The sequence below is a fragment of the Coffea arabica genome, chromosome 8c, assembly GCF_036785885.1.
Source record: "Coffea arabica cultivar ET-39 chromosome 8c, Coffea Arabica ET-39 HiFi, whole genome shotgun sequence".
NCBI classification, from domain to species: domain Eukaryota; kingdom Viridiplantae; phylum Streptophyta; class Magnoliopsida; order Gentianales; family Rubiaceae; genus Coffea; species Coffea arabica.
Window position 1 is genome coordinate 4,428,370 of NC_092325.1, and position 118,403 is coordinate 4,546,772.

The following is a 118,403-nucleotide window of genomic DNA, read 5'->3' on the forward strand; positions in this document are numbered from 1 at the left end:
GGCATTACAATGCCAATGCTAAAACACAAATATGGAGGATAAAGAAGGAAATAACTGAGGTTCATAGGGGACAGCAGGAAGATAAAAAGGGTAGGTTGAGTACCCTGAAAAAACAACTCACTGAGGCTTACAGGTAGGAAGAAACTTACTGGGGGGCAAAAAGCCAGAGTGCAATGGTTGAGGGAGGGGGACAGGAATACTAAGTATTTCCATACGGTGGTAGAGGGGAGAAGGAAAAGGAACAATATATCTACTCTGCAAAGGGAGAATGGTACTTGGTGTGAATCTGAGGGGGAGGTGGGAGATGAAATTAATGTGTATTTTGAGAAACTCTTCACATCCAGTAATCCAAGGCAGGTTGATGCAATACTCAGTGGTATTCCTCAGGTAATCACAGCTCAGATGAATAACAAGCTCACCAAACCAGTCTCTGAGATGGAAGTCAGGAAAGCTGTTTTTTCCTTACATCCCAATAAGGCCCCTGGACCTGATGGTATGACCCCCTTTTTCTTTCAGCATTTCTAGGATGTAATTAAAAATGATCTTATAGCAGCCATATCTAGCTTCTTTCATTCTGGTCATTTACTTAAGGCTATTAATGAGACTATTATCACCTTAATTCCAAAAGTTAAAGCTCTTATTTCTGCATCCCAATATAGGCCCATTAGTTTATGTAATGTTGTGTATAGAATCATTTCTAAGATCCTGGTTAATAGATTGAAACCTTTTCTGCAACATTGCATTAGTGGTAATCAGTCTGCTTTTATTCCTGACAGACAAATCATTGATAATATTGTGATTACTCATGAAAGTATTCATTGTTTAAATCATAGACGAACTGGATCTAATGACTTTATGGCTCTTAAACTAGATATGGCTAAAGTCTATGACAGGGTAGAATGGCCTTTTGTAGTCAAGATAATGGAAAAAATGGGTTTCTGTCAGATTTGGATAAATTGGATCTTTAAATGTATGTCTTCTGTTGTATATTCTTTTAATGTGAATGGTGAGAAGACAGGTTTGGTTAAGCCTTCAATTGGTATAAGGCAGGGGGACCCACTATCCCCATATTTGTTTTTACTGATGTCTGAGGGGCTCTCTAGCTTGCTGAAGCAAGCATTGGGCAACCATTGTCTGGCTGGATTAAAGATTGCCAAAGCTAGTCCTGCTATTTTCCACTTGTTTTTTGCAGATGACACCCTTATCTTCTGTAGAGCCAGCATTAAGGAGGCTGAACAAGTGAAAAGGATCTTGGAGTTGTATGAAGCAGCATCAGGACAAAAGATTAACACAGATAAGTCATCTGTGTTCTTCAGCAAAAACACTGAGGAAAGCAATAAGGCAGAGATCCTCAGATTATTGGGGGGAATGAAGCAGGTGGACCAGAGTAAGTATCATGGACTACCAATGGTGATTGGCAGATCTAAAAGACAAGTCTTCAATTATATCAAGGAAAGAGTGATGGGGAAGATCAAAGGGTGGAAAGAAAAGCTGTTGAGCCAGGCTGGGAAGGAAGTGCTGCTAAAGTCTGTGATACTAGCAATGCCTGCCTATGCTATGAGTTGCTGCAAGCTGCCTAAGAGCTTATGTCAGGATATAAAATGGCTCGCTTTTGGTGGGGGGAGAGTGAGGGGAAGAGAAAGACTCACTGGGTGGAGTGGGGGAAGTTGGCTGAAATAAAAGGGAAAGGAGGTTTAGGCTTTAGGGACTTGCTGGATTTTAATAGTGCCATGCTAGCTAAGATGTTATGGAGAATTCTGACACAGCCCAATCTGCTATTAAGCAAGGTGTTAAAGGGGAAATACTTCAAAGGGGAAGCAATTTGGAAGACACAGATAAAGGCAGGGGACTCTTGGATATGGAAGAGCATTATGAGTGCAAGGGAGGTGATGGAAAGAGGGGTTAGGAAGAGAGTTGGAGATGGCACAACTGTGGATATCTGGAAAGATAGGTGGATCCCAGGTGAAGGTACGGGTATGGTGGCCACTTCAATGCCTGCAGGCTGTAAAATCCTAAAGGTACATGAACTAATTCAAAACGGAAAGTGGAACAGAGCAATGATGGAAACTCTACTTAGTGAGGAAGACTGCAGGAAGATAGAAGGAATTCCAATTAGTTTATGTGCAGGGAAGGATAAGTTGGTGTGGCCATTTACAAAATCTGGGCAGTATTCTGTCAAAACAGGATATATGTTGGCCAGATAAATGAGAGGGGAATGGAGAAGGAAGGAACAACATGAGGCTAGTAATAGTAGGAATGAACCTAATTCTAAAGCTTGGAAGGTGCTGTGGGGTTTAGGTATTAAACATAAACTGAAACATTTTATATGGAGATGTTTACATGGTGTATTACCAGTCAATGAGGTGATCAAAAGGAGAATTGGTAGTGGGGAGGATAAATGCAGGTGCTGTGGGGAGGGGACAGAAACCTTGGAGCATATGTTCTTCTTTTGTAGACATTCTGAAAATATATGGAAGGCAGCTCCAATTGATTGGGATGGGCTTAAAGAGTTTAGGCATAGTTTTTGGCATGGTGGAATAGCTTGATGGATGCACAAGACAGAATAGAAGGGAAGAACCACATTGCTTTGACTGTGAACATACTTTGGCAGATATGGAAATCAAAGAACCAAGTACAGTTCAATGAGATGAGCAACTGCCCAGGGAGAACAGCAGGTAAGGCTGTGCAGGAGTGGGCTGAATATAATGAGGTGAGGAATGGGGCTGATAATAAGGAGGTAATGGAGAAAGAACAGGGGGCAGGGATTAGCAGATGGTATCCACCCCCTCAAGGCTTTATAAAACTAAACACTGATGCAGCCTTGGGTTTGAAGGATAGGAGGATTGGGTGGGGAGTAGTGTCCAGAAGGGAGGATGGGGAGATTGTGGGGGTTTGGGCAGGGGGGGAGAGCAGAAATGGTATCCCTGCAGTTGAGGAGGCCTTAGCTATCAGAAAAGTTGTGATAAAGGCTAAACTATGTGGCTGGAACAAAGTAGAGATACAATCTGATTGTAAATTACTGGTGGACAAGCTCAGGGGGAGGGATGTGGATGATCCAATCACGGGGACTATTTTACATGATGTTCTGATTTTAAGCCAAGATTTTGATACGTGTCTTTTCTCTTTTGTTAAAAGAGGGGGCAATTGTGTGGCTCATAAGTTGGCAAAATTTGCCATAAGCTTGTATGATGAAATTAGTTGAAAGGATTTCTTTCCAATTTGGCTTAATTGTTTAGCCAAAAATGATGTAGGAGCAGTTGCTCCAACAATGTAATTTCCACTTAGCAATAAATCTGTTATCGTTTGGAAAAAAAAAATAAATGCTATATTCCAAGTCAGGAGTGACCGTCACCAGCATCATTTGTTGTCATCTTTAACATTGTTGTTGTCATCACCACCATCATAATCGTTCTCATACTCGCTGTTGTCATCAATTGACAGTCATCATTACAAGTCATTGATTAGACAATTTTTCTCATTCCGTAAGTAGTCACTTTTTTAATATTATAAACTATCAAATTAAATAAAATCTCAAATTTATCTTGGATTTGTAACTAATCTATTTCTTAATTTGTTTTTAACTAGGAATTTTGGCAATTTTAAAAAGCAAATGATAATTTTTAAAATTAATGAACAATACCCTCTACCCAATTCTCATTTTTCCTTAAGTTGTGCCCTACTTTGTAAATATTAACTTCTACTTTGACCTTATAGGAAATTTTCCCTAAACAAATTTAGAAAGGAAAAAAGAAATAGGAGAAAATAATAAAGTAATAACTAAATAAGACATTGAGACTTTCCAATTGTCTTCCCTTCCCTAACAATTTTGTTTCGTTCTTTAATTTGCTGGCATAATTGTTTCTCCAAATTCAGATTTTCGCATCCAATTTACAATGGAATCCCCAAATTTGCCGGAGCCAAACCAAGTAACGGATAAAAAAAATTAAATTGCCCAAAATCCCAAATCAAATATTCCTGACTTCAAGACTACCAGTACCAGTAAAATCATTGTGTCGATTCAAATGTGTGTAAGTAAGTCATGGCAGTCTCCAATATCTGATCCCAAATTCAGTCTCAAAACCAACGTTTCCCGGGCAATTCTCTGGAGTGGAACCAGCCCATTTCTATACTCTGTGAACCTTGATCTTCTTGCTGCAAACGTCCTCAACCCATTAGCAGAAAACCCATGTTCTCCTAATCAAAACCAACTAATTCTTGGTTCTTGCAGCGGCTTCATACTCTTCAGCTATTCTACCTCAATATACCACTACAAGAAAAAAGGCATTAGTGACAACATTTCCTAGTGATGACAAAAAGTCGTCACAAAATGAGGTTGTTTAATCACGACATTGAAGGTTGTCACAATTGACTCAAAGCAGCTAAGTTTTCAGTGACAACCATTAATTGTCGTCACAAAACTACTTCGCGCCATGGGACTTGGAAGGCGGGAGTTTTGCAATAGTGACAACTTGATAAAAGTTGTCAGTAATTCTACCTCTTTCTTTGACAATTTTTCATTGTTGTCACTATTTATGTTTATTGAATACCAATTTTTGTCAGTAAAACTATAATGTAGTTAGTGACAACATAGTATCATCACAAACTTGAACATCTCCAATGCATTTATTTAATTGTGAGCCTCAATATTAATTTAATTTTTTTTAAAATTTAATAATTTATTAAACTAGTCATAGTTACTCAAATAATAATAGGTTTTTAACTGGAAAAAATTAATGAAAGTTTCTAACTAGAACAACTATATAAACTATTACAACTTGAAAAAGAGTACATTTACCAATTGTTCGAATTTAGCAAAAAATTTTCATCCATTATAACCTTTTAATAAATATGTTAAGAAGTAGTGATTAGAAATATATTAGTAAATTTAAATAAAAATTGAAGCTAAAAATTGACTTGGATTGCCTTGATTGACTAGTACCAAATATTTGTTCAAGCTAAACATGAAAAAAGATCGACAATGTCAAGGCCAAAATCCAGGACAAGGAGGGGCATCCCCCCGAAACCAATAGCACCATATCTTCATCGGCAAGCAGCTGGAGGACGGCCGTACCCTAGCCGACTACAACAGCCGAAAGGAGCCAGAAGGAGTCCACCATCCACTTCTTCCTCCACCTCCGTGGTGACGCAACACCAAGCCCAAGAAAAAGAAGGCAAGTTTACCAGAAGGTTGGCGGTGATTGAGGGAACTCTAGACTAATTGTGCATTCAACGCTGAAGGGGATCGATGTGCTCTCCACCAGCTCTCAGGTAGGTCCTCTTATGTCTCTCCTTGTTTCCCTAATTTTTTCCTCAATTAATTTGCCCTAAATTTTTTCCCCAAATTTTTGGCAAAATTTTTACGGTGCCTAGTTTGAGTCGTGGACTCCTTCTAGTAGAACTGTTTGATCTATAGTTGCAATTGCTTAAGTTATTTTTGTACAACCATGGGATGTAGACTTGATCACCCAATTCTATATGTGAGTCATGGTGACAAAATTCAATGGGTTTATGTGCGGGTGCGGTTTTGGCTTGGGACTAGGTGGGGCAAAAGTTGATGCCTAATTTAGGTACGATGTTGCTATGAGTGGCTGCTGGCGAGAGAAATAATGGGTTAAATGGTGCTGGGTGGAGTGGGAATTGGGGAGTGATTAGTTGATTATCTATGTGGCTGAGCAAAGAGGTAGCACATTAAAGTTTAATCTTCAAAATTTCCAGAAAGCTTCAAACTTTGCTTGAAACTAAGCTAAACCAGAACAACCCATTAAAGTACCTACAGAAACGATTCTTGAAAGGGGTTCTTCGAAATTATTTGGATTTTTATCAAAAATCAAAGCAATAGCTACTGGCTCGTTGTTAATGAGCTTTATTAATTAGTAATAGTACTAATAATAATATTTACATACATGCTATACATGCTGTTACAATTATCCAATGAAATGACATAGAAAAGATTTGAAAGGTAGGAGGTGTGATTGGATGAATTGTGTGGTCTGTTTGAAGCTTTGGTCTTTTCTGGTAGACCAAATATATAGGCTGAAGATATCTATAATTATAGCCCTAATATACATAGGAAAAGAAATACAAATATATGACGATATCTATAATTATTTTCCTAAGTAGCATGCTGGTCAATTTGATATTTGTGATTGTTTTCATGGTCAATCTAATTATTCTACACAATTGTATGGTGGCCATGCATGCTATATGATAACATCATGATTTCTCCTTAAAGTTTTAGTAATTGTTTTTCTTTTTTTGACTTCTAGTTTATCTCATGATTAACTAATCATACAAGTAACTTGAAACCTATTATAACTTAGAAAGCATCATTCTAAGTTATGAATATGGAATTCATTCCAGCATGCTACTTCCAACTTTGAATTGTACTCATATTCCCTTTTCATATATTGTTGATTTGGCGTGCTACTTATATGCATATAATTATATAAATCAATATAGTGTGGATTAGTTTCAGGTAGATCACAAAAATTACTTTATTTCTCTTAGATTTGATTGATATCTTATTTTTTGTAGCAATTGAAGTTGTTGACATAGGCTTAGGGTCTTCCTCGGATATTCTCATTGAGTTGCATTTTTCACTTTGAGGTACTTTACAGGCACTCTCCCTCAGTCCTTTTTCTTTTGTTTAGCAATCATGAGTACACTTTACTAGAATTTTTGCTTTGCGAATGACCTACAAAAATGTACTGCTGTTCACCAGTACTAATGTTTATTTAAATTATAAGCATTGAGTTGTCATCTGATGATAACGCTGATTTAATAGTACATCATGTTCATATTTGTTTTACTTTTAGCACATGCACCTGATTGTGATCAATTTGAATGATAAAATTTGTGTTTCATTACTTTGGAGTTTCTTTGTTGCTGTTTGCAATGATTAGTTTCCCCAATTTAGTTATTGTGCCTTCATTAAAATAATCTTGGATGCATATATCTTTATGTTAGGATACAAGACAAAGAAAACATGGCTAGGAGTTGGATGATTAAAAACTACCTAGATCCCAAATATTTAGATGGAGTTGGATGTCAATTAAAACTTTTTACTGCCTCATTAATCTAAGGCTGTTTATGCCAATAAGTGATTCATTGAAAAGGAAGGATAAAAAAATCATGAAAATTTTCCTTATGAAACTAAGGTGTCTATTTAATTTTGTTGTTTGTTTTGATTTATTTGAGTGTCAATTTACAAGAACGAATAGGTAGTCTTTGTGTATCCCTTTCTTTATAGATGAATCCAATAAAGACTATTTGTATTCGTCTTGTGCTTTTAATTTCATTCTCAGCTGTGAAATTAGTCATGTACTATTAGATTATAACAGATTTGTCCCTAGTCAGTCAGATTGAGATACGAATGCCACTTTGGTTAGTAGCATCCCTAGAGATTCTGTTGTGAATAAGATTCTGCAGCATGATTCTAATGCGATACTTGCCAAGTTTGCTACCTTGCTGTCATAAACATGTAAAATTGCCAGATAATCAGGAAACATGCTAATTCGGTAGCTTTAGATTAGGGGATTTGTCTGGTTCTAATGACTTTATTAGCCTATTGTAATCTCTCAGGTTTCTAGAATTCCTGAGAAAATGAGCGAGTGTGGACTTTAATTGTATCAAAAAGTTTGCTATCCAACATCACTATTATTCCCTTTTTTTGGTGGTGTGAAAGACTTGGCATTATCATTGTTAATTATCACTTTTAAGTTTCATTTCCTTATGATATTCTAGGAAGAGTTGTCTTATGTGTTTTTTTGTAATGTTAAATGACGTATTGAGACTGATAGAATAGAGCATTTCCTTAAAGATGCAACGGAATGATCTTTTGACCAGGATTTTTGTAAGAAGCTGGCATGGCTTTTCAAGCAAGCTAGGAACTTTTTGTGCCTTTTAATTGTTGGAGAAGATCAATTTGATGAATTTCTTATTCGATGATTACTCCTTCCTTTGACATGCTAAAATTGCTACCATTCTAAAGGTCATGCTAGAAAACCTGTTGTAAAGTGGATTGAGGTACTCTTGCTCTGCCTTCTTTCTAGACAGGCTAGTGGTCAAGTTGAGTATTTTTTACGTGAATATTAACAATACTTATGTTACTGGATGCATATTTAGGTCCATAATTATAGAAAAGGCAATAAAATTACCTCTATGAAGATGGTTCAGCTGATGCAACAAGAAAATTAACCCCAAACCATTTTTCCAAAAGCTGGCTTTTTGATCAAGACGAGTTAGAATTCCTAGATGCCAAAAGGTGCTTCTTATCAATATGCTTTTGCTTTTGTGTGGAAATATAGACAACCAGTATTTGTGCATGCATCAACCCCAAACCATTTTTCCAAAGATTTTAAGCACGATTTTATGGTTAATATGTTTATTTCACATGCAAGTGCTTTCCTACTAGCATAGTCTCTCAAAAAGTCACCTTTAGATCTGGTTGGCGTGATAAGAGGACAAATTTCTTGGCTACAAGTTGATGAACTAAAATTTTTTTGTCTCGTAAGATGCAACTTTTACAAGTTGTTATATTTAATTAACTCATAGATTTTAACAATGTAAAACATATAATAAATAAATTCTAACAAATGTGAGATAGCTTTAAAGCTGATAACTTGTGTTCCACTCCTTTGTTCCAAATGGATGTCCTAGCTAGAGTCGGCTCTACTTTTAAATGAACTTAGATAACAATAATGTTTGAAACTTAAATAAGAAGTGGGAAACACATGGATTGCATTATGAATTGAATTTAATAAATGGAGAAGGTTGGCTAACAAGTAGTCAATGGTAAAATTGAGAAAATCGTTACCACTCTTTTTCTTATTGCATGGCATTAAATGCAAAGTTAGACATCAATTTATCGTGAGCAGGGAGTAAGTTGGGATCTTAGTAGATCCACAGAATCTTTATATTGTATACGATCAAGTTTCCGAAACCTTCACAAGTCCAGCTGGGTACCCTTTCCTTGACTAACTTTTATGTATAGAACTCAAGTATGTAGAAATTTATCAGGAATAGAGGTGTTTGAGGACACTTTCTGATTTGATTGTATTTATTGATTGTCTTGTTTGTAAAGTCCTAGGAAGGCCTTGTTCCTTCAATGGCATGTTTTCTCTATCCTGTCATGAAAAGTATGTACAGCCATTTGCTAGCTATGATTTCTTGCATATCTCTGCTTGTAGTTGGTTTTCTATTACTGTTTTGAGTGTGTGTGTAAAATGATATCCGATAATTTACTATTCGAGTTAGAGATAATATTCAGTCAAAAAATTCTTTGTTAGCTTTTGGCTCCATGACTTTGTTAGGAAGACATGTTAAGCCACTCCGTGAAAAGCTAGTAATATTTTTGTTTGGCCTTGAGTAGTTTGTTAAAAAGGTATTGACCTCACTAATACTTAACTAGCTAACTTCTAAGCTAATTTGGGATATTGTCCTTGTTATGTTAATTTTCTGCCTTATTTGTTCTCGTCTTGATTAAGATTCTAATCGTGATTGAGTTTTGTTGTAGGTAAATATAAGAGAGTTTATTTTTTTGCTCAAGCTACTTGTTACCTACTAATTATTATACTACTTTATGCAGACTTGTATTGCTTGTTCAAACTCTTTTGGCCTCTAATCCACAGCTACTAATTGATTGAAGAACAATGAAGACAAAGTTGTGTTTTGCTCTTGAAGTGTTTCGGCAGTAGCTGCTAGCTAAGTTTAGGACTTAGATTTATTTTTGTAAAGCTGTAGCAGGATGTTGAACTTAAGTATGATATTTTGGCATTTCGAATGTAATGGATGTCTTCTGTTTTTAATTAACAGGCTTTGTTGTTATTTTTCTCAATTCGTAAATTGAATTGTTGGATTGATTAATTCCAGTATAATTTTCTTTATCAAACTACACGGTTACAGTATATTGTCACTAATTAGACTTCTCCACTGACAATGAAATGTTGTCACTAATTAGTATCTCTAAACTTAAAGCCTACAGTGATGACAAAAAGTTGTCAATATCACGTCTATTTTAGTGACAAGCGTGAACCAAAGTTGTTAGTAATTAGTCAATACAAGCAACAATCATCAAGAAGTTTCAGTGACAATGTTACTGGGGCCATCAAGGGGCCATCAAGAAGTTTCGTTCTTCTAGCTTCTATGCCTCGCTACCTAATACGGATTTTTTTTTTTTTTTTTTTTTTTTAAATTTCATAAAACTTTTATTGATAGTAGCAAAATTTTACACACCGAGAAAAACTAGTTTGAAGTACAGCAATCAACTAAAAGGTAAAAATTCAAACACAAAACCTCCGTGTCCCATTCAGCCACAACTAGCTTCAATTGTGTTTTGTTGTCAGCCCTTCATACGCCTACTTTTCCGAATTGAAGGCATTCCTAATCTATCAAGGCGAAGTGCCCCACGTGCCATAGTTGGGAATGAACTAAAGGCCTCGTAAAGCTTGATTTGATGCTCTGGATGCAATACTCCCACGTTGGACAGCGCATCTGCAACTTTGTTCGCTTCCCTGTAACAATGTGAAAACCGATCAGGGTCTTTCACAAACTGCCAAATTTGCCTAATCTCTCGGCGAATCTTCCAGGGGCACTGAATGCGATTCTGAAGAATTGCAACTAATATCAAAGAATCGGATTGAACATAGAGATTATCAATACCCCTATGTACACAAGTTTGAAGCCCAATAAGGAGGGCACGAGCCTCTGCACATAGACTTGTAGTTTCCCCAAGATATGTCGAAAAGCCAATCAAAGGTATGCCATTTGAATTCCGAAGAACCCCACCGCCTCCACTCACTCCTGGATTACCCTTGGAACATCCATCCGTATTTAATATGAACCGATCAGAGTTCTTTGTTTCCCAACGAACAAGTTTGTAAATAACCCCAGTATGAGAAGAATACGACCAATCATACAAATGATGAAATGACTGGGCTCTGAACACTTGTTTGAACTGAATACCCACCATGGTCTGGATCTCCAAGAAAATGGCATGACAAATGGCAAGCGGCCTCATCTGGACATCCTCAAACATTGCTTTATTTCTTGCTTTCCAAATTTGCCAACAAACAACACTGGGTAGAGTGTGTCCAATGAATCGTTGTATCTCAGAGTCGTGTGAGCTGAGCCACCAACCAACTATACGGGGCCTCAAAGATGACCCTGGAGAAGACAAACCACAAGAGGCTCCAAAATAATTCCAAACTGTCGACGCTACTTGGCCATTAGAAAACAAATGTTCGATTGATTCCTCAGATGCCGAAGAGCAGCAAAAACACTTTGAGGGTAAATGGAAACCAAGTTTGCATAACTTATCTGGAACTGGCAGTCTCCCCAGCATCAATCGTAACATGAAGAATGAAATTTTGAAAGGGAGCTGAGGATGCCAAATTGTATCAAATACCATAGACTTGTTACGGGCTTGCCTAATATCCTGAAATGCCGAAGCTATAGAGAAATTTCCAGATGTTGTGGGCATCCAAATGACTTCAGATTCACCTCCTTCTTCTGGAATTGGGTGATTTAAAATAGAGGGCACCATTTCTATCGGCAGTGTCTGATATAACAAATTCACATCCCAGTGACCATTGATGATGAAATTACCAAAAGACAAATTAGGGACAACGGTCGCTCTGTGGAACAAAGCACCACCTCCCAACCAGTTATCGTACCAAAAATTACAAGCCCCGTCTTTGGCAATCCATAGTATTGAGAGTTCCACTTGTCGACTCACATTGACCATCCTTCGCCAGAGTGCGGAGTCCATTGCCTTGATTTCTACCTGACAAGGATGGAGATGTCTACAGTATTTTGCTTTCATGAATACAGCCCATAAAGACAAACCTTTTCTAAAATTCCACCAAAGTTTGAATGAGAAGGCTGTATAGATATCTTGTAGCTTCCGAAATCCAACCCCTCCCTCATTTACCGGATAACACATATGGGACCAACGTATCCAGTGAAATTTTGAATCCTCGGGTGATGAACCCCATATGAAGGTCGAGAAAGCCTTTTCTATAGTTCTAAATACCTTACTTGGGATAATCGCAGCCGACATCAGATGTACTGGCATCGATGCCAAGACATGTTTGATTAGAACTATTTTCCCTCCAAATGAAAGCATCCTTGATTTCCAGGATATAATTCTCCCTAGAATAGACTGACACGCTTCTCCAAAATATGATGATTTGCATCTCCCAAAATAAAGCGGAAATCCCAAATATGGAATTGGAAATGATTGCCAGGTAAACTTAGTGGTGCGTTCAATCACCCTTCGTCTTGCCGGTGATAAGGAAGGATGAACTAGGTAGCAACTTTTTAGCACATTTATTAGCTGTCCCGAACACCTTTGATACGCCTCTAGCACCTGCATGATAACCTTCAGAGAATTAGAAGATCCGTTTGCAAATATGAGAACGTCATCCGCAAACGCCAAATGAGTTATAGCAGGACATCCATACGGAACTTTGTATCCCACAAAACCCGATTGCATGGCGAGATTATTCAATCCTCTAGATAATACCTCAGCCCCTATAATGAATAATGCAGGCGATAAAGGATCACCCTGACGGAGTCCTCTTGTAGATTTAAAGAAACCATGAGATCCCCCATTTATAATGACCGACAACCAGACGTTAGAGATCAATCTCCATACTAGATCAATAAATATTTCTCCGAAGCCAAACCTCCTGAGAACACCAATAATATGATACCATGCCACCCGATCATATGCCTTAGACATGTCAAGCTTCATTACCACATTGCCTCCTCTATTCTTTTTCCCAATACCCGAAACCATCTCCTGAGCTAGCAGAAAGTTTTGTGTTATATTACGCCCCTGCACAAAGCCTGTCTGCTGGGGTGAAATAATTTTGGGCAAAACATAAGCAACTCTATCAGCTAAGATCCTGGATAATAATTTGTTGAAGAAGTTGCACAAACTGATGGGCCTATATTGAGAAAAATCCTGAGGATTTGGCATCTTCGGAATTAACACAATGGAAGTAGATGTGATGAATCGAGGCAACTCTGCCCCACAGAAAAAACTGAGTATTGCATTATAAACATCTTGGGCGATAACTTCCCAGGCAAATGTAAAAAATTTGCCAGTGAAACCATCTGGGCCAGCAGCACTGTCGCCATCCATTGAGCTAACGACTCGATAGACTTCTTCAATCGAAGGAACTTCTTCCAATTTTTCATTGTCCTCTTCTGAAATTATGGTTGGGATTAGGTGCCGCATATCAGAGGAAGACTCCGGAGAGCACGTGAATAGGTCAGAGAAATATGATATTGCCTCAGATGCTATATCATCATTTGTGTCCACCCAAACACCGGTTGACTTTTTGATGCGGTGTATCATTCCGTGAGCACGTCTCTGTCTTACCACCGCATGAAAATACCTTGAATTACGATCTCCGTGTTTAAGCCATTTGACTCTGGCCTTTTGGCTCCAAAATTGCTCTTCAATTGACAATGCATGCCGCAACTCTGCCTGAGCCTTGCTAAGCTGAATTTGGCATTCCTCCGATACATATTGATCCATAGCTTCCTCTGCGCGTTGGACCTCCAATTCCGCAGAACGAACAGCATCAAATACATTCCCAAAGTATTGTTTGTTCCAAGATTGAATTGCCCTCCTCGTTGCCAATAATTTAGAGCACAGAACACGCAGTGGAGAACCACCCACATCTTGGTTCCAAGCATGGCGAATTACCTCCAAGAGTTCGGGTTTGGTTGTCCAGACGTTCAAAAATCTGAAAGGGCATGGGGTATGATCTGATCGGTCAGAAAATGAAATTTTCAACGGTGCATGGTCTGAAGGGTGTCTAGGTAGGTGAAGCACAGAAATTACGTTTGAGATATCCAAACAAGCCCCATTGATTAAAAACCTATCCAACCTCTTTGAAACCCGAGCTCTTCCTCTCCTATTATTAGACCACGTGAAACTAGCTCCAGAAAATCCTACGTCAAAGACTCCGGCATCTTCCATAAAAGACATGAATTCCATCCCCTCCGCTATAGCAAACGGCCGCCCCCCTCGTTTTTACGCTACCTAATACGGATAGTACGGCATATAATAATAATAAAAACAATAATAATAATAACTACTACTATTACTCCGTCCGTCCCACTATGATAGTCATGTTTTTCTTTTTTGTCTGTCCCAACTTGTAGTTCACTTTTTAATTGAAGAATGTAGTTGTCTTTTAATTTCTCTAAAATACCCTTATTTAATGTAAGTTGTCATTACTATGAACTATTTTATTTAATATAGATTGTTAGTATTGAATATAACCTATCCCATTTAATGCATTTAGATTTTCCAAAACATATTGATATATGAAAAGCCAACTTTATTTAATGTAAGGGTATTTTAGGAAAATAGCAATCTAAATTTGTTTTTCAACAAAGTTAACTACTTTTTCTTAAACTGTGTGAAAAAAAAATTAGGACTATCAAAATGGGACAGAGAGAGTAATTTTTACTGTACCAATTTTAAAATTTTTTGTAAGGTAGAACTTTACATCGGGGTGCACTTGAAAGAGATACACATTATGACTACCTAACTTGGGGTACCTCGCACATTAAAGCACCTACTCTATTATCGAATGGAACTAATATAGAATCCTTTTCCACCAATTAAATATGACAAGACTTCAAGTATGGTTATCCTCTCACTCTCGACTGTATGATTGATGATTACGTGGCAAACTTTTGAGTAACAATATGAATGACACAATTCACAGTTGAGTTGATCTGTCCTAACTTGGATGTCTAGATAGTAATATATTAAAGGACAGTTGATCATCTTTATATAAACTTCAGCATTTCATTACTAATTGGTGCAGCACATAAGTATTGACTCAGAATTTGCAGGTATCAATCCAAAAAAAAAAAAAAAAAAAACACACACACACACACACACACATAGAGATTTTCGTTCAAGTAATCCAGGAGATGTCATCTTCAACTGAAGTGGAGCAAAAAGATGATCACTTTGAAGAGTTTTTCCAAAGGTTGCAACCAAAGAAGCCGATAGAAGGGGGCTTGCTGGCTAATTACCAAGGGGTTTGGTTTGATGCAGATTTACTTCAAGCTACATTAACCTTTCAAAAGAATTTCAAAGCCAATGAGTCTGACATTATTTTGGCCACCATGCCGAAATCAGGCACCACATGGCTTAAAGCCCTCACCATCAGTATTGTTAACCGCAACAATCATTCAGTTGATGAGAGCCCTTTGCTCTTCTCCAACCCTCATTATCTGGTTCCTTTTCTCGAGATGTATCTGTAGAAAGATGGTAATATTCCAGATATAGATGCTATGCCTTGCCCGCGAATCCTTGCAACTCACCTACCTTATCAATTCCTTCCAAGCACCATTTTGGATTGTTCCAACTGTCGAATCATCTACCTTTGCCGAAACCCTTTGGATGTATTCACCTCTACGCTGCACTTTGTGCTGCAAAATCGTTTTGCATCAAGGCCATTGGCGTCTCTTGATGTACCTTTTGAAGAGTTTTGTCAGGGCATATACCCTTATGGTCCATTCTGGGACCATTGTTTGGGATATTGGAATGCAAGCTTGAAGAACCCTCAAAAAGTGTTGTTTTTGAAGTATGAGGATTTTAAAAAAAAAGTATCACTAGCTCCGTGAAGAAGATAGCTAACTTTTTAGGTCATCCATTTTCAGCTGAGGAAGGGGAAGCAGGTTTGGTTGAAGAGATAGCAACGCTATGTAGCTTCGAAAATCTTAAGAATTTGAACTGTAACAAAGAGGGGGAGATACAAACTGTTTTTAGAGCTAAGCATAATTCCGATAGAAGGGGGCCTGGTGGCTAATTACCAAGGCGTTTGGTTTGGTGCAGATTTACTTCAAGCTACATTAACCTTTCAAAAGCACTTCAAAGCCATTGACTCTGACATTATGTTGGCCACCATGCCGAAATCAGGAACCACATGGCTTAAAGCCCTCACCTTCAGTATTGTTAACCGCAACAATCATTCAGTCGATGAGAGCCCTTTGCTCTTCTCCAACCCTCATTATCTCGTCCCTTTTCTCGAGATATATCTGTACAAGGATGGTAATATTCCCGATATAGACTCTATGCCTTGCCCACGAATCCTCGCTACTCACCTCCCTTATCAATTCCTTCCTAGCAGCATCTTGGATTGCTCCAATTGTCGAATCATCTACCTGTGCCGAAACCCTTTGGATGTGTTCACTTCAGTGTTGCAATTCTTACTGCAAAATGGTCGTATTTCAAGCCCATCGATGTCTATTGATGTACCTTTTGAACAGTTTTGTCAGGGCATACACCCGTATGGTCCATTCTGGGACCATTGTTTAGGATATTGGGATGCAAGCTTGAAAAACCCTCAAAAAGTGTTGTTTTTGAAGTATGAGGATCTAAAAAAGGATATCAATAGCTCCGTGAAGAAGATAGCTGACTTTTTAGGATATCCATTTTCAGCTGAGGAAGAGGAAGCCGGTTTGGTTGAAGAGATAGCAATGCTCTGCAGCTTCGAAAATCTTAAGAATTTGGACTGTAACAAGGAGGGGGAGATAAAAGCCGCTTTTAGAGCCAAGCATAGTTCCTTTTTCAGGAAGGCAGAAGTTGGTGACTGGGTAAATGTACTAACTCCTTCCATGGCCAACCGACTTGAAAAATTGTTTCAAGAAAAGCTTGGGGAATCCGGGTTGACGCTGGAATTCAACAGCAAATAGATCATTATGCGTGTTTCATGTGAGATTTCTCATTAGATTGTCATGCATGTTTCATGTGGATATCTCTCTCCCCTCTTGGACTAGTTCAGCAAATCTGATCAACGGTTCAGCTCCAAAAACGACAAAACAAAAGAGAAGACCTAATACGCTTATCTTCAACTATTTGTTGCTTATTGCTGTGTAATGGTTGTATCAGTTACTTATCATTCAGTTGTTGTATGACTAAAATATCATAATGCGTGCACCAAAATATCTTTATCATTTTGACTGGGTTCATTCCCTTCCTTGCTTTTTTCAAGCCGAAATGATAAATATGCTCATAGAATCGTGCTCAAAATGTTTCCTGATAGTAGGACTATTCTCATTTGAAACTCCAAGAAAAAAGGACAAAAGAAAATATTTGGGACTTAAGTCACATAATGGATTTTAGTCAGGAGAACTTTTTGTAAATCCTGTTTTGTGTTGTTTTTAATCACTAACGATGAAGTATATTGTGGTTTTGCTATTTAGAGTTTTTGTTTATCTGAACTACAAGTTTTTTTTTTTTTTTTTTTTTTTTTTTGGCTTTCGTGCTTTGTTGGGGTGCCTTCATAAGCTCATGAATAATCTGTTCAACCATGTTACCATATACATCAACCTATGTAAGTGTCCTTGGGGATTAAACAATTCACCAAATGTTTCCAATTTTGACTTTGACTCGATTGTCTCCTTTTCTTACTTTTCCAAATGGAAATGACGTCCTCACAGAATTGTAGCTCAAAATTTTGTGTGATAATGGTAAACATCTCATTGGAAATATGAGTGACTCAGTGCAATAATAACTAAAACTTCAACTATCTATTATGTCAAGGGGATGGTCTCTCCAAAATTATAAAGGAAATATAGAAAAATAAAATTCCGGGAGATGTAAATTTTCATCCTTCGAGATACTTGTTTTTTTGGAGCCAAGTTGTAATACTAGTATTTTATAAAAGTTTGTACAAAACCAATGGTCTCTTAAACTGTTGACCACCACAAAGACCTTTAAGTGTCTTTGTGGGGTGGGAGGTCAAGGTTCGACCCTTATCTCCCATCACTTGCCACTAATATGTGGCTTCTTCAAATCCAAATGAGTGTATATTGCACTTGTCTGATATGATGATAGTTCAGTTCCCATCAATTTTCCTTGATTCAAATGGATCCTCACTTTAATAGGTTAGTGTAAGTGTAGGAATAGTGTCAATTGACACACAAAAAAAAAAAAAAAAAAAAGGACGAAAGTTTGTACAGGAAACACAAATAGTTGCTTAACTCTATAGCAATAACTCTATATTAGGGTTTTATTTTTTTGGGGTAATTAGTAATTCAGTATCTGCCCCATTTGAGCCATTTATTGCACCATATGGTTACTAGTAGCAACCGGTGCTCAGTGTCAAAATCAATTGGCCATTAGTGGAACAGTTCAAGAGCTTATTAATGTTATTGGAAGCCATCTATTGCACCATGTGGTTACTAGTAGCAACCGGAGGTGCCATTGGTCTAAAACTATGTGTGATAAAGAATTTGAGTTTTTATCTCAAAATTAATTGACCATGAGTGGAATAGTTCGAGATCTTATTAATGTTATTGGAAATTCTTAAAAAATTGAGGCAGGATATTTAGTTTATTAACACCCCATTAGATGTGACTTGACAAATGGACTTAAGCCAATATAGAAAGAACCAAATCGCCGGTGAAACTATAAACGAGGGTTATGTTACCCTCTTTATAGTTGCGTTTGTTTGTTAGGTTTTGCATTCGTCTATTACCCGTTTATAGTTGAGTTTGTTGCTTTGGCCATACACTTTTCCTTTTGCCTAAATTTGAGTTTCACTTTTGCATTGTCTCTTTCTTGTTTTGGGAGACTAGGAAGTTTGTTCTAATCTCTGTGTTCTTCTTCGTCATAGTGGAATTTGCTCACCTCCTCCCTTGGATGTAAGTCTAATTGACCAAACCACATAAATCTTTGTATCATTGTCTTTTATTATTTTTCTCCACATTTTATACAGCCTTCGTTATTAGTTTTGTGGATTGTCAAATCAACTTTTCCGAATTACCTGTGGCCGAATCCTAACAAATTGTTATTAGAACAGTTATCCCGAGCTAAGTTTTTTGACAATCGTTGTGACAATAATGACAACCTCTATTGAAAAATTTAAACAAAGTGTCAATTTTGGTTTGTGGCAGTTTAAGATGAAAGCTTTCTCATCCAAGACAGAGTAGAAGTAGTGCTGCTCAAAAAGGAGAAAAATATAGAAACAATTACAGATGAGCAATTCGAAGAAAGGATAATAACTCTCTCGGTAATTATTCTAACCCCTCTCTGGTGAGGTTTTGCATGAAGTTGCTCAAGAAAAGACAACCAGAGACTTGTGCGATATATTGGAGCTTTTGTACATGGGGTTTTGTGTGAAGTTACTTAAGAAAAGATAACCAAAGACTAGTAAGATTTTTTGGAGCTTTTGTGCATGAAGAAGACGACGGTGAATTGGCTCTACTTTAAGCAAAGTTTATATATGTTTCATATGTCTAATCTTTTTTTCTCTATAATTTTTATAATTTTGCATCTTAATAAATTTGATTTCATTATTATAAATTTGGCAAATATAGAGATTACAATTATGGATGAGGATTAAGCTCTGTTATTGTTGTGGTCTCTACCCTAGTCATTTAAGCATTTTAGAGAAACAATGCTTTATGGTAAAGATTTAATTTCTTACACAGAAATTAAGTTTATCCTTAAATCTAAAGAACATATTAATAAGGATATTATTGGGAAAACTAGAGAGAGTCAAACAGATGCCTTGTTTTTTCGGGGTAGTTCCACGCATAAAAATTCGGTGTGCAAACATTGTTGCAAAAGGCACCATTTAATCTCTAAATGCATTAAATTGAAAAAGAAAGAAAATCTTAAAGAGAAAAGTGATTTGAAAATTAATGAAACTGTCGAGGCTAGTATTGTGGCTGATGAGGGTGATGGAACTATTCTTTTTCTTTTCTTTTTTTTTTTCAAATGAGCTATACCATTAATCTCGAATGGCCATATGAAACTATTATCTTAGCAAGTGAAAATAATTTAAAGTCAAACAATGAGTAGATTTTAGATTCGATTGTTCGTATCATGTGCCTATTAGGGATTGGTTTTTAACATATGAATCAAGTGAAAGTGGAGTTGTTTTAACTGCCAAGAATGCAGTCTGTAAAGTTGTTGATAACAGTTCAAATTAAAATGCATGACAGTACCATTAGGATGCTCATTGGTGCTAGATATATTCCACATTTGAAGAAAAATCTCATCTTTGGGCACCTTTGAGTTTAATGGAGGTAAGTACGCAGCCGAAGGTGGAGTTCTAAAAGTCACACAAGGTGCTCTTGTTGTTACGAAGGTGCACAAGTCTGATACTTGATATATTTTGAAGGGATCTACTATTCCAGGTGCTGCTGTTGTTTTCACATTAATTTTGCCTGATTCCAATTTTATCATGTGCTGTTGAGACTTTAATGATTTTTTTCCCGATGGAATCTATTGAGCCGTTTGTGATTTTTGACTCGTTGAGATCCATTGGAACTTTCATGATTTTTCACTCCTTGGGATCTATTAAGGCTTTTGTGATTTTGGCTGTCTATTGGATCAATTTGCTAAATCTTTTTTCGTTTTTTGACTCGTTAGAATTTATTAAAACTTTTATAATTTATCTATTGAGATCCATTGATACTTTTGTGATATTAGCTCGCTATGGCTCCTAAGAACAAGGTGGAACAAGTTTACTATTTTTTCGATTTTTTATATATCGGATGCAAAATCAAGGTGGAGATGTGTTAGCATTAAATAGCATGCAAGTGGCTTTCCATCCTCCATGTCTTTTGGTCAGATGAAATGGGGTAAGAAGCTAAATTTCCACCGTCCCATAGTAGTAGCTCAACCACTAATATGAAGGCCAAGTTTTGTTTTCCTTTGAAGTCGAAAATCTGCAATAATCTTGGTTCATATAGTGTACAAATTTCAGTCGCAATTTTGCCTATAAAAAGAGGGACTTCAAAAGCCTTGGATTGCACCACACTACATTGCTTAAACCCCGAGAGACAGACAGCTCAGGGAGATTTTTCCATTTGTCTCAATTTATATTTCTTTTTTGTATTGTCTCTTTCCTGTTTTGGAATATGTTTTAAACTTTGTATACTTCTTTATTGGAATTTGCTCACCTCCTGCTGTAGACAGGTTTAATTGACCGAACCACGTAAATTTTTATTTCTTTGTCTTTTATTATTTTGTTTACATTTTATTATAATTATCGTTATTACTTTTGTGGTTTATCAAATTAACTTTAACAATCCAGGTTGGATTCTAACACATGAGATGTCGAATATCTGTAAAATGATATCTTCAACCGAAGTGGAGCAAAAAGATGATCACTTTAAAGAGTTTTTCCAGAGGGTACAACTATAACTGTCAAACAAACCCATTTAACTAAGTTTATACATACTCGTCCATAAATAGATGGGTATGGGTATCTTAAATTTTTCCATATGGATATAAATGGGTGACCCAATAATACCCATTTAATAATAAATGGGTATTATTGAGTAACACATCAAATCCAATTAACCCATTTAGAATCGTCTTCCCCCAAACCTCCTATCTTCCCCCACCCATTTTTTTTTTCAAAATTTTCATTTTGTCATGATGTTAACTACTTTTGTTACATTATTATTATTATTTGTTGATTTTATCTTATCATTTTATTTTCTCTTAGTTTGTTAACTTGCTCGTTTTTCAGCATTACTAATTTATGACAAGTTTTAACCTCTTTTCTTATTTTTCCAAAATGAAAATTTAAATTTACACACGAAAAAATGTTATAAGTTCAAAATTTTGAGATTAAGTTTTCATGTTAACTTTTATAGTACTTAGTTCAAATTTTTATATTCTTATTGTTTAATTATTAAATAGTATGTAAATTTGCAACATAGAGTACATATGGGAAAAAATTGATAATTAGGTTTATTGAGCATTATAAATAAATATTTAAAACTAATGATGGGTGCAAAGGATGGTATAAATTGATAACTTAGTTTGCAAATATGAATTTAAATGAATTTACAAAAAGTTAAAATAAATGAGTTATAAATGAGTAATTGGGTTACCCAATTCATTTTTTGACTTACCTATTTATACTCATCTAATAAAATGGGTATAAATGGATTGACTCACTTATACCCATTACCCATTTTACCAACCCAAACCCGCCCTAATCGCCTATTTTGACACCTCTAGTTGCAACCAAAGAAGCTTGGAACAGGGGAGCTGCTGGCTAACTGTCAAGGCGTTTGGTTTGGTGCATATTTACTTCAAGCTACATTAACCTTTCAAAAGCACTTCAAAGCCAAACATTGTCACTGATTGGACCTAAATGAAATAAACTTGAAGATTTAGGCTAGAAAGTGTTTAAAATTAAGAGTTTAAAGTGCAAAGTATCCAGAATACAAATGTAAGATACAAAGTGAAAAGGCAATAAAAGTTTAAGGGTATAAAGTGAAATTAGTCCAATTAGGATTAACCCCTGAGCAAGTGCCAACACTCAACTTGTAAGGTTGGAGCAGGATCCTTTCTTCTAATAACAGGCGCGGTTTTCTCCTATCTTAATTTGCAAACAATGACTTCCTTGGACCTTGTTTCATTTTCCTGGTCATTTTACGCACTAAGCCTGGCAAATCTTAGTAAATGAATTTTTTATAGGAAATTCGTTCAAACCGTCTCGTATTTTGCCAAATAAATTTATTTTTCCTTTATTTTTAAAAATGATAACTTTATATTTCTTGAAGTATTAAAGGATAGCCTCTAACTAGTATCCAGGGGCGGATTGAAGGGGTGCACTGGGGGCACAGGCCCTACTGCTTCCCTTAAATTTCTATAACAGTTATACAATTTTGACATAATTGTAAAGGTGCCTCCAAAGATTTTTTAGAAAAAATATGAAAGAATAAGTCACAAAATTTATATCATTCACTTTTCTCCTCTGGTCCCCCATTTCCCCCTAACAATGCCAAGTACCAATTATATCAGTCTTTCCTTTTTGTCCCCACTCCTCAAGTTCCCTTTCCTCCTCTGGTCCCCCATTTTCCCTTCACAACCGACGCCCCTCTTTCTTCCCCCATTTGTACTTGTTGGTGAATTTATTTTTTATTTTTTGCTTAAAAAATTAGAAAAAGAGTAGATAAAAAATTTTAGTATTATTTTTGCTCCCACTAAGATTTTTTTTTGGCTCCGCCCCTGCTAGTATCTATTATCGTTCTTCTAGCTTCTATGCCTCGCTACCTAATATGGATAGTACGGCATATAATAATAATAAAAACAATAATAATAATAACTACTACTATTACTCCGTCCGTCCCACTATGATAGTCATGTTTTTCTTTTTTGTCTGTCCCAACTTGTAGTTCACTTTTCAATTGAAGAATGTAGTTGTCTTTTAATTTCTCTAAAATACCCTTATTTAATGTAAGTTGTCATTACTATGAACTATTTTATTTAATATAGATTGTTAGTATTGAATATAACCTATCCCATTTAATGCATTTAGATTTTCCAAAACATATTGATATATGAAAAGCCAACTTTATTTAATGTAAGGGTATTTTAGGAAAATAGCAATCTAAATTTGTTTTTCAACAAAGTTAACTACTTTTTCTTAAACTGTGTGAAAAAAAAATTAGGACTATCAAAATGGGACAGAGAGAGTAATTTTTACTGTACCAATTTTAAAATTTTTTGTAAGGTAGAACTTTACATCGGGGTGCACTTGAAAGAGATACACATTATGACTACCTAACTTGGGGTACCTCGCACATTAAAGCACCTACTCTATTATCGAATGGAACTAATATAGAATCCTTTTCCACCAATTAAATATGACAAGACTTCAAGTATGGTTATCCTCTCACTCTCGACTGTATGATTGATGATTACGTGGCAAACTTTTGAGTAACAATATGAATGACACAATTCACAGTTGAGTTGATCTGTCCTAACTTGGATGTCTAGATAGTAATATATTAAAGGACAGTTGATCATCTTTATATAAACTTCAGCATTTCATTACTAATTGGTGCAGCACATAAGTATTGGCTCAGAATTTGCAGGTATCAATCCAAAAAAAAAAACACACACACACATAGAGATTTTCGTTCAAGTAATCCAGGAGATGTCATCTTCAACTGAAGTGGAGCAAAAAGATGATCACTTTGAAGAGTTTTTCCAAAGGTTGCAACCAAAGAAGCCGATAGAAGGGGGCTTGCTGGCTAATTACCAAGGGGTTTGGTTTGATGCAGATTTACTTCAAGCTACATTAACCTTTCAAAAGAATTTCAAAGCCAATGAGTCTGACATTATTTTGGCCACCATGCCGAAATCAGGCACCACATGGCTTAAAGCCCTCACCATCAGTATTGTTAACCGCAACAATCATTCAGTTGATGAGAGCCCTTTGCTCTTCTCCAACCCTCATTATCTGGTTCCTTTTCTCGAGATGTATCTGTAGAAAGATGGTAATATTCCAGATATAGATGCTATGCCTTGCCCGCGAATCCTTGCAACTCACCTACCTTATCAATTCCTTCCAAGCACCATTTTGGATTGTTCCAACTGTCGAATCATCTACCTTTGCCGAAACCCTTTGGATGTATTCACCTCTACGCTGCACTTTGTGCTGCAAAATCGTTTTGCATCAAGGCCATTGGCGTCTCTTGATGTACCTTTTGAAGAGTTTTGTCAGGGCATATACCCTTATGGTCCATTCTGGGACCATTGTTTGGGATATTGGAATGCAAGCTTGAAGAACCCTCAAAAAGTGTTGTTTTTGAAGTATGAGGATTTTAAAAAAAAAGTATCACTAGCTCCGTGAAGAAGATAGCTAACTTTTTAGGTCATCCATTTTCAGCTGAGGAAGGGGAAGCAGGTTTGGTTGAAGAGATAGCAACGCTTTGTAGCTTCGAAAATCTTAAGAATTTGAACTGTAACAAAGAGGGGGAGATACAAACTGTTTTTAGAGCTAAGCATAATTCCTTTTTCAGGAAAGTGCCATTGACTGAATCTTAAATTCACCAAACATTGTTACTGAATGGACCTAAATGAAATAAACTTGACGATTTAGGCCATAAACTTTTTAAAATTAAGAGTTTAAAGTGCAAAGTATCGAGAATACAAATTTAAGATACAAAGTGAAAAAATGATAAAAGTTTAAGGGTATAAAGTGAAATTAGTCCAATTAGGATTAACCCTTAAGCAAGGGCCAACGCTCATCAGATTAATGACTTCCTTGGATCTTGTTTCATTTTCCTTGTCATTTTACGCACCAAGCCTGGCAAATTTTAGTAAAAGAATTTTTTTATATGAAATTCGTTTAAACCGTTTTAGTATTTTGTTAAATAAATTTTTTCATCCTTTAGTTTTTAAATAATAACTTTATATCTCTTGAAGTATTGAAAGGTAGCCTCAAACTAGCATCTATTATCGTTCCTCTAACTTCTATGCCTTGCTACCTGATACGGATAGTACGGCGTATAACGATAATAATAATAACTACTCCTATTAATTTTTACTGCACCAATTTTAAAATTTTTTGTAATGTAAAACTTTACATCAAGATGCACCTTAAAGACATACATATTATGATCACCTAACTTGTGGTACCTCGCACATTAAAGCACCTACTTTATTATCTGTAGCCAGCTATGATCCAATGGAATTAATATAGAATCCTTTTCCACCAATTAAATGTCACAAGACTTCAAGTATGGTTAGCCTCTCACTCTCATCGACTGTGTGATTGATGCACACTGATATTTGACATATGAAAGAGAGGTCTCTCTTAGTAGTAATATTTATTTTGTAACTTTTATTGATGATTTTATCGGAAAAATTTTGTGTTTTGTTTTGAAATCTAAAGATCAGGTTTCATATGTGTTCAAAGATTTTCGTAGCTAAGTTGAGAGGGACACTAACAAATAGTTAAGTACTGAGGATCATTTGAAAACTAATGCAAGTCTCATGGGATCAAACTAGAAGTATCAATTGATTTTGATCATAGGGGAGCTGAAACAGAGCAGTGAGAGAATATTGATGAAAGTGATACTGCTACTAGGGGCGGGCAAAATTATCCGCTAACCCGAAAACCCGTCATATCCGATCCGATCCGATCCAAAAATTAGGATATCCTATTTTTATTATTTGATTGGGTCGAAAGAGGATCGGATACCCGTTAAGATGCGGGGCGGGTTAGAGTCACATAATTAAAAATCCGCGGGTACCCGATCCGCCCCGAAAATATATATTTTTTATTTTTATACACACACTATAAAATAATAAGTTAGAACTAAATAAGTAATTTTATTGAACAAATTGCATTACAAATATGAGAGACTATAGTTTATTTACAAGATTCATTTGTAAAGGCCATGATCTTATATTTTATAGAAAAAAGTTTAATTAATGTGAAACATATATATATATATTAAAAATTGTGTTACTTATTTCAAACTTTTTATTGATTTTGAATTCTTTTAATTTTTTTCCTTTATCTTATATTCTCTTCACATGCTTGTTTCTTGGTGGGAAATCTTTTTTTTAGAAAAAAAATTTATTAAATGTCAGATGAATGTGTAAAATATACAATTAAATTGGTATAAATCATTTTTTTTAAAAAAAATTGAATGATAAATGGAGCGGGGTGGGTACCAGCTAACCCGACCTTATCTCAGCGGGTACTCGATTATAGGGTACCCGCTAATATGCGGGGCGGGTAAGGGTCAGAAAATGGCTTACCCGCAAGGCGCGGGTCGGATCAGCCAAATGGTGAATGGGTTGGGTACCCGACCCGCGTCCACCCCTAACTGCTACTGACGAACTTGAGCAAGAGACGTTGTCAACTTCACCATCACCACCACAAGATGAGTCTAGAAGATCTACCAGAAAGAGGAGACATTCTAGTAGATATAATCCTAATGAGTATGTGTTGCTAATATATGGAGAGGAACTTGAGTTCTACAGTGAGGTTCTAGAGTACGAGAGAAAAGAAGATTGGTTGGAAACTATGCAAGAGGAGATAATGTCCTTACATAAGAATCACAGCTATGACCTGATGAAATTGCCTAAGAGCAAGAGAGCACTAAAAATGGAATAGATTTTTAAGTTGAGGACTCAAGAGCACAACTCACTACTAAAGTAGAAGGCAAGATTGGTTGTGAACAAATTCAGTAAGAAGGGTGATTTGAAATGCGATTGAGATGAAATTTTAACCATACAATTCTCTTGTCGAGCTCTACGCATCTACTGATTTAGATGTTGAATTTTCTCTTCATTTGGTAATACCTTTCCAAATCCACTTCTTTGACATTTATAGTTTGGGAGATGAATTTGTTATAATTTTACTTGATTGATATTGGTGATATTGTTGTTATCCGGATATTTTTGGTAAACCTGTGTGTTCCCATTACTGTGATATTGGAGATTTTTTAACTGGACTAGGTCCCATGATTTTTTCAAATTGGATTTTCTATGTTAAAAATTTTGGTGTCACGTGTCTTTTGTTTTTTTTTTTTTTTTGCATTTTATTATTATTATTGATATTATTGTTTGGTGATTTAGTTTGTTCCTATCTTAACTGATACTTGAAAAAAGTAATTTGTTCTGAATTAAATATGATATTATATGCCTGCACCAGTACCCTTTTCCATCACTATCTTGGATGTCTAGATAATATATTGACGGACGGTTGATCATCGCTATATAAACTTCAGCATTTCATTATTAATTGGTGCAGCACTTAAGTATTGGCTCAGAATTTTCTGGTATCAATCCAAAAAAAAACACACACACACACACACACATAGAGATTTTCATTCAAGTAATCCAGGAGATGTCATCTTCAACTGAAGTGGAGCAAAAAGATGATCACTTTGAAGAGCTCTTCCAGAGGTTGCAACCAAAGAAGCCTGTAGCAGGGGGCCTGGTGGCTAATTACCAAGGCGTTTGGTTTTATGCAGACTTGCTTCAAGCCACATTAACCTTTCAAAAGCACTTCAAAGCCATTGACTCTGACATTATTTTGGCCAGCATGCCGAAATCGGGAACCACATGGCTTAAAGCCCTCACCTTCAGTATTGTTAACCGCAACAATCATTCAGTCGATGACAGCCCTTTGCTCTTCTCCAACCCTCATTATCTCGTCCCTTTTCTCGAGATATATCTGTACAAGGATGGTAATATTCCCGATATAGACTCTATGCCTTGCCCACGAATCCTCGCTACTCACCTCCCTTATCAATTCCTTCCTAGCAGCATCTTGGATTGCTCCAATTGTCGAATCATCTACCTGTGCCGAAACCCTTTGGATGTGTTCACTTCGTTGTTGCAATTCTTGCTGCAAAATGGTCTTATTTCAAGCCCATCGATGTCTATTGATGTACCTTTTGAAGAGTTTTGTCAGGGCATACACCCGTATGGTCCATTTTGGGACCATTGTTTGGGATATTGGGATGCAAGCTTGAAAAACCCTCAAAAAGTGTTGTTTTTGAAGTATGAGGATCTAAAAAAGGATGTCAATAGCTCCGTGAAGAAGATAGCCGACTTTTTAGGATATCCATTTTCAGCTGAGGAACAGGAAGCCGGTTTGGTTGAAGAAATAGCAATGCTCTGCAGCTTCGAAAATCTTAAGAATTTGGACTGTAACAAGGAGGGGGAGATACACGGCGCTTTTAGAGTTAAGCATAGTTCCTTTTTCAGGAAGGCAGAAGTTGGTGATTGGGTAAATGTACTAACTCCTTCCATGGCCAACCGACTTGAAAAATTGTTTCAAGAAAAGCTTGGGGAATCCGGGTTGACGCTGGAAATCAAGAGCAAATAGATCACTATGCGTGTTTCATGTGAGATTTCTCATTAGATTGTCATGCATGTTTCATGTGGATATCTCTCTCCCCTCTTGGACTAGTTCAGCAAATCTGATCAACGGTTCAGCTCCAAAAACGAGAAAACAAAAGAGAAGACCTAATACGCTTATCTTCAACTATTTGTTGCTTATTGCTGTGTAATGGTTGTATCAGTTACTTTTCATTCAGTTGTTGTATGACTAAAATATCACATATGCGTGCACCAAAATATCTTTATCATTTTGACTGGGTTCATTCCCTTCCTTGTTTTTTTCAAGCCGAAATGATAAATATGCTCATAGAATCGTGCTCAAAATGTTTCCTGATAGTAGGACTATTCTCATTTGAAACTCCAAGAAAAAAGGACAAAAGAAAATATTTGGGACTTAAGTCACATAATGGATTTTAGTCAGGAGAACTTTTTGTAAATCCTGTTTTGTGTTGTTTTTAATCACTAACGATGAAGTGTATTGTGGTTTTGCTATTTAGAGTTTTTGTTTATCTGAACTACAAGTTTTTTTTTTTTTTTTTTTTTGGCTTTCGTGCTTTGTTGGGGTGCCTTCACAAGCTCATGAATAATCTGTTCAACCATGTTACCATATACATCAACATATGTAAGTGTTCTTGGGGATTAAACCGTTCACCATATGTTTCCAATTTTGACTTTGACTCGATTATCTCCTTTTCTTACTTTTCCAAATGCAAATGACGTCCTCACAGAATTGTAGCTCAAAATTTTGTGTCATAATGGTAAACATCTCATAATGGTGTGTGTGATAATGGTACAGTCGGTTATCTCTCTTTCTTACTCTTTTTTTTTTTTTTTTTGGTGATAGGCTCTCTTTCTTAGTTCTATCAATTAATTTAATGAAAAGGTAGTGCTTTATATCAGTTTGCGCGTACATTGCTTTTGTTTGGGAGGCAAGTTTTTTTTGGCCTATTCTTAATACACAAAATTTTTTTATAACTTTGTCTCTAATAACTTTCTAAAACACACTACGGTTTTTCAAAATATACACCCCAAAAAGTCAAAAATACACAAAGTTTTTTCTTTCTTTTCTCTTTTCTTTTTCTTCCTACGTCGTTTCAACCCACCAATATCGACTGGCGTTCCGTGGCGGAGCTAGAAAAAAGTCTTAGTGGAGGCAAAAATAACACTAAAATTTTTTATCTACTCTTTTTCTAGTTTCTTAAGCAAAAATAAATAAATAAATTCACCAACAAGTACAAATTATACATATATTCCCTTAAAAACATAAAAAGACAAACTCAAAATTATTAATGTAATAATAATTTTATTTCAAAAACAAACTAAACTATTTACAATTGCTCACGACAAGTTTTCATATTTTGATAACGGTTTATAACTTTCTCATTTTGAACTTCACAAAGTATATTTTTCTCAATATAAGTAACTAAACTAAATTTTGTGACTCATTTTTTCACATCTTTTCTAAAAAACCTCTGGGGCACATTTAAAATTATATCAAAATTGTATAAGTATTATAGAAATTTAAGAGTGCAGTGGGGGCCGTGCCCCCACCTTCAATCCGCCCCTGCTGGCGTTCCGCAAGCACCCTTCTTCCCTCTTCCCTCCCTACAACACCATTTTTTTCTCTCTCCCTCTCTCTAGTCCTCCCACTTTCCCCTCCTTTCTCCCACCTTCACTCCTCCTATCTTCTCCTTTCCCCCCTCCTTCTCTTCCCCCTCTCCCTCACCTCACCCCTATTTCTCACAAATTCATAGATACTGTGATTTTTGTCACCGACACAATCTAAATGTCTAAACTTTTAATAAATTGAGAGATTATTCACCCTTTTAGATTTTAAGGGAAAATATTATCTAAAATTTAATGATAAACTTAAGTTGAAATTGAGAGGTTTATTTATGTTAGAAGGCTATTAATGATTTGCAGACTTCTATGACTCTTAAAATTACAGTGTATGTAATATTTCGATACATAAATATGCCCTAACTCTTGATACCTCAGCCAAATTACACAAACAATGACGACACAGATAAGTTAAAAATAAAGACTTAATATAGAATGTTATTATATTTAAAACACTTCAACTTTTATCTCTGGTCAACTAATTCGTTTCACAATGACTTTTCTTCACTAACCAAATGCCACGAGAAATATCCATCTTTTATCACAAGGATAGTCTTTTGCATAATTAGAATCTTGAAAAATCACATAATTTTCAATCCATCCTTAGCATTATTATGGGATCATGTAATTCTAATGCTCGACTCAAACTCGATTAATAGAGCTGTGAAGCTAGTACCACCCATTTGTTGGATTTTTTTTGCTTTGGCACTATTATTAGTTATCCATAAAACTCTATAATGGTGTGTTCCATAGCGAGATAGACACATCCTAGATTACAATTTTTTTAATTTTGATTAAAAGATATTTTCACGAGCACTTCAGGTTTTTTGTCTCTTTTTTCTGAGTTATAGTCCGGCAAATAGCTTCCAAATTCGATTAATTTTCATATGGACTAACCAACGTAGTTCCTTTTCATTTTTCTTGTTCCTTTTTTTTTTGGGAGAAAGGGGGGGTGAGTGTTTGGAAGACTGGCCCATATTTAGACTGACACATTATTAATGGTGTCCAGATGTATTTTTTTTTTCTGGCAACGATAGATGTTGTATAACTTACAACACCTAGTCTAAGGGAAGGGGCAGGGGGATGGTCAACTAAGACCAGCCACATATTGTGGCCAAATTGTGGGAGGCAGGGGTTGATCCCCTAACCTTCAGCATCACCATTATGGTGATGACCACTGGACCAAATGGCCAGTGGCAATGGTGTCCAGATGTATAGGTAGCTCAATAATTGACAAAGCAACTGAATGCAAGTCACTTTCTCTTGTCTGCAACAAAGTCGGCAATAAATAATCCTTAAAAAACAGTAAGGATGATTGACAAAAAAGAAACAAAAAAAGTGGCTATAAATAATAAATATTGTAGCAGTAACAAGTTTAATTTGATTCAGAGTTTTAGATGATTGAGACATAGGGATGGTAATGAGGCAGGTGGCTCTGTTTTTAAACTCGGATCGGACCGGCCGATCCGACTAGTCGAATCGGGAATGTGCCAATTGTTCGGTCTGAGTTAATCCTAAAAATTGGAAAATAAAAAATTCTGTCAAATCAGGTCAAAAATCGAGTTTGATTGGAAAATATGAACCCAGTCTCTTTTTTTTTTTTGAAAGGTCAAAATATTTTTAATATTATGTTTTGACCCCTAAGTTATTAAAAATTATTAATATACTTCAAATATTTCATACTTTATAAATGTTGTCTTAAAGTTTGGTGTTATTTTTCAATTAAATCCATAATTTTAATTCTAAACTTGTTAATGCTCATTAAATAATATAAAAAGCTACTTGATTGTTCTAATTTATTTGTATTTTCCTATTAAATATATTTGAGACATCAAATATATATAAATATACCTTTATTAATATTAACATGTTATTAGGTATTTTATGTGAAGGCCCCCCACTTCTCCCAAGGGCAAACCCAAGGGTATTCGCGGGACGCCTGTCCAACTCTCGCCAGGACTCAAGACAATTCGAATCGAACTTAACGATACATACCAAAATACTACAAGTCAAAATAAAGAAAAGTCACTTCCTTAACTAAATATTCAAATCTTACATCATGTTCACAAAAGGATACATCGAGTCCCAAAATACAACCATTAAAAGTCAACTACACATTTACAGCCCAGATTCCAATCAAAAGTATAATCTAGTCGGCTTTTCCAAAATCTTCCAATCCAACCTGTTAAGGAAAACAAACTAATGGGATGAGCCAATACTTAGTGAGGCCAGGAAACACACATGCAAACATATAATCCAAGTAGCCACAAATTACATAGTAAGTAAAGTTATAAAGTTCGAATAATTCACATTTCGAATAGGAAAAATAAACAGAAACAATTCAAGGATACTGTAGCTCTCAGGAGCTAAATTCCACGTAGTCGAGTCGAAGTCTTGATCACATTTCACGTTGACACTCTGTCAACCACATAAGTATCAAATCCATAGATACACCACTTTTCTTCGAATCCCGTCACCGTTACACCCCTTACTGGGCCCGCTCATCAAAGTTTTTTATAATACTCGAGTATATCATGGCAATATTGCACGAGTAATGCCAAGCAAGATCTCTCCAATAGATCATGCTCTACGAATATCTCATGGTTGGCTAAGCTTATCGACCAAGCCCATGCTGGCTCGATTCGCAAAGTTAACCAACGAGTTTGGGCGTCCCCCGAATACGAATACGAATACGAATATAAATACGAATACGAATATAAGTCAACGAGCAACGCTCAAATCGACGATTCCAAATAGGAATCACAAATACGGATCACATATACGAATCAAAACAAATACGAATCACATCCACATTACCATGTACAAGTCGGATATGAATTCATATAGCAAAATTCGAATATAATTTCATTTGAAAGAGCACGAGTGCGGTAAAGTACACTCTCGTCTCAAAATTTCAAATTTTCATAACGGATAAGAAACAGATAACCACTTAATATCAAATTCATGCACTTGACACTCACCAATCGAAACAAGGGAGTAAGTGCGTAAACGAGCCTTTAGGTGTTCCCCTCGAGATCCTCTTGTAGGTCTCCTTGAGCACCTGAGCAAATAGTAATTGTCTATTACACACTATCGCTTAAAACCCCTAATTATCGAGGAAGATTGCACACTTGTACAATCTAAAAAAATTTCACGAAAATGAGCCTTAATTACTCGTAAATCGAGGCTAAAAAATGAGGTTTTAAAATACAAGTGAAATCTGATTTTCATCTTTGAAATCAAGTGTAAAACGGTTTAGCAATATCGAAGGAAAATAGAGAGTTCGCAACCCTCAATTTCCTTTAAGTTCGGAAATTTCAGATTTGTCACCCATATTTTGAAAAATCGTATCTCATTCTCTACAATTCCAAAGTTGAAAAACTTAGTGCCATTGGAAACTACTTCCAAATTACTAAAAGTTCCTAGAAGACACTTTTCCATGATTCTAATTGGAAAATATTCGAAATTTAGCCCAAAATTGCTGTTTTAGAAAGTCAAGACAGATTTGGGTTGATTTTTGACAAAGTTTGAAAATTCGGCAAAATTCATACAATTAAAGCTAGCCTCTGAAATTTGGAACTCTATTAGAGTTGTAATCCAGGTTTAAAACAAAATAAGTGGAATGAGAATTGAAGTTTCGAGCACCAAGATATGGTAGCTCAAAGTTACCCAAATTTCCTTGTTAAACAAGGGTTTTCCAAAATCACGTCACGAACTTTGGAACTTTAGTTGAGCAATGAAACGGCCTCGGAATAATACCAAAATTAGCAGTATAATACTACCATATAAGGGTTGTTCCTCTACCAAATTTCATGGAGAAATAAGCACAGAAAGTGGGTTAACAAAACCGTTGAAATCACAAGAAATTCTAAGGCTAAGTTGCCTTTGAACTTCCGTTTTGTCGTTTCCAAACATTTGGTCAAGGAACATCTCAAACATGGTTCATTCCATTAGAAAATGTCCAAAATATTTTCAAGGTACATTCGATAGATGATTTACAATAAGAAACTTTGGATAACAAGTCCCAAACCGTAGTTAGTTTCAAATCTGTCCAAAACACTGTTTTCGTTCACAAAGTCAGTTTTGAATTTCAATCATAAATCACTCAATTCAACTTGGAATTGAGAATGGTTGGCGGCGTTAGAAAATAGACTCATAAGGCTATATTTTCTCAGAAGAAACTATTTTCAAAATCTATCCATAACAAGCTCATACGTGAGCATCAAATCACAGTTCATAATCTGCCTCCCAGTGACAAACGAAACAGGACAGCAATTTTTAAACGAATGGTTTGGCTCACTCGAGAGGAACCAGAATGTGTCTTTTATACCAAATGAAAGCTGGGAATGTCTAGTTTCCATTTCCACAAACGGCACTCAAATCTGACATCGGAGAGATGAATTATAGCCGAAACAAGATGACTGTCTGTTAGTGACGGGAATCATTTTCCAGTTTTCAAAACTTTGGAAATCACTTCATTTAACCAACTAAATCATATTATTTTTCCATGAAACTTTTTACACAATCAGTATAACATGTAAAAAACATAAACAAGCCATTAGAACCTCAAAATCTTGCACAAAAGTGGTTGAACAAACCAGGGGCAAAATGGTCACTTTTTCCCTTTGCACCTCATTTGAGTTTCCATCAATAACCCAACATTAATCCACCAATATAAGCACTAAACCAACATTACTTTCATCATCAATCACCAAATCAGTCCATATACCCAAGGTGGGAGTTTATAGAGCCCACACGACCAATTTTCCATCACAAACAAGCTACCCATAAACATGTAAGGGCTTAAACGTGCATTACTACTTCCATGAAGCAAGATTTGGAGAGTTGATCGGGCTCACCTTCTTAGATGCACAAGGACAGAATTTTCGGTCCCCTCTTGGTCCAAGAAATTCGTGAAAACAGCCCCTCCTTCTTAGCTAGATACAAACTCCAAGGGTTAAGCTAGTGTAGTTCAATTTTTGTGTGATTTGGTGATGTTTTGTGCAAGAAATGAAGCGGAAAAATTTGGAAGCTTGGAGTTGTTCTTCCTTCCTCCTTGGCCGCTGGAATGAGAGAGGGAAATGAGAGTGTTTGGCCGGCACTTGAGGTGAGAAGAGAAGGGTTTTGATCTGGTGTGATGCTCCCTTGAGAAGCCTAAGAATGTGTGGCCCAAAATGCTCCAAAAGTCAACTAAGGAGAGTGCGTGTACGCGCGAGTTTCGTGCTCATTTCCTCTTGGATTTGTTTCACTTGTGCATTAAACCTTTAATGCACTTATATTCATACTATTATTATTCACTCTTAATAGTCAAAAAATAAAGCCCTTAAGTCCCTTAATTGATCGCTCGCGTAAAAACGCGTACTTCCAATTATACGCGATAGAGCGAAATTTCTAAGAAATTCTTATAACGATAGTATTACTAACTAATAATTGAGCACTTAAGCATAAAAATACCTATTTTGAAACTAATATACAAGTCTCCAATTTTTCAAACTTTTTGTATCTTCAATTCAATTATTTACTCCAATCACGTATTCACTATTCTCACTTTACGAGTTTTCAAAAATTAAATTTTGAAACAAATCACTTTAAAAATATAATTAAGCTATAGAATCATGTAATTAGGTCTAAATAGACTAGAAAATAATATTCAGAACAAATGGGCAATTAAATATTTAAATAAGCTCGAAATGGAATTTAAAATAATAAATTTTACTAGTCCTCACATGAGTCGAGTTTTAACTCCTCAAATCTCAAATTAACTTTTCTTAATCTACTATTGCTCATTCTTACTTCTCCAAAATTAATATACTCTCGATTCAAATATAGTCTCGAAAAACGTGTACTCGTTGTTCCGAACTAAACGAGTTTTCAAAAAGTAAATTTTCTAACAAAACGTTTTAAAAACATAAGAGAGGTGTTTTTTCATATAAATGGATTTTAAGTAGTCGAATTAAATAATTCGGAGAAATTGAGTAAATAATACTTAAATAAACCAGTAATATATGACAAAAATAAGAAAATTTTCGGATCCTCACATTTTACATATAATATTTTAATTTTTAAATAATTTTTATTTATGACATCATCCGATTCAATCCCAATAGAATCTGGTTGAACCCATTAACCCCTAACCTCTGAGCTCGATCGAGTCGATATTCAGTCCAGTTCTGAAAACATAGGCTACAGGCACCCATCTCGCTGGGGGCTAATGGAGCAAGGGGATGGAGCACCCCACTTAGAAATGGGGCGGGGGGGCGGGGACATGCTCCCTCGCTCCGCCACCTCGCCCTGCCACCCACTAAAAAAAATAAATGTATAAATAAATATATATGTATATAATCATATATATAATATTTAATTTAATTAGTTACAAACTTATGATGATGATATTATTAGTTATATGTATTATATAATGCATATTAGTATATATAATATAATTGATATTATTAATTATACTAATAATTATATATGTCTACTAATAGAAATTATTAATTAATTATACTAAATTTACTAATACATTTATACTAAATTCTTAATTACACTTAATACAATAACACTTTTTTCTCAAAAAAAAAAATACACAAGTACAATAATGAATTAGTGATTGTATTTGCGCTAAAAGTGAAAACTTGACTACTTTAGTTATATTTATTCCATTATTGTATTCAAATAGCTTTTGTTTGATTGTTTTTATAAGTTTAAATTGTGAAATTACAATAAATAACAACTTGATGATATGTTAATATTTTAATATTTTAATATTTATTTGCTAAAATTTGACTATAATAAAATTATATAATAAATTTTTATTAGTTTCGCAAATGTCCCTGCAAGAGAAGCAGGGCGGGGCCGGGAAGGGGCTTGGTGAGATTTCCGAGAACGACAAATAAATTTATTCTGATTCTAGGATTGATCCAACCATCAATGTACATAACAATTGAGTTTTGCTATAAAATCATTAATCCAGAGTTCAAAAAAGTAACCAAACATTGGATTACGCTTTGCTTGCAACCTTACTCCATTCCTTTCTTTTATAAAAAGGTCCAACTTTATTTCATTTGATTGTCCGTGATCCCAAGATTTTCAAAAAGTAGGATTATATGTAGAAATTCGAAGGCGAAGCTGATATTGGTCTGTTTGGTTAGCTTGATTTGTTTAAAAAAAAAAAGTCAAATATTTGTCAACTTGTATCATAAACATAATTTTCAATCACATTTTTACCTTACACACATCATACTATAAAAAGTGTTATAGAGTGTTATTCCAAATAATCTCTTGTCCAAACACATTATTTGTTGTGGGATGAGGAACGGATGAGATAATTGATATTATGATTTTTTTTAAAAGTTATTTTGCTAAATTGAATTCTAATTAAAGGTTAATATTCTAAGCACTTTTAAAATGTTCGAAAATGTACTCATTTGTTTCATTTGTTTTTTTCTCTTCTTATGATCTGTTAATATATGTTACATAATACTAGTAAATAATAAACAAAGAAAATAAAAAATAAAAATTCTTTTATTTTATTTTTTTTATTTTGTCGACACGGTAGTTTGTTCTATTCTATATCTACACCTACTCTACTAAGAGGGAAGAGATGGATTCAAATGGGTCAAGAGAGAATCTGAAGGGAACTGTGAAATTTTCAAAAAATACTAAAGGTGAATGCAAATCAAGAAATTCAATCCCAAATCTCTTGACCTGCACCAAGAAGAGCCTTAAAACTCTTTCGGCAGCCAACGACTTTAAAGCAAAGGTGGTTGGTTCTTTTACGCTGTAGTACTTGGTAAGTGCCTGATCTGTTGCACAGTGAGAAATGGACCACGTTCCCAAGTCAGCGACTGAGAACTGAAAACTGAGAAGTAGCTACGCAGGCTTGAAGTTTTAACAAATTGAGTCAACAAAGAGCAGTAATTGTTTTATTGCCCTTGCTGCTTTTATTCCTTGTCGTTGTCCCAACAAAGAGGAAATAAAAAAAAAGAAGAAGATACTGATCACTTGAATCCGAATCTGCGAATCCCAGAACGTACTTGAGCACAACAATACCATCTGCATCTTCTTCTCTCCATCCTTGCATCGGTTATTAGTAAGTTAATCTATCCCTTTTTGTTTATCAACATTTGGAGGAATTATGCTTAGAATTGCTTTTGAGAAGACTTAATTCAATTGATATATAACCAAGAGATCAATAAATCGCATTGAATCCGAAATTTTTTGGGTTTTTGACATCAAACCATTCGATCATCCAACCATCAATTTACCCCAGTTGAAGTATTCAATCTGCCGTGTCTGTTTCATTGTTACATTTCTTGCATTTCAGTTTCTTGGTCGTAGGATATATGGTTGTTGGCCAAAAGAGAAAAAAGGAAGAATCTTTTTCTGCTTTTCATTTTGGATGTGATATTGGGTTTTTGATGTAAACTTTATTGTTTCTGCCTTATTATTTTATGAAATAGAATTAGCTGATTTTAACATGAATGATATTTGAGCAGGATTGCTTCTGCTCCTGGAAAGGTTTTGATGACTGGAGGTTATCTAATTTTGGAGAGGCCTAATGCAGGGATTGTCCTGAGCACAAATGCACGATTTTATGCCATAGTGAAGCCACTTTATGAGGAAATCAAACCTGAGAGTTGGGCTTGGGTGAGTCTTTTTTTTTTTTTCATATTGTGAACTTTTCTTTCAGTAATAAGTATTTTCCACTTCATTCTTTATTATGCAAGTCATAAGTTTGAATACTATTTGTCCGAAGTTTACTCCCTGAGAAGAATGCTTGGTTCAGTAGAGGATAAAGAAACCCATATTATTTAAGAAAGTTAGAAGCCCTATGAAGTAATTAATTTGGTGCCATTTGATAACCAAATGATAAAAGGACTATGTCTTATATTAGGATGGGCTTTAACGAGGTTACTTGAATTGATCTTTTATTTGAAGCAGGCATGTTTTACCTAAGTTTCTTCATTCTTAATCAACCTCTCTCTAGTATGTAACTGTATGAAGTGTCTTTTTTCTCTACCTATGTATCTTTAACCATAATCAATTTATTTCGCAGAATTTGAATAGAGTTTGTTCTTATTAACTTTTAGGCATGGACAGATGTAAAATTAACTTCTCCACAGATGTCGAGAGAAACTATATACAAATTGTCCCTCAAACATTTAACTCTTCAGCCTGTGTCTTCAAGGTAAGTCTATCTGTTTTCACGCCTTACGTTGGTCGAACTATATCTGCTGATGTCTTTCCATTTAACTTCAATCATTTTTGTTTGCAATTTTACAATTAGATATATGTATGCTTTTGTGGAATTCTGGATTGGATTCGTGTTTTAAAAACCACATGCAAAGGATTCATGTATTAAATGGAATTCACTGGAGTAATGCCTTATGTTGTTGGCTTAATAGCAGTGCCTCAAGAAACCCCTTTGTAGAACATGCGGTCCAATATGCAGTGGCAGCAGCTCATGCAAAATTTGGCAAAGACAAGACAGATGCATTACAAAAGATACTTTTGCAAGGTAATGTCTGACATTTCACTCTTCATATTTGTTCGTTAAGCTGAATGAATATAAATGAATCCAAGTTGCTGATGGATTAGTCATGCAGGTCTTGATATTACGATTCTAGGATGCAATGAGTTTTATTCATATAGGAATCAGGTATTTCACGTTTCCTGTCATGTATCTTCAAGCCGTGACAGCTTAGTGGTGTTTAGTGATCATTTCCTTCTTGTCCCTCTTAACACAATGGCTGTCTCTAAATTAGTGGTTGACTTGAATCATATCTATGCACCAAAAAGCAATTTGCTAGTTGTTCGAGTGCCAGGTTTCATAATAATAAAAGCTTACTCAGTTTGACTCTTGCAATTGATGTTCTCTTAGCTTCCTTCGGCACAATCATCTATTACTTATATCATTGTGAGGTTCCTGTTCATGTTTAGCAAAGATTTGTAGTTCAATATCTTCTTGAGGTAGTCATGCTTTCCAGTTAACTAACCAATATAAGAATGGATTTTGTTATTTGGATCTTATTGTTTCGTATATGTCACTGTATACTTTCATAATTGAATGAAACTTTTCTAAGATCAACTTATATATGTGAGATTCTGAAGTGGAACTTTCCCTTGCAGATTGAGAAACGACTACAAAAAACTAAATTAGATCAGTCTTTTATATTAGGAAATTTTAGATATTTGAAGCTGCTGACTCTATCTAATTGAAGAAAAATGATGTACTTACTAGATTTACCAGACCCACTGATTTTAGGAACTCGTGTTAGCAAAATTTATTTTCTTTAGAACATTGATGTATACTTGTGAATTTGAATCAACCTCTGTTTCCACATAGGACTTGATAAAGTTTTTTTTTTGGCTTTCGTGCTTTGTTGGGGTGCCTTCACAAGCTCATGAATAATCTGTTCAACCATGTTACCATATACATCAACATATGTAAGTGTTCTTGGGGATTAAACCGTTCACCATATGTTTCCAATTTTGACTTTGACTCGATTATCTCCTTTTCTTACTTTTCCAAATGGAAATGACGTCCTCACAGAATTGTAGCTCAAAATTTTGTGTCATAATGGTAAACATCTCATTGGAATAGAAAAACTGAAATTTGGGAATTAACTATGGTGTGTGTGATAATGGTACAGTCGGTTATCTCTCTTTCTTACTCTTTTTTTTTTTTTTTTGATAGGCTCTCTTTCTTAGTTCTATCAATTAATTTAATGAAAAGGTAGTGCTTTATATCAGTTTGCGCGTACATTGCTTTTGTTTGGGAGGCAAGTTTTTTTGGCCTATTTTTAATACACACAATTTTTTTATAACTTTGTCTCTAATAACTTTCTAAAATACTCTACGATTTTTCAAAATATACACCCCAAAAAGTCAAAAATACACAAAGTTTTTTCTTTCTTTTCTCTTTTCTTCTTCTTCCTCCGTCGTTTCAACCCATCATTATCGGCTGGCATTCCGCAAGCACCCTTCTTCGCCCTCCCCCCTCCCCCAACACCATTTTTTTCTCTCACCCTATCTCTTGTCCTTCCGCTTTTCCTTCCTTCTTTCTTCCTCCCTCACTCCTCCTCTCCTCTCCTTTCCCCCCTCCTTCTCTTCCCTCTCTCCCTCACCTCACCCCTATTTCTCACAAATTCATAGATGCTGTGATTTTTGTCACAGACACAATCTAAATGTCTAAAGTTTTAATAAATCGAGAAAGTTTTCACCCTTTGAGATTTTAAGGGATAATATTATCTAAAATTTAATGATAAACTTAAGATGAAATTGAGAGATTTATTTATATTAGAAGGCTATTAATGATTTGTAGACTTCTATGACCCTTAAAATTACAGTGTATATAATATTTTGATACATAAATGTGCCCTAACTCTTGATACCTCGGCCAAATTACACAAACAATGACGACACAGATAACTTAAAAATAAAGATTTAATATAGAATTTTAGTATATTTAAAAAACTTCAACTTATCTCAGGTCAACTAATTCGTTTTACAATGACTTTTCTTCACTAACCAAATGCCACGAGAAATATCCATCTTTTATCACAAGGATAGTCTTTTGCATAATTGGAATATTGAAAAATCACATAATTTTCAAACCATCCTTAGCATTATTATGGGATCATCTAATTCTAATGCTCGACTCAAACTCGATTAACAGAACTGTGAAGCTAGTACCACCCATTTGTTGGAAATTTTTTGCTTTGGCACTATTATTAGTTATCCATAAAAGTCTATAATGGTGTGTTCCATAGTGAGATAGACACATCCTAGATTACAATTTTTTTTGGGAAAATTCCACTTTACTCTCCTGCGGTTTAACCTTTTTTTATATAACCCTCCTATGGTTTTAAAAACTATACATAACCCCCTTATGGTTTGGATTAAAGTGTCAAAGTGACGGGAATGACCATTCGTAACGGAGTCACCTAAAATGTCAAAAATACCCTTATGTAAAGTTGAAAATTATTTATTAACCAAGGGGGGTTATGTGTATATTTTGAAAACCATAAGGGGGTTATATAGTAAAATAAAAAAATCATACGGGGTTAATGTGTCATGTATTTATAAAGGTAATTTCGATATTTTTAGAAATTCCGTTACGAGTGACTATTTTCGTCACTTTGACACTTTAATTCAAATCATGAAGGAGTTATGTATAGTTTTTGAAACCATATGGGGGTTATGTAAAAAAATGCTAAACCACAGGGGGGTAAAATATAATTTGCCCTTTTTTAATTTTGATTAAAAGATATTTTCACGAGCACTTCAGGTTTTTTTTTTTTTTTCACCCGATTACAGTAGCTTTGCCATTTTCACCCGATTCGCTCACTTCCTTGCTTTTTGAAGGCGAACTGATAAATATGCTCATGTAATCGGGCTCAAAATGTTGCCTGATAGTAGTACTCTTCTCATATGAAACCACCAAAAAAAAGGACGAAAGAAAAGAATTGGGACTTGACAGGTGCCGAACCTGTACAATAATAAATACCTACTCGAGAAAAATACAGATTTTGTATATAGCGGTGAGTAGGGTCGAGTCCACAGGGATTGGGGATAATTTGTTTCTTCTAGAGTCCAAAGTATGGGGGGTTTTGGATTAAATGCTAACTAAATAAATTAACTGCAGAAAATATTTAATTAAAATAAATGATTGGGGAAACTCTAGCCAAGGGTACACATCAGAAATGGTTCATGCACTGATCATTGATTCACAGATAATTCCAACATTTAGTAACAGATTAGTTATAGTTGTCATGCACGCGATAAACAACCAACCCTTCCTTAATTTCTTGATAGCTAAGGTACGACCGTTAGCTATTTCTCTAACCCAAAAATAACCCCAGGTACGACCGTGGAATTTAATTTCTAAATTGCATTAATAATTAGAAAGGCCCAATCCTAACCAACAAACACGCTACGAGGGTTTGTTTAAGCTAGATCATATGCTCCCCTGACATAAACCCAATTACGCCAGTTGCTACTGAGGTAGAGATAACGAACAATTACGGATTCAATTACCCCTATTTAGCAAAATAGCCTATATGAATAATTAATTATTGCGCACTAATCAATCATACACAAGAGCTATAACAGTTAAAAGCAGGAAACATATGAATACCAATAAATGGAGGAAACAATTAAAATAAATTCGATCTCACAGTAATTGTTGAACCAAGTCTTCAATTGTCCCCTTGACTAGAATTGAGAGGTTAGTCCTCCATTAATGGAGAACAACCATGCGAAAAAGCTAAGAAAAGAAAACTAAAACTATGCTAAAAGCTTAAACTAAAACTATTGATTGATAAGAGTTCTCAGTACGTTTGTCTCCCTTTTTAAAGCCAAAAGGAAGTCTAATGCTATCTCTAGTGGTCTCCACACCAAATTCAAAGTCTTGTACGTTTCTTTTCCTAGAGTCCAAATGACTCATGCTTCTTATCCGTGGTCCCCACACATGTGGACAAAACCTCCAAAGTACTTGTTGTTCCAAGTCTCTCTACGTTGCTTTCTTTGAAAAGCCCAAATGACTAAATGCCTTGCACTAGCTTGTGGTCCCCACCAATTCAAGAGTCCAGGGTCCTTAGAAGTCTCCATTTTCCCATAAAAGTCCCTACTTTTTGGTAATTTTCTGCTTTGTTCCTGAAATTAAGCTCCAATACCAAATATAAGTAAATATTAATAATTAAAACAATATTTGGCAAGAATAAAAGGGGAAATTAACAATAAAATTACTAACAATTAACACCCTATCAATTCCCCCCACACCTAAATCATGCTTGCCCTCAAGCATGGGAACAACAATTGAACACCAAAATTTGACCATGGCTGTTACTCCAACTACCGTATTGCCAAGACACCAAGAAAATCATATATCAAACGACACAGGTCAAGATCCAAGAAAAATCACCCCGGTTAGCATCTAAACTACCAACTCCTCCAATTTAAAGCAAACTAATCTAAGAAAAAGGAATGGTTGCTCACATTTATCAGCAAACGGTCCAATTACTAACCAAAATCTCGACATTAAGATCACAAATAGGCAAGCTGACTTTTTTTTTATTTTTTTTTATTTTTTTTTAATACTAACACAAACTTTACTTTACTCTTTTTCACATTCTTCCACTTTTTTTTCCAATAAATGACAAAAGACTTAGTTTCTAGCCATTAGAGCCTTTTGACGCGAACTCCAACATTTGATAGATGGAGGAGCCCGGTTACTCAGCTCCAATCGCTACGGGACCACGCACTCATAGCAATCACTACCTTTTGACGCGAGAATCGACACTTTAGGTGAAAATCCCCGGTTACTCAGTAGTGATAACTAGCGGAGTACAGTCACCCTTTATTTACAATCATATAGCACGATATCTAAAAGCAACACAAGATTAACAGCAGCCAGCCTCAAATTTCCAGACATGGAGAACTAAAATTAATAAATGGACCAATTTACATGAAAAATGCTAACAATCATTCCCCATGCCTAGAGAAGTTAACCAAAAATAAGAAAAGTTAAGCAATTATTGATATTCACCAAAGAGATGTTCCTGAACTCAACTACATCAACTTGATATCCTTTTATTACTAAAACTTGGCAATAGCAGAATTAGAAACAGCAATCCAGTATCAAACTTGGTATTCACATAAAACTGATCACTAGTAAAAGTAAAAAGAAAATAAACGAAAAAATAGAACAAATAACAACGAAAATAAAGGAAAAAAAACTAAAAACTGAATACCAGAAATACCAACTGTACCACAGCTCTCCCCCCACACCTAAATCCGACATTGTCCTCAATGGAGATCATAAAGTAAAGAAAAGCGAATAGGACAACTACACTTCCCTGAATACGTGGTGGAAGGTCTTGGGCAGCTATGGAATAGGTGGGAACGGTGGAGTGAAAATGGTGCTACGGTAGTGCGCGGCAGTGAAAGATTGCAGAGGGGAGGAGAGCTCCGACGTGCGTCTTGATCCAGGCGAACTAGAGTGCAACAGAGAACATCAAACCAGCAAATTTCCAAACAATGCAGCAGTTTCAATCAATGGCCGAGGACGTCCAACAATGTGCTTGAACGCAGTCAATTCCAACGAATATGGCGATCAAACAGACTAGAAGCGGTAATAGAGTCTAAATAAATCAACAAATCGCAACAAATGAACTCAATTTTACCCAAAATCGCAACAAATGTCCCCTAAAATTCAGCAAGTCTAGTAATAGCAGGTTAGAATTTAAGCAATAACAACTTAGTCACAAGCTCTGAGCTTTCAATCAAGCAGCCAACCAAGGAGAATGAACAAATGCAGTCAAAATAGGCGAAATTCTCAACAAAGCAGCTATTACAAACAATAAGCAATGGTGGTCCGAATGTTAGTCAATGCAGAAATAATGCAACTCAAAATCGCTGCAAGTACTCCAATGGGCTTAGCAATTGAATTGATAAGGACTAAATACTCCCACACAAGGCAAATAGAGGCAACCTACTTCAATAAGCAATGGAAATGGCATGGGAGCCATCCAATGCACCAATTAAATGCAATAAACCCCAACCAAAGGCAGCTCAATAGACTCCAGGCAGAAAGTACCAAATGATACTCACTTGACACCAAAAACGATCCCAACAAAGCAGCAAGATCGAAGGATACTCAGTCACAGATGCTCAATCATATCGAAATAAGAAATTGTAAGCAAATTAGCACAACCAGTACCACTGGTGTATACACAGGAAAGAAGGGAACCACATGGCTAACCCAATTAATAAAAAGCACAACTGAGGCACCCCAAAGGCTAGAAAAGTACCCTAACAACACAGCAAATTGAATGAATATGCACTGGGTCTCCAATTCAGTCAAAATAAGATCAAGGGGCACGATACAGAAACTAACAAAGCAGAACTCAAGTGATACCAGTAGGGACCCCAACAGAGCAATGAATTCAACCAATTGGAGCAAGTGAAACTCAACAAATGTCACCAATTGGACATTCAATTACCCACTTCAAGCGACCAAACCTAGCAATTGGGCCAAGCAATAGGCAATTCTAGCAACCACCGTTTAGGATTTGAGATACAATTTAAGCACTAAAACCCAAGAATCAAGTAGGCAGTCAAGCATAAAGGAATAAGAAATTTTAGTCAACACCACATCCAGTACCTCCGCTGCAGGTTCAGGAAAAAAAAATTAAATCAAATGGCCAACCCACTGCACCTGATAAATCCGAACACACCAAGTAGCACCAAAAATGAGCAGAAATCAAAACAACAAGCAATTGGAAACTACCTCCTAAATCAACCGCAACAATTCCCAAACAAATGAACTGGCACAAGAGCCGTCAAATTTTATCTCCCAGATGCAATAGAAATCTCAAGTAGTCAAAACCCAAACAATATTCAACAATATAATCAATACCAGAGAGCACCCCCAAATGAGGTAGCAAATAAATTGAATTTCACCCAAAATTAGCCCCAGAAAATGCCCAAATCACCTCCTGCTTGTATCCATCAAGACACCCAAGAAACAAAAACGTAAATTCCAGCAATTTAAGGACCAGAGAAATACTAATCAAGGTGGAAATTGGAATACCTCCACCTGCCAATTTTGGGCAGGTGGTGACGCGCAGCAAGGAGGTGGCGATGGTGGAGCTGCTGGAGGTTGGCGTGAGGTGAGGCGGAGCTGATGATGGCCGCGGGAGAGAGAGAAGTGAGGTGGGGGTGGCGTGTCTGTGGACAGCGACGCGCACAAAAGGAGAGGGAGTTGGTGGTCAGCGGCGTGCAGTGAAGGAAGATGGAGGTGGCTGCTGGCGGTGGAGAGTCGTGGAAGTGCGGCGGCACCTGGTGGCGTTGGAGGTGCGCGAGCTCAGGAGGAGCTGCGAGCGCTGGTAGCGGAGCCGCGCTGTGGGTGGACGGCCGCGGGCAGAGCTTAGGAGGAGGCGCGCGAGCTGGTGGCGAGGCGGCGGGCGGCGGCGGACGAACAAAAGAAGAGAAGGAAAAGTGGAAAACTGGGGAACGGCAGAGAAGAAGAAGAAAAGGAAAGAAAAGGAAAGGAAAGAAAGAAAAGAAAGGAAGAAAGAAAAAGAAGAAAGAAAGAAAGAAAAAGAAAAGAGAAAAAGAAAAAAAAATAGTTTTTGGGATTTTTTTTTTTTTTTTGCACACTCAAATTTCAAACTTCGAATTGTGAGAATCAAAACTGAAGGTGTAAAATGGAAAATGTTTTTATTTTGAATTTTTGAAATTTTCTCTTTTTTTTTTTTTTTGGTCGTCAAACACCGCGTGGGCACGCCAAGATTGCACTTCCTGCCACAGTAGAGATTGCACTTCCTGCCACAGTAGAGAAAAATATGAAGACCATTACTACTCAACTGAGAAACAAAAAAAATGAAAGAAGTGAACAACGAAAAATAATAAAATCAATATTTGGGTTGCCTCCCAAAAAGCGCCCTTCTTTAATGTCTTTGGCTAGACATTGTTATGTCTTGTTCATGGAGGATAAAATCTTGTGGCTCGCTTCAATGCTTCATTTTCAATGTGATCCTGATAACCCTCATAGATGGAGTAATCCTTCAGCACACGAGCTACGATCTTCCGTGAACTAGTAGATGGCTCCAAACCGGTCAACAATAATCTGGATTCTTCACTCACTCCTCCACCACGCGCATTTATCGGTTCAAGATATTTCGCCATCTCCACTCTCAACTTATTTCTGCCATGAGACTCAAAAACTTCCGGTATAACAAAATCAATCTCATTAACAGAAATCATAGAGTAAGAGTTAGGAAAATGCGGGTTAGGGAATGGAGGTGGTGTCACCACATTTGATGATTCTTCACTGGATTCTTTCACTTGAACGGGTTGCAGTTGGGGTTCCATTTCTTCCTTTTCGGCTTCTTCTTCAACTGCATCTATACATCTCTCTTCTTGAAAATCTTGCAGCTCCTCATCACTAGTCAGGCAAATTGCACTCTTATTTTCTTCAAAATCAACAATGGTTTCCGAGGGCAATTCTTCAAATTGAGAAGCCAATCGATTTATTCTGGATGTCAATAGACACATTTGATCTTCCAGATTACTCATTGCCTCCTTCATCATCTCATTTCTCCTTTGTGTCTCCTGTTGGAATTGATATGTATTAATAGCTATTGATTCAACTATTTCTTCAAGAGACATACCTGACATAGATGATGATTCTTGAGACTCATACTGCTGAAAATTCATTGGCCCTGTTGTATAATTATAACTGGAGTTATCCCACCATCCTTGATCATACCCGTTTGGATTAGGGTTATACTACGTTTGAGACCAGGGTGAAAAATCTCCATAATTATTGAATGGGACACTCAGATTATCTTGATATTCGGGGCACATACCGGTTGAATGATCCCTGGCATAACAAATTTTACAGGTTGCAGCAGCCATTCTTTCTCTAATAGAGTTTAGTGCCTCTGAATACGCAAACTTAGCAAAAAAAGAAGCCTCATTGCCTTCCCTGGAAACAAAATCCAGTCTATCACCAAAATACGGAGTGTTAGAAACCATAAACTATATAAAAAAATAAGAGGAAAAAAAAAGAAAATAAAATAAAAAAATGAACTAAAAAAAGAAACAAATTAATCTGGCATCAGTCCCCGGCAACGGCGCCAAAAATTGACAGGTGCCGAACCTGTACAATAATAAATACCTACTCGAGAAAAATACAGATTTTGTATATAGCGGTGAGTAGGGTCGAGTCCACAGGGACTGGAGATAATTTGTTTCTTCTAGAGTCCAAAGTATGGGGGGTTTTGGATTAAATGCTAACTAAATAAATTAACTGCAGAAAATAATTAATTAAAATAAATGATTGGGGAAACTCTAGCCAAGGGTACACATCAGAAATGGTTCATGCACTGATCATTGATTCACAGATAATTTCAACATTTAGTAACAGATTAGTTATAGTTGTCATGCACGCGATAAACAACCAACCCTTCCTTAATTTCTTGATAGCTAAGGTACAACCGTTAGCTATTTCTCTAACCCAAAAATAACCCCAGGTACGACCGTGGAATTTAATTTCTAGATTGCATTAATAATTAGAAAGGCCCAATCCTAACCAACAAACACGCTACGAGGGTTTGTTTAAGCTAGATCATATGCTCCCCTGACATAAACCCAATTACGCCAGTTGCTACTGAGGTAGAGATAACGAACAATTACGGATTCAATTACCCCTATTTAGCAAAATAGCCTATAGGAATAATTAATTATTGCGCACTAATCAATCATACACAAGAGCTATAACAGTTAAAAGCAGGAAACATATGAATACCAATAAATGGAGGAAACAATTAAAATAAATTCGATCCCACAGTAATTGTTGAACCAAGTCTTCAATTGTCCCCTTGACTAGAATTGAGAGGTTAGTCCTCCATTAATGGAGAACAACCATGCGAAAAAGTTAAGAAAAGAAAACTAAAACTATGCTAAAAGCTTAAACTAAAACTATTGATTGATAAGAGTTCTCAGTACGTTTGTCTCCCTTTTTAAAGCCAAAAGGAAGTCTAATGCTATCTCTAGTGGTCTCCACACCAAATTCAAAGTCTTGTACGTTTCTTTTCCTAGAGTCCAAATGACTCATGCTTCTTATCCGTGGTCCCCACACATGTGGACAAAACCTCCAAAGTACTTGTTGTTCCAAGTCTCTCTACGTTGCTTTCTTTGAAAAGCCCAAATGACTAAATGCCTTGCACTAGCTTGTGGTCCCCACCAATTCAAGAGTCCAGGGTCCTTAGAAGTCTCCATTTTCCCATAAAAGTCCCTCCTTTTTGGTAATTTTCTGCTTTGTTCCTGAAATTAAGCTCCAATACCAAATATAAGTAAATATTAATAATTAAAACAATATTTGGCAAGAATAAAAGGGGAAATTAACAATAAAATTACTAACAATTAACACCCTATCAGGACTCGTGTCTCATATTGGACTTTAGTCAGGAGAATTTTTTGTAAATTCTGTTGTGTGTGTTTTTTTTATCACTGATGATGAAGTATATTGTGGTTTTCCTATTTAGAGTTTTTGTTTACCTGAACTATAGGTTAATTAGTTTTTGGCTTGGTAGCGACAGAATCCACCATTACTTGAGGGGACTAAGCATTTCTTGGTGACATGAGCTTCAGTGCTTTGTTGAGGTGCCTTCCTAAGCTCATCAAATGGATTAGGGGCCCTGCTGTCTGGTTCTTAACAAAAGTATCTTTATCAATGCAATTCTATGTTGATAAATCAATATTCAATGTGATAATGAATATTGTTGTATGCAAAGAGATTAAGAGTAATGACATTTTCAGAATCTCTTTCCTATACCAACTTTTCTTGCCTGGATTGTTAAAGTTGTGAACATGGAAAAAACATGGTTCGATGTTTTTCATTTAGTAATTGAAGGGGCTACAGAGCTTCCGGGCTGGATATTCTCTTTACATCAAGAATCTAGAAAGCAAGATTTTGCTCATCGTTGAGAGGATTTCAAATGCAAATTTGTGTCCATACTGTACAATGGTTATAAACCACACATTAGTTTGGGGGACCAGTTGAGTAGTTTCAAATTGTTTGCAGATAATACATGCTAATTGCTCATAAATTACCCAGACATTGATTTTAATTGGAGAAGGAGAAGAAGGGGTGAAACAAGTGAGGTCAGGTCTGTGGGCCTTTTAGTTTTCGGTGTTGGTTTGGTTTTAAGGATCGGGGTCAGTGTAGGTATCTCTATTGATCGCAATTGCTTTTTCTTTAAAAATTCTGTGTTCTTCTTTTTCAACATATACTTTTGCCTCAGTATTCCATATCAGCCAATGACTTCCTGGATAAAATTAACCAAAAATATGGCTGAAAGTTTTGCATTTGATTGCAGATATTGGACTTAGTTTTTTTTTTTTTTTTTGGTGATCCAGAGGATATGCTAGCCCCCCACACTCGAGTCACTTTGGACCTGAGGTGACACACCAAACCAGAGGATATGCTAGCCCCCCACAACGTACCCAGATTAGACGGGAATTCAAGTCTAGAAAAAAATTTGAACTCAGGCCTTTGTTCAGTTCAAGAGCCCGCTTTACCACTAAACTACCCCTTGAAGGCTATTGGACTCGGTTTTCTTTTGTGTATACAAACAAAAATCTTCGCTAAAGTTTCTGATTTATCCGTTTCTAATTGTGATTATTCAATATTATCTCTGTTTAATTTTAGGATGCTCAATAATATTTCACATTGATAAATAAACACATTAAGCTCTTAGGACAATATGTTTTTGCTATAAAAATGTTGAATAATGTTAAGAAACTCTTTTGCTTTAAATCGACTGGTCTCAATTAAAGGAATTATACTAATTTTTTTTCATTTTGATCTTTTCTTAATAGAGAAAACTTGTCATTTGCTAACAAGTTTTCTTTCCTCTTGTTGTATCTTGTGGTGGGAGCAATTAAAACTTTAAGGATAGTGTTTGATCTTGTCTCAAGAGTTGTTCATTCTTCCCGTTTTATTGTGAGATTTTTGTTTAGAAAAATTTCTGCACTTTTAATGTGCACTTATATTCCCTCCTCGCTTCGGATTGAAAGAAGGATTGGAGCCAATCTTACTTACCAAGAATGCAGGCGTTATTTTTTCATGGTTCTGATGACGTATGGGCATTTAATCCAGAAAAGGAGTCCGTCTTGGACATTGACCAGTTACGAACAAAACCCAGAAACTTCTCAATCCAGTACCATGCTATGCTTCCGTGTATGTAACTATGCATGTTGAAAGTTTATCTTGGGTGAACTTTAATCCCTTTTAGTTCTTTGCACTTTCAGACTCCTAGTACTTATTCTAGTATCTATTGTAATTTCAAGATCAGGGCAATGCGCATTACCTATCAAGTCAGGGTATGTATAGTATTGATGGTTCTTATAAATTGCCTATCAATAACCCGCCAGTCAACAGCGGATTCAAACCTAGTGCTCTTAACACAAGGGCCAATTTTCTACCCAGTTTAGCCGCATGATGTTTTAGAGAGGCACCCAATTGGCTGTTTTATTGTGGAATTGAGCCTAGTTCTATTAACAATATATTGGGTTTTTCTGCATAGATTGTGAACGTAGTTGTGTGTTAGTCTATAAGTGTGATAACCTCAATTCTTGAAGATTTGAACTACCTTTTAGGGTGAGAAACCTCGATAACACTAAGAGTGGCATTAAAGCATGATTAAAACAATATTTTGCTCTATTAAACAGCTAGCTTTTCTCATATGATCAGGTTGATGATCAAATCTCACCTCAGTTCGGATTGACAAACGTGTTGGAGCCAATCTTTTTTTTTTTTTTTTTTTTTACCAAGAACGCAGATGTGTTATTTGACAATGTTTGGAATGATGTATGGGCATTTAATCCAAAATAGGAGTCAGTCTTGCATCTTGTTAATTGAATGGCCAGACAAAAGCCGTAATAAACTTCTCAATATAGTACTATAATGCATTTGGATGTATGTTGGTTGAAAGTTTAGCAGTCTTTTTGTGATACGATTCATTAGAGGCTAATTTAGAGCTTTCGGTGAAACTTAATCCTTTTTAATACTTCTCACTTTATTGAAAATTTTTATGTAATTTTTATCATTAATGAAATAATTTTTTCTTTATAATGGTCTCAGCACGCAGCAACCAATTGGCTGCGCCATTGTGGAATTGGGTATGGAATATTTATGATCAATTATTTGGGTTTATCACACAGAAGTCGTAAAAATGTAAGGTGTTAGTTTATAGGTGTGTGTAAAGAGGATATTGATTACAAGAAGTTACCAAAAACAACTTTGACACAATTTTATCCTTATGATCAAGTCCAACCAAGAGTTCGATGTCTGAGACCTGGTACAAGTGTACAACAACATAACCTGATTATATGCTCAGATCTCGTAATGTAGCCAGTTTCAGTGATACACTTGACAAGTTTCCAGTTGTCTGGTTCGCTTATTTAAACCAAAAATGAAAGAGGGGCAGGAACGGTTTCTGGCAATTTACAATCAAGATTTGGTCAAAAAAAGTTGTACGATCCAGATTTCATTTTGTATTTCGATTTTAACATATGTGGGATCCATAAAATTTTGTTCTAAAGTTACACGTTGTTGAAAGTAAATTACACCATATGCAAATAAAGTTACATCGTGTGCAAAATACACATAACTGTTAGAAACGGTTGCGCCTACCCGTGATCCACCAAAAATCCTCATCTTTGAAACTCATGCTACCAGGCTATGTCTTGTCCATCAGAACAGTAGATGGATTTTGAATCTTTGATTGTATCCTATGCAACGGTAGCTTGATTTGAAACTGATACAATTCCAATCCTAATAAAGTAATAACACAGCCTTGATTTTTTTTTTTTTATGGGGGATTTGTTGTCATGCCCTTTCAGTTTACTAGTAATACGATTCATGATAGGGCGTAATTTGTTGTTAATTTTATGGTTAATTTCCCTCTTTGTCCTTGCCAAATATTGTTTTAATTATTGAAATGTACTTATATTTGATATTTGGCCCTAATTACAGGAAGTGGAGCAAACAAGTGCTAAAAATGAGACTTTATTGAGAAAAACACTCCACACATGGGAAGTTCTAAAAGGAAATACAAACCGGGCTCCACAGGATGCTACAAAAAGGGATTTCCTATCTTTATGCTGAAAATGGTGGACTTGTACTAGGAGTCTTACGGGTAAAGAGGAAACTAAAAACAAGGACTTTGGCAAAGCTTCAATTCTTTGGCCCTTGGACTCTCAATTCAGTGGGAACCACTAGAGATAGCATTAGATTTTCCTTTGGCTTTAAAAGAAGACAAACGTACTGGAGGTTTGCTAATCACGAGTTTTAGGGAGTTTTCTTAGCATAGTTTAGTTTTATTCTTTCTTGGTTCCTTGATGGCCTGGACCTCAATTAAATTACGTAGAGATTTTCTCATGAGGCGTGGCTAAGTTTTTCTAGTCAAGGGGATAACTGACGATTTGGTTCAACAATTACTGTGAGATCGAATCTGTTTTAATTATTTTCTTCATTTATTGGTATTTATATGTTCCCTGATTTTAATTGCTATGGCCTTGTGTATGATTGATTAGTGCGCAATAATTAATTATTCATATAGGTTATTTTTGCTAAATAGGGGTAATTGAATCCGTAATTGTTCGTTATCTCTACCTCAGTAACAACTGGCGTAATTGGGTTTATGTCAGGGGAGCATACGATCTAGCTTAAACAAACCTTCGTAGCGTATTTGTTGGTTAGGATTGGGCCTTTCTAATTATTAATGCAATCTAGAAATTAAATCCTACGGTCGTACCTAGGATTGTTTTTGGGTTAGAGAAATAGTTAACGGTCGTAACTTAGCTATCGAGAAATTAAGGAAGGGTTGGTTGTTTATCGCGTGCATGACAACTATAACTAATCTATTACTAAATGTTGGAATTATTTCTGCATCAATGATCAGTGCATGAACCATTTCTGAAGTGTACCCTTGGCTAGAGTTTTCCCTTAATTATTCCTCTTAATCAATTATTTTCTGCAGTTAATTTATTTAGTTAGCATTTAATCCAAAACCCCCCATACTTTGGACTCTAGAAGAAACAAATTATCCCCAGTCCCTGTGGATTCGACCCTACTCATCGCTATATACAAAATCTGTATTTTTCTCGAGTAGGTATTTATTATTGTACAGGTTCGACACCCTGTCAATTTTTGGCGCCGTTGCCGGGGACTGGTATCAGATTAATTTGTTTCTTTTTTAGTTCACCTTGTTTTCATTTTTAATTTATTTTTCTCTTATTTTTTTTATATAGCTTATGGTTTCTAACACTCCGTATTTTGGTGATATAATGGATTTTGTTTCCGGGGAAGGCGATGAGACTAGTTTTTTTGCTAAGTTTGCATATGCAGATGCACTAAACTCTATTAGAGAAAGAATGGCTGCTGCAACCTATAAAATTTGTTATGCCAGGGATCATTCAACCGGTATGTGCCCCGAATATCAAGATAATCTGAGTGTCCCATTCAATAATTATGGAGATTTTTCACCCTGGTCTCAAACGTGGTATAACCCTAATCCAAACGGGTATGATCAAGGATTGTGGGATAACTCCAATTATAATTATACAACGCGGCCAATGAATTTTCAGCAGTATGAGTTTCAAGAATCGTCATCTATGTCAGGTATGTCTCTTGAAGAAGTAGTTGAACCAATAGCTACTAATACATACCAATTCCAACAGGAGACACAAATGAGGAATGAGATGATGAAGGATGCAATGAGTTATCTAGCAGATCAACTATGTCTGTTGACATCCAGAATAAATCGATTGGCTTCTCAAATAGAAGAATTGCCCTCGAAAACCATTGTTGATCTAGAAGAAGATGAGAGTGCAACTTGCTTGACTAGTGATGAGGAGATGCAAGAGTGTCAAAATGAGAAATCTACAGATGCAGTTGAAAAAGAAGCCGAAAAGGAAGAAATGGAACCCCAACCGCAACCCATTCAAGTGAAAGAATCCAGTGAAGAATCATCAAATGTGGTGACGTCACCTCCATTCCCTAACCCGCATTTTCTTAACTCTTACTCTATGATTTCTGTTAATGAGATTGATTTTGTTATACCGGAAGTTCTTGAGTCTCATGGCAGGAATGAGTTAAGAGTAGTTATGGTCAAATATCTTGAACCGTTGAATGCTCTTGATGGAGGAGTGGATGAAGAATTGCGATCAATGCTTGATTATTTGGCGCCATCAACTAGTCCATGGAAAATCGTAACTCGTGTGCTCAAAGATTACTCCATCTATGAGGGTTACCAGGATCATATTGAAGATGAAGCATTGAAGCGAGCCACAAGATTTTATCCTCCGTGAACAAGCATAGCATGTCTAGCCAAAGACATTAAAGAAAGGCGCTTTTTGGGAGGCAACCCAATTGTTGATTTTGTTATTTTTGTGTTCAATTTCTTAAATATGTCGTTTCTCACTTGGGTACTAATCACTCTTGATGTTTTCTTACTATGACCAGAATAGGTAATCTTGGCGTGCCCATGCGAGAAGGGCACGCGTTAAGTGTCTAAATTCAAGTCTCATGGTCAGTGGACGTTTTACAATCTTGGCGTGCCCACGCGGTGTTTGACGACCCAAAAATGAATTCAAAAAAAAAAATTTTAATTTTATTATTACAAAAAATAATAATAATAAATTTTTTTTAAAGTAATTTCCAATTTGGACGATTTACGTTGGAGTAATTTTGAAAAAAAAAAAAAACATTTCCCTTTTCTCTTTTCTTCTTTTTCCTTCTTTTCTTTCTTTCTTTCTTCTTTTTCTTTCTTTCTTCCTTCTTCTCCGCTGCCCCTGTTTCCCTTTTTCTTCTTCTTTTTTTTTTTCTTTCGGCTGCCGATCTTTCTACGCACGCCGTCGCTGTCCACCGCTTAGTCGCCTGGTACGCCGCCCGTTTCTCTTCTCCACGCCGTCCACTATCATCGCGCTCCTCAACCTCGTGCGCGCGTCACCCTCGCGGCCAAGCCGCGCCTCCAGGCCGCCGTCGCGCGCCGCGTAACAGGCCCACCGCCAGCCGCCAGATCTCCTCCTTTCTCCACGTCTGCAGCCGCGCGACCTCAGCCGCACCTCCCTCCAGCTCCAGCTTCACCTCGTGTGCCACTAGCTCTTCGCGCTCCGCCACAGCTTGTCGACGAAGCCCAAGCTGACAGATTTCCGTCGACGGCCACCTCCCTAATTATTCCTCCCTGCCGCAACTCCTAGCCGCCACAGCTGCCGACAGAGACCAAGGTTGCCACCAAGCTCCCTTTGCTCTCTCTCCACTTCACCCACAGCCCACGGCCGAATCTTCACCTGCGCGCAGCTCCTCCTACCCACTCGCTCCACCACCAGCTCGCGGCCAAGGCTCGCCGCGCCTCTCTCCATACGACGCCACCACCACGCGAGCACCACCAGCTTGCCACCCTTTCGACCACCGCCGCACGCCAACAGCCCAACCTCCTTGGTGCCAGTCTCTTGTTGCTTAGAGTGATATCTAGAGTCCATGGTGAAGCCACGAATGGCACCAGTTCTAGATGCGAGTTGAGAGACTAGAGACTTGGATGACCCACATTGACGTCAACCTGCATAACCTGACGCAGAATTTATGCACCATGCAGGCCTTGATCCACAATTTCCACCTGAACCACCCCTATTTTGATGACTTCAGGGAAGTACCATTGCCCCTCTCCTTCCTTCTACTTTTACATTATCACATTGAGGGCAATGTGTGCATTAGGTGTGGGGGGGATCAGTTGGGGTGCTAGTATTTTTGTTTTTAGTTCCTAAAGGCTTTTCCTTTATTTTTAGTTTGATATTTATCTCCCTTTTCATTTAGTTTCTTTTCTTTTTTCTAGTGGTCAATCTTCATATAAATACCAAGTTTTGATACCGGATTGTTGTTTCTAATTCTGCTATTACCAAGTTTATTAATAAAAAGGTATCAAGTTGATGTGGTTGAATTCAGGACCATCTCTTTGGTGAATATCAATAATTGCTTAACTTTTCCAATTTTTGGTTAACTTTTCTAGGCATAGGGAATGATTTTTGGCATTTTTCATGTGAATTGGTCCAGTTATTAATTTTAGTTCTCCATGTTTGGAAATTTGAGGCTGGCTGCTGTTTTTTTTTTTTTTAGTTATTGTGCTATATGATTGTAAATAAGAGTTGACTGTACTCCGCTAGTGATTAGTACCGAGTAACCGGGGATCTTCACCTAAAGTGTTGATTTTCGCGTCAAAAGGTAGTAGTTGCTATGAGTGCGTGGTCCGGTAGCGATTGGAGCTGAGTAACCGGGCTCCTCCATCTGTCAAATGTTGGAATTCGCGTCAAAAGACTCTAAGGGCTATAGATTAAGTCTTTTGTTACTCAAAAAAAAATAAATTAAAAAAAAATAAAGATTGTGTTAGTATGTGAATAAGTCAGCTTGCCGGTTTGTGATCTTAATGTCGAGATTTTGGTTAATAGTTGGACCATTTGCTGATAAATGTGAGCAACCATTCCTTTTTCTTAGATTAGTTTGCTTTAAATTGGAGGAGTTGGTGGTTGAGAAGCTAACCGGAGTGGTTTTTCTTGGATCTTAACTGTGATACTTGATATATGTTTTTCTGGGTATCTTGGCAATATGATAGTTAAAGCAATAGCCATTGTCAAATTTTGGTGTTCAATTGCTGTTCTTATGCTTGAGGACAAGCATGATTTAGGTGTGGGGGGAATTGATAGGGCGTAATTTGTTGTTAATTTTATGGTTAATTTCCCTCTTTGTCCTTGCCAAATATTGTTTTAATTATTGAAATGTACTTATATTTGATATTTGGCCCTAATTACAGGAAGTGGAGCAAACAAGTGCTAAAAAGGAGACTTTATTGAGAAAAACACTCCACACATGGGAAGTTCTAAAAGGAAATACAAGCCGGGCTCCACAGGATGCTACAAAAAGGGATTTCCTATCTTTATGCTGAAAAGGGTGGACTTGTACTAGGAGTCTTACGGGTAAAGAGGAAACTAAAAATAAGGACTTTGGCAAAACTCCAATTCTTTGGCCCTTGGACTCTCAATTCAGTGGGGACCACTAGAGATAGCATTAGATTTTCCTTTGGCTTTAAAAGAAGACAAATGCACAGGAGGTTTGCTAATCACGAGTTTTAGGGAGTTTTCTTAGCATAGTTTAGTTTTATTCTTTCTTGGTTCCTTGATGGCCTGGACCTCAATTAAATTACGTGGAGATTTTTTCATGAGGCGTGGCTAAGTTTTTCTAGTCAAGGGGACAACTGACGATTTGGTTCGACAATTACTATGAGATTGAATCTGTTTTAATTATTTTCTTCATTTATTGGTATTTATATGTTCCCTGATTTTAATTGCTATGGCTTTGTGTATGATTGATTAGTGCGCAATAATTAATTATTCATATAGGCTATTTTTGCTAAATAGGGGTAATTGAATCCGTAATTGTTCGTTATCTCTACCTCAGTAGCAACTGGCGTAATTGGGTTTATGTCAGGGGAGCATACGATCTAGCTTAAACAAACCCTCGTAGCGTGTTTGTTGGTTAGGATTGGGCCGTTCTAATTATTAATGCAATCTAGAAATTAAATCCTACGGTCGTACCTAGAGTTATTTTTGGGTTAGAGAAATAGTTAACGGTCGTACCTTAACTATCGAGAAATTAAGGAAGGGTTGGTTGTTTATCGCGTGCATGACAACTATAACTAATCTTTTACTAAATGTTGGAATTATTTCTGCATCAATGATCAGTGCATGAACCATTTCTGAAGTATACCATTGGCTAGAATTTTCCCTTAATTATTCCTCTTAATCAATTATTTTCTGCAGTTAATTTATTTAGTTAGCATTTAATCCAAAACCCCCCATACATTGGACTCTAGAAGAAACGAATTATCCCCAGTCCCTGTGGATTCGACCCTACTCACCGCTATATACAAAATCTGTATTTTTCTCGAGTAGGTATTTATTATTGTACAGGTTCGACACCCTGTCAATTCAAATAAAAAGAAGTTTATTAGTAATATGTGACGTGCAAATATATTTTTTATGATATAACATATTTTTTATACTAAATTTTTTTTTGATAAATTTTGATTGTTAATATAATATATTCTAAGAAACTTTGATGAACAAAATTTAGTAATTGCCAGCCATACAAAATGTAAGCGTATAAAAAAAATTAAACATTTATCTTACATTCGACCATACAATTTTGAAGATTGAAATTTAGCTAAGTTATTGTCTATTTTACAAGAGTTGCGGCAGAAAGTATGGATTAATTTTTCTTCAAAATGTAAAGATTTATCCACACGAGTAGTGAAAGAAGACGAGTCCAAAGTGAATTTAGAGGGTGCCACTTTTTCTAAGTATTGAAGGTCCAAAATCTTTCCCGAAATTTGAGACCGCATGCAGCAGTATGAGAAGGACGTTCCCACGAGTATTTCAATTTAAGTATTTAATAAGTTTAAATTAATGGCGCGACTAACGATTGCCAGTCAGCAATCATTTAGAGAAGTAGTATACTATTAGGCGTTAAATTTTTTTTAAAAATATAATTAATTTGGAATAGTGTTTAAATATAAGGGGTGCAATAATTATGATTGTGCATATGTAAATAATAACTTAGATGTAGTTTTAGAATAATTCTCAAACTTATATACAACATCTCTATGATGTCAAATTTCAAGTCAAGGATGGTTTTATTGAACCAACAAGTCTTTAACTGAGTTAATTTTCAGGTCAGTCAACAATTTATCTAAAATCTTGCTAAGGACACAAAAGGGGCTAAAGTCTATTTCACTCCTAAAAGTTCTTCCTTTTTCTTCTTTTCTCAAAACCCTCACTCTTTTTTCTTTTTATCCTTACAATCAATTCACTACTTCTTCAATTAAATGCTATATTCCAAGTCAGGAGTGACCATCACCATCATCATTTGTTGCAATCTTTAACGTTGCCGTTGTTATCACTACCATCATTATCGTTCTTATACTCGCTGTTATCATCAATTGACAGTCATCGTTACAAGTCATTGATTAGATAATTTTTCTCATTCCGTAAGTAGTCACTTTTTCAATTTTATAAGCTATGAAATTAAATAAAATCTCAAATTTATCTTGAATTTGTAACTAATCTATTTCTTAATTTGTTTTTAACTAGGAATTTTGGCAATTTTAAAAAGCAAATGATAATTTTTTAACATTAATGAACAATACCCTCTACCCAATTCTCATTTTTCCTTAAGTTGTGCCCTACTTTGTAAATATTAACTTCTACTTTGACCTTATAGGAAATTTTCCCTAAACAAATTTAGAAAGGAAAAAAGAAATAGGAGAAAATAATAAAGTAATAACTAAATAAGACATTGAGACTTTCCAATTGTCTTCCCTTCCCTAACAATTTTGTTTCGTTCTTTAATTTGCTGGCATAATTGTTTCTCCACATTCAGATTTTCGCATCCAATTTACAATGGAATCCCCAAATTTGCCGGAGCCAAACCAAGTAACAGATAAAAAAACACAGGTTAAATTGCCAGAAGCCAACAAACAAGGTGACCTTTGGGGGAAAAAAAGGTCATAAACAGACAGTTGCTAAGAAAGGCGGAAAAGACAGCCCAAACCAAAACTCTTTAGTACAATATAAAAGCTTAAAATTGCAAATCAAAAAACAAATCCAAAAACTGAAAAACCCTAAATTAAGCAAATCAACAAAGAACATGAAAAACCTCCGAAGGTGATTCCAACAGAAGGGAAAAAACACAAAACGAACCTTTGCCGTAGATTCCGAAGATGAATGCACTAGGCTAGGAAGAAAAACTGGTAAAATAACCTAAATCATAAAAATGCCAAGAACAACATTAACAAAGTACAGTTTGTAAGAGAACGTATAACAAAGAAAAAGCAAAGGAAAGGAAAAGTCACAGGAGAAAACCTACAGCATTTAATTTGATCACCATAGTTGAAGATATACTTATAACAACAAAGGTACCATATATTTCCTTTTTTCAATGAATAGGCAGCAACAAACATATGGAGTTATAAAAAATCAAGCACACCTCATACAAAAGAGAAATGATAGAGAAATGAATTCTTTCACATCTTGATAAATACTTCAAATGTATACTAATCCCATGAACAACATCTGCAAAGCAGGCATCTTTAATGGGTTTTAAGTGGCTTTCAAATAGAGCCATGAAAGACCAGTGCTATAAAATTTAAGACCATAATTACTCAAAACTCAAAGGAGCAACAATACGTCAAGCTTTGAAGCTTTAACAAAACCAATGACTTTTCATGGCCTTCATAGTCAATCCCATGAATAGCAAATTCTACTTTTGCAATACGATTCCAAAATCTATTATAGCCATGAGAAAATCATAAAACACAAAACAAAATCTAAACCTAATCAAAGATTCCAAGTTAGTTCCTTTACATTTCTGATAATTTTCTTTAAACCTTCCACGATCATTTTCCCATTTCGCAAACAGAACACGAAAATAAAGATCAATCTGCAAATGCCATATATAGTGCATTTCCTAAAATATTAAAAAAACTAAAAAGGACAATTTTTTACAAGTGAATCATGAGCTAAATCGGTTGTTGTATAGCTTTCTATCAAAAAATTCCAAACTTCTTTTGCACTGTCAAAACTATGGAAAAGGTACTAATGGAGGGAGTAGAAGTATTGATTAGCCAAGAGATCCCATTCTTCCCGTCTATCAGTATATTTATTAGAAGATTCTTCCTTTTCTTGAGTGGGCTTGACACGCTTCCCTATGATGACTCACCGTAGTTTGCGGCCTTTAAGAAAGCTTGGCATCCATAATCCATAATTAGCGCCATCTAAAACAATGGTGGTAGGATGCGAGACATCGGAATCAGGATTAGATACAATTACGATAAAGCATTGGCCCAGTAATGACGTAGTGCTTGATTGAATGATGTCTTGGTGCAAACTGGCTGTGAGAGGCACCGAAATGATTGTTGTATTAGATCAAAATTTATAATGGAAAGAAAGACAAAGAAAAGTAATAAATCAGGTCCCAAGTTTATACATACCCGTCCATGAATAGATGGGTATGGGTATCTTAAATTTTTCCATATGGCCAATGGGTATAAATGGGTGACCCAATAATACTCATTTAATAATAAATGGGTATCATTGAGTAACACATCAAATCCAATTAACCCATTTAGAATCGTCTTCCCCCAAACCTCCTATCTTCCCCCACCCATTTTTTTTTTCAAAATTTTCATTTTGTCATGATGTTAACTACTTTTGTTACATTATTATTATTATTTGTTGATTTTATCTTATCATTTTATTTTCTCTTAGTTTGTTAACTTGCTCGTTTTTCAGCATTACTAATTTATGACAAGTTTTAACCTCTTTTCTTATTTTTCCAAAATGAAATTTTAAATTTACACACGAAAAAATGTTATAAGTTCAAAATTTTGAGATTAAGTTTTCATGTCAACTTTTATAGTACTTAGTTCAAATTTTTATATTCTTATTGTTTAATTATTAAATAGTATGTAATTTTGCAACATAGAGTACATATGGGAAAAAATTGATAATTAGGTTTATTGAGCATTATAAATAAATATTTAAAACTAATGATGGTTGCAAAGGATGGTATAAATTGATAACTTAGTTTGCAAATATGAATTTAAATGAATTTACAAAAAGTTAAAATAAATGAGTTATAAATGGGTAATTGGGTTACCCAATTCATTTTTTGACTTACCTATTTATACTCATCTAATTAAATGGGTATAAATGGATTGACTCACTTATACCCATTACTCATTTTACCAACCCAAACCCGCCTTAATCACCCACTTTGACACCTCTAGTTGCAACCAAAGAAGCTTGGAACAGGGGAGCTGCTGGCTAACTGCCAAGGCGTTTGGTTTGGTGCAGATTTACTTCAAGCTACATTAACCTTTCAAAAGCACTTCAAAGCCAAACATTGTCACTGATTGGACCTAAATGAAATAAACTTGAAGATTTAGGCTAGAAAGTGTTTAAAATTAAGAGTTTAAAGTGCAAAGTATCCAGAATACAAATGTAAGATACAAAGTGAAAAAGCAATAAAAGTTTAAGGGTATAAAGTGAAATTAGTCCAATTAGGATTAACCCCTGAGCAAGTGCCAACACTCAACTTGTAAGGTTGGAGAAGGATCCTTTCTTCTAATAACAGGCGCGGTTTTCTCCTATCTTAATTTGCAAACAATGACTTCCTTGGACTTGTTTCATTTTCCTGGTCATTTTACGGACTAAGCCTGGCAAATCTTAGTAAATGAATTTTTTATAGGAAATTCGTTCAAACCGTCTCGTATTTTGCCAAATAAATTTATTTTTCCTTTATTTTTAAAAATGATAACTTTATATTTCTTGAAGTATTAAAGGATAGCCTCTAACTAGTATCCAGGGGCGGATTGAAGGGGTGCACTGGGGGCACAGGCCCTACTGCTCCCCTTAAATTTCTATAACAGTTATACAATTTTGACATAATTGTAAAGGTGCCTCCAAAGATTTTTTAGAAAAAATATGAAAGAATAAGTCACAAAATTTATATCATTCACTTTTCTCCTTTGGTCCCCCATTTCCCCCTAACAGGGCCAAGTACCAATTATATCAGTCTTTCCTTTTTGTCCCCACTCCTCAAGTTCCCTTTCCTCCTCTGGTCCCCCATTTTCCCTTCACAACCGACGCCCCTCTTTCTTCCCCCATTTGTACTTGTTGGTGAATTTATTTTTTATTTTTTGCTTAAAAAATTAGAAAAAGAGTAGATAAAAAATTTTGGTATTATTTTTGCCCCCACTAAGATTTTTTTCTGGCTCCGCCCCTGCTAGTATCCATTATCGTTCTTCTAGCTTCTATGCCTCGCTACCTAATATGGATAGTACGGCATATAATAATAATAAAAACAATAATAATAATAACTACTACTATTACTCCCTCCGTCCCACTATGATAGTCATGCTTTTCTTTTTTGTCTGTCCCAACTTGTAGTTCACTTTTCAATTGAAGAATGTAGTTGTCTTTTAATTTCTCTAAAATACCCTTATTTAATGTAAGTTGTCATTACTATGAACTATTTTATTTAATATAGATTGTTAGTATTGAATATAACCTATCCCATTTAATGCATTTAGATTTTCCAAAACATATTGATATATGAAAAGCCAACTTTATTTAATGTAAGGGTATTTTAGGAAAATAGCAATCTAAAAAAAAATTAGGACTATCAAAATGGGACAGAGAGAATAATTTTTACTGTACCAATTTTAAAATTTTTTGTAAGGTAGAACTTTACATCGGGATGCACTTGAAAGAGATACACATTATGACTACCTAACTTGGGGTACCTCGCACATTAAAGCACCTACTCTATTATCGAATGGAACTAATATAGAATCCTTTTTCCACCAATTAAATATGACAAGACTTCAAGTATGGTTATCCTCTCACTCTCGACTGTATGATTGATGATTACGTGGCAAACTTTTGAGTAACAATATGAATGACACAATTCACAGTTGAGTTGATCTGTCCTAACTTGGATGTCTAGATAGTAATATATTAAAGGACAGTTGATCATCTTTATATAAACTTCAGCATTTCATTACTAATTGGTGCAGCACATAAGTATTGGCTCAGAATTTGCAGATATCAATCCAAAAAAAAAAAAAAAAAACACACACACACACACACACAGATAGAGATTTTCGTTCAAGTAATCCAGGAGATGTCATCTTCAACTGAAGTGGAGCAAAAAGATGATCACTTTGAAGAGTTTTTCCAAAGGTTGCAACCAAAGAAGCCGATAGAAGGGGGCTTGCTGGCTAATTACCAAGGGGTTTGGTTTGATGCAGATTTACTTCAAGCTACATTAACCTTTCAAAAGAATTTCAAAGCCAATGAGTCTGACATTATTTTGGCCACCATGCCGAAATCAGGCACCACATGGCTTAAAGCCCTCACCATCAGTATTGTTAACCGCAACAATCATTCAGTTGATGAGAGCCCTTTGCTCTTCTCCAACCCTCATTATCTGGTTCCTTTTCTCGAGATGTATCTGTAGAAAGATGGTAATATTCCAGATATAGATGCTATGCCTTGCCCGCGAATCCTTGCAACTCACCTACCTTATCAATTCCTTCCAAGCACCATTTTGGATTGTTCCAACTGTCGAATCATCTACCTTTGCCGAAACCCTTTGGATGTATTCACCTCTACGCTGCACTTTGTGCTGCAAAATCGTTTTGCATCAAGGCCATTGGCGTCTCTTGATGTACCTTTTGAAGAGTTTTGTCAGGGCATATACCCTTATGGTCCATTCTGGGACCATTGTTTGGGATATTGGAATGCAAGCTTGAAGAACCCTCAAAAAGTGTTGTTTTTGAAGTATGAGGATTTTAAAAAAAAAGTATCACTAGCTCCGTGAAGAAGATAGCTAACTTTTTAGGTCATCCATTTTCAGCTGAGGAAGGGGAAGCAGGTTTGGTTGAAGAGATAGCAACGCTTTGTAGCTTCGAAAATCTTAAGAATTTGAACTGTAACAAAGAGGGGGAGATACAAACTGTTTTTAGAGCTAAGCATAATTCCTTTTTCAGGAAAGTGCCATTGACTGAATCTTAAATTCACCAAACATTGTTACTGAATGGACCTAAATGAAATAAACTTGACGATTTAGGCCATAAACTTTTTAAAATTAAGAGTTTAAAGTGCAAAGTATCGAGAATACAAATTTAAGATACAAAGTGAAAAAATGATAAAAGTTTAAGGGTATAAAGTGAAATTAGTCCAATTAGGATTAACCCTTAAGCAAGGGCCAACGCTCATCAGATTAATGACTTCCTTGGATCTTGTTTCATTTTCCTTGTCATTTTACGCACCAAGCCTGGCAAATTTTAGTAAAAGAATTTTTTTATATGAAATTCGTTTAAACCGTTTTAGTATTTTGTTAAATAAATTTTTTCATCCTTTAGTTTTTAAATAATAACTTTATATCTCTTGAAGTATTGAAAGGTAGCCTCAAACTAGCATCTATTATCGTTCCTCTAACTTCTATGCCTTGCTACCTGATACGGATAGTACGGCGTATAACGATAATAATAATAACTACTCCTATTAATTTTTACTGCACCAATTTTAAAATTTTTTGTAATGTAAAACTTTACATCAAGATGCACCTTAAAGACATACATATTATGATCACCTAACTTGTGGTACCTCGCACATTAAAGCACCTACTTTATTATCTGTAGCCAGCTATGATCCAATGGAATTAATATAGAATCCTTTTCCACCAATTAAATGTCACAAGACTTCAAGTATGGTTAGCCTCTCACTCTCATCGACTGTGTGATTGATGCACACTGATATTTGACATATGAAAGAGAGGTCTCTCTTAGTAGTAATATTTATTTTGTAACTTTTATTGATGATTTTATCGGAAAAATTTTGTGTTTTGTTTTGAAATCTAAAGATCAGGTTTCATATGTGTTCAAAGATTTTCGTAGCTAAGTTGAGAGGGACACTAACAAATAGTTAAGTACTGAGGATCATTTGAAAACTAATGCAAGTCTCATGGGATCAAACTAGAAGTATCAATTGATTTTGATCATAGGGGAGCTGAAACAGAGCAGTGAGAGAATATTGATGAAAGTGATACTGCTACTAGGGGCGGGCAAAATTATCCGCTAACCCGAAAACCCGTCATATCCGATCCGATCCGATCCAAAAATTAGGATATCCTATTTTTATTATTTGATTGGGTCGAAAGAGGATCGGATACCCGTTAAGATGCGGGGCGGGTTAGAGTCACATAATTAAAAATCCGCGGGTACCCGATCCGCCCCGAAAATATATATTTTTTATTTTTATACACACACTATAAAATAATAAGTTAGAACTAAATAAGTAATTTTATTGAATAAATTGCATTACAAATATGAGAGACTATAGTTTATTTACAAGATTCATTTGTAAAGGCCATGATCTTATATTTTATAGAAAAAAGTTTAATTAATGTGAAACATATATATATATATTAAAAATTGTGTTACTTATTTCAAACTTTTTATTGATTTTGAATTCTTTTAATTTTTTTCCTTTATCTTATATTCTCTTCACATGCTTGTTTCTTGGTGGGAAATCTTTTTTTTTAGAAAAAAATTTTATTAAATGTCAGATGAATGTGTAAAATATACAATTAAATTGGTATAAATCATTTTTTTAAAAAAAAATTGAATGATAAATGGAGCGGGGTGGGTACCAGCTAACCCGACCTTATCTCAGCGGGTACTCGATTATAGGGTACCCGCTAATATGCGGGGCGGGTAAGGGTCAGAAAATGGCTTACCCGCAAGGCGCGGGTCGGATCAGCCAAATGGTGAATGGGTTGGGTACCCGACCCGCGTCCACCCCTAACTGCTACTGACGAACTTGAGCAAGAGACGTTGTCAACTTCACCATCACCACCACAAGATGAGTCTAGAAGATCTACCAGAAAGAGGAGACATTCTAGTAGATATAATCCTAATGAGTATGTGTTGCTAATATATGGAGAGGAACTTGAGTTCTACAGTGAGGTTCTAGAGTACGAGAGAAAAGAAGATTGGTTGGAAACTATGCAAGAGGAGATAATGTCCTTACATAAGAATCACAGCTATGACCTGATGAAATTGCCTAAGAGCAAGAGAGCACTAAAAATGGAATAGATTTTTAAGTTGAGGACTCAAGAGCACAACTCACTACTAAAGTAGAAGGCAAGATTGGTTGTGAACAAATTCAGTAAGAAGGGTGATTTGAAATGCGATTGAGATGAAATTTTAACCATACAATTCTCTTGTCGAGCTCTACGCATCTACTGATTTAGATGTTGAATTTTCTCTTCATTTGGTAATACCTTTCCAAATCCACTTCTTTGACATTTATAGTTTGGGAGATGAATTTGTTATAATTTTACTTGATTGATATTGGTGATATTGTTGTTATCCGGATATTTTTGGTAAACCTGTGTGTTCCCATTACTGTGATATTGGAGATTTTTTAACTGGACTAGGTCCCATGATTTTTTCAAATTGGAATTTCTATGTTAAAAATTTTGGTGTCACATGTCTTTTGTTTTTTTTTTTTTTTTGCATTTTATTATTATTATTGATATTATTGTTTGGTGATTTAGTTTGTTCCTATCTTAACTGACACTTGAAAAAAGTAATTTGTTCTGAATTAAATATGATATTATATGCCTGCACCAGTACCCTTTTCCATCACTATCTTGGATGTCTAGATAATATATTGACGGACGGTTGATCATCGCTATATAAACTTCAGCATTTCATTATTAATTGGTGCAGCACTTAAGTATTGGCTCAGAATTTTCTGGTATCAATCCAAAAAAAAACACACACACACACACACACATAGAGATTTTCATTCAAGTAATCCAGGAGATGTCATCTTCAACTGAAGTGGAGCAAAAAGATGATCACTTTGAAGAGCTCTTCCAGAGGTTGCAACCAAAGAAGCCTGTAGCAGGGGGCCTGGTGGCTAATTACCAAGGCGTTTGGTTTTATGCAGACTTGCTTCAAGCCACATTAACCTTTCAAAAGCACTTCAAAGCCATTGACTCTGACATTATTTTGGCCAGCATGCCGAAATCGGGAACCACATGGCTTAAAGCCCTCACCTTCAGTATTGTTAACCGCAACAATCATTCAGTCGATGACAGCCCTTTGCTCTTCTCCAACCCTCATTATCTCGTCCCTTTTCTCGAGATATATCTGTACAAGGATGGTAATATTCCCGATATAGACTCTATGCCTTGCCCACGAATCCTCGCTACTCACCTCCCTTATCAATTCCTTCCTAGCAGCATCTTGGATTGCTCCAATTGTCGAATCATCTACCTGTGCCGAAACCCTTTGGATGTGTTCACTTCGTTGTTGCAATTCTTGCTGCAAAATGGTCTTATTTCAAGCCCATCGATGTCTATTGATGTACCTTTTGAAGAGTTTTGTCAGGGCATACACCCGTATGGTCCATTTTGGGACCATTGTTTGGGATATTGGGATGCAAGCTTGAAAAACCCTCAAAAAGTGTTGTTTTTGAAGTATGAGGATCTAAAAAAGGATGTCAATAGCTCCGTGAAGAAGATAGCCGACTTTTTAGGATATCCATTTTCAGCTGAGGAACAGGAAGCCGGTTTGGTTGAAGAAATAGCAATGCTCTGCAGCTTCGAAAATCTTAAGAATTTGGACTGTAACAAGGAGGGGGAGATACACGGCGCTTTTAGAGTTAAGCATAGTTCCTTTTTCAGGAAGGCAGAAGTTGGTGATTGGGTAAATGTACTAACTCCTTCCATGGCCAACCGACTTGAAAAATTGTTTCAAGAAAAGCTTGGGGAATCCGGGTTGACGCTGGAAATCAAGAGCAAATAGATCACTATGCGTGTTTCATGTGAGATTTCTCATTAGATTGTCATGCATGTTTCATGTGGATATCTCTCTCCCCTCTTGGACTAGTTCAGCAAATCTGATCAACGGTTCAGCTCCAAAAACGAGAAAACAAAAGAGAAGACCTAATACGCTTATCTTCAACTATTTGTTGCTTATTGCTGTGTAATGGTTGTATCAGTTACTTTTCATTCAGTTGTTGTATGACTAAAATATCACATATGCGTGCACCAAAATATCTTTATCATTTTGACTGGGTTCATTCCCTTCCTTGCTTTTTTCAAGCCGAAATGATAAATATGCTCATAGAATCGTGCTCAAAATGTTTCCTGATAGTAGGACTATTCTCATTTGAAACTCCAAGAAAAAAGGACAAAAGAAAATATTTGGGACTTAAGTCACATAATGGATTTTAGTCAGGAGAACTTTTTGTAAATCCTGTTTTGTGTTGTTTTTAATCACTAACGATGAAGTGTATTGTGGTTTTGCTATTTAGAGTTTTTGTTTATCTGAACTACAAGTTTTTTTTTTTTTTTTTTTTTGGCTTTCGTGCTTTGTTGGGGTGCCTTCACAAGCTCATGAATAATCTGTTCAACCATGTTACCATATACATCAACATATGTAAGTGTTCTTGGGGATTAAACCGTTCACCATATGTTTCCAATTTTGACTTTGACTCGATTATCTCCTTTTCTTACTTTTCCAAATGCAAATGACGTCCTCACAGAATTGTAGCTCAAAATTTTGTGTCATAATGGTAAACATCTCATAATGGTGTGTGTGATAATGGTACAGTCGGTTATCTCTCTTTCTTACTCTTTTTTTTTTTTTTTTTGGTGATAGGCTCTCTTTCTTAGTTCTATCAATTAATTTAATGAAAAGGTAGTGCTTTATATCAGTTTGCGCGTACATTGCTTTTGTTTGGGAGGCAAGTTTTTTTTGGCCTATTCTTAATACACAAAATTTTTTTATAACTTTGTCTCTAATAACTTTCTAAAACACACTACGGTTTTTCAAAATATACACCCCAAAAAGTCAAAAATACACAAAGTTTTTTCTTTCTTTTCTCTTTTCTTTTTCTTCCTACGTCGTTTCAACCCACCAATATCGACTGGCGTTCCGTGGCGGAGCTAGAAAAAAGTCTTAGTGGAGGCAAAAATAACACTAAAATTTTTTATCTACTCTTTTTCTAGTTTCTTAAGCAAAAATAAATAAATAAATTCACCAACAAGTACAAATTATACATATATTCCCTTAAAAACATAAAAAGACAAACTCAAAATTATTAATGTAATAATAATTTTATTTCAAAAACAAACTAAACTATTTACAATTGCTCACGACAAGTTTTCATATTTTGATAACGGTTTATAACTTTCTCATTTTGAACTTCACAAAGTATATTTTTCTCAATATAAGTAACTAAACTAAATTTTGTGACTCATTTTTTCACATCTTTTCTAAAAAACCTCTGGGGCACATTTAAAATTATATCAAAATTGTATAAGTATTATAGAAATTTAAGAGTGCAGTGGGGGCCGTGCCCCCACCTTCAATCCGCCCCTGCTGGCGTTCCGCAAGCACCCTTCTTCCCTCTTCCCTCCCTACAACACCATTTTTTTCTCTCTCCCTCTCTCTAGTCCTCCCACTTTCCCCTCCTTTCTCCCACCTTCACTCCTCCTATCTTCTCCTTTCCCCCCTCCTTCTCTTCCCCCTCTCCCTCACCTCACCCCTATTTCTCACAAATTCATAGATACTGTGATTTTTGTCACCGACACAATCTAAATGTCTAAACTTTTAATAAATTGAGAGATTATTCACCCTTTTAGATTTTAAGGGAAAATATTATCTAAAATTTAATGATAAACTTAAGTTGAAATTGAGAGGTTTATTTATGTTAGAAGGCTATTAATGATTTGCAGACTTCTATGACTCTTAAAATTACAGTGTATGTAATATTTCGATACATAAATATGCCCTAACTCTTGATACCTCAGCCAAATTACACAAACAATGACGACACAGATAAGTTAAAAATAAAGACTTAATATAGAATGTTATTATATTTAAAACACTTCAACTTTTATCTCTGGTCAACTAATTCGTTTCACAATGACTTTTCTTCACTAACCAAATGCCACGAGAAATATCCATCTTTTATCACAAGGATAGTCTTTTGCATAATTAGAATCTTGAAAAATCACATAATTTTCAATCCATCCTTAGCATTATTATGGGATCATGTAATTCTAATGCTCGACTCAAACTCGATTAATAGAGCTGTGAAGCTAGTACCACCCATTTGTTGGATTTTTTTTGCTTTGGCACTATTATTAGTTATCCATAAAACTCTATAATGGTGTGTTCCATAGCGAGATAGACACATCCTAGATTACAATTTTTTTAATTTTGATTAAAAGATATTTTCACGAGCACTTCAGGTTTTTTGTCTCTTTTTTCTGAGTTATAGTCCGGCAAATAGCTTCCAAATTCGATTAATTTTCATATGGACTAACCAACGTAGTTCCTTTTCATTTTTCTTGTTCCTTTTTTTTTTGGGAGAAAGGGGGGGTGAGTGTTTGGAAGACTGGCCCATATTTAGACTGACACATTATTAATGGTGTCCAGATGTATTTTTTTTTTCTGGCAACGATAGATGTTGTATAACTTACAACACCTAGTCTAAGGGAAGGGGCAGGGGGATGGTCAACTAAGACCAGCCACATATTGTGGCCAAATTGTGGGAGGCAGGGGTTGATCCCCTAACCTTCAGCATCACCATTATGGTGATGACCACTGGACCAAATGGCCAGTGGCAATGGTGTCCAGATGTATAGGTAGCTCAATAATTGACAAAGCAACTGAATGCAAGTCACTTTCTCTTGTCTGCAACAAAGTCGGCAATAAATAATCCTTAAAAAACAGTAAGGATGATTGACAAAAAAGAAACAAAAAAAGTGGCTATAAATAATAAATATTGTAGCAGTAACAAGTTTAATTTGATTCAGAGTTTTAGATGATTGAGACATAGGGATGGTAATGAGGCAGGTGGCTCTGTTTTTAAACTCGGATCGGACCGGCCGATCCGACTAGTCGAATCGGGAATGTGCCAATTGTTCGGTCTGAGTTAATCCTAAAAATTGGAAAATAAAAAATTCTGTCAAATCAGGTCAAAAATCGAGTTTGATTGGAAAATATGAACCCAGTCTCTTTTTTTTTTTTGAAAGGTCAAAATATTTTTAATATTATGTTTTGACCCCTAAGTTATTAAAAATTATTAATATACTTCAAATATTTCATACTTTATAAATGTTGTCTTAAAGTTTGGTGTTATTTTTCAATTAAATCCATAATTTTAATTCTAAACTTGTTAATGCTCATTAAATAATATAAAAAGCTACTTGATTGTTCTAATTTATTTGTATTTTCCTATTAAATATATTTGAGACATCAAATATATATAAATATACCTTTATTAATATTAACATGTTATTAGGTATTTTATGTGAAGGCCCCCCACTTCTCCCAAGGGCAAACCCAAGGGTATTCGCGGGACGCCTGTCCAACTCTCGCCAGGACTCAAGACAATTCGAATCGAACTTAACGATACATACCAAAATACTACAAGTCAAAATAAAGAAAAGTCACTTCCTTAACTAAATATTCAAATCTTACATCATGTTCACAAAAGGATACATCGAGTCCCAAAATACAACCATTAAAAGTCAACTACACATTTACAGCCCAGATTCCAATCAAAAGTATAATCTAGTCGGCTTTTCCAAAATCTTCCAATCCAACCTGTTAAGGAAAACAAACTAATGGGATGAGCCAATACTTAGTGAGGCCAGGAAACACACATGCAAACATATAATCCAAGTAGCCACAAATTACATAGTAAGTAAAGTTATAAAGTTCGAATAATTCACATTTCGAATAGGAAAAATAAACAGAAACAATTCAAGGATACTGTAGCTCTCAGGAGCTAAATTCCACGTAGTCGAGTCGAAGTCTTGATCACATTTCACGTTGACACTCTGTCAACCACATAAGTATCAAATCCATAGATACACCACTTTTCTTCGAATCCCGTCACCGTTACACCCCTTACTGGGCCCGCTCATCAAAGTTTTTTATAATACTCGAGTATATCATGGCAATATTGCACGAGTAATGCCAAGCAAGATCTCTCCAATAGATCATGCTCTACGAATATCTCATGGTTGGCTAAGCTTATCGACCAAGCCCATGCTGGCTCGATTCGCAAAGTTAACCAACGAGTTTGGGCGTCCCCCGAATACGAATACGAATACGAATATAAATACGAATACGAATATAAGTCAACGAGCAACGCTCAAATCGACGATTCCAAATAGGAATCACAAATACGGATCACATATACGAATCAAAACAAATACGAATCACATCCACATTACCATGTACAAGTCGGATATGAATTCATATAGCAAAATTCGAATATAATTTCATTTGAAAGAGCACGAGTGCGGTAAAGTACACTCTCGTCTCAAAATTTCAAATTTTCATAACGGATAAGAAACAGATAACCACTTAATATCAAATTCATGCACTTGACACTCACCAATCGAAACAAGGGAGTAAGTGCGTAAACGAGCCTTTAGGTGTTCCCCTCGAGATCCTCTTGTAGGTCTCCTTGAGCACCTGAGCAAATAGTAATTGTCTATTACACACTATCGCTTAAAACCCCTAATTATCGAGGAAGATTGCACACTTGTACAATCTAAAAAAATTTCACGAAAATGAGCCTTAATTACTCGTAAATCGAGGCTAAAAAATGAGGTTTTAAAATACAAGTGAAATCTGATTTTCATCTTTGAAATCAAGTGTAAAACGGTTTAGCAATATCGAAGGAAAATAGAGAGTTCGCAACCCTCAATTTCCTTTAAGTTCGGAAATTTCAGATTTGTCACCCATATTTTGAAAAATCGTATCTCATTCTCTACAATTCCAAAGTTGAAAAACTTAGTGCCATTGGAAACTACTTCCAAATTACTAAAAGTTCCTAGAAGACACTTTTCCATGATTCTAATTGGAAAATATTCGAAATTTAGCCCAAAATTGCTGTTTTAGAAAGTCAAGACAGATTTGGGTTGATTTTTGACAAAGTTTGAAAATTCGGCAAAATTCATACAATTAAAGCTAGCCTCTGAAATTTGGAACTCTATTAGAGTTGTAATCCAGGTTTAAAACAAAATAAGTGGAATGAGAATTGAAGTTTCGAGCACCAAGATATGGTAGCTCAAAGTTACCCAAATTTCCTTGTTAAACAAGGGTTTTCCAAAATCACGTCACGAACTTTGGAACTTTAGTTGAGCAATGAAACGGCCTCGGAATAATACCAAAATTAGCAGTATAATACTACCATATAAGGGTTGTTCCTCTACCAAATTTCATGGAGAAATAAGCACAGAAAGTGGGTTAACAAAACCGTTGAAATCACAAGAAATTCTAAGGCTAAGTTGCCTTTGAACTTCCGTTTTGTCGTTTCCAAACATTTGGTCAAGGAACATCTCAAACATGGTTCATTCCATTAGAAAATGTCCAAAATATTTTCAAGGTACATTCGATAGATGATTTACAATAAGAAACTTTGGATAACAAGTCCCAAACCGTAGTTAGTTTCAAATCTGTCCAAAACACTGTTTTCGTTCACAAAGTCAGTTTTGAATTTCAATCATAAATCACTCAATTCAACTTGGAATTGAGAATGGTTGGCGGCGTTAGAAAATAGACTCATAAGGCTATATTTTCTCAGAAGAAACTATTTTCAAAATCTATCCATAACAAGCTCATACGTGAGCATCAAATCACAGTTCATAATCTGCCTCCCAGTGACAAACGAAACAGGACAGCAATTTTTAAACGAATGGTTTGGCTCACTCGAGAGGAACCAGAATGTGTCTTTTATACCAAATGAAAGCTGGGAATGTCTAGTTTCCATTTCCACAAACGGCACTCAAATCTGACATCGGAGAGATGAATTATAGCCGAAACAAGATGACTGTCTGTTAGTGACGGGAATCATTTTCCAGTTTTCAAAACTTTGGAAATCACTTCATTTAACCAACTAAATCATATTATTTTTCCATGAAACTTTTTACACAATCAGTATAACATGTAAAAAACATAAACAAGCCATTAGAACCTCAAAATCTTGCACAAAAGTGGTTGAACAAACCAGGGGCAAAATGGTCACTTTTTCCCTTTGCACCTCATTTGAGTTTCCATCAATAACCCAACATTAATCCACCAATATAAGCACTAAACCAACATTACTTTCATCATCAATCACCAAATCAGTCCATATACCCAAGGTGGGAGTTTATAGAGCCCACACGACCAATTTTCCATCACAAACAAGCTACCCATAAACATGTAAGGGCTTAAACGTGCATTACTACTTCCATGAAGCAAGATTTGGAGAGTTGATCGGGCTCACCTTCTTAGATGCACAAGGACAGAATTTTCGGTCCCCTCTTGGTCCAAGAAATTCGTGAAAACAGCCCCTCCTTCTTAGCTAGATACAAACTCCAAGGGTTAAGCTAGTGTAGTTCAATTTTTGTGTGATTTGGTGATGTTTTGTGCAAGAAATGAAGCGGAAAAATTTGGAAGCTTGGAGTTGTTCTTCCTTCCTCCTTGGCCGCTGGAATGAGAGAGGGAAATGAGAGTGTTTGGCCGGCACTTGAGGTGAGAAGAGAAGGGTTTTGATCTGGTGTGATGCTCCCTTGAGAAGCCTAAGAATGTGTGGCCCAAAATGCTCCAAAAGTCAACTAAGGAGAGTGCGTGTACGCGCGAGTTTCGTGCTCATTTCCTCTTGGATTTGTTTCACTTGTGCATTAAACCTTTAATGCACTTATATTCATACTATTATTATTCACTCTTAATAGTCAAAAAATAAAGCCCTTAAGTCCCTTAATTGATCGCTCGCGTAAAAACGCGTACTTCCAATTATACGCGATAGAGCGAAATTTCTAAGAAATTCTTATAACGATAGTATTACTAACTAATAATTGAGCACTTAAGCATAAAAATACCTATTTTGAAACTAATATACAAGTCTCCAATTTTTCAAACTTTTTGTATCTTCAATTCAATTATTTACTCCAATCACGTATTCACTATTCTCACTTTACGAGTTTTCAAAAATTAAATTTTGAAACAAATCACTTTAAAAATATAATTAAGCTATAGAATCATGTAATTAGGTCTAAATAGACTAGAAAATAATATTCAGAACAAATGGGCAATTAAATATTTAAATAAGCTCGAAATGGAATTTAAAATAATAAATTTTACTAGTCCTCACATGAGTCGAGTTTTAACTCCTCAAATCTCAAATTAACTTTTCTTAATCTACTATTGCTCATTCTTACTTCTCCAAAATTAATATACTCTCGATTCAAATATAGTCTCGAAAAACGTGTACTCGTTGTTCCGAACTAAACGAGTTTTCAAAAAGTAAATTTTCTAACAAAACGTTTTAAAAACATAAGAGAGGTGTTTTTTCATATAAATGGATTTTAAGTAGTCGAATTAAATAATTCGGAGAAATTGAGTAAATAATACTTAAATAAACCAGTAATATATGACAAAAATAAGAAAATTTTCGGATCCTCACATTTTACATATAATATTTTAATTTTTAAATAATTTTTATTTATGACATCATCCGATTCAATCCCAATAGAATCTGGTTGAACCCATTAACCCCTAACCTCTGAGCTCGATCGAGTCGATATTCAGTCCAGTTCTGAAAACATAGGCTACAGGCACCCATCTCGCTGGGGGCTAATGGAGCAAGGGGATGGAGCACCCCACTTAGAAATGGGGCGGGGGGGCGGGGACATGCTCCCTCGCTCCGCCACCTCGCCCTGCCACCCACTAAAAAAAATAAATGTATAAATAAATATATATGTATATAATCATATATATAATATTTAATTTAATTAGTTACAAACTTATGATGATGATATTATTAGTTATATGTATTATATAATGCATATTAGTATATATAATATAATTGATATTATTAATTATACTAATAATTATATATGTCTACTAATAGAAATTATTAATTAATTATACTAAATTTACTAATACATTTATACTAAATTCTTAATTACACTTAATACAATAACACTTTTTTCTCAAAAAAAAAAATACACAAGTACAATAATGAATTAGTGATTGTATTTGCGCTAAAAGTGAAAACTTGACTACTTTAGTTATATTTATTCCATTATTGTATTCAAATAGCTTTTGTTTGATTGTTTTTATAAGTTTAAATTGTGAAATTACAATAAATAACAACTTGATGATATGTTAATATTTTAATATTTTAATATTTATTTGCTAAAATTTGACTATAATAAAATTATATAATAAATTTTTATTAGTTTCGCAAATGTCCCTGCAAGAGAAGCAGGGCGGGGCCGGGAAGGGGCTTGGTGAGATTTCCGAGAACGACAAATAAATTTATTCTGATTCTAGGATTGATCCAACCATCAATGTACATAACAATTGAGTTTTGCTATAAAATCATTAATCCAGAGTTCAAAAAAGTAACCAAACATTGGATTACGCTTTGCTTGCAACCTTACTCCATTCCTTTCTTTTATAAAAAGGTCCAACTTTATTTCATTTGATTGTCCGTGATCCCAAGATTTTCAAAAAGTAGGATTATATGTAGAAATTCGAAGGCGAAGCTGATATTGGTCTGTTTGGTTAGCTTGATTTGTTTAAAAAAAAAAAGTCAAATATTTGTCAACTTGTATCATAAACATAATTTTCAATCACATTTTTACCTTACACACATCATACTATAAAAAGTGTTATAGAGTGTTATTCCAAATAATCTCTTGTCCAAACACATTATTTGTTGTGGGATGAGGAACGGATGAGATAATTGATATTATGATTTTTTTTAAAAGTTATTTTGCTAAATTGAATTCTAATTAAAGGTTAATATTCTAAGCACTTTTAAAATGTTCGAAAATGTACTCATTTGTTTCATTTGTTTTTTTCTCTTCTTATGATCTGTTAATATATGTTACATAATACTAGTAAATAATAAACAAAGAAAATAAAAAATAAAAATTCTTTTATTTTATTTTTTTTATTTTGTCGACACGGTAGTTTGTTCTATTCTATATCTACACCTACTCTACTAAGAGGGAAGAGATGGATTCAAATGGGTCAAGAGAGAATCTGAAGGGAACTGTGAAATTTTCAAAAAATACTAAAGGTGAATGCAAATCAAGAAATTCAATCCCAAATCTCTTGACCTGCACCAAGAAGAGCCTTAAAACTCTTTCGGCAGCCAACGACTTTAAAGCAAAGGTGGTTGGTTCTTTTACGCTGTAGTACTTGGTAAGTGCCTGATCTGTTGCACAGTGAGAAATGGACCACGTTCCCAAGTCAGCGACTGAGAACTGAAAACTGAGAAGTAGCTACGCAGGCTTGAAGTTTTAACAAATTGAGTCAACAAAGAGCAGTAATTGTTTTATTGCCCTTGCTGCTTTTATTCCTTGTCGTTGTCCCAACAAAGAGGAAATAAAAAAAAAGAAGAAGATACTGATCACTTGAATCCGAATCTGCGAATCCCAGAACGTACTTGAGCACAACAATACCATCTGCATCTTCTTCTCTCCATCCTTGCATCGGTTATTAGTAAGTTAATCTATCCCTTTTTGTTTATCAACATTTGGAGGAATTATGCTTAGAATTGCTTTTGAGAAGACTTAATTCAATTGATATATAACCAAGAGATCAATAAATCGCATTGAATCCGAAATTTTTTGGGTTTTTGACATCAAACCATTCGATCATCCAACCATCAATTTACCCCAGTTGAAGTATTCAATCTGCCGTGTCTGTTTCATTGTTACATTTCTTGCATTTCAGTTTCTTGGTCGTAGGATATATGGTTGTTGGCCAAAAGAGAAAAAAGGAAGAATCTTTTTCTGCTTTTCATTTTGGATGTGATATTGGGTTTTTGATGTAAACTTTATTGTTTCTGCCTTATTATTTTATGAAATAGAATTAGCTGATTTTAACATGAATGATATTTGAGCAGGATTGCTTCTGCTCCTGGAAAGGTTTTGATGACTGGAGGTTATCTAATTTTGGAGAGGCCTAATGCAGGGATTGTCCTGAGCACAAATGCACGATTTTATGCCATAGTGAAGCCACTTTATGAGGAAATCAAACCTGAGAGTTGGGCTTGGGTGAGTCTTTTTTTTTTTTTCATATTGTGAACTTTTCTTTCAGTAATAAGTATTTTCCACTTCATTCTTTATTATGCAAGTCATAAGTTTGAATACTATTTGTCCGAAGTTTACTCCCTGAGAAGAATGCTTGGTTCAGTAGAGGATAAAGAAACCCATATTATTTAAGAAAGTTAGAAGCCCTATGAAGTAATTAATTTGGTGCCATTTGATAACCAAATGATAAAAGGACTATGTCTTATATTAGGATGGGCTTTAACGAGGTTACTTGAATTGATCTTTTATTTGAAGCAGGCATGTTTTACCTAAGTTTCTTCATTCTTAATCAACCTCTCTCTAGTATGTAACTGTATGAAGTGTCTTTTTTCTCTACCTATGTATCTTTAACCATAATCAATTTATTTCGCAGAATTTGAATAGAGTTTGTTCTTATTAACTTTTAGGCATGGACAGATGTAAAATTAACTTCTCCACAGATGTCGAGAGAAACTATATACAAATTGTCCCTCAAACATTTAACTCTTCAGCCTGTGTCTTCAAGGTAAGTCTATCTGTTTTCACGCCTTACGTTGGTCGAACTATATCTGCTGATGTCTTTCCATTTAACTTCAATCATTTTTGTTTGCAATTTTACAATTAGATATATGTATGCTTTTGTGGAATTCTGGATTGGATTCGTGTTTTAAAAACCACATGCAAAGGATTCATGTATTAAATGGAATTCACTGGAGTAATGCCTTATGTTGTTGGCTTAATAGCAGTGCCTCAAGAAACCCCTTTGTAGAACATGCGGTCCAATATGCAGTGGCAGCAGCTCATGCAAAATTTGGCAAAGACAAGACAGATGCATTACAAAAGATACTTTTGCAAGGTAATGTCTGACATTTCACTCTTCATATTTGTTCGTTAAGCTGAATGAATATAAATGAATCCAAGTTGCTGATGGATTAGTCATGCAGGTCTTGATATTACGATTCTAGGATGCAATGAGTTTTATTCATATAGGAATCAGGTATTTCACGTTTCCTGTCATGTATCTTCAAGCCGTGACAGCTTAGTGGTGTTTAGTGATCATTTCCTTCTTGTCCCTCTTAACACAATGGCTGTCTCTAAATTAGTGGTTGACTTGAATCATATCTATGCACCAAAAAGCAATTTGCTAGTTGTTCGAGTGCCAGGTTTCATAATAATAAAAGCTTACTCAGTTTGACTCTTGCAATTGATGTTCTCTTAGCTTCCTTCGGCACAATCATCTATTACTTATATCATTGTGAGGTTCCTGTTCATGTTTAGCAAAGATTTGTAGTTCAATATCTTCTTGAGGTAGTCATGCTTTCCAGTTAACTAACCAATATAAGAATGGATTTTGTTATTTGGATCTTATTGTTTCGTATATGTCACTGTATACTTTCATAATTGAATGAAACTTTTCTAAGATCAACTTATATATGTGAGATTCTGAAGTGGAACTTTCCCTTGCAGATTGAGAAACGACTACAAAAAACTAAATTAGATCAGTCTTTTATATTAGGAAATTTTAGATATTTGAAGCTGCTGACTCTATCTAATTGAAGAAAAATGATGTACTTACTAGATTTACCAGACCCACTGATTTTAGGAACTCGTGTTAGCAAAATTTATTTTCTTTAGAACATTGATGTATACTTGTGAATTTGAATCAACCTCTGTTTCCACATAGGACTTGATAAAGTTTTTTTTTTGGCTTTCGTGCTTTGTTGGGGTGCCTTCACAAGCTCATGAATAATCTGTTCAACCATGTTACCATATACATCAACATATGTAAGTGTTCTTGGGGATTAAACCGTTCACCATATGTTTCCAATTTTGACTTTGACTCGATTATCTCCTTTTCTTACTTTTCCAAATGGAAATGACGTCCTCACAGAATTGTAGCTCAAAATTTTGTGTCATAATGGTAAACATCTCATTGGAATAGAAAAACTGAAATTTGGGAATTAACTATGGTGTGTGTGATAATGGTACAGTCGGTTATCTCTCTTTCTTACTCTTTTTTTTTTTTTTTTGATAGGCTCTCTTTCTTAGTTCTATCAATTAATTTAATGAAAAGGTAGTGCTTTATATCAGTTTGCGCGTACATTGCTTTTGTTTGGGAGGCAAGTTTTTTTGGCCTATTTTTAATACACACAATTTTTTTATAACTTTGTCTCTAATAACTTTCTAAAATACTCTACGATTTTTCAAAATATACACCCCAAAAAGTCAAAAATACACAAAGTTTTTTCTTTCTTTTCTCTTTTCTTCTTCTTCCTCCGTCGTTTCAACCCATCATTATCGGCTGGCATTCCGCAAGCACCCTTCTTCGCCCTCCCCCCTCCCCCAACACCATTTTTTTCTCTCACCCTATCTCTTGTCCTTCCGCTTTTCCTTCCTTCTTTCTTCCTCCCTCACTCCTCCTCTCCTCTCCTTTCCCCCCTCCTTCTCTTCCCTCTCTCCCTCACCTCACCCCTATTTCTCACAAATTCATAGATGCTGTGATTTTTGTCACAGACACAATCTAAATGTCTAAAGTTTTAATAAATCGAGAAAGTTTTCACCCTTTGAGATTTTAAGGGATAATATTATCTAAAATTTAATGATAAACTTAAGATGAAATTGAGAGATTTATTTATATTAGAAGGCTATTAATGATTTGTAGACTTCTATGACCCTTAAAATTACAGTGTATATAATATTTTGATACATAAATGTGCCCTAACTCTTGATACCTCGGCCAAATTACACAAACAATGACGACACAGATAACTTAAAAATAAAGATTTAATATAGAATTTTAGTATATTTAAAAAACTTCAACTTATCTCAGGTCAACTAATTCGTTTTACAATGACTTTTCTTCACTAACCAAATGCCACGAGAAATATCCATCTTTTATCACAAGGATAGTCTTTTGCATAATTGGAATATTGAAAAATCACATAATTTTCAAACCATCCTTAGCATTATTATGGGATCATCTAATTCTAATGCTCGACTCAAACTCGATTAACAGAACTGTGAAGCTAGTACCACCCATTTGTTGGAAATTTTTTGCTTTGGCACTATTATTAGTTATCCATAAAAGTCTATAATGGTGTGTTCCATAGTGAGATAGACACATCCTAGATTACAATTTTTTTTGGGAAAATTCCACTTTACTCTCCTGCGGTTTAACCTTTTTTTATATAACCCTCCTATGGTTTTAAAAACTATACATAACCCCCTTATGGTTTGGATTAAAGTGTCAAAGTGACGGGAATGACCATTCGTAACGGAGTCACCTAAAATGTCAAAAATACCCTTATGTAAAGTTGAAAATTATTTATTAACCAAGGGGGGTTATGTGTATATTTTGAAAACCATAAGGGGGTTATATAGTAAAATAAAAAAATCATACGGGGTTAATGTGTCATGTATTTATAAAGGTAATTTCGATATTTTTAGAAATTCCGTTACGAGTGACTATTTTCGTCACTTTGACACTTTAATTCAAATCATGAAGGAGTTATGTATAGTTTTTGAAACCATATGGGGGTTATGTAAAAAAATGCTAAACCACAGGGGGGTAAAATATAATTTGCCCTTTTTTAATTTTGATTAAAAGATATTTTCACGAGCACTTCAGGTTTTTTTTTTTTTTTCACCCGATTACAGTAGCTTTGCCATTTTCACCCGATTCGCTCACTTCCTTGCTTTTTGAAGGCGAACTGATAAATATGCTCATGTAATCGGGCTCAAAATGTTGCCTGATAGTAGTACTCTTCTCATATGAAACCACCAAAAAAAAGGACGAAAGAAAAGAATTGGGACTTGACAGGTGCCGAACCTGTACAATAATAAATACCTACTCGAGAAAAATACAGATTTTGTATATAGCGGTGAGTAGGGTCGAGTCCACAGGGATTGGGGATAATTTGTTTCTTCTAGAGTCCAAAGTATGGGGGGTTTTGGATTAAATGCTAACTAAATAAATTAACTGCAGAAAATATTTAATTAAAATAAATGATTGGGGAAACTCTAGCCAAGGGTACACATCAGAAATGGTTCATGCACTGATCATTGATTCACAGATAATTCCAACATTTAGTAACAGATTAGTTATAGTTGTCATGCACGCGATAAACAACCAACCCTTCCTTAATTTCTTGATAGCTAAGGTACGACCGTTAGCTATTTCTCTAACCCAAAAATAACCCCAGGTACGACCGTGGAATTTAATTTCTAAATTGCATTAATAATTAGAAAGGCCCAATCCTAACCAACAAACACGCTACGAGGGTTTGTTTAAGCTAGATCATATGCTCCCCTGACATAAACCCAATTACGCCAGTTGCTACTGAGGTAGAGATAACGAACAATTACGGATTCAATTACCCCTATTTAGCAAAATAGCCTATATGAATAATTAATTATTGCGCACTAATCAATCATACACAAGAGCTATAACAGTTAAAAGCAGGAAACATATGAATACCAATAAATGGAGGAAACAATTAAAATAAATTCGATCTCACAGTAATTGTTGAACCAAGTCTTCAATTGTCCCCTTGACTAGAATTGAGAGGTTAGTCCTCCATTAATGGAGAACAACCATGCGAAAAAGCTAAGAAAAGAAAACTAAAACTATGCTAAAAGCTTAAACTAAAACTATTGATTGATAAGAGTTCTCAGTACGTTTGTCTCCCTTTTTAAAGCCAAAAGGAAGTCTAATGCTATCTCTAGTGGTCTCCACACCAAATTCAAAGTCTTGTACGTTTCTTTTCCTAGAGTCCAAATGACTCATGCTTCTTATCCGTGGTCCCCACACATGTGGACAAAACCTCCAAAGTACTTGTTGTTCCAAGTCTCTCTACGTTGCTTTCTTTGAAAAGCCCAAATGACTAAATGCCTTGCACTAGCTTGTGGTCCCCACCAATTCAAGAGTCCAGGGTCCTTAGAAGTCTCCATTTTCCCATAAAAGTCCCTACTTTTTGGTAATTTTCTGCTTTGTTCCTGAAATTAAGCTCCAATACCAAATATAAGTAAATATTAATAATTAAAACAATATTTGGCAAGAATAAAAGGGGAAATTAACAATAAAATTACTAACAATTAACACCCTATCAATTCCCCCCACACCTAAATCATGCTTGCCCTCAAGCATGGGAACAACAATTGAACACCAAAATTTGACCATGGCTGTTACTCCAACTACCGTATTGCCAAGACACCAAGAAAATCATATATCAAACGACACAGGTCAAGATCCAAGAAAAATCACCCCGGTTAGCATCTAAACTACCAACTCCTCCAATTTAAAGCAAACTAATCTAAGAAAAAGGAATGGTTGCTCACATTTATCAGCAAACGGTCCAATTACTAACCAAAATCTCGACATTAAGATCACAAATAGGCAAGCTGACTTTTTTTTTATTTTTTTTTATTTTTTTTTAATACTAACACAAACTTTACTTTACTCTTTTTCACATTCTTCCACTTTTTTTTCCAATAAATGACAAAAGACTTAGTTTCTAGCCATTAGAGCCTTTTGACGCGAACTCCAACATTTGATAGATGGAGGAGCCCGGTTACTCAGCTCCAATCGCTACGGGACCACGCACTCATAGCAATCACTACCTTTTGACGCGAGAATCGACACTTTAGGTGAAAATCCCCGGTTACTCAGTAGTGATAACTAGCGGAGTACAGTCACCCTTTATTTACAATCATATAGCACGATATCTAAAAGCAACACAAGATTAACAGCAGCCAGCCTCAAATTTCCAGACATGGAGAACTAAAATTAATAAATGGACCAATTTACATGAAAAATGCTAACAATCATTCCCCATGCCTAGAGAAGTTAACCAAAAATAAGAAAAGTTAAGCAATTATTGATATTCACCAAAGAGATGTTCCTGAACTCAACTACATCAACTTGATATCCTTTTATTACTAAAACTTGGCAATAGCAGAATTAGAAACAGCAATCCAGTATCAAACTTGGTATTCACATAAAACTGATCACTAGTAAAAGTAAAAAGAAAATAAACGAAAAAATAGAACAAATAACAACGAAAATAAAGGAAAAAAAACTAAAAACTGAATACCAGAAATACCAACTGTACCACAGCTCTCCCCCCACACCTAAATCCGACATTGTCCTCAATGGAGATCATAAAGTAAAGAAAAGCGAATAGGACAACTACACTTCCCTGAATACGTGGTGGAAGGTCTTGGGCAGCTATGGAATAGGTGGGAACGGTGGAGTGAAAATGGTGCTACGGTAGTGCGCGGCAGTGAAAGATTGCAGAGGGGAGGAGAGCTCCGACGTGCGTCTTGATCCAGGCGAACTAGAGTGCAACAGAGAACATCAAACCAGCAAATTTCCAAACAATGCAGCAGTTTCAATCAATGGCCGAGGACGTCCAACAATGTGCTTGAACGCAGTCAATTCCAACGAATATGGCGATCAAACAGACTAGAAGCGGTAATAGAGTCTAAATAAATCAACAAATCGCAACAAATGAACTCAATTTTACCCAAAATCGCAACAAATGTCCCCTAAAATTCAGCAAGTCTAGTAATAGCAGGTTAGAATTTAAGCAATAACAACTTAGTCACAAGCTCTGAGCTTTCAATCAAGCAGCCAACCAAGGAGAATGAACAAATGCAGTCAAAATAGGCGAAATTCTCAACAAAGCAGCTATTACAAACAATAAGCAATGGTGGTCCGAATGTTAGTCAATGCAGAAATAATGCAACTCAAAATCGCTGCAAGTACTCCAATGGGCTTAGCAATTGAATTGATAAGGACTAAATACTCCCACACAAGGCAAATAGAGGCAACCTACTTCAATAAGCAATGGAAATGGCATGGGAGCCATCCAATGCACCAATTAAATGCAATAAACCCCAACCAAAGGCAGCTCAATAGACTCCAGGCAGAAAGTACCAAATGATACTCACTTGACACCAAAAACGATCCCAACAAAGCAGCAAGATCGAAGGATACTCAGTCACAGATGCTCAATCATATCGAAATAAGAAATTGTAAGCAAATTAGCACAACCAGTACCACTGGTGTATACACAGGAAAGAAGGGAACCACATGGCTAACCCAATTAATAAAAAGCACAACTGAGGCACCCCAAAGGCTAGAAAAGTACCCTAACAACACAGCAAATTGAATGAATATGCACTGGGTCTCCAATTCAGTCAAAATAAGATCAAGGGGCACGATACAGAAACTAACAAAGCAGAACTCAAGTGATACCAGTAGGGACCCCAACAGAGCAATGAATTCAACCAATTGGAGCAAGTGAAACTCAACAAATGTCACCAATTGGACATTCAATTACCCACTTCAAGCGACCAAACCTAGCAATTGGGCCAAGCAATAGGCAATTCTAGCAACCACCGTTTAGGATTTGAGATACAATTTAAGCACTAAAACCCAAGAATCAAGTAGGCAGTCAAGCATAAAGGAATAAGAAATTTTAGTCAACACCACATCCAGTACCTCCGCTGCAGGTTCAGGAAAAAAAAATTAAATCAAATGGCCAACCCACTGCACCTGATAAATCCGAACACACCAAGTAGCACCAAAAATGAGCAGAAATCAAAACAACAAGCAATTGGAAACTACCTCCTAAATCAACCGCAACAATTCCCAAACAAATGAACTGGCACAAGAGCCGTCAAATTTTATCTCCCAGATGCAATAGAAATCTCAAGTAGTCAAAACCCAAACAATATTCAACAATATAATCAATACCAGAGAGCACCCCCAAATGAGGTAGCAAATAAATTGAATTTCACCCAAAATTAGCCCCAGAAAATGCCCAAATCACCTCCTGCTTGTATCCATCAAGACACCCAAGAAACAAAAACGTAAATTCCAGCAATTTAAGGACCAGAGAAATACTAATCAAGGTGGAAATTGGAATACCTCCACCTGCCAATTTTGGGCAGGTGGTGACGCGCGGCAAGGAGGTGGCGATGGTGGAGCTGCTGGAGGTTGGCGTGAGGTGAGGCGGAGCTGATGATGGCCGCGGGAGAGAGAGAAGTGAGGTGGGGGTGGCGTGTCTGTGGACAGCGACGCGCACAAAAGGAGAGGGAGTTGGTGGTCAGCGGCGTGCAGTGAAGGAAGATGGAGGTGGCTGCTGGCGGTGGAGAGTCGTGGAAGTGCGGCGGCACCTGGTGGCGTTGGAGGTGCGCGAGCTCAGGAGGAGCTGCGAGCGCTGGTAGCGGAGCCGCGCTGTGGGTGGACGGCCGCGGGCAGAGCTTAGGAGGAGGCGCGCGAGCTGGTGGCGAGGCGGCGGGCGGCGGCGGACGAACAAAAGAAGAGAAGGAAAAGTGGAAAACTGGGGAACGGCAGAGAAGAAGAAGAAAAGGAAAGAAAAGGAAAGGAAAGAAAGAAAAGAAAGGAAGAAAGAAAAAGAAGAAAGAAAGAAAGAAAAAGAAAAGAGAAAAAGAAAAAAAAATAGTTTTTGGGATTTTTTTTTTTTTTTTGCACACTCAAATTTCAAACTTCGAATTGTGAGAATCAAAACTGAAGGTGTAAAATGGAAAATGTTTTTATTTTGAATTTTTGAAATTTTCTCTTTTTTTTTTTTTTTGGTCGTCAAACACCGCGTGGGCACGCCAAGATTGCACTTCCTGCCACAGTAGAGATTGCACTTCCTGCCACAGTAGAGAAAAATATGAAGACCATTACTACTCAACTGAGAAACAAAAAAAATGAAAGAAGTGAACAACGAAAAATAATAAAATCAATATTTGGGTTGCCTCCCAAAAAGCGCCCTTCTTTAATGTCTTTGGCTAGACATTGTTATGTCTTGTTCATGGAGGATAAAATCTTGTGGCTCGCTTCAATGCTTCATTTTCAATGTGATCCTGATAACCCTCATAGATGGAGTAATCCTTCAGCACACGAGCTACGATCTTCCGTGAACTAGTAGATGGCTCCAAACCGGTCAACAATAATCTGGATTCTTCACTCACTCCTCCACCACGCGCATTTATCGGTTCAAGATATTTCGCCATCTCCACTCTCAACTTATTTCTGCCATGAGACTCAAAAACTTCCGGTATAACAAAATCAATCTCATTAACAGAAATCATAGAGTAAGAGTTAGGAAAATGCGGGTTAGGGAATGGAGGTGGTGTCACCACATTTGATGATTCTTCACTGGATTCTTTCACTTGAACGGGTTGCAGTTGGGGTTCCATTTCTTCCTTTTCGGCTTCTTCTTCAACTGCATCTATACATCTCTCTTCTTGAAAATCTTGCAGCTCCTCATCACTAGTCAGGCAAATTGCACTCTTATTTTCTTCAAAATCAACAATGGTTTCCGAGGGCAATTCTTCAAATTGAGAAGCCAATCGATTTATTCTGGATGTCAATAGACACATTTGATCTTCCAGATTACTCATTGCCTCCTTCATCATCTCATTTCTCCTTTGTGTCTCCTGTTGGAATTGATATGTATTAATAGCTATTGATTCAACTATTTCTTCAAGAGACATACCTGACATAGATGATGATTCTTGAGACTCATACTGCTGAAAATTCATTGGCCCTGTTGTATAATTATAACTGGAGTTATCCCACCATCCTTGATCATACCCGTTTGGATTAGGGTTATACTACGTTTGAGACCAGGGTGAAAAATCTCCATAATTATTGAATGGGACACTCAGATTATCTTGATATTCGGGGCACATACCGGTTGAATGATCCCTGGCATAACAAATTTTACAGGTTGCAGCAGCCATTCTTTCTCTAATAGAGTTTAGTGCCTCTGAATACGCAAACTTAGCAAAAAAAGAAGCCTCATTGCCTTCCCTGGAAACAAAATCCAGTCTATCACCAAAATACGGAGTGTTAGAAACCATAAACTATATAAAAAAATAAGAGGAAAAAAAAAGAAAATAAAATAAAAAAATGAACTAAAAAAAGAAACAAATTAATCTGGCATCAGTCCCCGGCAACGGCGCCAAAAATTGACAGGTGCCGAACCTGTACAATAATAAATACCTACTCGAGAAAAATACAGATTTTGTATATAGCGGTGAGTAGGGTCGAGTCCACAGGGACTGGAGATAATTTGTTTCTTCTAGAGTCCAAAGTATGGGGGGTTTTGGATTAAATGCTAACTAAATAAATTAACTGCAGAAAATAATTAATTAAAATAAATGATTGGGGAAACTCTAGCCAAGGGTACACATCAGAAATGGTTCATGCACTGATCATTGATTCACAGATAATTTCAACATTTAGTAACAGATTAGTTATAGTTGTCATGCACGCGATAAACAACCAACCCTTCCTTAATTTCTTGATAGCTAAGGTACAACCGTTAGCTATTTCTCTAACCCAAAAATAACCCCAGGTACGACCGTGGAATTTAATTTCTAGATTGCATTAATAATTAGAAAGGCCCAATCCTAACCAACAAACACGCTACGAGGGTTTGTTTAAGCTAGATCATATGCTCCCCTGACATAAACCCAATTACGCCAGTTGCTACTGAGGTAGAGATAACGAACAATTACGGATTCAATTACCCCTATTTAGCAAAATAGCCTATAGGAATAATTAATTATTGCGCACTAATCAATCATACACAAGAGCTATAACAGTTAAAAGCAGGAAACATATGAATACCAATAAATGGAGGAAACAATTAAAATAAATTCGATCCCACAGTAATTGTTGAACCAAGTCTTCAATTGTCCCCTTGACTAGAATTGAGAGGTTAGTCCTCCATTAATGGAGAACAACCATGCGAAAAAGTTAAGAAAAGAAAACTAAAACTATGCTAAAAGCTTAAACTAAAACTATTGATTGATAAGAGTTCTCAGTACGTTTGTCTCCCTTTTTAAAGCCAAAAGGAAGTCTAATGCTATCTCTAGTGGTCTCCACACCAAATTCAAAGTCTTGTACGTTTCTTTTCCTAGAGTCCAAATGACTCATGCTTCTTATCCGTGGTCCCCACACATGTGGACAAAACCTCCAAAGTACTTGTTGTTCCAAGTCTCTCTACGTTGCTTTCTTTGAAAAGCCCAAATGACTAAATGCCTTGCACTAGCTTGTGGTCCCCACCAATTCAAGAGTCCAGGGTCCTTAGAAGTCTCCATTTTCCCATAAAAGTCCCTCCTTTTTGGTAATTTTCTGCTTTGTTCCTGAAATTAAGCTCCAATACCAAATATAAGTAAATATTAATAATTAAAACAATATTTGGCAAGAATAAAAGGGGAAATTAACAATAAAATTACTAACAATTAACACCCTATCAGGACTCGTGTCTCATATTGGACTTTAGTCAGGAGAATTTTTTGTAAATTCTGTTGTGTGTGTTTTTTTTATCACTGATGATGAAGTATATTGTGGTTTTCCTATTTAGAGTTTTTGTTTACCTGAACTATAGGTTAATTAGTTTTTGGCTTGGTAGCGACAGAATCCACCATTACTTGAGGGGACTAAGCATTTCTTGGTGACATGAGCTTCAGTGCTTTGTTGAGGTGCCTTCCTAAGCTCATCAAATGGATTAGGGGCCCTGCTGTCTGGTTCTTAACAAAAGTATCTTTATCAATGCAATTCTATGTTGATAAATCAATATTCAATGTGATAATGAATATTGTTGTATGCAAAGAGATTAAGAGTAATGACATTTTCAGAATCTCTTTCCTATACCAACTTTTCTTGCCTGGATTGTTAAAGTTGTGAACATGGAAAAAACATGGTTCGATGTTTTTCATTTAGTAATTGAAGGGGCTACAGAGCTTCCGGGCTGGATATTCTCTTTACATCAAGAATCTAGAAAGCAAGATTTTGCTCATCGTTGAGAGGATTTCAAATGCAAATTTGTGTCCATACTGTACAATGGTTATAAACCACACATTAGTTTGGGGGACCAGTTGAGTAGTTTCAAATTGTTTGCAGATAATACATGCTAATTGCTCATAAATTACCCAGACATTGATTTTAATTGGAGAAGGAGAAGAAGGGGTGAAACAAGTGAGGTCAGGTCTGTGGGCCTTTTAGTTTTCGGTGTTGGTTTGGTTTTAAGGATCGGGGTCAGTGTAGGTATCTCTATTGATCGCAATTGCTTTTTCTTTAAAAATTCTGTGTTCTTCTTTTTCAACATATACTTTTGCCTCAGTATTCCATATCAGCCAATGACTTCCTGGATAAAATTAACCAAAAATATGGCTGAAAGTTTTGCATTTGATTGCAGATATTGGACTTAGTTTTTTTTTTTTTTTTTGGTGATCCAGAGGATATGCTAGCCCCCCACACTCGAGTCACTTTGGACCTGAGGTGACACACCAAACCAGAGGATATGCTAGCCCCCCACAACGTACCCAGATTAGACGGGAATTCAAGTCTAGAAAAAAATTTGAACTCAGGCCTTTGTTCAGTTCAAGAGCCCGCTTTACCACTAAACTACCCCTTGAAGGCTATTGGACTCGGTTTTCTTTTGTGTATACAAACAAAAATCTTCGCTAAAGTTTCTGATTTATCCGTTTCTAATTGTGATTATTCAATATTATCTCTGTTTAATTTTAGGATGCTCAATAATATTTCACATTGATAAATAAACACATTAAGCTCTTAGGACAATATGTTTTTGCTATAAAAATGTTGAATAATGTTAAGAAACTCTTTTGCTTTAAATCGACTGGTCTCAATTAAAGGAATTATACTAATTTTTTTTCATTTTGATCTTTTCTTAATAGAGAAAACTTGTCATTTGCTAACAAGTTTTCTTTCCTCTTGTTGTATCTTGTGGTGGGAGCAATTAAAACTTTAAGGATAGTGTTTGATCTTGTCTCAAGAGTTGTTCATTCTTCCCGTTTTATTGTGAGATTTTTGTTTAGAAAAATTTCTGCACTTTTAATGTGCACTTATATTCCCTCCTCGCTTCGGATTGAAAGAAGGATTGGAGCCAATCTTACTTACCAAGAATGCAGGCGTTATTTTTTCATGGTTCTGATGACGTATGGGCATTTAATCCAGAAAAGGAGTCCGTCTTGGACATTGACCAGTTACGAACAAAACCCAGAAACTTCTCAATCCAGTACCATGCTATGCTTCCGTGTATGTAACTATGCATGTTGAAAGTTTATCTTGGGTGAACTTTAATCCCTTTTAGTTCTTTGCACTTTCAGACTCCTAGTACTTATTCTAGTATCTATTGTAATTTCAAGATCAGGGCAATGCGCATTACCTATCAAGTCAGGGTATGTATAGTATTGATGGTTCTTATAAATTGCCTATCAATAACCCGCCAGTCAACAGCGGATTCAAACCTAGTGCTCTTAACACAAGGGCCAATTTTCTACCCAGTTTAGCCGCATGATGTTTTAGAGAGGCACCCAATTGGCTGTTTTATTGTGGAATTGAGCCTAGTTCTATTAACAATATATTGGGTTTTTCTGCATAGATTGTGAACGTAGTTGTGTGTTAGTCTATAAGTGTGATAACCTCAATTCTTGAAGATTTGAACTACCTTTTAGGGTGAGAAACCTCGATAACACTAAGAGTGGCATTAAAGCATGATTAAAACAATATTTTGCTCTATTAAACAGCTAGCTTTTCTCATATGATCAGGTTGATGATCAAATCTCACCTCAGTTCGGATTGACAAACGTGTTGGAGCCAATCTTTTTTTTTTTTTTTTTTTTTACCAAGAACGCAGATGTGTTATTTGACAATGTTTGGAATGATGTATGGGCATTTAATCCAAAATAGGAGTCAGTCTTGCATCTTGTTAATTGAATGGCCAGACAAAAGCCGTAATAAACTTCTCAATATAGTACTATAATGCATTTGGATGTATGTTGGTTGAAAGTTTAGCAGTCTTTTTGTGATACGATTCATTAGAGGCTAATTTAGAGCTTTCGGTGAAACTTAATCCTTTTTAATACTTCTCACTTTATTGAAAATTTTTATGTAATTTTTATCATTAATGAAATAATTTTTTCTTTATAATGGTCTCAGCACGCAGCAACCAATTGGCTGCGCCATTGTGGAATTGGGTATGGAATATTTATGATCAATTATTTGGGTTTATCACACAGAAGTCGTAAAAATGTAAGGTGTTAGTTTATAGGTGTGTGTAAAGAGGATATTGATTACAAGAAGTTACCAAAAACAACTTTGACACAATTTTATCCTTATGATCAAGTCCAACCAAGAGTTCGATGTCTGAGACCTGGTACAAGTGTACAACAACATAACCTGATTATATGCTCAGATCTCGTAATGTAGCCAGTTTCAGTGATACACTTGACAAGTTTCCAGTTGTCTGGTTCGCTTATTTAAACCAAAAATGAAAGAGGGGCAGGAACGGTTTCTGGCAATTTACAATCAAGATTTGGTCAAAAAAAGTTGTACGATCCAGATTTCATTTTGTATTTCGATTTTAACATATGTGGGATCCATAAAATTTTGTTCTAAAGTTACACGTTGTTGAAAGTAAATTACACCATATGCAAATAAAGTTACATCGTGTGCAAAATACACATAACTGTTAGAAACGGTTGCGCCTACCCGTGATCCACCAAAAATCCTCATCTTTGAAACTCATGCTACCAGGCTATGTCTTGTCCATCAGAACAGTAGATGGATTTTGAATCTTTGATTGTATCCTATGCAACGGTAGCTTGATTTGAAACTGATACAATTCCAATCCTAATAAAGTAATAACACAGCCTTGATTTTTTTTTTTTTATGGGGGATTTGTTGTCATGCCCTTTCAGTTTACTAGTAATACGATTCATGATAGGGCGTAATTTGTTGTTAATTTTATGGTTAATTTCCCTCTTTGTCCTTGCCAAATATTGTTTTAATTATTGAAATGTACTTATATTTGATATTTGGCCCTAATTACAGGAAGTGGAGCAAACAAGTGCTAAAAATGAGACTTTATTGAGAAAAACACTCCACACATGGGAAGTTCTAAAAGGAAATACAAACCGGGCTCCACAGGATGCTACAAAAAGGGATTTCCTATCTTTATGCTGAAAATGGTGGACTTGTACTAGGAGTCTTACGGGTAAAGAGGAAACTAAAAACAAGGACTTTGGCAAAGCTTCAATTCTTTGGCCCTTGGACTCTCAATTCAGTGGGAACCACTAGAGATAGCATTAGATTTTCCTTTGGCTTTAAAAGAAGACAAACGTACTGGAGGTTTGCTAATCACGAGTTTTAGGGAGTTTTCTTAGCATAGTTTAGTTTTATTCTTTCTTGGTTCCTTGATGGCCTGGACCTCAATTAAATTACGTAGAGATTTTCTCATGAGGCGTGGCTAAGTTTTTCTAGTCAAGGGGATAACTGACGATTTGGTTCAACAATTACTGTGAGATCGAATCTGTTTTAATTATTTTCTTCATTTATTGGTATTTATATGTTCCCTGATTTTAATTGCTATGGCCTTGTGTATGATTGATTAGTGCGCAATAATTAATTATTCATATAGGTTATTTTTGCTAAATAGGGGTAATTGAATCCGTAATTGTTCGTTATCTCTACCTCAGTAACAACTGGCGTAATTGGGTTTATGTCAGGGGAGCATACGATCTAGCTTAAACAAACCTTCGTAGCGTATTTGTTGGTTAGGATTGGGCCTTTCTAATTATTAATGCAATCTAGAAATTAAATCCTACGGTCGTACCTAGGATTGTTTTTGGGTTAGAGAAATAGTTAACGGTCGTAACTTAGCTATCGAGAAATTAAGGAAGGGTTGGTTGTTTATCGCGTGCATGACAACTATAACTAATCTATTACTAAATGTTGGAATTATTTCTGCATCAATGATCAGTGCATGAACCATTTCTGAAGTGTACCCTTGGCTAGAGTTTTCCCTTAATTATTCCTCTTAATCAATTATTTTCTGCAGTTAATTTATTTAGTTAGCATTTAATCCAAAACCCCCCATACTTTGGACTCTAGAAGAAACAAATTATCCCCAGTCCCTGTGGATTCGACCCTACTCATCGCTATATACAAAATCTGTATTTTTCTCGAGTAGGTATTTATTATTGTACAGGTTCGACACCCTGTCAATTTTTGGCGCCGTTGCCGGGGACTGGTATCAGATTAATTTGTTTCTTTTTTAGTTCACCTTGTTTTCATTTTTAATTTATTTTTCTCTTATTTTTTTTATATAGCTTATGGTTTCTAACACTCCGTATTTTGGTGATATAATGGATTTTGTTTCCGGGGAAGGCGATGAGACTAGTTTTTTTGCTAAGTTTGCATATGCAGATGCACTAAACTCTATTAGAGAAAGAATGGCTGCTGCAACCTATAAAATTTGTTATGCCAGGGATCATTCAACCGGTATGTGCCCCGAATATCAAGATAATCTGAGTGTCCCATTCAATAATTATGGAGATTTTTCACCCTGGTCTCAAACGTGGTATAACCCTAATCCAAACGGGTATGATCAAGGATTGTGGGATAACTCCAATTATAATTATACAACGCGGCCAATGAATTTTCAGCAGTATGAGTTTCAAGAATCGTCATCTATGTCAGGTATGTCTCTTGAAGAAGTAGTTGAACCAATAGCTACTAATACATACCAATTCCAACAGGAGACACAAATGAGGAATGAGATGATGAAGGATGCAATGAGTTATCTAGCAGATCAACTATGTCTGTTGACATCCAGAATAAATCGATTGGCTTCTCAAATAGAAGAATTGCCCTCGAAAACCATTGTTGATCTAGAAGAAGATGAGAGTGCAACTTGCTTGACTAGTGATGAGGAGATGCAAGAGTGTCAAAATGAGAAATCTACAGATGCAGTTGAAAAAGAAGCCGAAAAGGAAGAAATGGAACCCCAACCGCAACCCATTCAAGTGAAAGAATCCAGTGAAGAATCATCAAATGTGGTGACGTCACCTCCATTCCCTAACCCGCATTTTCTTAACTCTTACTCTATGATTTCTGTTAATGAGATTGATTTTGTTATACCGGAAGTTCTTGAGTCTCATGGCAGGAATGAGTTAAGAGTAGTTATGGTCAAATATCTTGAACCGTTGAATGCTCTTGATGGAGGAGTGGATGAAGAATTGCGATCAATGCTTGATTATTTGGCGCCATCAACTAGTCCATGGAAAATCGTAACTCGTGTGCTCAAAGATTACTCCATCTATGAGGGTTACCAGGATCATATTGAAGATGAAGCATTGAAGCGAGCCACAAGATTTTATCCTCCGTGAACAAGCATAGCATGTCTAGCCAAAGACATTAAAGAAAGGCGCTTTTTGGGAGGCAACCCAATTGTTGATTTTGTTATTTTTGTGTTCAATTTCTTAAATATGTCGTTTCTCACTTGGGTACTAATCACTCTTGATGTTTTCTTACTATGACCAGAATAGGTAATCTTGGCGTGCCCATGCGAGAAGGGCACGCGTTAAGTGTCTAAATTCAAGTCTCATGGTCAGTGGACGTTTTACAATCTTGGCGTGCCCACGCGGTGTTTGACGACCCAAAAATGAATTCAAAAAAAAAAATTTTAATTTTATTATTACAAAAAATAATAATAATAAATTTTTTTTAAAGTAATTTCCAATTTGGACGATTTACGTTGGAGTAATTTTGAAAAAAAAAAAAAACATTTCCCTTTTCTCTTTTCTTCTTTTTCCTTCTTTTCTTTCTTTCTTTCTTCTTTTTCTTTCTTTCTTCCTTCTTCTCCGCTGCCCCTGTTTCCCTTTTTCTTCTTCTTTTTTTTTTTCTTTCGGCTGCCGATCTTTCTACGCACGCCGTCGCTGTCCACCGCTTAGTCGCCTGGTACGCCGCCCGTTTCTCTTCTCCACGCCGTCCACTATCATCGCGCTCCTCAACCTCGTGCGCGCGTCACCCTCGCGGCCAAGCCGCGCCTCCAGGCCGCCGTCGCGCGCCGCGTAACAGGCCCACCGCCAGCCGCCAGATCTCCTCCTTTCTCCACGTCTGCAGCCGCGCGACCTCAGCCGCACCTCCCTCCAGCTCCAGCTTCACCTCGTGTGCCACTAGCTCTTCGCGCTCCGCCACAGCTTGTCGACGAAGCCCAAGCTGACAGATTTCCGTCGACGGCCACCTCCCTAATTATTCCTCCCTGCCGCAACTCCTAGCCGCCACAGCTGCCGACAGAGACCAAGGTTGCCACCAAGCTCCCTTTGCTCTCTCTCCACTTCACCCACAGCCCACGGCCGAATCTTCACCTGCGCGCAGCTCCTCCTACCCACTCGCTCCACCACCAGCTCGCGGCCAAGGCTCGCCGCGCCTCTCTCCATACGACGCCACCACCACGCGAGCACCACCAGCTTGCCACCCTTTCGACCACCGCCGCACGCCAACAGCCCAACCTCCTTGGTGCCAGTCTCTTGTTGCTTAGAGTGATATCTAGAGTCCATGGTGAAGCCACGAATGGCACCAGTTCTAGATGCGAGTTGAGAGACTAGAGACTTGGATGACCCACATTGACGTCAACCTGCATAACCTGACGCAGAATTTATGCACCATGCAGGCCTTGATCCACAATTTCCACCTGAACCACCCCTATTTTGATGACTTCAGGGAAGTACCATTGCCCCTCTCCTTCCTTCTACTTTTACATTATCACATTGAGGGCAATGTGTGCATTAGGTGTGGGGGGGATCAGTTGGGGTGCTAGTATTTTTGTTTTTAGTTCCTAAAGGCTTTTCCTTTATTTTTAGTTTGATATTTATCTCCCTTTTCATTTAGTTTCTTTTCTTTTTTCTAGTGGTCAATCTTCATATAAATACCAAGTTTTGATACCGGATTGTTGTTTCTAATTCTGCTATTACCAAGTTTATTAATAAAAAGGTATCAAGTTGATGTGGTTGAATTCAGGACCATCTCTTTGGTGAATATCAATAATTGCTTAACTTTTCCAATTTTTGGTTAACTTTTCTAGGCATAGGGAATGATTTTTGGCATTTTTCATGTGAATTGGTCCAGTTATTAATTTTAGTTCTCCATGTTTGGAAATTTGAGGCTGGCTGCTGTTTTTTTTTTTTTTAGTTATTGTGCTATATGATTGTAAATAAGAGTTGACTGTACTCCGCTAGTGATTAGTACCGAGTAACCGGGGATCTTCACCTAAAGTGTTGATTTTCGCGTCAAAAGGTAGTAGTTGCTATGAGTGCGTGGTCCGGTAGCGATTGGAGCTGAGTAACCGGGCTCCTCCATCTGTCAAATGTTGGAATTCGCGTCAAAAGACTCTAAGGGCTATAGATTAAGTCTTTTGTTACTCAAAAAAAAATAAATTAAAAAAAAATAAAGATTGTGTTAGTATGTGAATAAGTCAGCTTGCCGGTTTGTGATCTTAATGTCGAGATTTTGGTTAATAGTTGGACCATTTGCTGATAAATGTGAGCAACCATTCCTTTTTCTTAGATTAGTTTGCTTTAAATTGGAGGAGTTGGTGGTTGAGAAGCTAACCGGAGTGGTTTTTCTTGGATCTTAACTGTGATACTTGATATATGTTTTTCTGGGTATCTTGGCAATATGATAGTTAAAGCAATAGCCATTGTCAAATTTTGGTGTTCAATTGCTGTTCTTATGCTTGAGGACAAGCATGATTTAGGTGTGGGGGGAATTGATAGGGCGTAATTTGTTGTTAATTTTATGGTTAATTTCCCTCTTTGTCCTTGCCAAATATTGTTTTAATTATTGAAATGTACTTATATTTGATATTTGGCCCTAATTACAGGAAGTGGAGCAAACAAGTGCTAAAAAGGAGACTTTATTGAGAAAAACACTCCACACATGGGAAGTTCTAAAAGGAAATACAAGCCGGGCTCCACAGGATGCTACAAAAAGGGATTTCCTATCTTTATGCTGAAAAGGGTGGACTTGTACTAGGAGTCTTACGGGTAAAGAGGAAACTAAAAATAAGGACTTTGGCAAAACTCCAATTCTTTGGCCCTTGGACTCTCAATTCAGTGGGGACCACTAGAGATAGCATTAGATTTTCCTTTGGCTTTAAAAGAAGACAAATGCACAGGAGGTTTGCTAATCACGAGTTTTAGGGAGTTTTCTTAGCATAGTTTAGTTTTATTCTTTCTTGGTTCCTTGATGGCCTGGACCTCAATTAAATTACGTGGAGATTTTTTCATGAGGCGTGGCTAAGTTTTTCTAGTCAAGGGGACAACTGACGATTTGGTTCGACAATTACTATGAGATTGAATCTGTTTTAATTATTTTCTTCATTTATTGGTATTTATATGTTCCCTGATTTTAATTGCTATGGCTTTGTGTATGATTGATTAGTGCGCAATAATTAATTATTCATATAGGCTATTTTTGCTAAATAGGGGTAATTGAATCCGTAATTGTTCGTTATCTCTACCTCAGTAGCAACTGGCGTAATTGGGTTTATGTCAGGGGAGCATACGATCTAGCTTAAACAAACCCTCGTAGCGTGTTTGTTGGTTAGGATTGGGCCGTTCTAATTATTAATGCAATCTAGAAATTAAATCCTACGGTCGTACCTAGAGTTATTTTTGGGTTAGAGAAATAGTTAACGGTCGTACCTTAACTATCGAGAAATTAAGGAAGGGTTGGTTGTTTATCGCGTGCATGACAACTATAACTAATCTTTTACTAAATGTTGGAATTATTTCTGCATCAATGATCAGTGCATGAACCATTTCTGAAGTATACCATTGGCTAGAATTTTCCCTTAATTATTCCTCTTAATCAATTATTTTCTGCAGTTAATTTATTTAGTTAGCATTTAATCCAAAACCCCCCATACATTGGACTCTAGAAGAAACGAATTATCCCCAGTCCCTGTGGATTCGACCCTACTCACCGCTATATACAAAATCTGTATTTTTCTCGAGTAGGTATTTATTATTGTACAGGTTCGACACCCTGTCAATTCAAATAAAAAGAAGTTTATTAGTAATATGTGACGTGCAAATATATTTTTTATGATATAACATATTTTTTATACTAAATTTTTTTTTGATAAATTTTGATTGTTAATATAATATATTCTAAGAAACTTTGATGAACAAAATTTAGTAATTGCCAGCCATACAAAATGTAAGCGTATAAAAAAAATTAAACATTTATCTTACATTCGACCATACAATTTTGAAGATTGAAATTTAGCTAAGTTATTGTCTATTTTACAAGAGTTGCGGCAGAAAGTATGGATTAATTTTTCTTCAAAATGTAAAGATTTATCCACACGAGTAGTGAAAGAAGACGAGTCCAAAGTGAATTTAGAGGGTGCCACTTTTTCTAAGTATTGAAGGTCCAAAATCTTTCCCGAAATTTGAGACCGCATGCAGCAGTATGAGAAGGACGTTCCCACGAGTATTTCAATTTAAGTATTTAATAAGTTTAAATTAATGGCGCGACTAACGATTGCCAGTCAGCAATCATTTAGAGAAGTAGTATACTATTAGGCGTTAAATTTTTTTTAAAAATATAATTAATTTGGAATAGTGTTTAAATATAAGGGGTGCAATAATTATGATTGTGCATATGTAAATAATAACTTAGATGTAGTTTTAGAATAATTCTCAAACTTATATACAACATCTCTATGATGTCAAATTTCAAGTCAAGGATGGTTTTATTGAACCAACAAGTCTTTAACTGAGTTAATTTTCAGGTCAGTCAACAATTTATCTAAAATCTTGCTAAGGACACAAAAGGGGCTAAAGTCTATTTCACTCCTAAAAGTTCTTCCTTTTTCTTCTTTTCTCAAAACCCTCACTCTTTTTTCTTTTTATCCTTACAATCAATTCACTACTTCTTCAATTAAATGCTATATTCCAAGTCAGGAGTGACCATCACCATCATCATTTGTTGCAATCTTTAACGTTGCCGTTGTTATCACTACCATCATTATCGTTCTTATACTCGCTGTTATCATCAATTGACAGTCATCGTTACAAGTCATTGATTAGATAATTTTTCTCATTCCGTAAGTAGTCACTTTTTCAATTTTATAAGCTATGAAATTAAATAAAATCTCAAATTTATCTTGAATTTGTAACTAATCTATTTCTTAATTTGTTTTTAACTAGGAATTTTGGCAATTTTAAAAAGCAAATGATAATTTTTTAACATTAATGAACAATACCCTCTACCCAATTCTCATTTTTCCTTAAGTTGTGCCCTACTTTGTAAATATTAACTTCTACTTTGACCTTATAGGAAATTTTCCCTAAACAAATTTAGAAAGGAAAAAAGAAATAGGAGAAAATAATAAAGTAATAACTAAATAAGACATTGAGACTTTCCAATTGTCTTCCCTTCCCTAACAATTTTGTTTCGTTCTTTAATTTGCTGGCATAATTGTTTCTCCACATTCAGATTTTCGCATCCAATTTACAATGGAATCCCCAAATTTGCCGGAGCCAAACCAAGTAACAGATAAAAAAACACAGGTTAAATTGCCAGAAGCCAACAAACAAGGTGACCTTTGGGGGAAAAAAAGGTCATAAACAGACAGTTGCTAAGAAAGGCGGAAAAGACAGCCCAAACCAAAACTCTTTAGTACAATATAAAAGCTTAAAATTGCAAATCAAAAAACAAATCCAAAAACTGAAAACCCCTAAATTAAGCAAATCAACAAAGAACATGAAAAACCTCCGAAGGTGATTCCAACAGAAGGGAAAAAACACAAAACGAACCTTTGCCGTAGATTCCGAAGATGAATGCACTAGGCTAGGAAGAAAAACTGGTAAAATAACCTAAATCATAAAAATGCCAAGAACAACATTAACAAAGTACAGTTTGTAAGAGAACGTATAACAAAGAAAAAGCAAAGGAAAGGAAAAGTCACAGGAGAAAACCTACAGCATTTAATTTGATCACCATAGTTGAAGATATACTTATAACAACAAAGGTACCATATATTTCCTTTTTTCAATGAATAGGCAGCAACAAACATATGGAGTTATAAAAAATCAAGCACACCTCATACAAAAGAGAAATGATAGAGAAATGAATTCTTTCACATCTTGATAAATACTTCAAATGTATACTAATCCCATGAACAACATCTGCAAAGCAGGCATCTTTAATGGGTTTTAAGTGGCTTTCAAATAGAGCCATGAAAGACCAGTGCTATAAAATTTAAGACCATAATTACTCAAAACTCAAAGGAGCAACAATACGTCAAGCTTTGAAGCTTTAACAAAACCAATGACTTTTCATGGCCTTCATAGTCAATCCCATGAATAGCAAATTCTACTTTTGCAATACGATTCCAAAATCTATTATAGCCATGAGAAAATCATAAAACACAAAACAAAATCTAAACCTAATCAAAGATTCCAAGTTAGTTCCTTTACATTTCTGATAATTTTCTTTAAACCTTCCACGAACATTTTCCCATTTCGCAAACAGAACACGAAAATAAAGATCAATCTGCAAATGCCATATATAGTGCATTTCCTAAAATATTAAAAAAACTAAAAAGGACAATTTTTTTCAAGTGAATCATGACCAAAATCCCAAATCAAATTATTCCTGACTTCAAGACTACCAGTAAAATCATTGTGTCGATTCAAATGTGTGGTAGTAAGTCAATGGCAGTCTCCAATATCTGATCCCAAATTCAGTCTCAAAAAACCAACGTTTCCCGGGCAATTTTCTGGAGTGGAATCAGCCCATTTCTATACTCTGTGACCATTGATCTTCTTGCTGCAAACATCGTCAACCCATTAGCAGAAAACCCATGTTCTTGTAGCGGCTTCATACTCTTCAGCTATTCTACCTCAATATACTTATGGAATCCCTCCATTAGATCTTGTCAAGAAGTTCTCCAAATTTTGTTAGTCATAGTTTCTTAGAATATATTATATTAACAATCAGTATTTAGCAAAGAAATTTATCATATAAAAAATGTTATATCATCAAAAAATATATCCACGTGCAAAATACGTGGCATATTACTAGTACTAAGATAGGTACAAAACACGTGGCACATTACTAGTACTAAGGAAGGTACAAAATCTTAATTATGGGTCACAAATTGGCATTTTACCATGAAATTCAGTGGGACTTTTAACCATTAATTAGTGGACACAAGTTTGTATCCATCTTGACTTAAAGCTGTTTGGCGTTTGCAGCACTAATCTATTCTATGTCCCCATAATTTCCAATAGTTACACTACTGTTTCTTTGATTTTTGAGTTTTTTCTTCTTTAAATTGTTGTGCTTGTGATTTTGAAATGGATGCCATAACAATTTCAGTAGTTTTAGAATTCATGCTATGAAGACGAATTTCTTCTTAGATCAATTCATCTAAAACTAATCAAAATGTAGACAAAGGATGATGGTGTAAAAAATTTGCTCGCATAGGTTCATAGTCATCATGTAAAGCCAACTACTGTTCCCAAAGATTATTCATTTGAGAGTGGAAAGAGTCATTGGACCGACCTGACTCTTGACGTGCCATTAATTGTATTTTAATGGCAAATTGATACTAGTCTGATGAGCTAAATCGGTTGTTGTATAGCTTTCTATCAAAAAATTCCAAACTTCTTTTGCACTGTCAAAACTATGGAAAAGGTACTAATGGAGGGAGTAGAAGTATTGATTAGCCAAGAGATCCCATTCTTCCCGTCTATCAGTATATTTATTAGAAGATTCTTCCTTTTCTTGAGTGGGCTTGACACGCTTCCCTATGATGACTCACCGTAGTTTGCGGCCTTTAAGAAAGCTTGGCATCCATAATCCATAATTAGCGCCATCTAAAACAATGGTGGTAGGATGCGAGACATCGGAATCAGGATTAGATACAATTACGATAAAGCATTGGCCCAGTAATGACGTAGTGCTTGATTGAATGATGTCTTGGTGCAAACTGGCTGTGAGAGGCACCGAAATGATTGTTGTATTAGATCAAAATTTATAATGGGAAGAAAGACAAAGAAAAGTAATAAATCAGGTCCCAAGTTTATACATACCCGTCCATGAATAGATGGGTATGGGTATCTTAAATTTTTCCATATGGGTATAAATGGGTGACCCAATAATACCCATTTAATAATAAATGGGTATCATTGAGTAACACATCAAATCCAATTAACCCATTTAGAATCGTCTTCCCCCACCCATTTTTTTTTTCAAAATTTTCATTTTGTCATGATGTTAACTACTTTTGTTACATTATTATTATTATTTGTTGATTTTATCTTATCATTTTATTTTCTCTTAGTTTGTTAACTCGCTCGTTTTTCAGCATTACTAATTTATGACAAGTTTTAACCTCTTTTCTTATTTTTCCAAAATGAAATTTTAAATTTACACACGAAAAAATGTTATAAGTTCACAATTTTGAGATTAAGTTTTCATGTCAACTTTTATAGTACTTAGTTCAAATTTTTATATTCTTATTGTTTAATTATTAAATAGTATGTAATTTTGCAACATAGAGTACATATGGGAAAAAATTGATAATTAGGTTTATTGAGCATTATAAATAAATATTTAAAACTAATGATGGTTGCAAAGGATGGTATAAATTGATAACTTAGTTTGCAAATATGAATTTAAATGAATTTACAAAAAGTTAAAATAAATGAGTTATAAATGGGTAATTGGGTTACCCAATTCATTTTTTGACTTACCTATTTATACTCATCTAATTAAATGGGTATAAATGGATTGACTCACTTATACCCATTACCCATTTTACCAACCCAAACCCGCCTTAATCACCCATTTTGACACCTCTAGTTGCAACCAAAGAAGCTTGGAACAGGGGAGCTGCTGGCTAACTGCCAAGGCGTTTGGTTTGGTGCAGATTTACTTCAAGCTACATTAACCTTTCAAAAGCACTTCAAAGCCAAACATTGTCACTGATTGGACCTAAATGAAATAAACTTGAAGATTTAGGCTAGAAAGTGTTTAAAATTAAGAGTTTAAAGTGCAAAGTATCCAGAATACAAATGTAAGATACAAAGCGAAAAAGCAATAAAAGTTTAAGGGTATAAAGTGAAATTAGTCCAATTAGGATTAACCCCTGAGCAAGTGCCGACACTCAACTTGTAAGGTTGGAGCAGGATCCTTTCTTCTAATAACAGGCGCGGTTTTCTCCTATCTTAATTTGCAAACAATGACTTCCTTGGACCTTGTTTCATTTTCCTGGCCATTTTACGCACTAAGCCTGGCAAATCTTAGTAAATGAATTTTTTATAGGAAATTCGTTCAAACCGTCTCGTATTTTGCCAAATAAATTTATTTATCCTTTATTTTTAAAAATGATAACTTTATATTTCTTGAAGTATTAAAAGATAGCGTCTAACTAGTATCCAGGGGCGGATTTAAGGGGTGCACTGGGGGCACGGGCCCCACTGCCCCCCCTAAATTTCTATAACAGTTATACAATTTTGACATAATTGTAAAGGTGTCGCCATAGATTTTTTAGAAAAATACGAAAGAATAGGTCACAAAATTTATATCATTCACTTTTCTCCTCTGGTCCCCCATTTTCCCCCCAACAGGGCCAAGTACCAATTATATCAGTCTTTCCTTTTTGTCCCCACTCCTCAAGTTCCCTTTCCTCCTCTGGTTTCCCATTTTCCCTTCACAACCGACGGCCCCTCTTTCTTCCCTCTTTTGTACTTGTTGGTGAATTTATTTTTTATTTTTTGCTTAAAAAATTAGAAAAAGAGGGGATAAAAAATTTTGGTATTATTTTTGCCCCCACTAAGATTTTTTTCTGGCTCCGCCCCTGCTAGTATCTATTATCGTTCTTCTAGCTTCTATGCCTCGCTACCTAATATGGATAGTATGGCATATAATAATAATAATAAAAACAATAATAATAATAACTACTACTATTACTCCCTACGTCCCACTTTGATAGTCATGTTTTTCTTTTTTGTCTGTCTCAACTTGTAGTTCACTTTTCAATTGAAGAATGTAGTTGTCTTTTAATTTCTCTAAAATACCCTTATTTAATGTAAGTTGTCATTATTATGAATTATTTTATTTAATATAGATTGTTAGAATTGAATATAACATATCCCATTTAATGCATTTAGATTTTCCAAAACATATTGATATATGAAAAGCCAACTTTATTTAATGTAAGGGTATTTTAGGAAAATAGCAATCTAAATTTGTTTTTTCAACAAAGTTAACTACTTTTTTTTTTAAACTGTGTAAAAAAAAAATAGAACTATCAAAATGGGACAGAGAGAGTAATTTTTAGTGTACCAATTTTAAAATTTTTTATAAGGTAGAACTTTACATCGGGATGCACCTGAAAGACATACACATTATGAGGGAAAATATCGGTTTTCAACCTCAAACTTTAGAGACAAGACACATTTCGTCCCTCATCTTTCGGACATGACACATTTGGTGTCTGAATTAACAATTTTTGACCAAATGTCATCCTCAAACGGCAAATTAGCCAACCTTTAACGGACCGTTAAGTAAATGTGGCTATCTGAAACAAAATCAGGTGAAAAATGACGTTGTCTTCACTTTCCCTTTTTCTTTCACTTCAACAACTTCCTCTGCAAATTTTCATGACTAAGCTCCTACTGCAAATTTCTCTGAGAGTAAACCCCCTCTTTCAATTATAAATATATAATTATAATTATATAATACATATAAATATTACTTATACTAATATTTTATATAATTATAATGTATATTAGATATTAAATCTAATCATTATATAAACTTATATTCATAATAATAATTATAATTATAATTATCTAATTTATTAATATTATATACACATATATATTATAAGGGATAATTTCATAAACCTCCCCTAAATTAGCTTATGGAAAAATGGGAAAATGGATAATTTATGGAGAAAAGCCATAAAGAGCTGGTGTTTTATTGGAGAATTGGTTTATTTTTATTTTATCCGATAAATAAATTTGTTTATGAAAAAATGGGTACTCTGTTCTTATAATAGAGAAAAGCCATAAAGAGCTGAAGTTTTACTGGAAAACGAGTTTATTTTTATTTTATTCGATAAATAAATTTATTTATGGAAAAATGGGTACTCTATTCTTATAATAGAGGAAAACCCTTGATAGGGTGTTAATTGTTAGTAATTTTATTGTTAATTCTCCTCTTTATCCTTACCAAATATTGCTTTAATTGTCAATATATATTTATATTTGGTATTTGGATATACTTTCAGAAAGTGGAGCAGAAACCTTCTTGAGAAGATTATTGTGAAACTCTATGCAATTGGCCCATATGCATGGTGTAAACCAACGTCCATTTCTTTCTATGATGAAAAGGAATTGAATTGCATTTGGCTGGCCAACATCTCAATTAGGTGGGGACCGCGAAGACTTGACCATTGTGTAAAGACACATATTTGGTTTGCTCTCTTATTTGTGAACGTGTGCACTTGGTCAAAGGAAACCGACAAACCATAGTTGGTTTTGCTTTTGTTTTCGGTGGAGTTGATTAGGTATGGAAGGAATGTTTTCTTTTGTGAGTGTGGAGTGAAGTTTCGAATTGGCTTGTTTTTATTCGTGGGAGAGCCGCACATTTGCAGAGGCAGTTTTTCTTCTTCTCTTCCGTCTGGGAAGAGAAGTTTTTAGTTTTAGTTTTCTCTCCAGAGAAGCTCCGTAGGAGGATAGAGGTAGTTTTTGGTTTTCAGAGGAGGAGTTCTTCCTTCTCTTGTTGTGTGGTGTGCAACTTTTCTTAAAAGAGTCTACCGAGACTCAAGTTTCTTCCTAAATTCTTAGTTAGTTATTTATGTCTATGAATTCAATTGAATTGCGTGGGAATTTTCTTATGAGGCGTGGCTAATTTTCTCATCTAGTCAAGGATCAACGCGACGACGCAGTCCCATATATCTGTGAGATCTAATTAATTTTACGTGTTCCTTAATTTATTAATATTTGCATGTTTTCTATTTTAATTTCCATGGGATTATTTTGTTAATTGGATATCAAGGGCCCGATGTGCAATTTGACTTTTTAATCTCTTGTCAAATTAATCAATTAAATCCGTAATTGTTTAGTTGGTTAATATTAGTGGCAACTAGTATTTTCACATACTAGGAGAACATGCAATCTGATTTAAATAACCCTCGTAGCGTGTTATTAATTTGGGTTAGGCTTTTCTAGTTTTTAATGCAATTAGGAAATTAATTCCTACGGTCGTACCTAGGAGTATTTCCTGATTAGAGGTTTAATGCAATTAGGAAATTAATTCCTACGGTCGTACCTAGGAGTATTTCCTGATTAGAGGTAATCAACAGTCGTACCTTGGTTATCAATAAATTAAGGAAAAGCTGGTCATTAGAGTTTATCGGCGGCTATAACTAACCTATTAATTAAATTAAGTGAACCCCTGTGCATCAATGATCGGATGAATGGACTGTGTCTGCGTAGTTGTATCCTTGGCTAGAATTTATTTATTATTTATTTAATTGCTATTTACAATTGTATTAATTAATTATTTATTTTTGGTTAAATTATTTAATTGTTTTTAGTTAAATTGTTTAATTATTTATTTTATATTTCATTTTGATAAAAATCCCCCATGTCTCGAATTTAAAAAGAATCGAATTTTTTCCCAGTCCCTGTGGATTCGACCTTGCTTACTACTATACACAGAAAATTTATTTTTCTTAAGCAGAAATTTATTATTGCACAGGCACGACACCTGTCAATTTTTGGCGCCGCTGCCGGGGACTGGCGTTAATTATTTGTTTCTTTTTAAGTTCATTTTTGTTCAAATTTTCTGATATTTTTCTAGTTTATGTCTCGTTCTTCTCGTACAGGCGAATTAATTTTCGACCCTGAAGTAGAGAAGACCGCGCGTAGAACGAGGAAAGAAACCAGGCGGCTCAGAGAAGAGCAATACGGTATTGCACCTCAGGGACTTGATCCAGAGGTTGAGCCGACAAATTTGTCTGGTGACAATTCGAGTGATTCAGACCAAGAGGAAGTCACTATGGCAAATACACGAACATTAAGGGAGTTGGCTGCTCCTGATTTAAATCAGCAGCCCTTGTGCATTACTTTTCCAAATTTAAATGATGACACTCCCTTTGAACTAAAATCTGGTTTAATTCATCTCTTGCCATCTTTTCATGGTCTACCAGGTGAGGAGCCCTACAAGCACTTGCAAGAGTTTGACGTCGTTTGCAACAGTATGAAGCCTCCGGGAATTACTGAAGAGCAAATAAAGATGAGGGCTTTCCCCTTCTCTTTGAAGGACTCCGCAAAAGACTGGCTATACTACCTACCGCCTGGTAGTATCACCATGTGGGATCAATTGAAGAAGAAATTTCTGAACAAGCACTTTCCGGCGTCTCGAGCTGCGAGCCTAAGGAAAGAGATATGTGGTATCAAACAACACCCTAGCGAGTCTCTCTATGAGTACTGGGAGAGATTTAAGAAACTGTGCACCAAATGCTCTCAGCATCAGATAAGTGAGCAACTGCTCATTCAATATTTCTATGAGGGGTTGCTTTTCAGGGACAGAAGCATAATCGATGCTGCAAGTGGATGGGCGTTGGTGAACAAAACCCCTCGAGGAGCATGGGAGTTGATTGAAGGGATGGCTGAGAACTCACAGCAGTTTGGTTCAAGAGAGGACATCCCGACGCGTAGGGTGAATGAGGTGGAAACATCCTCTATCCAACAGCAGATCTCCGAATTAACATCTTTCGTAAGACAATTAGCTGTGGGGAATGCTTCACAAGCCAAAGTGTGTGGGGTGTGCACTGCCGTGGGTCATCCTACGGAAATGTGTCCACTGGTTCAAGAAGAAACTGCAGAACAGGTGAACATGGCTGGCCACGCGCCCGCGCCAAGAAAGCAGTACGACCCGTACTCAAGCACCTACAATCCTGGTTGGAGGGATCATCCCAACCTTAGCTATGGAGGAAATAGGCAGTCTAACTTTGTGCCAAATAGACAGCAAGGACACCAACAGCAGTACCATCCTCGCCCACCACCACCACCACCCCTTTCAAACTCAAGTCCGTCCATGGAAGAGATGATGAAGCAATTACTTGCTAATCAACAAAAGACGGATTCAGACCTGCAAAGCATGAGAAATCAACTGGGACAGGTGCAATCATTGCAAAATCAAATGAATCAAATGGCTATAACAATCAACCATTTGGAGTCCCAAGTTCAAGGAAAGTTGCCATCTCAACCTGAGGTAAATCCAAAGAATGTAAGCGCAATGACCTTAAGGAGTGGCAAGGAAGTTCAAGGACCCGAACCGGTGATTCCTAAAGACAAGGACGAGGAACGGATTGAGAAAGAATTGGAAGAGGAGGGCACAGACAACAAAAATGCAAAGGTACCCTCGAACCCAATTCCTACAACTAAAACTAATCCACCTCCCTTTCCTAACAGGTTAGAGAAATCAAAGAAACAAGACAAGGAAAAAGAGGTCTTGGAGATCTTTCGCAAGGTGGAGATCAAAATACCCCTGTTGGATGCGATTAAACAAGTACCCAGGTACGCAAAATTTTTGAGGGACCTGTGTGCCAACCGCAAGCGGTTGAAGGGGGATGAACGAGTTATAGTTGGGGAGAATGTTTCAGCAATTCTACAAAGGAAACTTCCACCAAAATGCGGAGACCCAGGTATGTTTACTATTCCTTGTAGGATAGGTAATGTTTTGATTGGAAAGGCCATGTTAGACCTGGGAGTCTCGATTAATGTTATGCCAAAGTCCATTTATGCTTCCTTGAACTTAGGCCCTTTGAAAGAGACTGGGATAATAATCCAATTAGCTGACAGGACCAATGCATACCCTGACGGATAGATTGAAGATGTTTTGGTAAAAATTAATGAATTGGTTTTTCCAACTGATTTTTATGTGCTCGACATGGAGGATGAACACTCTCGTGATCCGTCACCTTTGTTGTTAGGTAGACCCTTTTTTAGTACAGCTCGAACCAAAATTGATGTTAATAAGGGTATTTTGTCTATGGAATTTGATGGTGAGATTGTTCACTTTAACATCTTTAATACCATGAAATATCCATCCGATTCAAATGTTGACTCTGTTTTCTCGGTAAATGTTATTGACTCTGTTATACAGGAGGTTTTTGAAATTGAAGGCAGGGATGAGCTAGAGGTCGCACTGACCAGGCACTTTGAGTCCGAAACGACCTCTGGGATAGAGTTGAGTGAAGAACTCAAATGTGTGATTGGATCGTTGCAAACTTTACCAACTACGAAGACAAGGTATGATCTTGCACCAATTTTCATACCAGAACCTCACCAAAGGTTACTTCCATCTGTGGTGCAGGCACCTGTCTTGGAACTGAAACCGCTGCCGAAACACCTGAAGCATGTATACTTAGGTGAAGGGGAGACACTTCCTGTGATCATCTCCGCGGGTTTATCAAAGGTTCAAGAAGACAAACTACTTCGAGTTCTTAGGGAACATAAGCAGGCGATAGGATGGACCATCGCCGACATCAAGGGAATTAGCCCCGCGGTGTGTATGCACCGAATTAGACTCGAGGAGAATGCTAAACCCGTACGGCAAGCTCAACGGAGATTAAATCCTCTCATGATGGAGGTCGTAAAGAAAGAGATTTTAAAGCTGCTGGACGTTGGGATTATATTTGCAATATCAGATAGCCCGTGGGTAAGTCCAGTACAGGTGGTCCCGAAGAAGGCAGGGGTGACAGTGGAATCAAATCAAGAGGGTGAGCTCGTACCAATTCGAAAGCCCACCGGATGGCGACAGTGTATCGATTACCGAAAGCTAAATGCCGTCACGAAAAAGGACCATTTCCCCCTCCCTTTCATTGACCAAATGGTGGAGCGATTAGCATGTCGAGCTTACTATTGTTTCTTGGATGGATTTTCAGGTTATTTTCAAATTGCCATCGCACCCGAGGACTAAGAGAAGACTACTTTCACGTGCCCATTTGGAACATTTGCATACCGAAGAATGCCATTTGGATTGTGCAATGCACCTGCTACCTTTCAAAGATGCATGGTAAGTATCTTTTCAGAATATGTTGAAAAGATTATTGAGATTTTCATGGATGATTTCAGTGTATATGGTGAAAGTTTTGAAAACTGTCTAGATAACCTGAAATTGATCTTAGTAAGGTGTATAGAAACTAATCTCGTGCTTAATTGGGAAAAATGTCATTTTATGGTTGAACACGGGATAGTTTTGGGTCATGTTGTATCATCTACAGGTATTGAGGTTGATAAGGCAAAAATAGATGTTATATCTACTTTACCTTACCCCGCGAGTGTGCGGGAAGTTCGTTCTTTCTTGGGTCACGCAGGTTTCTATAGAAGGTTCATCAAGAACTTCTCGAAAATTGGAGTACCCTTGTTCCAACTTTTGCAAAAAGATGTATCCTTCGAATTTGATGAAACATGTAAGGGGGCATTCAATAAGTTAAAGGAGTTATTGACCACTTCACCTATTATCCAACTCCCTGACTGGAACCTCCCATTCGAGATCATGTGTGACGCCAGCGACTATGCAGTGGGTGCGGTATTGGGTCAAAGAGTAGGAAAGGCAGCTCATGCTATCTACTACGCATCTCGAGCCTTGAACGGAGCTCAATTGAACTATTCAACCACCGAAAAGGAGCTTTTAGCAGTTGTTTTTGCCTTAGAGAAATTTCGGTCTTATTTACTTGGTGCTAAAGTTATTATTTTTTCTGATCATGCAGCTTTGCGGTATCTGTTGACAAAAAAAGAGGCAAAACCGCGATTGATACGGTGGATATTGTTGTTACAAGAGTTCAACCTGGAGATCCGAGATAAGAAAGGGACGGAGAATCTGGTAGCAGATCACTTGAGTCGAGAACAAGTCGTCGAAGATGACATCCCATTGAGAGAAGCATTCCCTGAGGAGCATTTATTTTCTATTAATTCATCTTTGCCTTGGTATGCAGATATTGATAATTTTCTAGCCACTGACAAATTTCCTACCGGATGGCGTAAGGCGAAGAGAGACAAGTTGAGGAGCGATGCAAAGTTCTACATTTGGAATGATCCTTATCTCTGGAAGCGGGGTGCCGATCAAATCATCCGTAGATGTGTAAGTAAAGCTGAATTTCAATCTATTCTAGCCTATTGTCATTCTTTTGCATGTGGAGGTCATTTTGGACCGAAGAGAACGGCTCGTAAGGTGCTAGAGAGTGGATTCTATTGGCCAACCCTATTCAAGGACGCCTACTCATTTTGTAAGTCCTGTGATAAGTGTCAAAGAGTGGGTAATATCTCTCGTAGGGATCAAATGACTCAAACCCCAATGATTTTTATTGAAATTTTTGACGTTTGGGGCATTGATTTTATGGGTCCTTTTCCTTCGTCCTTTGGTTTTTTGTATATATTGTTTGCTGTAGATTATGTTTCGAAGTGGGTAGAAGCAAGGGCCACCCGCACTAATGATTCCAAAGTGGTTGCAGAATTCATTAAGTCTAATATTTTTGTCCGCTTTGGGATGCCGCGAGCAATTGTAAGTGATCGGGGTACTCATTTCTGCAACAAAACGATCGCTGCAATTTTTAGGAGATATGGTGTCTTGCACAAAGTCTCTACATCCTACCATTCTCAGACAAATGGTCAGGCGGAAGCATCGAACCGAAAGATCAAATCAATTCTAGAAAAGATGGTCCGACCCGATAGGAAGGATTGGAGTGTGAGACTAGATGATGCACTATGGGCATATAGGACGGCATACAAGACACCCATTGGCATGTCCCCTTACCGATTGGTATTTGGAAAGCCATGTCATCTCCCGGTCGAGTTTGAGCATAGAGCATTTTGGGCAGTCAAACAATGCAACATGGATATCGAGGAAGGCGGAATTCAAAGAAAATTGCAATTACAAGAATTGGAAGAAATCCGAAATGAAGCATACGAGAATGCAGTGATCTATAAAGAGAAGAATCGGATCTTTCATGACCAACAGATATCAAGGAAGACATTCGTCTGCGGGCAAAAAGTTTTACTATACCACTCCAAATTGAAACTATTTCCAGGTAAATTACGTTCTCGTTGGATTGGTCCTTTTGTTGTGACTAATGTTTTTCATTATGGTGCAGTGGAGATCCAGAGTTTGAAAACGGAGAAGAAATTTGTGGTAAATGGTCACCGTCTCAAGCCGTATTATGAAGAATTTTCAGTTGAACGGGTGGAGATGATGCAATTGGAAGACTCGATTTGCTTAGTTTAAGCAAATACTGGACTACGTCTAGCCAAAGACGTTAAAGAAAGGCGCTTTTGGGAGGCAACCCAATTTTTGATTTTGTTGGTTTTTGTTGTGCGATTCATTAAATATGTCGTTTCTCATCTGGGTATTGCTTAAATTTGATATTTTCTCTACTATGATCAGGACAGGTGATCATCTTTTGCCCATTCGACCTCCGCTCCACCTCCTCCAATCCCAGGGGCTGATGATTGGCACCAACTCCAGATGCGAGTTCAGAAATTGGAAGCTCAAGTTTCAAATATTGATGTTAATGTGCATAGCATGGCACAGAATTTGGCGGCGTTTATGCACCACGTGGGTGTTGAACCTCAACTTCCGCCTAACCCGCCGCTGTTTTGACAACTTCAGGGGAGTTTCGTTGCCCTTCTTCTTATTTTTACTAATTAATTATCACATTGAGGGCAATGTGTACTTTAAGTGTGGGGGGAGATTTGGATTTGATTGGAGTTTCTTTAAATTGTTGCTTTTCTTATTGTTGTCTTGATGAATAAATGTGGCATCTCACTCGTCTATTGTTGGTTGTGATTTATCCTATGAATTTTGTTTAGATGGCAAGTAAAAGCATATTATCTTGGTGAATATCATGAGTTTAATGACTTGGTGCAAATTGTGGTTAAATTGTTTAGGCAATATAAATATTTTACTAGCAATTGTTGTGTGGATTGGGTGATTGTTTATCTAAGTTCTCCATGTTAGGAGATGACGTGGGCCATGATCTTTAATTATCTGGTATTCTGGTACTTTAATTGTGATTAATAAATGGCTCTACTCCACTAGTGTCATCACCCAGTAACCGGGAGTCTGCACCACAAGTGTGGACTCTCGCGTCAAAAAGTGGCGATATCTATGAGTAGGTAGTCCTGAAACTGTGAAGAGTTGAGTAACTGGGCTCTTTCATCTAAAAATGTCAGAGTTCACGTCAAAAGACTTGAATGGCTTGGGACTGAGCAGTTATATAAAAAAAAAAAAAAAGTAAAAAAAAAAATATATTAAAAAAAAAAGAGAAAAGAAAATAATAAGTAAGCTTATGATCATGTTGGCCTGCCGATCCTTGTTCTTCAATGTTGAGATTTTGATTTTCAGTTGACCCAATTGCTAACTTTTGCTAGTTTAATATTTTGATTTCTTAGATGACTTAGCCATGAATTGGACGAGTCTATGATTTCAGGAGCTAACTGAGAGAAATATGTCTTGACACTTAGCCACTAAAACTTGATTTTGAGATAAGCGTAGCTTGGCAGTAAATGAAATGAGAGTTAGCCATTGTTGAGTTTAGTGTTCCCATGCTTGAGGACAAGCATGATTTAAGTGTGGGGGGAATTGATAGGGTGTTAATTGTTAGTAATTTTATTGTTAATTCTCCTCTTTATCCTTACCAAATATTGCTTTAATTGTCAATATATATTTATATTTGGTATTTGGATATACTTTCAGAAAGTGGAGCAGAAACCTTCTTGAGAAGATTATTGTGAAACTCTATGCAATTGGCCCATATGCATGGTGTAAACCAACGTCCATTTCTTTCTATGATGAAAAGGAATTGAATTGCATTTGGCTGGCCAACATCTCAATTAGGTGGGGACCGTGAAGACTTGACCATTGTGTAAAGACACATATTTGGTTTGCTCTCTTATTTGTGAACGTGTGCACTTGGTCAAAGGAAACCGACAAACCATAGTTGGCTTTGCTTTTGTTTTCGGTGGAGTTGATTAGGTAGGGAAGGAATGTTTTCTTTTGTGAGCGTGGAGTGAAGTTTCGAATTGGTTTGTTTTTATTCGTGGGAGAGCCGCACATTTGCAGAGGCAGTTTTTCTTCTTCTCTTCCGTCTGGGAAGAGAAGTTTTTAGTTTTAGTTTTCTCTCCAGAGAAGCTCCGTAGGAGGATAGAGGTAGTTTTTGGTTTTCAGAGGAGGAGTTCTTCCTTCTCTTGTTGTGTGGTGTGCAACTTTTCTTAAAAGAGTCTACCGAGACTCAAGTTTCTTCCTAAATTCTTAGTTAGTTATTTATGTCTATGAATTCAATTGAATTGCGTGGGAATTTTCTTATGAGGCGTGGCTAATTTTCTCATCTATTCAAGGATCAACGCGACGACGCAGTCCCATATATCTGTGAGATCTAATTAATTTTACGTGTTCCTTAATTTATTAATATTTGCATGTTTTCTATTTTAATTTCCATGGGATTATTTTGTTAATTGGATATCAAGGGCCCGATGTGCAATTTGACTTTTTAATCTCTTGTCAAATTAATCAATTAAATCCGTAATTGTTTAGTTGGTTAATATTAGTGGCAACTAGTATTTTCACATACTAGGAGAACATGCAATCTGATTTAAATAACCCTCGTAGCGTGTTATTAATTTGGGTTAGGCTTTTCTAGTTTTTAATGCAATTAGGAAATTAATTCCTACGGTCGTACCTAGGAGTATTTCCTGATTAGAGGTAATCAACAGTCGTACCTTGGTTATCAATAAATTAAGGAAAAACTGGTCGTTAGAGTTTATCGGCGGCTATAACTAGCCTATTAATTAAATTAAGTGAACCCCTGTGCATCAATGATCGGATGAATGGACTGTGTTTGCGTAGTTGTATCCTTGGGTAGAATTTATTTATTATTTATTTAATTG

The 118,403-nt window shown here is 36.1% G+C and overlaps 10 protein-coding genes, 3 long non-coding RNA genes and 1 other non-coding gene across 14 annotated transcripts; 10 read left to right on the forward strand and 4 right to left on the reverse strand.

The window, feature by feature from the left end:
• Positions 1–4,934: 4,934 nt before the first annotated feature.
• Positions 4,935–9,825, forward strand: LOC140013277 (uncharacterized). Its single transcript, XR_011820356.1, has 3 exons — positions 4,935–5,268; positions 6,535–6,606; positions 9,587–9,825. It is a non-coding gene; the product is annotated as an uncharacterized lncRNA (long non-coding RNA).
• A 514-nt stretch (positions 9,826–10,339) lies between these two features.
• LOC140013793 (uncharacterized) lies at positions 10,340–14,011 on the reverse strand. The gene has a single exon (XM_072063909.1). It carries the CDS (start codon positions 14,009–14,011, stop codon positions 10,340–10,342), a length of 3,672 nt encoding a protein of 1,223 aa, XP_071920010.1.
• A 950-nt stretch (positions 14,012–14,961) lies between these two features.
• Positions 14,962–15,297, forward strand: LOC140013794 (cytosolic sulfotransferase 8-like). The gene has a single exon (XM_072063911.1). It carries the CDS (start codon positions 14,962–14,964, stop codon positions 15,295–15,297), a length of 336 nt encoding a protein of 111 aa, XP_071920012.1.
• Positions 15,298–15,806: 509 nt separating this feature from the next.
• On the forward strand, positions 15,807–16,992 carry LOC113705291 (cytosolic sulfotransferase 14-like). Its single transcript, XM_027227097.2, has one exon. The coding sequence runs from the start codon at positions 15,931–15,933 to the stop codon at positions 16,729–16,731; it is 801 nt and encodes a 266-aa protein (XP_027082898.1). The 5' UTR covers positions 15,807–15,930; the 3' UTR covers positions 16,732–16,992.
• A 6,959-nt stretch (positions 16,993–23,951) lies between these two features.
• LOC140013795 (cytosolic sulfotransferase 8-like) lies at positions 23,952–24,287 on the forward strand. The gene has a single exon (XM_072063912.1). The coding sequence runs from the start codon at positions 23,952–23,954 to the stop codon at positions 24,285–24,287; it is 336 nt and encodes a 111-aa protein (XP_071920013.1).
• A 3,375-nt stretch (positions 24,288–27,662) lies between these two features.
• LOC140013797 (cytosolic sulfotransferase 15-like) lies at positions 27,663–28,649 on the forward strand. The gene has a single exon (XM_072063916.1). The coding sequence runs from the start codon at positions 27,663–27,665 to the stop codon at positions 28,647–28,649; it is 987 nt and encodes a 328-aa protein (XP_071920017.1).
• Positions 28,650–32,298: 3,649 nt separating this feature from the next.
• On the reverse strand, positions 32,299–35,338 carry LOC140013249 (uncharacterized). Its single transcript, XR_011820327.1, has 3 exons — positions 35,143–35,338; positions 33,265–33,344; positions 32,299–32,465 (listed from the first exon to the last, which is right to left on the reverse strand). It is a non-coding gene; the product is annotated as an uncharacterized lncRNA (long non-coding RNA).
• A 2,764-nt stretch (positions 35,339–38,102) lies between these two features.
• On the forward strand, positions 38,103–40,625 carry LOC140013798 (phosphomevalonate kinase, peroxisomal-like). The gene is made up of 5 exons (XM_072063918.1): positions 38,103–38,119; positions 38,776–38,929; positions 39,373–39,470; positions 39,691–39,800; positions 39,889–40,625. Exons 1-5 carry the CDS (start codon positions 38,103–38,105, stop codon positions 40,137–40,139), a joined length of 630 nt encoding a protein of 209 aa, XP_071920019.1. The 3' UTR covers positions 40,140–40,625.
• Positions 40,626–65,591: 24,966 nt separating this feature from the next.
• On the forward strand, positions 65,592–65,927 carry LOC140013799 (cytosolic sulfotransferase 8-like). Its single transcript, XM_072063919.1, has one exon. It carries the CDS (start codon positions 65,592–65,594, stop codon positions 65,925–65,927), a length of 336 nt encoding a protein of 111 aa, XP_071920020.1.
• A 3,376-nt stretch (positions 65,928–69,303) lies between these two features.
• LOC140013800 (cytosolic sulfotransferase 15-like) lies at positions 69,304–70,290 on the forward strand. Its single transcript, XM_072063923.1, has one exon. It carries the CDS (start codon positions 69,304–69,306, stop codon positions 70,288–70,290), a length of 987 nt encoding a protein of 328 aa, XP_071920024.1.
• Positions 70,291–73,939: 3,649 nt separating this feature from the next.
• Positions 73,940–76,973, reverse strand: LOC140013253 (uncharacterized). Its single transcript, XR_011820334.1, has 3 exons — positions 76,784–76,973; positions 74,906–74,985; positions 73,940–74,106 (listed from the first exon to the last, which is right to left on the reverse strand). It is a non-coding gene; the product is annotated as an uncharacterized lncRNA (long non-coding RNA).
• A 2,770-nt stretch (positions 76,974–79,743) lies between these two features.
• On the forward strand, positions 79,744–82,266 carry LOC140013801 (phosphomevalonate kinase, peroxisomal-like). The gene is made up of 5 exons (XM_072063924.1): positions 79,744–79,760; positions 80,417–80,570; positions 81,014–81,111; positions 81,332–81,441; positions 81,530–82,266. The coding sequence occupies exons 1-5, from the start codon at positions 79,744–79,746 to the stop codon at positions 81,778–81,780; spliced, it is 630 nt and encodes a 209-aa protein (XP_071920025.1). The 3' UTR covers positions 81,781–82,266.
• Positions 82,267–110,316: 28,050 nt separating this feature from the next.
• On the forward strand, positions 110,317–112,344 carry LOC140013802 (uncharacterized). The gene is made up of 2 exons (XM_072063926.1): positions 110,317–112,162; positions 112,277–112,344. The coding sequence occupies exons 1-2, from the start codon at positions 110,317–110,319 to the stop codon at positions 112,342–112,344; spliced, it is 1,914 nt and encodes a 637-aa protein (XP_071920027.1).
• Positions 110,884–110,990, reverse strand: LOC140013936 (small nucleolar RNA R71). The gene has a single exon (XR_011820788.1). It is a non-coding gene; the product is annotated as a small nucleolar RNA R71 (small nucleolar RNA).
• Positions 112,345–118,403: the final 6,059 nt, after the last annotated feature.

What these genes read in the sequence shown, in the direction of transcription:
- LOC140013793 (XM_072063909.1), bottom strand. Translation starts at nt 14,011, where the DNA reads ATGGAATTCATGTCTTTTATGGAAGATGCCGGAGTCTTTGACGTAGGA.
- LOC140013794 (XM_072063911.1), top strand. Translation starts at nt 14,962, where the DNA reads ATGTCATCTTCAACTGAAGTGGAGCAAAAAGATGATCACTTTGAAGAG.
- LOC113705291 (XM_027227097.2), top strand. Translation starts at nt 15,931, where the DNA reads ATGTTGGCCACCATGCCGAAATCAGGAACCACATGGCTTAAAGCCCTC.
- LOC140013795 (XM_072063912.1), top strand. Translation starts at nt 23,952, where the DNA reads ATGTCATCTTCAACTGAAGTGGAGCAAAAAGATGATCACTTTGAAGAG.
- LOC140013797 (XM_072063916.1), top strand. Translation starts at nt 27,663, where the DNA reads ATGTCATCTTCAACTGAAGTGGAGCAAAAAGATGATCACTTTGAAGAG.
- LOC140013798 (XM_072063918.1), top strand. An exon ending in AACCTGAGAGTTGGGCTTGG is followed by an intron (nt 38,930 to 39,372) that starts GTGAGTCTTTTT and finishes ATTAACTTTTAG; the next exon opens with GCATGGACAGATGTAAAATT. An exon ending in CTTCAGCCTGTGTCTTCAAG is followed by an intron (nt 39,471 to 39,690) that starts GTAAGTCTATCT and finishes GCTTAATAGCAG; the next exon opens with TGCCTCAAGAAACCCCTTTG.
- LOC140013799 (XM_072063919.1), top strand. Translation starts at nt 65,592, where the DNA reads ATGTCATCTTCAACTGAAGTGGAGCAAAAAGATGATCACTTTGAAGAG.
- LOC140013800 (XM_072063923.1), top strand. Translation starts at nt 69,304, where the DNA reads ATGTCATCTTCAACTGAAGTGGAGCAAAAAGATGATCACTTTGAAGAG.
- LOC140013801 (XM_072063924.1), top strand. An exon ending in CTTCAGCCTGTGTCTTCAAG is followed by an intron (nt 81,112 to 81,331) that starts GTAAGTCTATCT and finishes GCTTAATAGCAG; the next exon opens with TGCCTCAAGAAACCCCTTTG. An exon ending in ACAAAAGATACTTTTGCAAG is followed by an intron (nt 81,442 to 81,529) that starts GTAATGTCTGAC and finishes TTAGTCATGCAG; the next exon opens with GTCTTGATATTACGATTCTA.
- LOC140013802 (XM_072063926.1), top strand. Translation starts at nt 110,317, where the DNA reads ATGTCTCGTTCTTCTCGTACAGGCGAATTAATTTTCGACCCTGAAGTA. An exon ending in ACCAAAATGCGGAGACCCAG is followed by an intron (nt 112,163 to 112,276) that starts GTATGTTTACTA and finishes CCTTGAACTTAG; the next exon opens with GCCCTTTGAAAGAGACTGGG.